Here is a 142,450-nt window from a genome sequence, read left to right as displayed (position 1 = left end):
ATGACGTATTTTACTCTTTGATTTACATTTTCAGTTATATATATGAAGGATGTTTAGAAATACTTGTTCAACCTAAACATTTTTAAGAACATAGGAGTGCTATAATGGGCTATATTTTGAATCCAAGTGATTTCATGGTCGTTGAGAAGTTATTGGGGAGGTGTGCTATATGTATGTAATTTTCAGTCTTACATTAATTTCTTGTACCTAGCTAGTATCATAGTAACAAATGAACAAGTAACAAAACTACAGTAGAAATATGGACATATTTGTATCTCTTTAAGGGCTACAAACGAAATCTCTCTAAGTTGCATTTTACATGGCTCCTTTCTATGATGAAGATGATTGCATATAAGTTCGTAACTAGTACTTCCCCATGAAACAACTTCTAGAACGAATCTAGACAAGTGTTTGTTTGGATCATCCCTAGTAGTTGATTCTTTTTAGTGTTTATGACGAATATTGGTGTAACTTTCTAGCGCAAATTACAAAGCTAGATTGAATTATACTGCAGGAAAGTATAACTGTGTCAGATATATACTAGTCTATCCAAAAAAAAAGACAAACCCTATCTATGAACCTGGACACGCATATGTCCAGGTTCGTAGCTAGGATTGGGTTTTTTTTTTTTGGGACGAATGGGGTACAGTTTTAGCAATCAATATATATGGTTCACTGTAATCAGGACCTACCCTGCCAGATTGTGATGAAGATGTTTATCTCTCTATATAACTTGGTCACTTCTAGACTGATGTCATTTTCTGTAGTAGTGTAATATTCAAAGCAAATATGGTGGCTCTTTTTAGCTTTATCTAAATAATATAATATAATAGAGTATATATGTAACAACATAGGATATAGCAACATGAGTTTGTGACAGAAGGATTGTATAATTATAGTTAGCGAGGATAGACATATTTATATGTCTGTACATAACTGTGCCAACAAATAATACAATTGTGATTCTCGGGGTTATATAGATTGTTTCTTCAAGTAAACGAGATCTTTGCTACATATTTTCAGCCCAACTTGACACCTAATTACCCACAGAGGTTTGCTAACTCAAAAGGCCAAAGTGGCTCTATTAAGATAATAAGTAACAAGTGTTGCATATGGCCTCGTCAAGCACTATAAATAGTACCCATGCAATCCGTCACCCATCACCCAAAAGTACTCATCTATTCCTTCACTACTCAGAATAATCTTACAATGGCAGGCACTAAGCTTGCAGCTCTTGGGTTGATTGTCCTCTTGAGCATTGGATTAGCTAGTGCTGTAAAGGTAGAAAGATACTCAAATGCCCAAGGTTCGGGCACAGGAAGTGGAGAGGGAACAGGATCTGTGAATGGTGCGGGAGCTGGGTTGGGAAGTGGGACTGGATCTGGTAGCAGTGGTTACAATGGTGCCCATGCAAGTGGTGGAGGAGGAGGTGGAGGCGGTGGTTACAGCCAATATGGTGGGTCAGGGTCTGGTAGTGGATCTGGTTCGGGCTCAGGCTCTAGCCAGACCAGTCAAAATGGGTATTATGGTTATGGTGGATCATCCAGTGCTGGCGGTAGCGGTGCTGGTGCTGGAGCTGGACAAGCTGGTGGTTACTGGCCATCCTACGGTCATGGGTCTGGTAGTGGTACCGGCTCAGGCTCTAGTGAGGCTACTAATACCTGGTATGGACAGTATGCAAATGCAAATGCTGGTGGCAACGGTGGTGGTAACGGTCAGGGTCAATATGGTGGCAGCGGTGCTGGTGTAGGTTCCGGATCTGGGTTCGGTGATGCGAACCCTTAATTTCCTTCACAAAGGAAATTGGAAAATGGAGCCCAACTAGTAGTCATGTTTGATTGTCTGTGAAGTAGAATTTCTTTTAATTTATTAGTACTTGTTTATGCATTATGCAGAATGAAATAAAGGGCTCCATTGTTTTAGTAATTTAGTAGTGTACAACCATGAGAGATTTTGCAATTAAGTATGTGATGTATCAGTTGATAATATTATTATGCTTCATGTCACTCTAACATTTATGGACACAACTCTGCAATGTGCTAGCTACATGCAGCTAGGAAACTACAGTAGGATACAAAAATAGACATATGATTTGTTCACATCACCATCAGTTAAATCTTTCCTCCCATATTTAATCATGAGTAAAAGTTTTACTCATGATGACGTGAACAATTCTCACATGTCTATTTTTAGATTCTCCTAGTTTTCAGGTTTTCACTATATATTTGATTTGTACTATATATTTTTTCTCCTTGCACGACCAGGACGATGATCTAGCATGATCATATCAACCAGTAGGAAAGGATTCGCACAACCAAAGCAACGACTAGACAAATTGGAAGGTGATAATTGTCTGTACGTACCCCAGAAATGCTGAGGAATTCGACAGTCACATCATAGGGCTACACAAATTAAACATGAAGCCCAAAATTATTATCCCGCAGGATTCAAACATTTTTGGGGTGTAGCTCTTATAATATACTATCAAGATTAGGTCAGTTCTGCATAGTATGCCTATTATTAGTTAGATAAAACCATTACCTTCTAATTAAAATCTAATCATTACTATTTAGTATTGATCTAACGACAATCTAAGGCAAGTTTTGAATAGAGGTACACTTGTAACGAAACTTGCATGCACATAATATCACTACCTCATAACACCTCATCTCCAGGGGCAGAGCTAGAGCAAAGCAGAGGGGTACACCGCTATATATGCTAGCTGATATGTTCTATTTCCACTGTCCCAAAAGGTAGACATTTTTAAGGTTAACACGAGTATTAATAAAGCAAGTGAGAATAATCAGAGAAAGTATATGATTGGTTGAAAAGAGAAAGCAGGTGAAGGAGAATGGTCGTGATTGGTTGAGAGGAAAAAATAGGTGGAGAAATAGCATTATTTTGGGACAAGGCACCGTGCTAAAAATAACTATATTTTAGAATGGAGGTAGTATCAAACAACATTACAGAACAGCTTGACGAGGCTAGCCGGTAAGAGCGTACTGTTTCACTGTGATTGCATACTAAGTACCTCCGTATTTTAATAGATAATGTTGTTGAATTGTTGTCACATGTTTGATTATTCATCTTATTTAAAAAAGTTTAAATAATTATAATTTATTTTTTTGAGTTGTTTAACGCTCAAAGTATTTTAAGCATGCTTTATATCTTACATATTTGTATAAATTTTTTGAATAAAACGAATGGTCAAATATGTGTTCAAAAGTTAATGACGTCATCTATTAAAAAAATGAGGGAGTACTAGTTGTGTTGGGCTCCAAGCACGACAATTTATCAAATTATTGACTACTAGCTAGTGTTATACTACTTAACAGCCAAACTAAACTTGCTATGGCCACAAGAACTCTCATCACTAAGTCTCTCTATTGGTTTATTGTCCTTGCTCAGCCTTATTGGCTGCTTGGAGTACACAAAGTTAGATCGACGGGGGTGCCTACATAGTAGAGATGGATACTTACAGCTTAAATTTTTTTTTCACCCGGGTGCCTAGGAGTCCCCATGGCTCTATGTAGATCTGCCCCTGCTCATCTCCATGCTAAATCAGTAAGAACCATCACTGTCAGTTTTGAAACTGGCACAGATGGCTGTGGGATGGTCGTGGAGGGCATTATCGGTGCCGGTTCTCGATAAGAACCTGCACGGCTGTGTTCTTTTGGAGGGGTTAAGAACCCCTCACCTCCGCAAGGAAAACAGAACGATAGATTAACACGTAATTAATTAAGTATTAGCTATAAAAAAACTTGAAAAATGGATTAATATGATTTTCTAAAGCAACTTTCCTATATAAACTTTTCACAAAACGCATAACGTTTAGCAGTTTGAAAAGCTTGCACGTGAAAAACGAGGGAGATGGATTGAGAACCGATGGAAAAGAACACAGCCTTAATGTCATAGGACATACGTTAAGAAAGTGTAGGATCGTAAAGGGCCTTTCCCACCCCAAAAGCTAGCCTTTGAGGTGAGAGGCTTCCCCACTTATATCTTAGGTCCTTTGCCCTTCCACAACTAATGTGGGACTATTCAACAGAAAGTAGGAAGGTGTCACCTCGCAGATTCAGAGAAGCAGTATGGCAAACTATTGGGTGCCTATGGTTCTTGATTTCTCATATAGATGCATATTGAACGTTCTGTTTGTGCTAATCAACTGATAAAGTACTTGTCAACATAGATAAGTTTGTCGATCGATCTAGCTTGCTTTGGCATGCAATTTTCGAGATTTAACAAGGATGGTGTGCCTAGTGCTAGAACGTGGTTTACAGTACTGTTTGTTGCTTAAAGTTTAGAATGCAGTTTATGTATCAAGTAATAATCCACATATTGAAGGCACTGTACAAAGAAATTTTGATTGGACGTGATACATCCTACTATCACGAATCTATGTCTAGATTCATAGTATTAGGACGTGTTACATCCGGTCAAAATCCTTTATCGAATATGACACATTTTAGTGCTACGAATCTAGGTCTAGATTTGTATTATTAGGACGTGTCACATTCGATCAAAATCTCTTATATTTTGGAAAAGAGAGAGTAGACTATTAATTAAGCACTATTAAAACGATTAAGCACTATTAAAACGATTATGTGCGAAAGGGCCTGTAGCCTAGTGGTTACAATTTATGGGCCTAGTCTTCGAAGATGCTCATAAGGGTAGGGTTTACGTGCGTGTGTTTATAAGGGTGAGTGCGCGTGCGTTGTACTGTGTAATTTAAAAAAAAAAACGATTGTGTCAGCGCATCTCGCTCACTCATCCCAATCTCCGCATGCAGATCATGCAACCATATGAATTCATCGGCTGTCTGTCCTTTTCTTGTATTCTGTGTGTGGTAGACTGGTCGGGTTGTCAGTTTACTACGTACTGTACAAAACGGCGTTTGAATGTGTCAAAGTCAGCTGCGATGGGATCGAGTCGAGAGCCTCGAAGTCTGATCCTCTGTAATGTCAATCCTTCTAGCTGTAATTATATTCATTAGTAGCAGAATAGATGGTCGTGCTGATTTGCGAAAGTCATTGAAATTAAAGAGTTTACCAGGCTGTAGTACTGTAATTAGTCAATCAATTAAACTCTAAACAAAGTTATGGCTAAAATAATACTCCCTTCATCCCTAAATATTTAACGTCGTTGACTTTTTTTTAAACATGTTTGACTGTTCGTCTTATTAAAAAAATAATTATTAATTTTTTTCTATCATTTGATTCATTGTTAGTATACTTTTATGTATATATATAGTTTACATATTTCACAAAGTTTTTGAATAAGACGAATGATCAAACATTTTTAGAAAAGTCAACGGTGTCAAACATTTAAGGAATGAGGGAGTACTAGTTTAATTAGAAAGATTGGAACTTTGTTTAGAGCATAGAAGCACTCTGCATCTTGAGTCACCTTTAGTATATTCGTATATTCAGTAATAAGTACTCTCTCTCTCCTTTAAAATATTTTAAAAATATAGGATGCATTTTGTCTCGTTAACACAAGAGAAACCTTATACTACAAATAAAAATGTCTAAGATGGAGCGAGGAATACACGTGGCAAGGTGTCATGGCTATGGATACCACATACCTAATAGTAGTTGACTAAATCTCGGCAGGACCCACCACATACCATGTCCTATACGAAAACTGACTTCAGATATGGAGGGAGTTCCGGATAAGAAAAGACAACCAGAGTTCTACATGGAAACGACAAGGACTACTCGGATTGTATCCATATTGGTTTCCCTAGTTCTACTTGGACAAGGGAACACCTATGGGTATAAATACAAGTCCCCCTAGGAGAATAGGAGGACACCCATGATATGAGACGATCAACACGATCGACACCCACCATGAGACGATCAACACCCACCATAGGGCGATCAACACACTGACCAGGAGACGATCAACACGATCACCACGATCGGGACGACCACCTCATTAACACCCAACACAATCAACATACAAGCCTACGTACGCCAAGATACGTCGCTAGATATCGACTTCAGGGATAGGCATGGCTATTCCCCTACGGTGTCTCCGGATACCATCAGGAGATACGAAAACGCTATCTCTAATCTCGCCGGGCACGGATTCGAGGAAAAAAGCTACCCTGTTGTCGACTACGAGTCAGACCTTCAGACCGACATGTCGACAACAGTTAGATATGCTACCCCACATATTGTACTGGTGTGATTATGGTGAATAAAAGCAACTCCGGCTCCGGCCAACAGGATGTAGGGTTATTACCTAACCACTCAGGGGCCCGAACCTGTATAAAAATCCTCGTCTCCATCCTTTTTACCTCAGTCTCGCATATATCCTAGCACCGACGATCCCCATACTATGCAAATACCAGAATTGCGACATCAAACGTCGACACAAGGATATGTAATTAATCAGGGATATGTATTAGCAAGGATCTCTTGAAGTAAATGAGCTCTTTTTTCTACAGTTCTTAATTTAAGCCTCAACTTGATATTATATCCTACTGGGAGTTGCCAACTAATTAAAAAAGCTAACGTGCATGCTTTCACGAAACTAGTGTTGCATGTGGCCTCAAGCACTATAAATACCCATGCAATTCTTCACTCAACACTCATCTCTTCCTGCACTCATAGCTCATATAGTAAGCTATAACAATGGCGGGCACTAAGCTTGCAGCTCTTGGATTCGTTGTCCTCTTAAGTATTGGACTAGCCAATGCTGCAAGAGTAGAAAGATACTCTAGTTCCCAGGGATCAGGCACAGGAGGTGGTGAGGGAGGAGGATCTGTGAATGGTGGAGGAGCTGGGAAAGGAAGTGGGGCTGGGTCTGGTAGCAGTAACTATTACGGTGCCCATGCAAGTGGTGGAGGTGGCGGTGGAGGTGGTGGTTACAGTCAATACGGTGGATCAGGATCTGGTAGCGGATATGGCACGGGCTCAGGTTCTAGCCAGACCTCTCAAAATGGATATTATGGTTATGGTGGATCATCCAGCGCTGGCGGTGCTGGTGCTGGTGGTGGTGCCGGACAAGCAGGTGGTTATTGGCCATCCTACGGTCATGGGTCTGGTAGCGGTACCGGCTCAGGCTCTAGCGAGGCCAATAACTACTGGAGTGGACCATATGCAAACGCAAATGCCGGTGGCAATGGTGGTGGTAACGGCCAAGGCCAATATGGTGGCCGTGGCGTTGGTGCGGGTTCTGGATCTGGGTACGGTGATGCGAACCCTTAAAGAAATGGAGCCTACCATCTCATGTTATGTCTAGAAGTATAATTCGTTATCATTTGTTTGTACTTGTTTCATACGTTGTTCAACAAGAAATAAAGGGCTTCATTGTTTCTGTAAAATTCAATATATAGTACTGTGTCACTAACGAGGAGATCTATGTATGATTAGAGTACATTGCTATTCTATCAGATGGTTATACACTGAGGATGTCTATTATACCAATACACGCAAAAGTCATTTGTCTTTATGCTAGCTGAAAACACGTAAGAATTAAGAAACATAACATATTTACACAAGACTTTTAGCTACAAACATGCATGCTGTTGCATCCGCAGGAAGAGAGCGTTGCATTGGTTGGTCAGATCACACAAGGATGAAGCATCCGACGCAACAAATGGCCACGCATGCCACCACTTGTCTCAGCCAATTGTGGCCTATGTACAACCCATACGTTTTGTTCTATCTACTCAATTTCCCTTGTGTCCTGCCAGGAGTTTTAATTAATTTCTTGCGTTTTCTGAAGGTACTAAGAGTAACAGAGATATATATGCACATTGGGTGTGTTTAGTTCACGTCAAAATTGGAAGTTTGGTTGAAATTGGAACGATGTAACGGAAAAGTTGAAAGTTTGTAGGAAAGTTTTGATGTGATGAAAAAGTTAGAAGTTTAAAGAAAAAGTTTGGAACTAAACAAGGCCACTGTTATTATACGAAGGTTTATTTTGCATATGGACATATGGAAGATTGTGAACCACTGCTCATCCACTGGCTTTTCGTAACTGCCTTGGCTGCCAGCTTTTGACACATCCACAGTGGGCAAGCAACAATGATGATTGCCGACTCGATCCACAGTTTCAACCGATAGTGATAATTTTTCATGTAAAAAATAAAATAAAATGCACGATTTCAATTTGATCTCACTGATTGGTCGGATTACAGAAAGGATGTACAACAAATTTCCTCTATTTGGTCAGAAACTCAGAATATCACTTGACCAAGAAAAGAGATCAACACGCAAGTAGTTCCACAATAACACAACAACATACAACAATAGTGACTTTCTGAAAAAAAACATATGACAATAGTTCCATCAGAAGATCAACATATGCTACATCCACATCCATGAATAAATTAATATGCTCCGGTCACCTCCGTCGGAGTAGATCTGGCAGACGAGGCTGACAAAGATGTGTCTCCTCTGTCCCCAGTGGCAAGATCGGTGTGGATCTAGCAGCGACGGCATCCCTACTCTCCTCTTCCAAATTTGGTGTCTCCCAGATCACCATCGCAAGATCGGTGCAGATCTGGCAGCGGCGATGCCCCCACTCTGCTCTCCCCTCTCCAGCGTTGCATATTGAGGCCATAGCTTTGCTCTGAATCCCCTTCTCATTTCACCACCCCAGAAGGGTGCCAACCAATGGCGAACAGGTCGATGATCCAGCCATGTCGGTGGTCGATGATGCCACAATGGTGGTCAAGGAGGCTCCCTCCTCCTCCACCATCAAGCTCTAGGGCTGGCGGGCAGCCTAAGCAGAGAAATGTCGGAGGCGATCGAGGAGGCGGCCTTGATATCGATGAATGCATATGGTTGCATGATATGCATGTGTGATAGTAGGCTCTTTTCCCCTCTTAATTTCTCCATTGCGCTCGTTCTCTTCCTTGTCTTGTTAGCTATGTTGCCACTTTCTCTCAATCAGCCACCACCTCTCAGGCAACGTTTGGGGTGGGGGACATGTGTGGACCATGAGGTGGGGCATGGGCTCACCCAACACACGGAGCCACAAGCTGTGGTTTCGCGAGGCGGATATGAAGCATGAGGGGTCTTGCAGAGGCGATGTGTTTTCTCACAAGAGCATGGTACTAATTTGAAAAGGGAACTCAGCTCCTACATGGTGACCTGGGTTACACTCTATGTAGAAGCATTGGACATGGCCTTAGAAGAAGTTCAATGGTATAGACAACTACATGCTCAAAAATTAACACGTCATCTACGAACAATCTAATAGCCAACCTATATCTATATGGTAAATATATACTACACTACTAACACCTGACCTACCTCTCATACACGCACAATGTCTTTGAGCCCGTGCTGTAACTGGTTATAAATATGTAGCACGTTTTTTCTCTATCCATTTTTTTCACCTAAATATAAATCTGATGTGATAATTTTTAAAACCCATTTATATTACTTATTGTACTCTTTTATATGACATAGGCGGGGGACATGGCTGGCGCAGGATGGCAAATTATGGAGGCAATGCATGTGGTTCTCCAATCTTGACTTTTCACATGCAAGGACACACATTATGTAAGTGCTAATCAATTGCTTTGTACTTACTCAGCATGATACAAGCTTCTCTAGCTTGCAATGCCATGCAGTTTCCGGGATTTTGACAAAGGATGGTGTATAGTTTATAGTGGAAAACGTTGTTTACAGGGCATACTTGCACGGTTTTTTGCACACAGTATTGTTCGTTGCTTAATGTTTAGAATTGTATTCAGTAATCCACCCCACGTATTGAAGCATTGGCATGTACTAGGGCGATAGATTAATATTTGAAGCAGTATTAATTACTGATTTTTTTCATCAAACAGCAGATATATATACGGTAAGACATGATGTTGTTTAACGGTATATAGTGATTTATTTTGTCATTCAGACGATCGATCGATCGATCTGCAATTTCCGTTTATTTTACCCAGTGGTACAAATTAATGTACGTTCACCTAATTATTATGTACGCGTATTATATTAGTCGCAAGCCTTCTTTCCCTACACATATACACGTATCTAGAAATACTTACTTACAATTAGGCATTTTAATTATCACATAAATAATACTCACTCCATCATAAAATATAAGGCACAACTACACTTTTCACATATTTCATAATAATACAAAAGACACATGAATACAAACAATTAACTAGCATCTCCTCTCCACTAAATAATTATTTTTAAAACCCTTTAAGATCTTTAATTCTATTGTGTGCATACACTGTATTTACTAGGGTGATCCAAATAAAGTGATGATAATAATAGTTTTTATTTAACTTTGTGTTAAGGATAGTTGTAACTTATATTTTGAAACGATGGACCATATTACAGAGATTAAATTCGGTTAAAGCTTTATAGAAAAACAAAATATTTCATATATTTTAAAACAGGAACATTACTAAAATGATTATGCCAGCGCGTCTGGCTCATTCCAATCTCCGCATGCATGCAGATCATGCAGCCAACCATGCATCCATCGGCTGTGTGTTCTTAATTATTTCTTTTTATTCTGTGCGTGGTCGAGTTTGTCACTGACAAGAGCGTTTGAATGTGTCAAAGTCAGCTACGATGGGATCGAGAGCTTCGAAGTCGTCGTCTTCAGTGTAATTATATTCATCAGTAGTAGTAGATCGATATGCTAGTGCTGCTTTGCGATAGTTAGAGCAACTAAGAGTTAATTACTACTCCCTTTACCACTTTACCTTAAAATATGACTTAACTAGTGTTCTACGATGTATATATATACGCACACAGATAATTAACTAGCATATCTCCTTTTCTTCTAAATTCATTTTTTGTTAAATCCTCTACTCTTAACATCTCTTACATTCGGTGATTACAGGAATACACACACGCACACGTCACTACTTCACATGCAACACCGCACTCACACATACTCGAATACGCCTCTAACACACGCTAAAAGAGATGGAGACCAACGACATATTTTTGATCTCACTAAATTTCTAGTGAAAGCCCACTTGTGTGTATAATGTTTGTAGGTATCAGGATTAAAAATCCTGGTGGGTGGAGTCATGCATCTATGACTCCACCATCCGCCGATGCTTCCCGCTTAACATCGCTTACATTGGTGCATGCATTGTATGTATTTGTTGAGGTGATTCAAACAAAAAGGTAATAATAATTCTTTGTTGACATTTATGTTATTGATAGTTGCATCTTTTATTTTATGATATGTCTAGTAACTCTTCTCTCCTAGCTAGACGATCCAGATGTTAATATGCTCATCATTAGGTAAACATAGGGTCTATTTAGTAGAGCTCTAGCTCAAGCCCAGCAAAATAGTTTCAGCTCCACGTAAAATAGGAGTGGAGCTGGCTGGAGCTATCGCTCTCACAAAATGAACTAGAAAGGTAGAGTTAGGTTTATGTTGCTCCACAACTCCACTCTGAATCTAGCTAGCTCTTAGAGTTAAATTTAAGACGTTGAAACCTTATCAAACATGCCATCAATACTGTGAATTTTCACAGGCCAAGAACTGTGAAAGAACAAAATTTTGATCTATCGAGGAGCTAGTAGCGCTCTTGATATAGACACTATTGTTTAGAACTTTGGGACTTATTTAGAGCATAGAAGCTAGTGCTAATTACTTCTGGAAGTACATGAGTTTGTCTCTTTGGTAAACAGTTCTTTAGGCCTCAACTTGATCCCTAATTAATGAAGATGCCAACTAAAAGACTAACGTGGGTGCTGTTAAGACACTATTGTTGCATATGGCCTCAGGCACTATAAATACCCATGCAGTCTTGCACCCAACACTCACCATTTCCTGCACTCATAGCTCATAGAATTAGCTAACAATGGCAAGCACTAAGCTTGCAGCTCTTGGGTTCGTTGTTCTTTTAAGCATTGGATTAGCTAGTGCAGCAAGAGTAGAAAGATATTCTAGTTCCCAAGGTTCTGGCACAGGAGGTGGAGAGGGAGGAGGATATGTGAACGGTGGAGGAGCGGGGAAAGGAACTGGGGCCGGGTCCGGTAGCAGCAACTATTATGGTGCTCATGCTAGTGGCGGAGGAGGAGGCGGAGGTGGTGGTTACAGCCAATACGGTGGATCGGGATCTGGTAGCGGATATGGCACGGGCTCAGGCTCTAGCCAGACCTCTCAAAATGGATATTATGGTTATGGTGGGTCATCCAGTGCTGGCGGCGCTGGTGCTGGTGGCGGTGCCGGACAAGCTGGTGGTTACTGGCCATCTAATGGTCATGGGTCTGGTAGTGGTACGGGTTATGGCTCTAGCTCCGCTAATAATTACTACGGAGGACCATACGCAAATGCTAATGCTGGTGGCAATGGTGGTGGTAACGGTCAAGGCCAATATGGTGGCCGTGGCGTTGGCGCAGGTGTTGGATCGGGATACGGTGACGCCAACCCTTAATTTCCTACGTAAAGGAAATTCTAGAAATGGAGCCCAACACACCTTGTTTGTTGTCATGTCTATGATGTACAATTTGTTCTCATTTATTTGTACTTGTTCAATGTATTATGCAACAAGAAATAAAGGGCTTCATTGATTCTGTAAAATTCTGTAGTGTGTAACTAACCAAGATCGAGATCTAGCTATTATGTTAAGAGTGTAATGCCACTCGGTAATTCGATGGTTATATGGATGGAATCGGTCTAGTCCATGAACGTGGACCATTCAAGTGGGCCAACACAAGCTAGCAATTTCAGAAGGGGATCATAAAATAAACTATCGAACATGTTCAAATTATAGGTTCAAACGAATGCTGATATGGACTTAATTAATTAAGTCGTGCTAAGCACTTGAAAGGTTTCCAAATGTGAAACTAGTTGCAACTCTTTGGGCTATATATGCTAAGGATTTGGTTTACCATGTATATATGCTGACAACTCACTTGTTGGAACCTTCAGATGGTAGCTGTGTCGCTAGGTCAGACTGATGTAATTATTATTATTATCCTGATAATAAGCCACTCACACAACTACACAAATTAAACATGAAGCCCTAAAAGTCTAGCAAAACATGGATTGGAGTATTTCTGTGGTGTGTATAGAAAATATCATGCAAACTCATTTCCTGAGACCTTGTAATCTGCCTAGCAAGTGTATAGTCGGTTGCCACGTAGAAAGGAGATAAAACCTACTCACACTATCGAGATTAGGCTAGTACTTCTATATATAATGCCATTGAGCTGTTGTCTGGTTCTGCAATATACCCACTAGTTTACCATTAATTCCAAAATCTATTCATTATCAGTTACTGCACCATTTGATCAAGCAAGCGCGTAAATATAAATTCCCTCTCTATCTCATTTCCTCATTATTTTTTTGAGCTAGCCGGGCTGCACTGGCTTGGGGCCCCTTGTAGCAAAACAATTATATATAGTAGATAACAAGCAAGCAACTAGCAAAGTTTAGTACCACACACCTTGCTAGTTTGCATAGAGTTAGACTGGTTTAAAAGGCTTGAAGTCCGACGACTAGCTAGTAACACAGGGTTAAAGACCTTTCGGGTTAAGCGATAAAAAAAAGCGCAGTGTCTTTTACAGTGTAGGTGTGGTCCAACAAATAAAAAAGGCGCAGTGTTTTTATCGACGACGTTTTACAATGTAGAGATAGGGTATTTAGAGTATATTATCACACATAGCACAGCTGTTTGGCATGGGGGAGTATCCCCATTGTTCATACCCTTGGAGGACAGAAGCAAGGGCCAGAGCTAGCAGTATGTTAAAAAAATTAATATTCCCTCCGTTCCAAAAATAAAAATATAATCCTAGATTTGAATCTGGACATACATGGTTTGAATCTGGACATAGTGTATGTCCAGATTCAAACTCAGGATTGGGTTTTCTTCGGGATGGAGGGAGTAGAGTCTAGAGCTATGGCTTCATGTGGTTCTTCAATTCCATCCTGACTTTTCACATGCAGGAAAACACATGCATTATGTAAGTGCTAGTCAACTGCTTAGTACTTATCAGCATAACCTATACTCCTACAAGCTTACTCCCTCTGACAAAAAAAAAAAAGATAACCTAGTACTAGAACGTGACATAGTACGAGGTTGGTTTTTTTTGGGACGGAGAGAGTATCTAGCTTGCATCGTCCATGCAGTTTTTGAGATTTGACAAAAGGATGGTGTCTAGTAGTAGAACATTGTTTACATGGCATACTTGGAAGGTTTTTTGCACACACTATTGTTTGTCACTACTAGAAAAAGCATTTTTTCCGACATAGGTGTCTTATTTTCGCAGACGGACATGACCCTTAGAACCAAATGACCGCCTACAAAAATATAAATCGGGGTGAAATTCGATGTCCGCCTGGGAAAATCTATTTCGATGTCCGCTGCGAAAATCTATTTTCGCAGGCGGACCACTTAAGCAGTGCCTGCGCCACTTAATTGATCCGCCTGCGAAAATATACTGGAATATAATTTCTAAGTCCTCACACCTCTCCTCCCCTCCACATCTCTCCACCTTTCCCCTCCCCTCACCGGCCTCTCCCCTCTCCTCACCTCTCCTCCTCTCCCCTCCCCTCACTTCTACTCTCCCCGACGGCGGCTCCCGGCGGCGGAGGGCGGCAGCGGTGAGGAGGCGAGGCGGCGCGGCCGAGGAGGGCGACGGAGGAGGGCGGCGCGGCGCGACCCGTCTCTCCCAGATTTGGAGGGGCGTGGGGGAGCGCGGCGGCGGCGGTGGGCGGTGGCGGCAGAGGGCGACATCGGCGAGGAGGCACGGCTCCCGGCCACGGCGGCGGCTCCCCTCCCCCCTCCCTCCCAGATCTGGCCGGAGGAGGGAGGGGGGAGGCCGGCGGGGGCGGCGACGACATGGAGTGGTGATGGCGTGGGGCGGCGGCGCGGACCGGGCAGCGGCGGCGGCTCCCCTCCCCCCTCCCTCCTAGATTTGGCCGGAGGAGTAAGGGGGGGAGGCCGGCGGCGGCGACGACGGCGTGGAGCGATGGCGGCGGCTCCCGGCGCGGGCTGGCAATTTTTTTTGTTCGTCCCTTCCATTTTCACAGGTGGGCCGTTGCCTCGACTGCGATTTTCGCAGTCGTTGTGGTGCAGGCGGACCTCTCTCCAGCCTGTGAAAATTAGTTTTGGCTGCCTGCGAAAATTAGTTTTCTAGTAGTGTGTTGCTCAAAGTTTAGAGTGCAATTATGTATTCAGTAATCCGGCCCACGTATTGAAGCATTGGTGCTGTACTAGGGCGATAGATTTGAAGCACTACTATTACTGATATTTTTTTTCCTCTCCTCACAATTCACACAGCTAATTAACTGAAAGAGATCGACGATCGACAAGACACATGATGTTATTGTACGGTATATAGTGGTTAATTTATTTTGCCATTCAGATGATCAATCGATCTGCAATTTCCATTTATTTTACCCAGTGATCCCAATGTACATTCACCCTAATTATTATGTACGCATATAATCATCGGAAGCCTTCTTCGTACACATATGTTCATGTATCGAGAAGTACTTACTCCCTAGTTAGGCGTTTTATGACATATATGATATGCAACAGATCAATAGTTGGTCAAAGCCTTATGGAGAAACAAAATACTACCTCCGTTTTTTAATAGATGACGCCATTGACTTTTTTCCACATGTTTGACCATTCGTCTTATTCAAAAATTTTATGTAAATGTATAAGATATAAATCACACTTAAAGTACTATGATTGATAAAACAACTCATAACAAAATAAATTATAATTACATAAATTTTTTGAATAAGACGAATGGTCAAACATGTCAGAAAAAGTCAACGGCGTCATCTATTAAAAAACGAAGGGAGTATGTCTTACTCTATCCGTCCTAAAATATATATACGATGTCGTTGACCTTTTACATAACATTTGACCATTTATTTTATTCAAAATAATTATATAAATATAATTTATTTTAGGAAAAAAATCTGAATTAAGCACTGAACTATATATTGAGCTACTACGAATTACCTCCATAAACTACAAAACTAGACATTTTACACCCCAAATTCTTCAGACCGGGCAAATAACCCCATAACTCAGTCCGGAGCGATTTTAATCTACGTGCCACATACGTGGCAATTCAATCAGCCTAAAGAATATTAAAATTTAGTGGGCCCTATGTGTTAGCATCTTCTTCCTCCTTGTTCCTCCTTCCCCAATATCTCTCTCCCCGATCTGATTTCTCTCTCCTTCTCCCTCACTTCGCTCTGCCCGGTGGCCAGTGGTGCTTCTAGCGGAGGACGCAACAACCTCCACCACACCGTCCCCATCCCCAACCTCCACCACGCCCTCCATGTCCCCAACCAACACCGTGCCATCTCCAACCTCCGCTACGCCGCGTTGCTCCACCTAGCCCGCTTCTAAGCTAAAGATGTACGCTAGTGATGGGGCCACTGGTGAGAACGGATCGCGGGAACACGTGACCGCCATCGATGCCGACATTACGATGCAAGGCTGTCGTGGTGGTCGTATCCATGGTTTTGCTCCTCCTCGTATCATGTCTCACCTGCACGGAGGGAAGGATGCACTACCACAGGAGGCACCGGAGAGCGCCGCACCGCAAGCACCACCACAGGGCGATGATGAGTGGCGACAACCACGTCGCTACCTGTCGCGTTGCCTCCCGACTTCGATGGTGGGGAATAATCGGTCGAGCTGATGGGTTTGCCTTCGGGCGTCGAGGATGCACCGCCCCAATGGTCTTTGTGAGAGAAGCCTTGTCCAGCGATTCATCCTCCATTGAAAGCGCCCGAGACGTCGCTAATCCCGGCTAGGCCACTGTCACCTTCGCCGTCGTCGGTCATGATGCCATCGCATTCTCATGCTAATACGAGGAGAGAGAGAGAGAGAGAGTGAGTGCAGGAGAGGGATTGGGTTGAGGGAGAGATGACAATTGGCCCCATTGATTTTTTTTATTATTTCATTGCTGACTCGATTGCCACATTGACGTTATGTGTAAAAGCTCGGGTCAGGGTTATTTGTCCGGTATGAATAGTTGAGAGTGTAAAATATCTAGTTTCGAGTTTAGAGGTAATTTGATCTACCACGATTGTTTATGGGTAAATCGGACTTTTCTTTATTTTATCATGACTTGTTTTATTAGCAAAGAAACTACAATCTTAACTTAGGCTGCGTTCGTTGTGATAAGTTATGGGGGATTAGGTGAGAAAAGGACATCGTATTCCGTGTGCACGCTTCCCAAACTACTAAACGGTATATTTTTTGCAAAAAATTTTCTATAGAAAAGTTGCTTTAAAAAATCATATTAATCCATTTTTGAAATTTAAAATAGTTAATACTCAATTAATCATGCGCTAATGGCTCATCTCGTTTTGCGTATGTTCTCAATCTTCTCAATCCCCCTCTCCTCAAACTCTCCCTTATACTTCTATGTATTTATACTAAATTTTTGAATAAAACGAATTTTCAAACTGTTATGTAAAAGTTCAATGATATCATACATTTTTTTGTTAGAGGAAGTAGTATATATTTTTTAAAACAAAGGGAACATTACTAAAATGATTATGTCAGCGCCTCTCGCTCATCCCAATCTCCGCATCCAGATCGCAGCCAACCATTCTTTCTTGTATTCTGTGCGTGGTCGACTGGTCGATCAGCTGTCAGTAAGTCAGTTTGTCACTCAGTACAAGTTTGTTTGAATGTGTCAAAGTCAATTTCCATGTGAGAGCCTCGAAGTAGTCGTCTCTGTGATGTCAATTCTTCTAGCTGTAACTATATTATACTTCATTCATCATTAGTACTGCTAGTGCTACTTTGCAATAGTCAGAAGTGCAACTAAGAGTTAATTACTCCATACTCATCTTAAAATAAGACAACTATGTTTCATAATATAATATGCGTACATATACATGTAAATAATTAACATATCTCTTTTTTTCTAAATTTGTTTCTAAATCTTCCGCATTTAATATCTCTTATATATATATAGATATTACATGGAAACACACAAACACCACTACACACGATACCACACCATACACCCACGAAACCAGCGGAATATCCACGACCTAGCCCACTTACCTGTGGGTAATATTCATGGCCTCAGGGTTTAAAATCTAGTAGGTGGAGTCGAGCACCCACCAGTCTACAATATCCAACTACCGGTGCTTCTCGCTTAACATCTCTTGTATTGTTGCATGCATTGTACATATTTATTGAGGTGATCCAAACAAAACATAAATAATAATTTTTTCTTGATATCTATATCAATATCAATGGTAGTTACGTCTTATATTTTAAGATAGAGTATGCAACTCTTCTCTCCTGGACTATCCAGACCTTAATATGATTATGATTAGTTAAACTCAGTGTTGTGAATTCTCACTGGCCAAGAACAGTGAAAGAACAAAATTTTGAGCTATCAGGGAGCGAGTAGCGCTCTTGATTTAAAGACAATACAACATTGGTTTAGAACTTAATTTGAACTTTGGGACTTTGTTTAGATCATATACTTTCAGTTCCATTTTGTATCAACTCATTGTTTGATGGTAGATTAGCACATAATAAGTAATACACATGCTTGCAACTATTTAGATATACATATATGTAATAAATCTAGGCTGTTTATTTTATCGGTCAAACAATACTACTTAGGATATACTGTGCCATGTAAACTCTAAACACAAGAGAAAAATTAGAATGTGAGTTCGTTCATTAAATTATTTCTGTGAAGTACATGAGCTTTGTGTCATTGCTACAGTTCTTTAGGCCTCAACTTGATCCCTAGCTAATTAATGAAGATGCCAACTAAAAGACTAACGTGGATGCTGTTAAGAAACTAGTATTGCGTATGGCCTCAAGCACTATAAATACCCCTGCAGTCCTTCACCCAACACTCATCATTTCCTGCACTCATAGCTCATAGAGTTAGCTAACAATGGCATGCACTAAGCTTGCAGCTCTTGGGTTCGTTGTTCTTTTAAGCATTGGACTAGCCAGTGCTGCAAGAGTAGAAAGATATTCTAGTTCCCAAGGTTCCGGCACAGGAAGTGGACAGGGAGGAGGATATGTGAATGGTGGGGGAGCGGGGGAAGGAATTGGGGCCGGGTCTGGTAGCAGTAACCGTTATGGTGCTCATGCAAGTGGCGGAGGCGGAGGTGGTGGTGGCGGTTACAGCCAATACGGTGGATCGGGATCTGGTAGCGGATATGGCACGGGCTCAGGCTCTAGCCAGACCTCTCAAAATAGATATTATAGTTATGGCGGGTCATCCAGTGCTGGCGGTGCTGGTGCTGGTGGCGGCGCTGGACAAGCTGGTGGTTACTGGCCATCCAATGGTCAGGGGTCTGGTAGTGGTACGGGTTCTGGCTCTAGCTACGCTGATAATAATTACTATGGAGGACCATACGCAAATGCTAATGCTGGTGGCAATGGTGGTGGTAACGGTCAAGGCCAATATGGTGGCCGTGGCGTTGGCGCAGGTGTTGGATCGGGATACGGTGACGCCAACCCTTAATTTCCTTCGTAAAGGAAATTCTAGAAATGAGCCCAACACACCTTTGTTTGTTGTCATGTCTACGATGTACAATTTGTTCTCATTTATTTGTACTTGTTCAATGTATTATGCAACAATAAATAAAGGGCTTCATTGATTCAGCAAAATTCAGTAGCGCGTAACTAACCAATATCGAGATCTCGCTACTATGTTAAGAGTGTCATGTCACTCAGTAATTCTATGGTGATATGGATGAAATCGGTCTAGCCCATGAACGTGGACTATTTAAGTGGGCTAGAATAAGCTTAACTCGTTCAAATAAAATATGGGCCAGATCTAATTCACATCCCTTAACCGTAAAACCGGGTAATATCGACTGCTCTAAGTATTAAAACCTTGCAAAATGACTCCCTCATCTGTTTTAAGGGTGGTTTTTTTTTTGCTGACATGGCATATTGATTTATTTCACACGTGATGCTTTGGCATCTACACCTATGTGGCAATCATATCAGAAACAAAAACCAAATAAGTAGCTATAGGACCTACATGTAAGGGACATGCGAAAATAAAATAGAATCTGTGTATGTCAGCTTCCACTCTCCAGTTTTCTCTTTGACCCTCGATTTTTTTTACTAAATCAACAAGGCGGGGGGGGGGGGGGGGGGGGGGAGGGGGGGCTTCCTCACCTGAATTTGTCATTTCATTGAAAGGAAGAGTGTAAGGTTTGTTACATCGAGTTTAGAGTTTCTAGGGGAAGAGAAGATTTCTTTCCAAATAGAAATTACATGGCGATCTTTAGTCTTGATGTTTTCAGCCCACATAGCAGCCTCACACACATAGTGTTGTAGACATGAAGCAATCAAGGGGACTTGTCCTCTGAAGACAACATCAAGTCTATGATTCCACATTGTCCAGAAGCAAAGGAGGTAGAAAACCTGAAAATGTAGAATAGGCTTCAGCTGATGAAACAAGTTCACATGTGAGCCTCTTTGGATCCCTCCATGGTTCTTGCATTATCAATTCTGCTCCCGCGCGATTGATTGCTCCATGACCACCCCCGATTGATTGCATTGCGAGTACTTGCAATGGAGCTAGCGTTAATTTAGCAGGTTTTGCAGCTAGCCCTGTTGCGCATTACAATGGAATCAAGTTTTAGTCTTTTCTGGTATGAAAGAAAACCCAATCCTGTTATGTCAACGGAAGCCCTTAATTAAATGTTGCCCCAAATCATATCTCTATTGTATAATTTGAGTATCGCTTGTTCGCCTGCATATATATAATGCCAGAGTTATATAGTTCTGGCAGCTATATTACCAGCTCGTATGCAATTTAATGTTGCCTTTCGTTTGCCGCGTGCGAGAGGTCGGCATTGGTGAGGCGTAGGTGGTCGCCACCGGCATGGAAGAAGAACGGCGACATCGGCAAGAAAGAGGCTACGGAGCAGAGGAGAGAGAGAGAGAAGGGGGGGGGGATGGGGAAGAAGGGGAGATACTGGCATGTGGGTCATGTGGGTCCTATGTGGTTTTTACTCCCTCCGTCCAAGATTATAAGGGTTATTCCCTATGTAGCACTAATTAGAGAATAAAAGTGGATCAATGGACATATAGAAGTACACATTGGAACATTCAACGAACTGCAAAATGTACTATTTAGAGAATAAAGTGTTGCTTTGGCAGGTTGGGAATGAACTTAGAAAATCTGACATGAGTTTTTGTCAGAGCATATTTTCCACCACATCTGCATTGTTTGCGCCACTTACAGACTCACAATTTGAAACTCAAATTTTAAACATGCTGCCCAAAATTAAACAGCACTACTACGAATAACCATGAGCTTGTCAGATGAGTTGATCGCTGCTGTACCTAGCTCATTGGGATAAGCAAAATCCCCTATAATTAGGGACAACACAAAGGGCCGTTATCCCTTATAATATTGGACAGAGGGAGTATTTCCTTTTGAAATATAATACTTCGCAAGTCTCAATGACATATGGGTCCCATTGTTGCTTCTATTTTTTGTTTTTGTTTTTAGTGCCACATAACTGCTATGTCAGATGAAGATCAGGTCAACCATGCCATCTCGGCGTTATGTCAATGTAAACCACTCTTAAACAATTGAGGAAGTTGTTTTACACGGTTTTGATACTTAGAGGAATTGCTATATCTTTTTGCGGTTGATGGATACGAATTAGATTCAACCTATATTCGAGGGAGTTACATTGGACTTTTTCCATCCCACTTAACCAAGTCCGCAGTTGATGGTCAAGTCTCACATGGATGAAAATTACCCAAGGCTATTTAGCTAAGCCCAACGTGAGCTCCAATCGACATATACCCGCCAGCACGATTGTGTCTTAATGTCACTAGTTTTCTTCAATATATGGGCCTGTTCACTTTGATGCCATTTTCAACCTTACCAAATTTTGGTAAAGTTGCCAAAAAAAGTGGCTACATTTAGTTTGCTACCAAATTTTGGTAACTATATAAGAAATTCTACTAAAATTTTGGCAAATTTGCCAAAATTTTGGTAACTATGCCAAAATTTTGGCAAAAATTTGGTAAGTTTTTTTTTCATCAAAGTGAACATGCCCTATATCTCTCGGAGGGATTAAGAGAGATGTACATAATGGCAGTGTTACGAACAAGGTATAGCTTCAAACAACGTAAATTATGAGAAACTATCGATAGTTCATCTCATAATCTCTGCCAGAAATCAGAAATGCTTAAATTTTAGGAGGGATTATGAGATAAACTATCGAACATGTCCAAATTATAGCTTCAAACCGATGCTCATATGGACTTAAGCAAGTTTTGCTAAGTGCTCGAGAGGTTTCTAGATGTGAACTAAACTAATTGCAACTCTTTGAGCTATGCTAAGGATTTAATTTACCGCATGAGGGCAACTCGTTTGTTAGAACCTGCAGATCGATGGTAATTGTCAAACTGATGTAGTTAAGTCCATCTTGATAAGCCATTGCATAGAACTACGCAAATTAAACATGAAGCCCCAAAATTAAAGCCTAGCTAGCACAAAGGATGAAGCTAGCATTTCCTGGGGTGTATTAGAAAAGTTTCATGCAAACTCATTAATTTTCTGAGCCACCTTGTAATCTGCCTAGCAAGTGTTTAGCTCGGTTGCCATGTAGATATTAGGAGAAAACGTACTTACACTATGGAGATTAGGCTAAGCACTTCAGTAATGCCATCGAGCTTAATCACATGAATTGATTATATATAACAGCAAACAAGCTTAATCACATACCGTAGAAAATGGTATAAACTGATGTACGTATGATCAAGTTGTTTTCCTCTTAATTCACCAATGTATCATGTTATTAATCTCAATTCTCAAGACGATCGATCTAGGGCATGTTAATTTTGAATGGATATATACAGATGTAATGAAGCACATCGAACGGACATGTTAGAGGTAATGGGCAGAGCTGGCCATATAGCAAACTACTGGAGCTAAATAGATCCTGTGGTTCTTAGTTGGATCTTGACTTCTCACATGCAGACACACATTATGTATGTGCTAATCGATCAACTGCTTACTTCTACCTTCGTTTCACAGCGTAAGTCATTCTAGCATTTTCCACATTCGTATTGATGTTAATGAATCTATATATATATATATATATATATATATATATATATATATATATATATATATATAGATTCATTAACATCAATACGAATGTGGAAAATGCTAGAATGACTTACATTATGAAATAGAGGAAGTACTTACCAGCATAATAGTACAAGATTATCTTGCATTGTGGAAGTTTCGAGATTTGAAAGAAGCATGGTGTCTACTACTAGTACTATTAATATACTCCTCCATCTCAAAATATATCACGCTAGTACCAGTTGAGACATACTACTCTGTCAAAAAAAAAAAGAAGGCAAACTCTAGCTACGAATTTGGACACGTATATGTCCAAATTCGTATGTAGGATTAGACTTTCGTTTCGAACAGAGAGGTATATATCATAAGACTTATAGTACGTACTAGGATATATATGTTTCATCCGGTACTATGTTGATATTTGTAGTACTGTACTGTAACACAGGGCATACTTGGATGTTTTGCTGACATTTCTGATTGTTCAGAATGCATACAGTTTCAGTAATCATTAATACTGGGTTGATAGAGATTTGAAGCAATATTACTGATTTTTCACAGCTAATTAGGACTGATCTACTGGCTATAGTGATATTGTTGCAAAGTACTACAGCGATTTCTTTAGTTTGCTTCCAGACCATCGATCTGCAATTTCCGTTTCTTTTACCTAGTGGTACCAATGTACATTCTATACAAATATCTATATATATCGCAATCCATGAACATTATTAGTAAAACGATTATGTCAGCGCGTCTCGCTCGTCCCAATATAATCTCCTCGGGCAGATCATGCAGCAGCAGCCATATGCATATTCATCGGCTGTGTGTTGTTTCTTGTATCCTGTGCGTGGTCGGGTTAATTTGTTAGTCTGTCACTTACAAACTGCGTTTGAATGTTTCAAAGTCAGAGCTGCAAAAGCGATGGGATCGAGAGCCTCGAAGTCGTCGTCTCTTAACAATATTCATCTGTAATAGTAGCAGATGCTTGTGCTGCTTTGCGCAAGCCACACTGACACACTAAGAGTTAATTAAACTCTTCACTCTCGTAGGCGATCTCGATCTTAACATGCTCATGACTAGCTTAACTCAGTTATACTACTCTCTCTCTCTCAAAAAAAAAAAAGTAAACTCTAGCTACGAATCTGGACACATGCATGTTCAGGTTTATAGGTAGGATTGTATTTTTTTTGGGAGGGAGGGGTAGGTGTTTGAATTCTCACCCGGAGCCGTGAAAGAACAAAATTTTGAGATATACTGGGAGCTCTCTTGATTCAAACATATAACTATATATTTTGGTATATATAACATTGGTTGAGAACTTAATTTAATTTGGGAGTTTGTTTACTGCACATATAGAAGCTAGAACTATATATTTTGAGTTCCATTTTCTATCAACTCATTTTTTTGTGATAGATTAGCGCATAGTAAATAATATAATACAAATGCTTGCAATTATTTAGATATGTAATTTAGTTAGGATATATATATTTCATATAAACTCTACACAAGAGGATAATTTAGAATATCAGTCCGTTGGTTAAATTATTTCTGGTAGTAAATGAGCTTTGTCCTTGCTACCGTTCTTAATTTAAGCCTCAACTTGATCCATAACTAAGATGTCAATTACGAAAAAACTAACGTGGATGGTGTTAAAAAGCTAGTTGTACATATGGCCTCAAGCACTATAAATACCCATGTACTCCTTCACCCAAAAATCATCTCCTCCTGCCCTCATAGTTCATAGAGTTTGCTAGCAATGGCAGGCACCAAGCTTGCAGCTCTTGGGTTTGTTGTCCTCTTGAGCATTGGACTAGCCAGTGCTGCAAGAGTAGAAAGATACTCCAGTTCCCAAGGTTCAGGTACAGGAGGTGGAGAGGGAGGAGGATATGTGAACGGAGGGGGAGCTGGGAAAGGAGTCGGGGCTGGGTCTGGTAGCAGTAACTCTTATGGTGCTCATGCAAGTGGTGGAGGTGGCGGCGGAGGTGGTGGTTACAGCCAATACGGTGGATCAGGATCTGGTAGCGGATACGGCACGGGCTCAGGCTCAAGCCAAACTTCACAAAATGGATACTATGGTTATGGTGGGTCATCCAGTGCTAGCGGTGCTGGTGTTGGTGGTGGTGCCGGACAAGCCGGTGGTTACTGGCCATCCAATGGTCATGGGTCCGGCAGTGGTACGGGCTATGGCTCTAGCACTGCTAATAACTACTACTATGGACCATATGCAAATGCAAATGCTGGTGGCAATGGTGGCGGTAATGGTCAAGGCCAATATGGTGGCAGTGGCGGTGGTGGAGGAGTTGGAGTTGGATCTGGTGACGCCAGCCCTTAATTTCCTTCGTAAAGGAAATTTTAAAAATGGAGCCCACTATGTTTCGTACCATGTCTATGAAGTAGAATTTGTTCTCATTTATTTGTACTTGTTTCATGTGTTGTGCAACAAGAAATAAAGGGCTTCATTGATTCAGTAAAATTTGGTAGCATGCGACTTACCATGACATTTATGCAAATATGTTGAGATGTTCATGTCGTTCGATTGGATAGTTATATGATGATGAGGATGAAAGGGAAGTTATTCGGGAACATTCATCACTCATCATATGTAAAAAATGGACTTTTTATAGTCGGACGGCTTAAGAGATCCGCCTGCAAAAATTGATCTTCACAGGTGGCCGGCCATCGGACTCCTCCCTACACAACTATATACTCCCTCCATTCTAAAATATTTGACGCCGTTGATTTTTTAAAAAATGTTTGACCGTTCATCTTATTCAAAAAATTTAAGTAATTATAAATTCTTTTCCTATCATTTGATTTATTGTTAAATATATTTTATGTATACATATAGTTTTACACATTTCACAAAAGTTTTTGAATAAGACGAATGGTCAAACATGTTTAAAAAAGTCAACGGCGTCAAACATTTAGGGAAGGAGGGAGTACTTCCTCTGTTTCATATTATAATACTTTCTAGCATTGCCTACATTCGTATATATATGTAATATATATATATATGTCTAGATTTATTAACATATATATGAATGTGGGCAATGCTAGAAAGTTTTATAATATAAAACGGAAGAAGTAAACAATAACTATGTATGCGGGCAATCACGACCAAAATTAAATACAGTCTATCTATGAAAACTATGGCCTTCCGCTGAAAAATCGTTTGTCTAACTGTGGTTAATCCAACCCACAAGAGAATTATGGGCAACTCGGAGGAAAATAACTTTGCATCTATTAGAGAGTACAATTAATCCCCTCATTCTCCTTCAACCCCTCTCTCACGGAAATCTATTATTATATACTAAAAGTCTATTAAACTTCCTACAAACGCTCTCAATGCAAGCTGCCACGTGGTTTCCTCAAAACGCTCTCTTAAGTCGCCACGTGGCACAACAAAAGAGTTGAGAATCCCCTAGGGCCCGCACGTGCAGTGCATGTGTTATTTTCATAATGTGAACTAACGAAGATTAGTTCCATATATAATTGTGTATGGGAGGTAAGAGATTCGAAATTAATGTCAAAGCAAAATCTAATCACATATGCAAGAATCTTGTGCAGCGCATGGATTTGTCATGAATAAACGAAGATTTGTTCCATAATTGTGTACACAAGGCAATATTTCAAATCTATCTCAAAGCAAGCTTGCTTAGTTTCATGAGGCAAGACTACATATATATACACCGGCTTGCATACATATATGTACACCTCACCAGCAACACCTTTCAATCCATTTGCAACACACAATTTTGGTGGCTCCATCCTCCCGTCCTCTACAATAAGAGGTCTGCGGCAATTTGGACGAGTCATCCTTGCAATAAGAGGTCTGCGGCACCAGCCCAATAGCTAACGCCCGATCCATTAATTAAGGGAAATACTTTCTCCTTTTGTCCTAAAATATAAGAATCTAGGATTGAATATGATGTTTCATAGTACAACGCATCTGGATAGACTCCCTGTCATGATACATTATAATAGGAAACATCTCATTCAATCGTAGGTTATTATATTTGAGACGGAGGAAGTAGATAGGACATAGCCACTGGAAAGGAATTCTAGGTTATTATATTTGAGACGGAGGGAGTAGATAGGACGTAGCCACCGGAAAGGAAGGGAGATAGAGAGAGCAGGGCGGGCAGGTCGACCTAGGAGATAACTATTTTTTTTCATGTACCTATTTTTTTCAACCATAAATTCATAAATTTTTTCACCGAGAGACAAAGTCATAAAAAATCATAATAACAACAAAAAAAAAGATATTTTAAATAAGATGCCCGCGCAGTTCTTCCTAGTTAATCGAACAATGCCTCAAGTAGGCTAACACAAGCTAACCCAGTAGTATAAATGGTCTTTGCGTGTTTGCAGTCAGCCAGAGCTTCCATCGGTATACTCCGATTGACTTGTATAGTTATGTCTGAGTAATTGTATGTGGACTACCTTAATTTCTAAACTTATTCAAATATTTACGTGTTCTATGGTTGTAGTTACAACATTCAGCTGAAAACTCGTTGTTCACCTGTATGGCTCTAATTTGTGGGAATTACGTGTTGCTGGGTTAGAGCATCACCAACATAATGTGTATAATCCAACCACAAAATTATTTACTGGGTTTTCTAAATTGAAAATAGGAAGTGGAAAAACTCCTCTCTCCAAGAGAAAACTTAAATTTAATTCCAAAAAAGTAAAAGTGTATTCTTCTATTAAACTACCAGCCAAAATATTTTTTTCCATCGACCCCACGTAAAAAAAGATTGCTCCTCCACTTGCATGATCTCCCCTCCCTACGCACAAAGAGAAAAACCTCGCAGGAAAGAGAGATTGGGGTCGGCAGGTGCGGGGTCGCTTTACCTTAAATGAAGAGAGAGCGAAGGATGGGGTTTCTAAAAAATTAGGATCAATATAGGATATCTGTTGGAGGCACGTTTTTTTTTACCAAAATCCCCCCAAAAAAAAAAAAGGATTAAGGATAGAATAAGGGTATTGTTGGTAATACTCTTAGTCTGGTATAAGCCAGGAACCGGTGTTTCGAATAGTCAACTATGATATTTAATGATCAAACTTCTCAAATACCTATATCGGAAAATAACGTCAACTATAGCTACATATATAAAACCTTACACAAAACACAGTCTTGAAAAGCCTAAGACTGTTAGCTAGCCCAAGATAAGCTCCGACATAACAAATGGCTTTCCCATCCATTCTCTCTGGTATATGTTGTGGCACGTTTGCTCACCAACAAGTTATGCCCTCGTCTAACGAGTTTTTTCTTTAGTATATCTCTCAGAGGAAGTAAGAGATTTATATACTCTCTTCTCCTAAAATAAATTTATTTTTCAACCATTTCACACATATCAATAAAATAAAAAAAAGACTAAAATACCCCTACTTTATCAACTCCCAATGCAATTCCCACTTTATCTACTGCCAATGCAATTATTCCTTAATTTCAAAAACCCCAATGCGATGATTATTTAAAGATAAATTTATCTTGGGATAAATGGGAGGTGCCAGAAATAAACTTATTACTATGAGATGGGGGAGTATATTATAGTGTTAGTAAGAAGATATTTACATATATCATCTGTCTTTATAGCGGCATTTCGATCAACTTTTAAAATAGTGTTTGAAACAACTCCAAAAGTACCTACAGACCTCCGATTTGGCTAACAGGTAACCTCATCATGTGCTTCTTGGCTTATAATTAAGCCACAATCAACATTTAAAATTTGAACTTAATTTTAAATTATCTTAGGTATTTTTTTTCAATTTTTCTAGTCATGGCTTTTGAACCACTAAAGGTTAAAACTAAATATAAAATTCTACAATTAAATTATTTTTTTATTTTATTTTTCTGCGGCTTATCCGCCGAGGCCAACCGAAGTGATACTAAGGTCATGGCGACCTCCCATGGGTTGGGTTGGACAGCATTGCGGCGGCCATAGGCATTGTCATGCAGTGGAAGGAAAGAGTCTCACCTTATGAGCTCGAGCCGGCCCTGTTGCTGAAGAAGATGACGATGAAGCGATCGAGCAGCCTTAGGAACTAGGGGAAACTAAAATAACATAGAAAAGTTTGCCCCACCTCTCTGTAGGATCGTATATAAGAATCTAACCTATCAGATAAAGGTGAATGATAGAATCACCAAAAGCCAAATCTTTTTCGAATTAATAGATATCTTTGACCAAATTAAGCTTGAACCGACCATCATGTATGCGCCGGTCTGTCCGAAAGTTAGCTATTAATCCATCCAGCATGAAGTGAGTGGTCCATATATCCGACCAAGTCACAGCATCGTCCAATATCTAGTCCATCACTCCGTCCCCATTGCCGCTGCCGGCCTGTCCGCCTCGCCGGTCCATCTGAGCATTCCATGCCGACCCTTGAAATACATAAAAACATGTTTTAATGTAACTTTGAGAAGTAGATCAACTTATTGCATCAAGATGTGTTTACAAGGTGCATCTAAAGCACTTTTCTCTTAACTCACGAACTAGAAATAAAACCTCAAGCAAACTTTTTTCTCCTAAACAACATTCATTTACAACTGCAAATTCTAACCTTTTAAAACTTGGACTCCAATATAAATTTAACTCCGCTTCCCACATGCACACAAATTCCCTTATATGACGTATGAAAACCTTCATCTTCTCATGCATTATTTTCTAACCTTAGTATCCCATATGATCTCTTTGGCCATCTAAAACCTCAACTTCTCCCAATTCTAGTCCTCTGATCCCTCACCAGCGATACTCTTAGAGGGCTCAAGCAACACATGCACATAAACAACCAAAGAAACCATATCCGACTACAAGTTCTTGCCAACTTGACTCACATTATTAGTACACAATAGTATCACATACGTATAGACCATCGAGAAGTCGTAAGCATTAAGCAATCGCAAATATTCACGAAAAACAACTTGAAATCAATTCCCTCCTGGAGTCTGTCGGTCGAACCGTCGGGCCTGTCGGTCCGACCACCACAACACCTCTGGTCTGACTGACGTCACCTTGGTCCTATACTGACGAAACCCTATTCACCATAAGCCCGATCCAAACCGACCACACCCAGAAAGCAATATATATAACTTTGTCAATATCAACGCAACCACTTACCTTCAATAATCGTTCATTCTTGGACACCTCAAAGACTTTGAAACACATGGTCTCAAATATGAAGTCAAAATTTCTCTCCTCATGGTTTGCAAGGATATTATACATATCAAAAAACCTGATCGAGTTGTAAATGTGCTAGCCGGGTCTCGATCCTGTCGGCGCGCGTGGTCGCCGCCGCTGCCGCAGTTTACTTCGCTCGCCATCGCGAGCTTCAGAATCTAATTAAAACAGCGAGCAATCGCCATACCAGTCGGTGATAATTCCAAGACGATCGCGATGAGAAGCAAGCAAATCTTCAGTTTAGAAGAATCGATCGATCGACCACTGAAAGAATTATAATCACGCAGGATCAAGGCCAACTTGAAGCAGCTCGATCGGCTCGCGCGCCGTAAGTTCTTGACTAGTTCGTACTACATTCACATGATTATATACATTTTTTAGGTTAATCAATCTTGTACGGTTTGATTTAGTTCGTACTCGATCTATAATTATTGCAGGTTAATTATGTTTTGCTGGATATATACGGTTCCTGTACATGCAGTCAGTGGAGTGTGAGTATCACTACCGGTGGCTGATCAGGTTGATCATCTGACAGAATGATGGTGTGGCATTCTGCATGGTAAACTATATGCTGTGATTGTGATGTAGTATTAAAATGATCAATGTCAGCTATATCTCGCTAATCTCTCCGCGTGTGCATCGGGCACCTGTATGATTATATCTTATAATATGTGTGCTCGAGTTGCCACCTTAATTTGAATGTACATGTCAAAGGCTTAAAATGTCATGGGCTGAGAGAGTTTTTCGAGGTCGCCTCTACAATGTCAACTACGATACCAGCAGGATTATATTCTTCAATAGAGTGCTTTGTGTTAATTTGTGTAAAGCTAGTAATTAACTTGTACTGTACTATGCCTCAGCTGCTAGAGCTAGGGAGAGTCCATAGTATACACCCTTTAATTATAGGGTATAGACAACACAAATCTGGTTTTAAGTAATTCTGAATCTAAATAGTATTTTGTTTACCTGCGTGAAACCTAGTTAGTTATATAGAGATGTAAATAGTAGCTGTAATTTAAGAGTATCATATAACCTTTTTCTTTTTTTGCCTGCATTAAACCAGCACAGATCATGCATATATAAGATCAAAGAGGAGACGAGGTCCTGGGCGTTAGCGGACGATATTTGCCTCCTGGAGCTAACCCCTTTGATCGAATAAACCCTTTAATTGTATATTAATGAAAAAACCAATAATATAATGTGTATATTTATACACTTCTGTATCAATATATAAGGCATAACCTCTAGCCATCTGAAAAAATAGTTATAATTGAAATATATGTATTGTGATGCTGAAATGATGAAAACAACTATCAAAACCAGTTTGTATTGTCTATGGGGTGTATTTTGGCCGATTTTGATTGTTGGGCAGGGCGTACACTATCTGTTTGATAATTAAGAGATATTTTCTAGACAAACCCGATCATAAAATATTTAAGATTTACCGTAAGATAGTCAAAAGTTTTAATATTTATCATTAAAAACTTCTCAAATGTTTGTTCATATAAGAAATGTATAAAATATTGCCTTGCAAAATACTACATACCATATATCATAAATATCATAAAAAGTATTTGATCTTTTTATTTATTTTAAAATAAAATATTCTTGTTCGAAATATTATATACTCATGATCGGAGGAAGTTATATTTAAGACATAAACTAAAAGGAGATGTTCGCTTCGACGACACTTGCGACATGATGGACTTAATTAATGTGCTTCAGTGGTCTGCAAATGTGAAATAAATTACAACTATTTGAACTATGTGCTAAGGATTTGTATTAAAAATTAAAATTATAAATCAATAACTTAGTTAGCTAATATGCTAGCTGAAGACTTGTGCATGCAGTTTACACCTTTTATCTCATAATGATGAAGTTCTATATATTTTGACAGAATTTTTTCATATGGCAATCAAGAAAGTAAGATCAATGCTAACTACTCCCTCCGTTTCACAATGTAAGTCATTTTAGCATTTCCCACATTTATATTGATGTTAATAAATCTAGACATATATATCTATCTAGATTCATTAACATCAATATGAATGTGGAAAATATTAGAATGACTTACATTGTGAAAGCAAGTTTCTTTTTCTAAATAGAAACACAATACAAACGTCCACGGACTTCCACAACACGTACACACTCATCCCCATGGATGCAACAGACGTACACCGTATTGCTATGAGCACCTTCGAAAGACTAGGCTGGTATATCTTGAGACTAATGAAGTTATCACATACACCTCGATATAGGTGGATACTTCGCCTATCACTAAAACAATAATTAGCCGTAAATACGAGCACGCGTGTCAAGTTTCTAGTAGTATGCCACATATCTTAACACAGAATGTGTGATACCATAATGTGTATTTGTAGCTGGTAATACACTAGTAATTAAGTAGGATATATGTATTATCTAAACTCTAGGCACTAACTCTTTTTTTTTTCAAAAGAAAGTCATATACACGTGCACATCCTCATCCCTGTGAACAAACACGTACATATACCCTGACATATTATTAGATTGACAAAATGTGTTCAATATATATCTCTTTGTTACTTCCATTGCATGATTCATCTTTAAGTAAATGCACTCTCCACTTGTGCAGTTTACTAAGCATCCCTAAGGAGGTTGCCAACTGGGTGCTATTAAGTTAAATAACTATTAATTGTGGCCTGTGCTCAGCCTTCTAGCACTATAAATACACGTACAACCCTTTCATTACCACTCATCTCCTCCCACACTCAGCTAGCTTGTTAGCTCACAATGGCAGGCACTAAACTCGTAGCTCTTGGTTTCATTGTTCTCTTGAGCATTGGATTAGCCAATGCTTCAAGAGTGGCAAGATACTCAAGTGCCCAAGGATCAGGCAGTGGTAGTGGAGAGGGGTCAGGATCTGTGAATGGTGGGGGATCCGGGGGCGGAAGTGGTACGGGATCTGGTCAGAGTGGTTATAATGGTGCACACGCAAGTGGTGGAGGTGGAGGGGGCGGCGGTGGCGGTAGCCAGTATGGTGGATCAGGGTCTGGTAGTGGGTCAGGCTCGGGCTCAGGCTCTAGTCAGTATAGTTCAAATTATTATGGCTCTGGTGGTGAATATTCTAGTGCAGGCGGTAGCGGTGGCGGTGGTGGCGGAGGACAAGGCAATGGAAATTATGGGTCAACTGGACAAGGATCTGGTAGCGGTACTGGTTCTGGCTATAGTGACGCTAATTCTAACTACTGGCGTGGACCAAGTTATGCAAATGCAAATGCTGGTGGCTATGGTAATGGTAATGGCTATGGACAAAATGGTGGTAGCGGTGGCGGCGGAGGTTCAGGGAGTGGCTATGGTGATGCCAATCCTTAATTTCCTTTATACTGGAAATTATGAAAACTTGAAGCCCAACCTAGTCCGTGCCATGTCAATGTTGTGAAATTTGTTTTTATTTTTTTTTCACACCTGTTTTATGCATCATGTTTCAAGAAATAAAGGGCTTCATGTAAAGTTTCTGCCAATGCAGTAACATGTAACAAATTAGGAGAGATATTGCATAACTGTGGTGAAAATTATATTATTTAACCAATCTGATCACTTGTTGTGAACCATTTGCTCCAATAATTTAGGGGCAAGTTCTTGGCTGATATCTATAATGATATTACGTGGTTTTCATAAACTTGAGCAAATTAACAAACACTAGTCGCATATATGGCTCAACCCAAAGAGTGCCCATCTAAAATTGAATGATGAGGTGGAGGTTTGATTGGGTAAGGGTTGTGGTTGGGGACTTCATTTGAATCGACCATAGGCCTCAATAAAGATCATTGTAGGGTTTTCTCCATGTCCTATTAAGTTTAAAGATCAATATTAGGACTCAAGAGTCATTGGGCCCAAGCAAGGAAACAGGAGAATAGCCATTACCATTAACTGCTGAGACAAGAATCATTGTATGACTCGGACTCGGAGCTACGTATCTGACCGGATGTATACCTTCGCTCAGACCATAGTTCACCACAGTCGTACTCCGTGTAATCCTGTTGATGTTTGCATTCTCACCAGACAGGAGTGAAAGAACGATATTTTGGAGCTATAAGAAGGTCATGATTTATACTCCTGATTATACGAAGGATGTTTAGAACTACTTGTATGACGTAAACATTTTTGGCAATATAGAAGTGCTATATTCTTTAAGTTAGTCCGAGTAAATTTATGCTGCTTGAGATGTTACCGGAGAGTGCGATCGTTTCTAATGCTAAATTTATTGTGTGCCTAGTATAGCAGCACTGGAGAAATAAATAAATTTAACAGTAAAAAAAATATGGACATCGTTTTACATCCCATCATTGAGGAATATATATAAGAGAACCCTTTGAGAGTGTCATTTCACTTTTTATTACTGGCAATTATTGTAGTAGATTGAAATACATTTGAAAGGAAGTGATAGAAGGAAGGAGTAATATATATATCATCCAAACTCACCATAAGTGGTACGTGTTGCCGAGCAGAAGGAAAGAGTCGTGTTATGGGCATGAGCGCATCAGTGCAGAAGATAACGCCTAGGCAATCAGCAGAGCCTTTGGAAGAGTTGATAGTGTTGGGAGTGCTAGAGGAGACGTTTTTCCTCTACTTGTCTTGCGACAGAAAATAGAAAGGAAGTTTTTTGAGTCAGAAAAACCGTCGCAAGTTTTTTTAGTCAAAAACTTTCAAACATAACTATAATACAATTTAAATATAATTATATTATAACTACACTGTAACTGCAATGTAACTATACTATAACTATGATATAACTTATATTAAACTTATACGTGAAATGGTTTGGTTAGCTAGCACACTGGGATCTTATGCATGACATGTATGAAAAGTTCTTTTAAGCACTTTTTTTTCCTTCATGCGCAAATCTTGAAATGATCTGATGGTCACAAATCTCAAAGTTTTGGAGGAAGAAAACTTGCATAAGTTTTCTAACAAATCGGAAATGGGATTTGTGAACTTTGTATTAGCAAAGATGCTAAAAAACACATGGTCTCAACTCTCAAAACGAAGTCAAATTTTCTCCTCTTGATTGAAAAGTATCTCGTGCGTATATCAATCCGGGTCCTAATTTTGTAAAGTAGCTTTTGGGTCTCCGTCCTGTCGGCGCACGCCAGAGTCGCCACAGTTTACTTAGCTTGTGATCGCGAGATTGGAGTCTAAAACCGTGAGCGATCGCGATCATCGTAATGGTATAACGATCGACTCGGTGATAGTTCCAAGACGTACGATCGCGATGAATTTCGAGCAAGCAAATCTTCACTTCGAAGATCAACCTCTGCACATCTTAAAAAAAAAAAAGAAAAAAAAAAGAAAAAGAGTGAGATCGATCGACCTCTTCAAGGATACGCATAGGACTCGATCATGGCCAACTTGAAGCAACTCGATCGGATTGCACGCCGTACGTTCTTGACTAGTACTTTCATTTTCACATGATCATTAATACTATTTTATAATCAATCATGTATGGCCTGATTTAATTAAACGTTAAAACTCATTATTGCAGGTGAATTACCCTATTTTGCTGGATATGTACATTTCCTGAGCTATCTCGGCGGCTGGTCAAATCGATCGGCATCTGACAGAATGATGGCGTGGCATTCTTCATGTTCAACTCTACAGTAAAATATTAAAATGATCATGTCAGCTGTCTCGCTTATCCCAATCTCCGCGTGCATTGGGTTTCTTTGCATGCTTTGTATATATAAAATATGTGCATGTGATGATCAGAGAGTTGCCACATTTGAACGTACGTGTTAAAGGCCAAATGTGTCATGGGTCCGAGGGTCCGTTTAGAAAAGTTTCTAGCAGCTGTATTTTCTTCTAGAATGTTCAGTTCTCCCAAATAATTCAGGTTATTATCCGGATTCTGAAAAACCGTGGTTGTAAAATCCAGAAAATGAATTAAAACTTACAAGTTAGAAAACCTAGCTTTTCTATATTTTCAGAAGCTAACTACCAACCAATAGATTCTCAAAAATCTTAAGCTCGTTAGACAGGACGTGCAAGAGCTTCAATCGAGGTCTCCTCTACAATGTCAACTATGATGTATACCAGCACCAGCTGCAGGTTTTGTGTTCAGTAGAATAGAATGCTTATGTCGATTTGTACAAGCTACAATTAACTAGCCTGCACTTATCCCTCGATCGGTACGATCGATCGGTTGACTGTTCGAATTAATATTTTACCTGGTGTGTTTGATTTGATCAATACGATTTCCTGAATGTGTGCAATGGATTGGAGTATATATCCCGTCATTTTTGCACTTTGTCTACTTCACATATCCTAATGTTGCAAGGGAAAAAAGACAGCTGCAGTGTATTGCTGTATATATATGCCCATATCTAAATTCTAACGAGGTAAAGAGAAGAGAAAATATATGCAATGATCTATATTAAATTAAACGAGACAATTCCCATATACATAGATACATTCAAAACGACTCCATTATAGACATTTGGCATTTAAGATAAGATTCGGTCAAATATTGACTTATATTAGAATATGAAATCTAAAGAAATATAAGTACTATGATAGTACTTTTGAAGGCAAACATATGCATTTTTCTCTTGTAGCTGAGCTTCCAGAAATTATCGATGCTCAAAACTTTAAAACATCTGAACAAATTACACAAAACGTCATTTTTTTATGGCCAGAGGAAGAATTGCGCTATCACAAGTGAAGTAGGAGATGTGATAATAATTTTTTTAAAAAAGTATATATTTGGGCTACGATCATGACGTAGCGCTTTGTTGGAGAGTTTTGTTGCTAGTGTTCTCTCTAGAGATAACATTTAGGAGATAAACCATCCCACATGACATTATAAAATAATGCAAATTTAACAGAAAGTGAAATATTTGCAAAGAAGGTACAATATGCTTAATGAGGATGCATGACCTACCTTGCTCGGGTGCTACTAGAACCTTTGCAACCACTTCGTAGTAAACGAGAGCTTAGGAACCAATGGAATCTATGCAACAAACAAAGCACACAAAGCAACCAGGCTATAAGTCTACTGAAATAGGGAACAAAAGCATTTTTAATGGATTCTAGGCATTTTTATAAATTTATTACAATTTGAATGGACTTAAACGGAGCTCGGATGAATATATTACAAATTTTAGAAGATTCACTATGGTTTTTACTATTAATAAAAAACCCTTAATGATTTATTGTGCATTAAAACAAGGGGGCTGACATCAGCGGAGGGGGGGACCAGGCGCCCGCAAGAGGGCCCCGCTTGTCGGCAACACGGAGCGGCCGGTCCACCATAGACCGGTACCACCAAGGTGGTCCACCGCCGGTCCATGATGATGGATGGCATGATCAGCCCAAGGCAGATCGGGTGGTGCGGAGCGGGTGGCCGGGTCATGGGTGCGGCTCAATGCTGGCCCGGGCGAGCGACGGCGTGGCCATCGACGGTGATGCGGGAAGCAGTGGCTGGCGACGCACGCGAAGAAAGAGGGAAAAAGAGGGGAAGGAGCTCACTGAGACGACAGCGACCGGCGCGGGGAAGAAGACAACGGCGGCGACCTGGCGGGTGAGAGGGAGGATAGGCACTGGCAACACTTAAGGAAGGAGGGGGAAGGGATTATAGAGAGAAAGAGGGTGCACAGTGATGGGCATTGCCGGCCGGAGGACGGGAAGGAGGAAGAACACACCAGCGAGCGAGGGGAATGGGTTTCAGGTGGAGTGGCATCCAAGTGGCGGCCAGGATGCTCCTCGGCCTTGCGAGGATGATGGCAGCAACGGTGCTACCGACGGTGGCTTGAGCAACAGCGAGCGGCGGCGGAGATGCAGTAGCACTAGGTGAGACGGTGTGAGAGCTGAGGAATGAGCAGAGAGCGGTGGCAGATGGGGAAAAGGGATAGCGGAGCTCGGGGGCACTTTTTATAGGCTCGAGGGAGCACGGACGTGGCCGGGGTGAGCCCGAAATGGCTGGCGACATGGGGGGATAGGTGGGCCGAACCTGTCAATGTCCCCAGAGAGGAGGTGGCGCAGTGGCTTGCTGGGCCGTGGGGCCTTCGGTCGGCCCAACAGCAGGGAGGGGAAGGGCGGACGTGATGGGGCCAGCGGGGAGGATTGGGCCAAAAGCAGCCCAATCGGGCGAGAAAGAAAAATAAAGGAGATTTGGATTTATTTAATTCCGATAATCAATTTTGAATTATTAAAATTACTTTGCTCTGGAATTTCCACTAAAAATCCAGTTAATGTATTTCAGCATGGGGAACTCAAGAAGTATCCCACCAAGCCAATTCCATTTATTAAATGAGATTATTAATTAGGGATTAGCTCTAGATTAAATGAAATAATTTCTTTTAGGCAATTTATTGAATGAACTAGGTGAAACCCCGCGCATTGCTGCGGGAATTTAGTATGATAACAATAAAAAAGATAACGTGGAAGATAGCTAGATAACATCAAATTAAATAAATTAATGTGGTTTATGATAATTTGAATTTAAATAGTATGTAGAATGATGATTCAAACGTAAAAAGTAAGGTGGTATGACTTTATGGAAGAAGAAAAATAGGGAGATAGTTTGGACCGTAGATTAATCATTTAAAGGCTAAAAAATGATGTGATATGACTTAATTAGAGGGAAAAAGGAGAAAGATAATTTTTACCATAGATTCATCATTTAAGCACTAAGTGAGGATGAACTATATAAGTATATATGATATCATAAAACATAATAAAGATATACATTGAAACATTATGTGAATTATGTTGGATGATAATTTAACATGTTTGTATTTGAAAAGCTCTTAAATTATAAAAAAAACTATAAAGATATAGCATGTTTGCATGATATTTAAATGTGATGATTGTTAGTGGATGATGACGTGGCATCTTGTTAATTAGTGGATGATGATGTGGCATCTTGTTAGTGGATGATGATGTGGCATCTTTGCATGTTAAACTTAAGGAGTTAGTGGGGGATAACTTTATAGTAAGATAGGATTTAAAGGCTAGGAAGGGGAACCTTCTGGGGGTGTGACAATGCGCCTTCTGTGATGACCATGGCTGACGGTGGTTCACGGCTGCTCATCTCTCCTTTCCTTCTCTCTCTTTATCTGTGATGTTTGTTGGCGATGTCGATGTGGTAATGTTGATGCAAATATAAGTTTGTTTGACTTTGGTCACTTGTGATTGTTAGTGATTGTAAGATAATGTTGATGAGCTTTTGATTGGGGTGATTAATTTGTTTTTGATGCCACATAATTTGTACTGCAGCAATCATATTTGTTTGTTCTATAAACATGCATTAGTGTCGGTTGGTTGGACAAACTAGTTCAAAAACCGGCACGATGCCAGTTATGAACCGGCAGGGTCTAGCTTTTTTTTACTAGTGTTTCCTCCGATCGAATCATGCATGTACTTATTCGTAGGACTGTCTCCACACAATAAAAAGAATGACAAATTTGTAGCACACATGCATAATGACGCACATTGAAAAAGTTCATGTGTAGAGCAAGTACTTTTCATTCTGATAAATAACCAGTAAAGTGACACAATCTAGCAAGTACAGGGGTACATCTTCTAAAGCAACAGAGCCCTTTATTTGTAGCTACCAAATAGACATAACAAGTACGATAAAAATACACGGATTCAACACTATTAGTTGGGCTCCAACTTTGAACTGATTGAATAAAGGTAATTATGGAGAGGCATTACCATACCCAGACCCACCTCCTGCACCACTACCATTCCCGCCATTTTCACCATTGCCATTGCCTCCACCGTTACCACTAGCACCCGCTCCCGCACTTGACCCATACCAATTATTATTAGCATTGCTATAACCAGAGCCAGATCCATTACCAGATCCACTACCAGTTGAACCATATCCTCCAGCCTGTCCTTGTCCTCCTCCACCGCCACCACCACCGGCATCGGACTCACCACCGTAACCTCCTTCCCCATTGCTAGACTGACTAGAGCTTGAGCCTGAGCCATCTCCAGAACCATATGCCGATCCACCATATTGGCTAGAACCACCGCCGCCACCACTACCTCCAGCAGTTGCATGGGCACCATTACTACCACCCTGACTGACGCCATAACCGCTCCCAGCCCCTGCGGCACCACCATTGTCATACGCAGTACCCCCTCCCCCTCCACTGCCATTTCCGTCGGCACTCGAGTATCTAGCCACCCTTGTGGCATTGGCCAGTCCCATGCTCAAGAGAACAACGAAGCCAAGAGCTACTAGCTTAGTGCTAGCCATTGTGAAACTACTTGCTATGGTACTTTGGATGTGATGAGTTGTGAGTGCTAAGGAGAAGATTACTGGCGTATTTATAGTGCCCGAGGCCATGCAGCTGGTCTATATCCTAATGGCATGTTGGTGGAGTGATAGGCTGTCAAGTACTACTATTAGGAAATCAAGACACTGGAGACTTAAAGAGCATAGACTTGTAATGGTGCCTATTGACCTCACTGTATCATGTCAGCAATGAAGAGATTACCCACTTACAAATAGTTGACAAAACTGATAGGACATGTGTTTATTTTGTCATATACAGATTTAATTTCTTAAGTAATTGCTAGTAATTTTCAGGTAATCACTAGTAATTTTAATATATAAATCTTTGCCATCGCTTCACGGATTAAGTTAATTAATTTAACTGTAAATTAAACAAAAACGTTGCTAGCCATTGTATATATATATATAGAGCAAGTAGCTAAAGGCCTGTGTTTTTCTCTATGGGTGGAATAAAATATATCCTAATTAAGGATTATCTATAAAAACTACAACACGAGTAGGTTAGTAGATAGGGTGGAAAATTAATTATAACTACAACACGAGTAGGTTAGTAGTTATAATTAACTACCATCACCATTTCCTTCTTTTTATGGAGTATAGATATTACACATATATATCTCCCCTGTGTGTTAGCTTTGTTCCTCAAAGGCTCAAATATATGTACACAATAAGTACATATATGTAAGATTAACTTTCACATTTGGTTTGCTTTAGAATCTTTGAATTAAACTTTTATAAATAGTACTGAAACAAATCCAAGCATGTTTGGATGAATTGTAACTTATACTTAGCTATTTAGGTATAAGTAAAGTCCCATATTTATCACCAAGAGCCATATAGCTTGGTTAATCTCACAATTCATGTTTTCAGAACTATACATATTTTTATAATGGAGAAGAGTTAATCTTTCCGGCCGGCCTTTGCATAGAGTGCACATAACTAATAAATAAAAAGGAAAAGAATTTGAGTTAGGACACAATAAAGAATAATGGTGATAGCCTCACAAATGATTTTTTCCCTCGCAAATTAAAAAGAAAAATGATGATATGGTTTCTCCTTTTGCCGCACATCTCCATGCACGGTCTGCCTAATTAATTAATTCATCTATACGTGCTCTGCCAAGCACTAAGGTTACCCTTAATCTCTTGGCGATGAGTATCATCCAAATACACATACATTTCACAAAATAATAATTTGACCATGTGTGTTTAATGAAGCTTCGGCGAAAGAGTGCAATCACGTGTTCATTTTTTAACACAAAAAAATTAATTACATGATCACATAGATATCATCTTCGATAACAGTGAAGTAAACGGGACGACCCTGACCAACTAAATGCGGTTTAATTATGAAATCAATGCAATCGTCCAGAAAATCAACAAAAGATTCCCCATAACTATACTTTCTATATAGTTGGTACCCCACTAACAATTATTAGAAGCTAAAGCTCAACATATAAGCATACCACGTCATCACCCACTCGCAATTACTTTTCTAGCCCATTTAAAATCCCATGCAAACTTGCCACATCTTCACTCACTAGCAATTACTATTCTAGCGTATTTTAAATAAATCTCATGCAAGCATGATGCATCATCTACAATATTATATCATAGAGATCAACAAGTATGTGTCAAATAATCTTTCTCACATTATTTTCTCAACATTTCAACTTTCATCATTTCAACAATATTTAAAATATACTCATCCATAAATCCCGCAGCAAAGCGAGGGGTATACCTAGTAGTACATAATACTCCCTCCGTTTAAGATGCATGGATGTCGTCATTCTAGGATGCTTGCAATTAATCAAACCTCACATCATCTAAATCTGCACAAAAACATCAACTTGTACATTACATTGATTTCAAGAAATTTGTTGTGAACAATGCTTTCATATAGTTATAATTTCAACTTTAAAAAACATATTATAAACAATAACAATAATATGATAAATCATGAACATTAATTGGAAGCTACGTCGATCTCCTTTTAAAACCCATTAGAGATAGTACATGCATGGTACTTGTTATGCCTTTATCAATAAATCTAACATTTTACGTCGTTAACCATCAATTTTTGTAAACTTATATAAATTTACATCACAAGATGTAGTATATCGGTAAGATTCACCACGAGAAATGTTCCAATAATATCTAATTCACCACATGTTGTTAAACAGCATAAATGTTTAAAATTTAATGGACAAAAGGTATCAGTGTTTGGTTCAGTATAAAATTGAAGCAGTACATGGTTTACGCGATGATCAAAAAAAGGAGGGGAGACAGCGTTTGTTTAATTTGTCCGCAAGAATTGGCCCCGAGAATTTCGAGGTCGCCTCTCTGCAGAGCGTCAAAAACTGCATATGTATGACGTGCATGGCTGGGTCGCCACTTGCACGCAGCGATGTCAAAGTGAACTGCGAAAGATTCGAGGTCGCCTCTGTACGCAGATGTCAACTACTACTCCTACGTGGAAGAGTCCTTCAAGCGATCGATCCGAGGCTGCATATTTTCTCTGCAATTAAGAGTTAACCCCGGGATGTCATTTACTTAGCTGTTGTTGGACCGATCTGTACTGGTACTCCCTCCGTATTCGTAAAACAAATCGTTTAGAATAATGTTTAAGTCAAACCTTAGAAATATAAATCATAAATAACTCTCAAATTGTTGAGTTTAAAAATATAAAAATTATATGAATAGATTTGTCTTGAAAAATACTTTCAAAAAAGTATACATATATTTGATAGAAACAAGAAGTCAAAGTTATGTTTTGTAAACCGTGTCGCTGTCCAAAACAACTTCTTTTACGAGTACGGAGGGAGTATAGTTGATCGTTAATTAATTATTTCTATTTTGCTATATATTTGTTAGCAAATTTTCTCCTAAAAATTTCACACATGTAATTACAGTACAGTTGTAGTGTAATTTGCATGTAACTTTCACATAATTTTGAACCGTTAGATTTCTTTCAAAATTTATACGAGTGAAGAAGGAAAAAAGGCAGTACGCGCACATATTTGAGAGGATTAGTTCCCATGACCTCTGTTTCATCGAAATAGCATATAACGGAGAGATTTTTGAAAGTTACATACAAGTTACAGTGTAATTACATCATGATTATACTATAATTACATCTATCAAATTTTAAGGATAAAATTTGTCGATAAATGTATAGGTGATCCCAATTATTCTCGTCCCCGTACTGTAAATACAGCGAATTATATTTATCTCATGATTTATTCAATTTGGTATTCTGATCCGGTTTGGATTTTGGCATGTATCGATTTATCAGAGTAGTTGGATATACATGTTTAATACTATATCGCCGGTTTAACAAGGGTGAGAGTAGTTGTACATACATGTTTAGTACTATATTGCCAGTTTAACAAGGGTGAAACTAATCATATCATATCATATCAACCTTTAGTTATCCTGCCCACAGTAACACCCTACGCAAGAACGCTGCATTCTGCTACAGGGTAACAGTTCCATGCCATGCGTGAGCCGTTGGATCTTTGAGAGCTGGTATGATCTGGCCATCCGCCTGCTTGCTTGTGCAGTTGTGCATCCTCATCCACTCGTCTCCCCAATCCCCATCCCTCCTGATCCCCAATCCCCAATCGATCAATCCCCACTTCCCCAGCCAGCCCGTCGGCGGAGAAATCGATCCCGCACTTCCTGCAGCCGCCGCCGATCCCGCATCGCTCCACCGGCTACTGCCTTTTCTCATCTCCAACCTTCGCTCTTCCCCCACAATTTATGCCTATCTACGGCTGTGGGGTTGCCTGCTGCTGGTTGTTGTTCAGCGTCCATCGGGCAGGCAGCAGCATTCCAGTGGATCTCATCGACGCCGGCCACAATGCCCGGTTCAACACCGCATTCCCCTTGGCTCACCCTCTCCGGCGATGAGCTCGAGCGGGCGAGGCGGCAAGCGGCAAGGGGCGCCGCCCCCAGCGCCATTCGGGGCTGCGGCGAAGAGGGCCCAACCCCACGGTGGGCACCTAGCAGATGACTCCATCCGCGCTAGCGGTGACCTCTCATCTCCTATCGGTTCAGCGCCTAACGGCCGCTGCCTCCTCTTCCGCAGGTGTTACTTTCCTCTTGTGCCTTTCGCATTTAGCTTTTGGTTCGATCCCCCATTCCTTGCACTGCTCCAAGCCTCTAACCTGGAGTTTTACCTCTTGAAAATGCAGGTAATAACGTGTCTGTGATTTTTAGGTGTTTTTCAGGAACATCAAATTTATGTATGCTTTTGTTATGCTCGATGAAATGGTTGAATCAGCTGTACATAATTTGTCAGCTCGCTGCCACACTATGCTCCAGCAAAGGCGCAAGTTGATCCAATTTCCATCTGCATCTGGTCCTTGGTATGTCTGCCTACATCTCCTTAGGGTAATCATAATTATCAATTTCTCACGGTTACCTAACTTTTGTTTGCACTGCAGGTCTCTGATCAGTTATCAATTTGCAAGAGTGCTTGATTTTCCCAGTTCCGATACCGAACAATCTTCCTTGCTATGACAACTAAGATGTTCTTTCTGTACATCTATGTTCTCCCACTGTACTTTAGTTCGTTGTTAGTTGAGTTAGATTCAGTGTGAAGCAAATAGACCCGACTCTCTGTAAAGTTAGTATTGTATATGATTTCCTGTTTTTAGAGCATTCAGCAAGTGCTTTGTTTAGGGTGGAAAAATAACGTCTAAGATCTCGTTTGTTTAGAGATACATATATGTGTGAGTGTGCCAGTGTACCTAAATACACAATGTAAACAAAACATAGGGAACATGCTCTTTATTAATCTTAAAAGATCATAAATACAAATTCCCAATGCAATATATATGTATGCGCGCTCCATAATCTGTCATTGGACAAATCTGACTTGTGCGATGTGGTCTCCTGATTCCTGGGGCCTCGAGAAGCTCCCAGTTAATTACCTCCGCTGGTCTAGGTCTGCAAGAGAACCTCCGATTAAGCTGCTTGTGGTCGTCCTTCGTGTTCTCCATGCATGGTTGTGATGATGATGTAGATGTGTATGCGTGAGCGCCGGCAACGATCCACGGCCTCGTCGGTCCGTGCGCCGGTGTTGGTAGTGTGGTCTTCGCATCGGCTTCGCCCGCCCTCCGTCGTCTAGCCTCGTCGGTCTTGAACAACGTGTCGATGTAGATTGTTGGTGAAGACATGCATGGAGTTGCGTAGCTTGAACGACTTGACGTCACAGCAGTTGCGTCGAGATTAGATTAGAGTAGAATCAGGAACTGTTGGAGATGATCAGCGCATATAATAGCTGGATTTAATCACAGCTAACACCCCGTTGAGAAGGACAAGAATGAACAGGACTTGTTGCATGGCACTATAGCATTTTGATGATGTGTCGTCTTCCGATTGGTCGGCCATGTTGCCACTATAATTAGCTTAATTAGCATGCTTGCATTTGCTAACTTGCTATCTCCCCGTTGCTGCCGCCACGCCGCCGTGCGACGTGTGTGTATGCGAGGCCGACGGTCATCCTGTCGTCCTTCGGGTGCTGCCGCCACGTGCCAGTCGCCGATCGCCGATCCGATCATGCGATGGGAGACCGCCGGCCGCCGGTCGCCGATATTTGTTGACGCAGATCGATAGCCGTCGTCACCCACACGAAGTGCCGCCGGCCGCCGGTCGTCCATAGCCGCCGTCGCCTGCACGGAGTGCCGCCGGCCGCCGGTCGCCGATCTAATCTGTAACCGGGTGATATTTGTTGACGCAGATCGATAGCCGCTGCCGTCTTCCGGCGCCATAACACCAGCGCACGCCGACGCAGCCGCACGAGTGTACTCCTCCATACTCTAGTTGATGCCTCTCCATGCATGCATATGTACGTGCTGCATATGAAATAAGAAAGAAACTGATCTTAATTAATTTTACCTTGGAAGACCATCGATTCCATCTCCCTCCTCGTGCTCCCCTGCCGGACGCCGGTTCGTCCGAAGCTGCTCGCCACCGCTGGTGTGCTCCGGCCACGCGCGCGCTGTCGCTCCGGTGCTGGATGATGGATGTGTTGATGACGAGGGATGGCTGCGTCGAGGATGGATGGTTACGTTGTGTGTTGATCGATGGGCAGATGCGTTGATGATGGATGGCTTGTGGATATTGGATGCGTTGGTGGATGATCCCTGGGCTGCCGAGGGGTCGACGCCTTATATAGGGGCCTGAGGTCGGTGCTTGCCGCGTCCGCGCGTCGTTTTCTCCGCGTCAAGTTCGTTGCAGATAAGGCTTGATCGATCAGTTTGTTATTTGCTCATATCCTTCTCTGATTTTATCTCTTAGCTTCTCCCGGCGTCAGATATCTGAGTTCTGTTAACTTCTGGAGCATCGGGGAGATGGAGGCCTAGCCGCCCATGCGTGCGCAGCTGGGTGGCAATTCCTTCATCATTATTTCTGTAGATAAGAAACATCAATGGAGATAAACTTGATTTGTAATTCGTTTTGTTTCTCTGCTGCTGGGCCACAGTCCGGTGATAAGCGCCTCGCCAGCGCTCGCGCGAAGTAACTAACTCGATCAAATTTGTTATAGAGATAAAATCAATTGGTTCGTTGGTTATCTCTTAATTCATCTGGTTTTATCTCTTCCGCACGCGTGAGCAGAAGTTGTTCAGATAAATTGAAACCCCAGCTTATCTCTCTAATAAGCTCTCTAATTTGATCGATAAGTAAACTCATCTAGCCGATAAATCAAAACTGCGGATATGTATAATACGCCGCGATTGTGTCATTCACTGATATGGGCTAAGCCCAGGGGCAGGCGCATTAAATTTCTTAATTAAGCCCACTAATCACCTCACCCTTAATCAAACACCATATATTTGTGTACTGCCATGCATGCATGTACGTAGTTGCTTCACCGGCCGACTGACATAGCTAGCTTGCTCTTGATTCAGTATACACACGCATATATATACTAATTGACAAGTATAGATTGGGCACAGTGGGTATTTCTATATTTGCATGGCGCATGCACACATGAAATGGAGAGCTAGCTGGCCTCACATATACCTAATGATCATGGCTATCAGGTTCATCGTTCTAGTCGCTGCAAAAAATGCCATCAAACATGCTTATGGTTAAGAACTACACTACATTACAAAGTTGCCAAAAAAATGCAAGGTGACAATATCTTATGGCCATCAAAAATTGAGATTTTCAGTGACTGTCAATTTTTTCTTGTGTTCTACAGTGTGCTACATTGCTCAGGTAAATAGAAAACTATAATATAGCGCAATATCGTCTTCCGTTTCCCATGAGGCCATGACTGTTTTCTGCATGATCTGCTGCTACCTACCGGGCATGCACTAGTGTTATGTTTTGGACTGACCATTTGTAAATCTATTAAGCTTTAGTATGTACTAAAAGAGAGGATTCTTCAGCGGTGTTTTACTGTACGTCTGTATTAATATATTTCTTTGTGCATAGCATTTCAGGCCGGGGAGAGGCTGCCCAGGACAAGTGGAAATAATTATGTAATATTTGCCAGGTATTACTTCCTACTCTTACTTCTACACTTCTCGCTTCATTTCAGTTGAAGCCATCAAGACATTGTCCAGACTGAAATAATATATTGTTATTATCCAGTAGATTATCAAGATTACTGTCTGTTTTAGTTTAAGAATGGGTTGTTAAGTGGGATGTTCCCTGAATTAGCAGAACTGGATGGTAGCTGACAGATTCGGTAAAGTTCAATACTCTAATCAAAACTGGATATGGACATCATTTAGATCAAGTTGCTTTCTAGGTTCAGGAGATCAAGCTGGGTGAGAACATCAGAGTATAATGGTTGTGATGGTGAGAGCACCATAGTATGGTGGATAGGGCTAGGTGAGGTTTGTGCAATTCATTCTACGATGCATATCTTGCAGTTGGGAGTCATGATCTTTCTTTCATATAAGTATCATTGCTTATCGAAAAAAAATGCAGTGTTTATTGCCAAATCCTGACATGAAAAGGGTGAAGAGAATTTTGGTAATATAGTTGTAAGCAACATAGTGAGAAGCACTTTATTAAGTTAAAAGGATTGCTCTACATTGGATTGAGTTTGATGTTAGAATTTTGTACCAATCTTTCTCTGTTAAAATTTCCATCCTCATTGGCTAATAAAAAGTAGTCTGATTTGGGACAGTGATGTATGAGAAGGTCAATCAGATTTCTAATGTTGGTACATTTGATTCAAAATATTTGCAATTATACATGGTATATGTAATGCTTATGTCTACGTGTGGGCTATGTTTGCACCTGCAGCAACGCGCGGGGTGCCAGCTAGTTATATATGGTCTTGGCTCTCCAACCATATGACAGTCTGGTTATCCCTTTTACACGAAACGAGCATAAAACTATAAGTGAGGTGTGATGTATAAGTGACATGCCCGCCGGATGGGCTAGGCTATGCGGTTTTAGAGGACGGGTTGTAACAATTCAAAACTTTTTATAATTTATAAAATCGATGGTCTATATATTTAGACCAATGTGTCCATGGATCGAATTTTTGAAATGTATTAAATTAATTATACATCTAACGGTTCAAAATTAATTAAGGTTAATTATCTTTCATCCAAGGTACCATATATAGGATAAAATTGTCAAAGCTACACACTTTTCGTGTGGGAGAGATATGAAGCACAGAGACAGCAATACATGTCGTCTTATCACTGTCCATTTATTATAAAAACTTTAATATCACTGCTGGTACACAGTGAAAACGAGCAGTGACATATAATATAGTATCGGCCGGTTTTATATATCTCGTACCGATAATGATATCAAACCACGCTACGTTTGTACTGATCGACTGAACCCATGTATTCCCTCTATCGTAAAATAAATTAACCTTATACTCCCTCCAGTTTTTTTTATATGACGTTGGTTAGTTTAAACTTTAACTACCCAGCGTCATACAAACAAAAATGGAGGTAGCACTCCCTCCGTTTCAAAATGTTTGACACCGTTGACTTTTTAGCACATGTTTGACTGTTCGTCTTATTCAAAAAATTTTGTGAAATATGTAAAGCTATATGTATACATGAAAGTATATTTAACAATGAATCAAATGATATGAAAAGAAAAAAATAATTACTTAAATTTTTGAATAAGACGAATGGTTAAAGACGTACTAAAAAGTCAAAGGTGTCAAACATTTTGAAACGGAGGGAGTATAAGATATGTCATATTCACATCTTGTATGAGGTTGGTTTATTTTGGGACGGAGAGAATATATGCTAACTTCCCTCTTCATCAACATGGTTTGCTGGGAGATGCTAGAGGTGGCGTTGGGAAGGGGGAGATGCTGGTGGGGAAGGGGGAGTGGTGGGTGGAGCAAATGAGAGAAGATATGAGACGAGGGGTACTAAGATGTCACTTGGTTTGTCGACTTGGCAGTTGAAAATGGCAAAGTAGAAATAATTTAATGAGGCGGATGATAAATAAATAAAGTTTTATATATAATTGAAAGACTTTAATTTGAGAGTGTGACATTAAAGACAATGCTGGCAAATAATCTAAATTCCACGCATTACGTTCTGCTCTATAAATTTTTCCCATTGTTACAAATTTGAGAAGAAACAAGAGCCATGGATATAACACTACTAGAAAAAACGGTTTTGCATGCGGTCAAAACATATTTTTGCAGGCGGCCAAAACTTCCGCTTGCATCTAAACGCCTGTGAAAATCAATCATTTTTGCAGGCAGACCCCTTATCCGCTTGCGAAAATAAGATTTTTGCAGGCGGCTCCATTAAGTAGTTCGCCTGTGAAAATAATTTTGGGCAAAAAAAATATTTGAAAAAAATCCCATCGAGGTACCATTTGCACATATTAATCATAATACAAATCAAATCAACACACAAATGAGAAGAATAATATTCACATTTCCACACATGAGAAAAAACAAGATTCATGTATTAAATGTCATTATACAAATGAGAGAAGAACAAGATTCACATAGTCCACAAAAATAAAAGAGAAAAAAGAAATTATGGATCAGATCTAGAGAAAGAACAATGGAGGAGCTCTGGATTTGGATCTGCCGCCGGTCCTCCTTCTCGTCGGCACCATTCCTCATCGCTGATCAGCCGCCACCGGCCCTCCTTGCCTCGCCGAGCCACCACCGCCGCTGGACCTCGCCGTGCCGAGACCCCGCCGCCGCCGGACGACCTCTTCGCTGAGCCGCTAGATCTGCCGCCGGCCCTCCCCTCCGAACCGTTGTTGCCGCCAGACCCCTCCTCGCCGAGCCGCCGCTAGACCTCCTCCTCGCCTAGTCGCCACCGACCCCGCCGTGGCTCTCGCCCTTGCAGGGTCTGAGGAGAGGGAGAGGGAGAGGGAGTGTGAGAGGACTAGTCTGATAGACAGAGAGGAGGAAGAGATAAGGTTAGATATTGTGTGGTAGGGGGAGATGCGGGGACAATGAGAGGGGTCTGATCTTTTTTATAGTTGTTGCGGTTTTTAATTTGCAGCGAACCTCTTAGTGGTCCGCCTGCGAAAATAAAAATAGTATCCCAGGAGACATCTTATGTCGTATGCCTGCAAAGATTATTTTTGTTGGCGGACCACTTAAGTCGGACGAAGGTCTCAACCCTCGTTGCTACCCTTGTAGACGGCCATTTGGCTCCGAGAGATCTACCCACCTGGGAAAAAATTATACCCACGTATGTAAAAATGGTTTTTCTAGTGTAATTTCGCCACTGGAGAATACCACGGGTGCAAGAAGGCAGAGGTTCCTATACACAAAAACAATGAGAATGGAGTTATAGTTTTTTGCTCGTGATTTTACACACAATACAATCCCTATTGTGTTATGTGAATTACTGCATCAATATGTATGATCTCTAGTATAATAAGTTAAAGCTTTAGGCTGTGTGTTAGGGAGTCCAAGTCCCCAACCACTATTATATATCGTTTTTCACTTGCGTGCTTCCTAGACTTCTAAACGGTACGTTTTCATAAAAAAAAAGCATTTATATGTAAGTTGCTGTAAAAATCTTATTAATCAAATTTTATTTTTAAATATTAATTAATTAATCATTTGTGGAATTGTACGTGCACATATATACGTATAATGTACTGCTCATTTTCTAGCTCATAGCTAGCTTTATGTCAAAAAGATGTCAATGAAAATGTGACTTTTGTGGCCTTCCCATCTGCTGCTCGGCCTTTGCCAATCTGATTGAACGCCTGTTAATGGACTGGCCATTGGCCCATAGTGCACATGCATGGGCTAAAATGGCCTATGATCTAACTATCTGCTTTCTTCAGGCCTTATATGAGCCATAAGATCAAAATGCTTGGGTTGGCGCATAGGAGGCCCCTGTGCTAGCAGCTATGTGTTGGAGAGGAATTTTTTTCATTTTTAAATTTTTTGTTTTAATATTTTCACAAATATTATACCAGCGAAAATATTTACAGAAATAGACCCTGCAGCCCTCCCCGAGGCCGTTGAGCAGCATGCGAATTTTGCATGCTGCGAAAATTGCATTTCACCCCCTTGCTGCCCTAGGGACCTCAGCGCAAAATGCGCACACGGTGTCGTGTGCCACGTCACTTTGCCACCCTTCACTTAAGCAGCAGGGTCTATTTTGTAAATATTTTCGCCAGTATAATATTTTTGTCAATATTAAAACTGAAAAATTTTAAAAATGAAAAGGGAGAGTTGTAGAAGACGCAATTCTGATTGTCTCTTCTTCTTGATTTAGTAGTTCAATTTTAGATTTAATTTCGCGGATCTTTTATCGTTGTCTATTTCTTGCCTTGGATTTTAAATCTATCGCTAATAGCATGGATATAAAAGTATTTCATATAATTATTATTATTGCTGCTTTATTTTTTTATGCAAGAGGTGGGGTAGAGTAGGAAAAAAAAAGCAAAACGATTGTTCTGCCTTTTCGTGCCAGTTTGCCAGAGTGTTTTGTTGTGTAGAGGCTTTAATATCAGAGACAGTCCCGGCATTAAACAGACTTTGGAATGTATAAAGCTATTCTCAACCTAATAACTAGGATGATGTCCATAGCATTAAATAAGCTGCCACCTAGGATGAAAAATAATATGGCAAATGAATAAATGAGAAAAGAGAAGGAAACCATGTCTTGCATGAGACATGGTTTCTACACAACATTCAAGACATCATGTGAGATAAGTAGCATTAAAGTTAAGTATGAAATAATGATATTTGCATTGGAAGATTAGTGTCTAGTACGATGTGGAGTTTATGGAAACTATGACTAATGTCTTGGATTGGGAATGGCCTAAGGCATTGACATATTTCGTTTCTGGTGTTAAAATTGAACCAAGGCTTGTGATATTATACCTTCCAAAGTTCACGAAACTTGATTTTAGCCATTCACATATAAATTAATGAGCAATGCTCTTGCTCTACTTAATAAAAACGGGTTAATGCTATACTTATTACATCATTCTCTTAAATACAGCAAACATTATTTCGATTACAGAAGAAAATTGTGCGATTATAGAAGGCAATTGTTGCAGGCTTAGGACCATAGAAGCCGGTTGTTGTTGAATCAATCCCTCAGGTTCTATTTAAAAATATTTGTTTTAGAGAGTACCAGATTTGACATAAAAAAATATTCCATGGGGGTGACAAGCGAAGGTATTGGGCTATGTAACAGGGCGAAGAAAGTAATGTGTATGCTATTTGAGGTGATGAGAACCAGAATCCAAGGAGAGTGTCTGATAAAATGGCTCAGACAGAACGTTTAAGCTATGAGCAATTCTACGGTTTTTGAGGAGGTATCATCTCATGGTATCTCATGGTACCTCGTAGTACCTAGCTATCATGAGGTACCAAATTTACAATAAAAAAAATGGTACTTTATGGTATCTCCTCAAGAACCGTAAAATTGCTCTTAAGCTATAGTCGAGTTATCACAGTACTTAGTATACTTGTACAAACCTACAATTCAGACAATTTAGATTATCTCTGCTGGTAGAACGACCATTTATGGTTATAGTTCTTGACATTACGGTACTCCCGCCATCTAAATGTGTAAGGCATATTTTATTTTTCCAAATGAGTTAGACATGTTCACAGTTTTTTCTATCTGTTAAATTAATTGTTTATCGGAACTCAAACAGTCATCTTAATACTCATTAGCTGTATGTATACATGTATTTTCTTGGTTTTATCACGTGGTGAATCACTAGTGCAAAGAACCCAATTACAAAGTTAATCTACTTTAAGGAGTTTTGTCGATACATGTTTTTCTAGATCCTGATAGTTTGACCGAAGTTCATCGTACGTTCTAGCTAGCGGGCAGTTCAACCAGCGATAAGACATCGGTTAGACCGGCAGCGTGCAGACGGTCAAACCGGCGGGTGTGCTGCGGTTAGAATGGAGTTAATCTGGCGGTCAGACCGAGCTACGGTGCGACTTTATTAAATTTGAGGGATCTTTTAATTCCACTAAAAGTTTTTTTTTTGTGTTCCTACCATTCACCCTCTCTCGTAGGTTTAGTTCTTGTATTCGATCCTATAATCTTTTTCTGAAACAGTAAATTTCATATGAAAATTTTATCAACTTCCATAATTAGAGAAATTTTGGTCAGAGTCAGCACCACCTCGATCGGTACAATTAAAAGATTAATTAATTCGATGGTTTGCTTATCCTAATCTCCGCGTGCATCGGGTTCGATCACATCTCAAATCTGTACTGCTGCGTGGTCGGATTGCCACTTGCTTGGCTCATTACGAACAAGTCAAAAGTCAGTTGCGAAAACTTCGAGGTCGCCCTCTGCAATGTCAACTGCCATAGGTAGCAGAAATCTTCTGCCCATCAGAGGATGTGCTTGTTTCGATCTCTGAACTCATGCCACTATGAGTTAGTTTAACCCGGTTCTGATCTACTGTACTAATCTACCTCAATTCCTTCTGACTTATACTCGAAAAAAACAACGTGTACCTCAGTGTATTGGTTGTTTTGATGAGATGGAAGATGATAGAGGTAAATTAATTAGGTTTGATCTCTTTAATTAAAACAATATAGATCTATACACATTTGTCCAGAATATAGTAAATTTTCATCCGTCTCAAACATAGTAACTTTTGGTTATCTAGTTGGATATATACTTATCCAGATATATATAGAAAAACTTAGTCATGAAGAAAAAAAACTTGAAAATGGGCCATGGAATGAAGTATACTTTGCCACAACTTTGGCAAGCTACTTTGACCAACTTAGCCTAGTGTTTGCTTGGTTGCCACATCTTTGTCATGCCACACTTTTTGATTTTGTGACCCCACTTATCATAGTCACATATCTTTGTCAACATTTGCCAAACCTGTGGCCAAGAATTTCTTAGCCACATAAATTATGGCATGCCACACCTTAGCTATAAAACTTTAGTAAACTGAAGCAAGCATCCAAACAGCCCCTAACTAGCTAAGTAGCTATGACTAGAAGAGCATCTACATATACTTAATAAAAGGAAAACCGAGTATTCGAAACACAAGTGGTACGCTATACGCAGTAATTGATATATATAATCTTCATGGTCATCTCGATCACTTGTTTGAATTGGTCTTGGTCAATAAGCACTCCATTAATTGGTCTAGGTTTTTTATCAACACCACATGTACAAGATCCCCTAAAGAAGCTTATTAGCTGCAGGTTACTTCACTGGGCAGCACTGTACTGTACTTCGCTTGCCTTACGCTCTCTATAAATACGTACTAAATCCATGGGTTAGCACTCATCTAAGGTTAACAAACCTAGCTAGCCAGTAAGTCCAGAATGGCAGGCACTAAACTTGTAGCTCTCGGATTTATTGTTCTTTTGAGCATTGGGTTAGCTAATGCCGCGAGAGTAGCTAGATACTCGAATGCTGAAGGAAATGGCTCGGGACAGGGCGGGGGTGTCGGATACGTGAATGGTGGTGGCTCGGGGTCTGGAAGTGGTGCTGGGGCTGCACAGAGCGGCTCAAATGGTGCCCACGCTACTGCTGGAGGTGGAGGTGGAGGTGGTGGCAATAGCCAGTACGGTGGATCTGGGGCGGGTGGTGGATCCGGCGTAGGTTCAAGCTCTAGTCAGTATGCTAGCGGGTATTATTCTGGTTATGGTGGTTACTCTAGCGCTGGAGGTAACGGTGGAGGTGGTGGTGGAGGACAAGCCGGGGGTAACTGGGGATCTAGTGGTTCTGGTGATGGCAGTGGTTCTGGCTCTGGCTCTAGTTCGGCCAACACATACTATGGTGGACCGAGTTACGCAAATGCTGATGCTAATGGTAATGGTAATGGTAAAGGCACCGGCTCATATGGTGGGAGCGGTGGTGGCCAAGGTACTGGTTCTGGATATGGTGATGCCAGCCCATAATTCTCCTCATCATCCAACCAAAATACACTTGAATAGAGCCTAATGTGTAATATTGTATTTTGAACTTATAGTATTTTTTCTTTATTTGTACTCTTTTATGTCTAGCAAGAAATAAAGGGCTCTATTATTTTGGTAAACGTACTAAAGTCTGTATTGATGACTTGTGTGGGTGGGCGTGGATAAGATTGTGTTATTGAGCCATGCATTCATCGGTTAATATGCATGGACATTTCTCCCCCCATAATAACTTTTGTAAAACTAATTATAATTTAAACTGTTTTTTACGGTTGAAAATTTTCCCACGAGAAGATTGTCTTTTTAAGTTGACCATACCTTTAACATCTACTGTTTCTTTTTCTTCTTATTTTAGATATCGAACTAGTAGCACTCTCTTTCCTTCTCATTTCCTCCTCCTCGTCACCGTTTTCTCTCCGTATTAGTGAAGATTATACATCAAGGATGTATTTATATATCTATAATAGAATTATATATAGCGGTAATACGAAGTACAGAATTAACTTAATTCCAAAGTAACTACTATAAAACTGATTTTTCATACGATCAAAATAGATTTTTGCATGCAGTTTCTCTAACCGCATGCACGAAAAGGTCTACGACTAGAGCAACCGCATGCGAAAATGTCGACGCTTAAATTGTCCGATTGCGAAAAGGAAACATCGAAAAGCAAAATTCCGAAAATCTCGAAAACCAAACCCTAGAACCTCACAGCCACTGCCGCCATCCTCGTTGTCGCCGTTATCGTCGCACAAAGCCTCCACCACCTCCTTGTCGTCGCCGTCGCCACCGCCGCCGCTCACAGCCGCCACCGCCCACCTCGTCATCATCATCATTGGGGACGGAGCTGCTGCGCCACCGTCACCACCGCCACCGCCGCCGCCGCCTCCCAACCCACCACCGGATCCGCCATCGACCAGCCCACCACTGCTGTCACTCGAGCTGGCTACTGCCACTTGAGCCCACCATCATTGTCGCCGCTGACGCTACCGAGGGCAGTGGATCCGGTCCTTCCGACAACAGCATTGCCAGATCTGCCGCTCGTTGTAGCCACTCCCGAGGAGGCGGCAGCCGCTCCGCTTCCAGCCCTTGTCGCACGCGCGCTGCTGCCGGCCGCTCCCGCCCACCGCTTGGGATGGGGAGGTGAGGGAGAGAGAGGAAGAGAGAGGAGAGGAAATGAGAAGGGGAGGTGACTTAGAATTTTTTTTTTCTTCTTGAAGATGGTGAGAGGGAAAGGGGAGGACGGCTAGACTTGTAGGAAAGTCTTTAAGAGGCCCATATGCGAAAATTGAATCAATTTTCGCATGTAGCCGCTTAAGAGATCTGTCTTTGAAAATAGACTTATTTTCACATGTGAGCCTGTTAAGAGGCCCATTTGTGAAAATTGATTTTTGCATACGGCCCTCATAAGAAGCTGTATGAAAAATAGAAGTTGATTTTTGCAGACACGAAGTTACGGTCCGTTTGCAACCTATGGGAGCCCTCGCACAGAAAAATCATTTCTGTAGCAGTGCATTGAGGCGAATTATTTATTGATTAAGTTCCATAAAACATGTTTAATTTAACAGAAACTGTCTGTCAGAGTCAGCACCACATGCGTTTACAATTAATTAAGTCGATGTCTTGCTAATCCCAATCTCCATAAGACACTAAATATGAGCTTGTTCTATACACAATGATGACATAAAAAGCAGCTTATGCCGAATTGATGAGGTGATAGGACTGACCGGTACTTGATGAAGCCATAGGCCTGCATGAGCTCGCGTACGTTGGCGTTGTGGATGTAGGCCGTTTTGATGCAGTAGGTGAACACCGGCATGAAGAGAGTGGTATGTGAGGCAGCGATTTGAGCGAACGTTAATTAGTTGCATGCGGTCATGTGAGTTAATTAGGATCGGTAGATTTAAGAGGTTTTGAGAAATGGGGATCATGTGAGTTTGTCACACGCATGACTCAGCTTTCTAGGGTGTGTTTAGTTCACGTCGGAATTAGAAGTTTAGTTGAAATAGGAACGATGTGATGGAAAAGTTTAAAGTTTAAAGAAAAAATTTGGAACTAAACAAGGCCCTAGGATCTTCTTATTATAGTGGTAGGGAGTCCAGACTAGCGTCTCCTCGTTTGTGAGAGTGCGTTTGCAGGGTGGACGTGCCACGCCTCTCTTTGGCTTCGGTGGCCAAAGATCAACCCAAACAGGCGAAAGGCACCACACCAAACAGAGGAAGAGGAGGAGATACTGCCATTGCTATTTCTTTCACAACGTTGTAGACCATTAGGAGCATTGATGGGGACATGGGTTAGGTTTTTTTTTTCTTTTTGAACGACCAGACCGTGGGATGATTTATTAAATAAAATAGAACTAGAAAAAGTGCCCGTGCATTGCAACGGGAAGAAAATATGAGAAAATTGAGGAAACGCTGAGAAATATTTACATTATGTAATTAATTGAAATACAAATTTCACCTTCTTTATATAACGCTACATATGAAGTCATAATTGCACATATATACGATGTTGAAGAAAAGAAAGGCCCATAAGAATCAAGGTGAATTCTGGACTAACCTGGCTGGCTATATGATAGGTCTAACATCACCGTACTATCTGTCGGAATCGGAAACGCCCGGACGAACGATTGGAGTTGCATGTAATGTTGCATCGTAATTGCACATCCTCTCTAAAAACAGATGACATCATTGAGTTCAAAAATCTTGGGAACGTGTTTTCATCAAGTCATTTTCATTGAATTGATCTTATTAATCTCTATTTTGATGAGCAGTGACTATAGAAATTTCAATGATGCAAGATTCTTGTGATCTGTGAGGGACATAGACATACGTATGTATCATGTTAATCCAAATTGAGAACCGGATGAACTGTCATAACTTGATTTTCATTTTATGGATTTATAAATTATGTCTACAATTTATACTAAAGTTCAATTAATTTACCAGTGAAGTAAATGTGGGAAATAAAATTTTCCAAATAAAATATGGCTGAATTATTAATTACACTATATGAAATTGTTTCGGAATATTCAGAGCTCAATTGCTAATTTTAGTAATACAAACATCTTTTTAGCATTTATTTAAATAAAAATCTAAATAAAAGCCCTCCTTTCTCTCTGGGACATTTTCAGCCCACTTCTTTCCTTAGCCCGCAGACTAGCTGGCCCACAAGTGCGAATCAGACCCATCAAGCAACCACAAGTCTAATAATCCTCCCCATGTTCCTTCTCTCTCTATCGTGCGTGTCCTAGCGCTACAATGTCATCTCCTACCTCCAGCTGGACTCCCGCATCTGCCCAACCCTGTTTGAAGCCGCCTCCTCCGTGAAATCTGACCACATTCTTGGAGATAATCCAAAATTGATCGAGGGGTTTCGATCATTATCTCCTTCTCTTTCCGTTTTCCTAAGAATCGGAGCAAACAGCATCGTATCAAGTTGGGAATAGAGTCCTATCCTAAGTCAGCTAACCCTAGAGTTTTTCGTCTTTTGTTAATCACTTTTTTTTCCAAGTACGAATCGGATTTGTTTTCGCTATTTTTCTTTTTTTTTTACTGCGTGAATTTTTTCGCCCTTTTAAGTTACGGACGACAAAAAGCTCTTTGATTTTTTAAGTAGTATATAATAGATAGGAAAAAAATATAAGGCTAGCACATTTAAAGGCATTAGCGAAAAAAAAAACATCGCCACCACGCACTGACGGCGCCTATACATGACCTAGAAGAAAACTACCACCGGACCAACTGCTGCTAAGTGTGGCTGGCCATCGCTAAACCAACAAAGAAACTACCACCAAACTGCCTAAAAGCAAAACCTAAAAAGCAAGCACAACAATTAGCTCTATCCATCTCAAAGGGATTGGAGGGGGGCCTCCTAGATGACATCTCTAAAGTGAAAAGCGACGATGAACACCGCCGTCACCATTCATCAAGGTCACAAAGAACCAAGACATGGTTTTCACCTTGTAGCCCCCCCCCCCAAGAGAGGGATGGCTCGACAGCACCCCCAAGAGAGAAAACAACGTCTACCACCCACCCCTTATCGATCCGCAGATATCGCCCCATTGCTCTACCACCGGCCATCCTCCGTTAGCATGTGGCCACTGCTGCATTGATACCCCCTCGTCAGTCAGCCTCGCCATGCCTTGTGCCACATAGCCATCACCAGCCTCCATGCCATTACCGCGCGACCTCCCACGTCATCGGCAAGGCCAGCCTCCCTTCTGTTGCCCACGCCAACCTCCCGACACCGTCCGTGACGGCCTTCCGCTGCCGGTGGTGTCACCCACACCGGGCTACGCGCATCAACGACCTCTCCCAGCGATGTCAGGCGCGCCTCTTAGCGCTGCCACTCCGGCCTACCGCCGCCACCGGCCACTGCCAGCCGCCGCCCGGCTTCCTCCCATCCCCACCACCTCCGCCTTCCTCCCGCAGACGACACCACTTGGGCGCGCCCACTGTCAATGGTGCGCCGTTGTGCTCTTCCTCCTCGTCCGCTCTGCCACCTCCACACAGCCGCACACCACCCGCTTCGCCGCTGGTGGCAGCTCGTGGACCAACCTCCCATGCTGGGGAGACTGGATCTAGACGGGAAGGGGCCAGATCTAGCAGTGGACGCTGTCCACCTAGTTGTCAACGCTTCCTTTCTCCTATTGACTCTGACAGCCAGGCCTTCGCGCGCCAGCTCCAGCCCAGCGTCGCTGCAGCTGTTGTTGCCCCGGAGCTGATCAGGGTTGTGGGCTACGACCCCATGACCTCGGGGAAAAGGAAGGCCCTGCCATCGCCGTCTTTGCGGCCACGCAGATTCCTACGGCTCGCTCAGGTGGCGGTGAGGTGGAGGATGGAGGGAAGTGGGGGTGGTGGTGTGGCAGCGGAGGTCACTGCCCCAAGGGAGCGAAGCGGGGGACCCCGTATGCTTTGTTCCTAGCGGATATGGGTTAGTTGAGCTGGCCAATATACATGATATGAGAACTGGGCCAAGCTATTCAGACTAGAGTTGAAAGGAGGGTATAAAATCGAACAGTACTCATTTCATGATGATACATATACATTAGGTTAATGTCACGGGTTTCAGAAGTCGTTAGAAACGAGGCATCTCATATGAGGTTATTTTAATTAGTGGTGACATATTGTTTTTCCTATTATAAGTAAGTGAATATGATAAATTATTCTTGAATATTTCTAAATGGTAAGATAAAAAATGAAGATATAATTCTCTCCGTTTCTTAAAAATTCATTGGTAACAGAAGGCATTAACTGAAGGTAAAATAAAATAAAAGGCATTAATTTGTATAGATAGTTTATCAGAGAGTGGAGATCATCAATATCTATTTTATTGCGTATATTACATGGTCCGCAGGTTTTAGTTCTATTTAGTATGGGTAGAATTGATGAGAGCAATTTCCTCACAAATATCCAAACATAGGTAAGCCTTCCGGTCTCAATTAGATGTTTAGCTAGAATACTCCATTCCTCCTTATAGTGCACATAATTTCCCCACCAAATAAGTAATGCCAAGGCCAAATTTTCGCGATGTATCATGCATGGAAGCCCTGCAAAACCTTCTAAGGAGATATTACTAATACACCGCTCAAAGATGTAGACGCCGGGTCGAATATAATCCTTTATCTAAAAAGAGACAAGTGATAAACAACGTACATCAGTGCCTAATAATGCTCATATGTAAGATTTGTTTTACAATCTAGTCAACACAAGCTCCATTTCTACTCTAGTTATATTTTAAGCTTCTGTCTCGTTTCCCATGGAAGATGCCAATCCTACACACTACAAGGTGGTGCTAAGAGCTAGCTGAGATAAACAGCTAACCATAGCTTGATGATCTATAAATACCCATGTCATCATTCACAAAGCTCTCAAGCTCATAATATGGCAGGCACTAGAGTGTTAGCTCTTGGCTTCATTGCTCTAATGACCCTAGGATTAGCCAATGCTGTGAGAGTGTCTCGACTCTCTAATTCTGATGGCACTGGGGCAGGAGGGGGTGGGGGTGGTGGCTATCTAAACGGTGGAGGGTCTGGGTTTGGTAGTGGTGCTGGGTCTGCTCAGAGTGGGAATCCTTTTGGTTCCTATGCAACTGCTGTAGCTGGAGGAGGTAGTTCTAGCACTAGTCAGGATGGTGGATCCGGAAATGGCGCGGGTGGCGGATCTGCTTCTGGAGCTGGGGAAAATATTGATACTGTATCCACTGGTTATGGTGGATCCACTAGCGCTGCTGGTAATGGTGGCGGTGGTGGAGGAGGACAAGCCGGGGGTTCGTATGGATCTTACGGTCAAGGAGGTGGTGGTGGCACCGGATCAGGTTCTGGTATGGCTGACACACATTTGTTTGGACCAATAAGTGAGGCAGAAGGAAATGCCAACGGAAATGGTGGTGGTAATGGTACTGGGCAAAATGGTGGGAATGGTAGCGGTGGAGGTGGTGGATCTGGGTATGCCAAAGCGCATCCATAGAATTTCGATTAGATGACCGATGATGGGGAGGATGTTGCCTAAGTCAGTGTCATAAGCTGATGTATGAAATTTGTACTTATGCATCAGTAAGTATCAATAAATAAATATCTCCAGCATTTTAGGTTCAATGATTTTTTGTGTATGGTGCAATTTGTGCAACATCTGTAGTGGCACTTGATCAGGTTTCGATAACCTGGCATTTGGTCACTCTATATAAATGGATGTTATTTTTTAATAATGTAATCTTGTGTACGTACATGTAACTGCATGTACTGCGACAAGTACTCCTTATATAGTCTAGGAGAAAAGGAAAATGGCTACATTCACATGTCTTTTTTTCCTAAAAAAGGAATGATTTAATTCAATATTGAGATCTCTGTCATAAATTTAAATACTGAGATTGAACACATGAAAAACTATACACACATGGATTTCTTGTTACTATGTGGGAAACATATCCTCCTACGTGAAGTTCCCAAAACATGTTAACTAACAGGTGAACCCATAGGTAGCCCGTACGTTAGTGACTTTGGCCCTCTGACTTAATGTCAGAGGATCCCAATCCAAGCGCGTGGTATTTTCGTAACAATACAGTTTTCATAGTTTGTTGACATCATATTTTAGGATTAAACTTCGGGTTAAAATTGCAGTTAGGGATTATGTTAATGTCCAAAACATCTCTCCAATTTTGCAGCCACAAGTTTCATCCACATATATTTAGATGTATATATACCATGTAAAGAACGTTTACGCTGACAGCGGACTGTGTGACTAGAAATTAGTTGGTCACAAGTACATGCGGGACAATATATTAAGCTAAGGTATTGTGTAACATACAAAAATAAATAGTAGCAAACCAAACGCCTTTCTAAGTTGATCAAAGTGCCTTGCCAACCAGCTATGATAAATTGTGGCCTTCAACGCGTAGCTCCCTTAAATTATTGCATATATATAAACATTGACACCAACTAAAACACCTCTCTCCATTTCCTATGAACTAATATACTTATAATTAGTATATTTTTTTCATTTAGTAAGATTTTCTAGCAAGTAGTAGGCTTAACTGGATATACTAAGTAAATACATGCTGGTGAAATTTTCTAGAGGTATATAAGGTAGTGACTGAACAGAGCAATAATCCGGCTTGGAGAGTAATTTGATATGCTAAAACAGTAGAGAAGAGTGTTATGGAATTTTGACCTGAGCTAGATGGATAATATGAAACATAATGGAATATCCTAACTATATATATTCACATCATTCTACGTTATTTGAGACATAAATATGGATTAAATTGTAGTACAGAGTCAGGAATTAGTACCATTGTTGGATATGATTTATTTAAAATTAACCAAAAAAATTTCAGCTCTTTTATCCTCCTAGTCGAACTAAGTGGCACTGATATTGGAACAGCATGGATAAGAGTAAACACTACTGGAGAACTGATATTTGCCCAAATGGCAAAGATCACATTAATCCCGATTCGAATAGGAATCGGGACTAAAGAATATCTTTAGCCCTGGTTCAATAACCTAATGGCACTTTACGATCTTTAGTCCCGGTTCAATAGCTGTCAGGCCGTATCAAGCCCCCAACGACTAAAGATCTCTCCCCGTCCTTATCTTTATCCTTCTTTTCCTTATCTACCGGTGATCTCTCTCTCGAGAAGTGGCAATGGCTGCTGGGAGGCGGAAGCGGCGGCGGCTGCACCCTCCCCTCCACCAGATCCGGAGGGAGGGGGAGGTGGTGGCCCAGCGAAGCAGTGGTGGTGCTAGGGGCAGCATCGATAGCGGGCGGTGGGCCGCCAACGCCCGAGGCAGCGGCACACGGCTCGCCGAGCCATTGGGGCCCTCCTCCACTCCCCCATCTACCGGCAATGGCAGTGCACGGCTCGCCGGAGCCGCTGGGGTCCTCCTCCTGCTCTCCCCCATCTGCCGCTAGCGAGGAGGATGACAAGCCAAGCGTTCGAGAAGAAGCAAGGAGAGAAGAGAATAAAGAAAAGAATTTGTGGATGATTTTGTTGTTGGGTATGTTCATTTGATCTGTGATGCCAATATGATGTGGGAATTTAGGGATTTCAATTTGATTTGGGGGTGACGGCGTTGATGAGTTCTGCTCGAAATCAATATGCAAGCAAAAAAAAAAACAATGGAAAAAAATAGTCCAGGTTGGTAACACCAACCGGGACTAAAGATAGTACGCTGCCACATGACGCTACAATCTTTAGTCTCAGTTGGTGTTATTTCAACCGGGACAAAAGATGGGCATCTTAATTTAATTCTAAATTGGGCGTTCCGGTTTCAATCCGGGACTAAAGGGGTTGCAAACCGGGACCAAAGAGGGTATCCCAGCAGTGAAAGCACGTCTGATACTCACTTCTCTAATCATGACTTGAAGTCTTAAACATATGAGTAGGTATTCAGCTACTATCATAAACAAGTTACTAACCCATCTCGGATCCTGGCGTCGCATATTAATTGCCTGGTTGACCGTCCTAATTAATTACAGGCTAGATTGCTTAATTTAGCATGCATCAGATTCTCTCTGTGGGCTACTCACCTTGGATTATTTTGCTCATTATTTTTTTTCTTTTCTAATATTACCCAAATATCAATAGTAGTATGAGGTGTTCAATCGGCTTCAAATTAAATCGTTTTAGCACTACACACCCATTTCAAAAAAAAATGTCATTTTGAAATTTCTAGCTTTAAAAAGCCTTGTTGGAGTTTTTATTTTTTTTCCCAGATATTGCCTTACGACTAAATACTAGTACTATAATCAGTAGTACCGTATAAATTCACCAGAAATTAATATGCATGGAATTACTTTACTGTCTCTCAATTAATGGGTATCGAGAGAGTTGCTCAGATCTCCGTGCACAGCAGCCAGGTGCACACTGTTCCTTAATTACAGGTCTTCCCTGTTTCTGGATGCTGGAGTAACGTGGTTAAGTGAAGTCAACTACAAATTCAAGGTCCCCTCCATCGCCCTTATACAAGCATTTGTTGTACAGTCATTGATAGTTATGGATAGTCAACACTCAACACTCTATCTATCTTAGATCCTCAGGTATATCCAGATCAACTTGTGAATACTTCCTCCTTTTTTAAAAAAATATACGATGTTATTAACTTCTATACTATTGGATCGTTCGTCCTATTTAAAAATATAATATATAAGCCAGGCTTGAAAAACAAACCACAGCAAAATACACACATACATATACATATATATAGCTCTTTAAGAAAATGAATAGATAAACGTTATATCTGAAAGTTAGCAACATCGTTGCTCTTCATATCAGCAAAAACACACCCATCTCACTGATTAAGATAGCATATATAACACAGTGCCCTTGTGATGACTAATATTGCATTTTAAGACACAAGGAAGGACGACCACGTCCATAACGTTTTTAAAAGCTGAAATAGCTTGATTCATCGCCCATTATTATGGTTGATCGAGCCGAGAAGCAGAACATCATGTTTTAAATTTTTAGCAGGGTTGACCATCATGTAAACCCCCAAGGCTAAATAGTACTATATATTCGACCATAAATATTTGATGTTTCAAAAAAGAGTTGATCAAACTTTTAAAACTTTTGATAACCAATACCTTCTGAAACATTTAGTTTTAAAACAAAATATTGGTACGAGTCGGTTTGCCTTTAAAGGTGTCTCTATATTAAAATATATAAAATTATTGATATTATTTGTTCCTTGAAGTATAACTTTTACCACTATTTTTTTATTAAATATATAATGGTAATAGCTCACAGAATTCTAATATGCAAAAGTATTTGTACACAAAATTCTAAGCTTCGAAAATTAAATATTTTAAAAATTATTGATGGTCCTTTCAAAAGAATAACAGAATAAAGTAAAAAATGTTATTGTTATATCTTTAAATATGGAGGGAGTAACCTTATTAGATTTTATACTTATTTTCATATAAAATTGATGGTAAAAGTTTTAAAGGTTTGACTATATTACGCCAAATATTTATGACTGGATGGAGTATCAGCTCATGTATATTCATCGGATTATTGACGTGCTAGTTGCTCCACAATTCTAAAATTATGATTTATTAAAAATATTTCTACCACATTGTTTAGGCCTCCAATTCTAAGCTTTATTTCTGAAAAAAATAATCCATATTTAATCAAGTAGATTATTATCCGCGGTAATAATCTTGTGCAGAAGGGAAGGCAGGGCTTGTTGCTAGGGCCTGGGTCGATGGCTCCTGGAGATCTTTAGTTGGTTGTTTCTCTTCTCAATTGTTTTTCTCCTTTTTCGTGTATTCTTATAAGACAATTTTTTTTGTTTATTTGTTTCTTGTTTAATGAAATGATACGTACATCTTCTACATGTTTTAAAAAAAAATCTAGTGAACACTGTTTCAAACACCACCTAAAAATATCTCATATATGCAACTATGCAAGCTTGTACTTGTGCATGCTGCCTCAATGGCCGGAGCTAAGCTGCCGACATGTATCACTTGAAAGAAATCAGAGGGCGCACATATACGAGCAAACCCTAGATAAATAAAACTTGATAGGTCAGCCATATACACAAGATCCAAAGATGAAGGGTACAGAAAAGGCGGTGATGCTCTTCCTTAATTATGCTTTGCGTCGCCAGTGATTCTCCATTAGTTTATCAACTTCATCCTGCCCTACTCTCCATGCACTTCATATCAATACAATCCTCATGCCTGTGCTATGGTCAGTAAGCCGTTTGCGTAATGCATGGCCTAGAGCACTATAAATATCGGTGTAAGTCGTCTTTGGGCTATAGCAACCCTCATCATCTATACCTACACATTTTAGCTCACAATGGCTATCACAAAACTAGCATCTCTCGGCTTTGTTATGCTATTATGCATTGGATTAGCCAACGCTGCAAGAGTGGCTAGATTCTCTATCTCGAGCGCAACGGGCACCGGAGGGGGTGAGGGTGCCGGATATGTAAACGGCCATGGCTTAGGGTCTGGTAGCGGGGCCGGTTCGGGCGAGAACAGCGCGGTTCAAGGATCTCATGCAGTTGCCCAAGGGAAAGGTGGAGGCAGTGGAGGTGCACCATATGGCGGAGCTGGATTTGGCGGTGGGTCTGGGTCTGGCTCAGTGTTTAGTAACCTCGATTCTGCGGGATCTTCTGAAGCTAGTGGTACCGGTGGTGGTGATGGTGAAGGACAAGCAGGAGGCAACCCTGGATCTAAAGGTTATGGGGCAGGTAGTGGCACAGGTTCAGGTTCATCCATGCTGCATGAGTATTTTCCCGGTTTTACAAATGCACGTGCTAGTGCTAATGGTGGTGGCACCACTGATACTCAAAATGGTGGAAGCGGTGCCGGTAATGGTGGTGGTTCTGGATATGCTGGGTTAGGGCCACGCCCTTAGAAAATCTTTAGACAATCATACCACTCTACAATCTATCAGCAGATGGCATCCGTAGAAACCTTTTTTTTCCATGTATTTGCTTGCATGAGCTACAAATAACAAAATAAATAAATGGCCTTGTTGTTCTAGTTAGTAAATTTAACCGCGTGTACAATTGGCACTCAAAAACAGCACTTTTTTCCAAATAGGCAAAACTTATTTTTATGTAGGGTTGACCTGCCCGTCTGCACGAAAGTGTGTATGTAAAAAACTCAATTGTTTTTTTTCCATACGGGTGCTTATATCGTCCGCACGCAAAAATAAAAAACCAAAAAGATAAAAATCCCCAAAAAATAAAGAGCCTAGCTAGGTGCAAATCCACTGCAGCCGTATCCGTTTGGGGGACGGCCTTGCCGTTGCCACCATCACCCCTCCCTCCTCCGTCGGGCTCCTCCCACCTACGAAAATGCATTTTCGTATACGGTCACTTAAGAGGCCTATATGTGAAAATAGGCTTATTTTTGCATACGGGTCTGTTAAGAGGCTTGTCTATGAAATTTGATTTTTGCTTGTGGGTCTCTTAAAGAGCCGTATACAAAAACTCAAGTTGATTTTTACAGACGCAACCAATTACTGTCCGCTGCAAACTATAGGGGTTCTCGTATAGAAAAATCATTCTGTAGTAGTGTGGGGTATCCTATCACCGTTAAAAGTGCTAATATAATTTTTGTATGGCGTACTAGATGATACTTCATGAAGGCAAAATTTGCTACAGGACACGCAAAAATCGTGTAATTAGCTGTGAGACACCGCAAAAACACGTCACTGCCCACGGACACTACGAAAGTTGCGTAATTGACTGTAGGACACTAGAGTGAATATTTTATAATTTTCGAGCTTTGAGAGGTGAGAGTTTTTTCGTAATACCCGGATTGCCCCTGTGATTGGAGTCGAGCCAGACTGGGTCGAACCAGACCCAGTCATCCCCATCTCCCCCGCCCGAGTTCCATTCCCCAATCTTCCCCAATACCGAGTTCCATTCCCCAATCTTCCCCAATCAGCGGCGGCGAGGACGGCAGCGCTGGAAGCATCAACGACGACGGCGACGTTGGGCGATGGAGCAGTTATATTGGTAGGCGGCAGCTGGGATGATGTCGCCGAGGAAAAATTAGTGCAGGGAAGAAAGCATCCCTGCGGATGTTGCTGCTCCAAGCAACAAGGCAGCTCCTGCCATCTGAAGTTCAATGAGATGATGTTAGCTCCTATAGTTTATGTGGAATGGCAGTGATTACTTCTGGAATTTTGCTTTGTGATTTTGCCAAACTGTCATATTGCTGTGTGATTATGATTATGCCAATCTGGGATGTAAACTTTTGTCTACATTATACAGACATGCTGCCAAAATTTGTGTCAACATCAAACCAATACTGGCAATGTCGTTTATGCAGAGCTGCTGCAGAATTATACATCACAGAGAGTTGCTGTCCAAAAATTTACGGCGAGTGCGGCGCCGCCGCCGCCGCCGCCGCTGACACAAGCTAGGTTAGGGATCGGGGATGCTTGGGGAATGGAACTCAGGTGGAGGAGATGGGGACGACTGGGTCTGGTTCGACCCAGTCGGGTTTACAACGTGTAGCGCTAGGGGCAATCCGGGCATTACGAAAAAACTCTCACCTCTCAAAGCTCGGAAATTATAAAATATTCACTCCAGTGTCCTACAGCCAATTACGCAACTTTCGTAGTGTCCGTGGCAGCGACGCGTTTTTTGGTGTCTTACAGCTAATTACATGATTTTTGCGTGTCCTGTAGCAAATTTTGCCCTTCATGAATGGTAGCTCACAGTGATATGTAGCAATCAACACCTTCAGAGTATCTATTGATCGAAAAGGGACTCTAAGCAATCATGAATGAATATGTTTCTAAGTGGAAGCCCTAGGGATTATATTGAACATAAATTGATGCATCTTATCTCTTCGCTAGAGATCGAAGCCGATACAGCCCCGTGTCAGGTGTCAAGTTCTGCCGGTGATAAGTAAAACCCTCGGAAAAGAGGGTGGCGATGCACTGAGAGTAGTTGTATTGATCTGTGAGATAAATTACAATGACCCGGGGTGTACATATTTATACCCATGGGTAGATACTAGTCCTTATTGGACAAGAAGAAAACTTTCTTAAAGATAAAATGAAAATATAAAGTCCTTATCGGACACTAAACACACTTTCCTAAAGATAAAAGGAAACTAACATATTGTTCCTAACTAATAGATAAACTGTCAATGCCGCATCCTCCTTGAACTCGGTCTATTCTGGATAAACTTCCTTTAATTGATTAATTTTCTTAACCAAACCAATCAAGAATCCAACTACTGATGACTGATAGTGCCCATCAGCCGATTATAAGACCCTGAAACCGATATTGACTCTAGACCGGTCTAATGACTTCGGGACATATCAAATTTTCGCTTAAAAGTTTACATGAAGTAACTTTTACGTGATTCAAAACTTAACATCTTTTACATGTAATTTACATGTGCTGACGGAACTGCATGCCTTCTTCGATTACATTACTGGTGTATGGTCATAAAAACTTTACTATCCATGTCTTCTTTTCTCTCGAATGATTCTATGTGTAACAGTGGTACATTTTGTGGTGGAAGGATAAGATACCATGTTGTCGTGTGCTATAGGGTCTGCTGGCCTAGTAGAAAAACATTGCACGTTGTATGATGCCTTTTTTTAAAAGATAGACACAACGAGAAAGATAGGGTGCTATGCGTCCATTTCTCAATCCAACAGTAGTTTCCATGTTTTCACTGCATATATGGTTTGCACTGTATATTTTCCCGACTATATATAAAGTGCATACGTCGTATGTACTAACATCCTAGTATGTAAAAGGGTCCGCAATTTATAACTTGACTACTATATTAAAGTCATACAGCATACTTTGGAGTACCACGGACAATCCTTAGCTTGTTTGAGCATTTAATTATTTGCCATTTTTAAGATGTGGCAATTAAGGATTTGCCACTCGCAGTCTATAACATATATATGGATCCTTGTTTATCTATGATATGTATATCCAGTAGCTAGCAAATCTTTAATTGCTACTTGTAAGAGTGGCAAATATTTAATTATTCATGTTTTACGATGAGATATGAAGCAAGAAATAAACCCCTATTTATTTCAATTAATAAATATAGTTGTGGTGTGCAAGTGACGAGAGAAGTGGTCGATAAGATATTATGTAAAGGGTCATTGTAACTTGTAAATATCACTGGTGTGTATGTAAGTAGACAACAATAAATATGATATCGTTCTTTTTTTTTTCTCTTACTGCTCACAATTGGTCATATTGTTGAAGACATTTCTCATTCCCAATACAGTGTCTTTTTTTTTATTAGATTTTGTGTTCAAACTATGTCTCATGCAAGGCGCTAACTCGCTTTCTTCTTTATTTAATTATGTGCCACATCATCTAAAATCCTATGTGGCAAGAGTATTAATTGCCATAAAGACTCTACTAATTACTTGCTTCTCTAGTGAACTGGCCTTGTGCATATAAATTGCTTGCCCGCTCTAGTAATTACTAATTAGTTTGGGGAATATTAACACTTAGTGTATAATCTAGTCATCCTAAATTTTAACTTTTTAAAGTAGGCCTGTGTTTATATTTGGGAGTTGATGTTTTTCCATGTAAGTATCATGCATGATACTACATTGAGAATATGCCATATTAGAATGACAAACAACACATTCGCATGGAACAACACATATAAAAATTACACCTTATCAGTTATCACATACATGCACACGTAGTCTAGCATCTGATCTAGGCCACATGCTTAAATGTTAAAACAATTTGATAACCTAAAGGTTAACGAAGCCCTTTATTAATTTCATGCTAGCTCATCGACACATGCTTACTTAGGAACCATAACATTAATTCATTCTGTGACACAGTGTAAACAACCAAAATGGGCTTCAACTTAGCCAACTGATCGAATAAAGGAGTGTTACTACTAGCATATCCAATAAGGAACTATGGGTATTTACCATTACCATACCCAGATCCACTCCCTCCACCATTGCCGTACCCACCAGCTTCGCCATGTCCCACTCCAGTACCATCACCACCACCATCGGCATTTGCATGTGCCCCGTAAAAGCCATCCATAGCCACTGCGCTAGAGCCTCCACCCGTTCCAAACCCTGACCCATAACCAGAGGACCCTGAGTAACCACTGCCATATCCATCACCACTGCCACCACCAACACCACCCGCATTAGCTTCTCCACCACCATACCATGCTCTCATTACGCTTGAGCTATTACTTGAGCTAGAGCCAGAACCAGACCCAGAACCAGACCCAACACTTCCTAATGGTCCACCACCATCACCACTCCCTCCACCTCCAGCATTAGCATGTGCATTACTTGTCCCAAAATAGCCCCCAGAACTACTAGTGTTGCTAGCACCAAAGCCACCCCCAGAACCCGACCCAGCACCACTTACAGATCCAGAGCCCTCTCCTCCACCTTCTCCTTCACCTTTAGCACTAGAATATCTAATTACTCTTGCAGCATGGGATAGTCCATTTATGCATAAGACTAGAAAAATCCCAAGTGCCACAATTTTAGTGTTAGCCATTGTGAGTGAATGCAACAGTTATAGTAGTTCAGTTGAAATTAGGAGCGAAAGATTGCATGGGTACTTATAGTGTGGCCGAGGCCTTAGCCAGGATGCTTCTAAACCTTTAACTAAGTAATTAAGCTCAACATGTGGATTAACAAATTATCTCTGCACCTGAAGTAGTAAAGTAGCTTAATTTGTAAGCACGCACGCATGGATGATAGATCAACGAAAAGAGGCTGGAGTTGACAATGCAGCGACGACCTAGAAGATTGTAAGCAGTTGTCAAGTGGTTTATGTGTGTCACTGGAAATTTTAATATACTGTTGTACTACTCAAGAGTTTGCCATCAAATGGAACTTGATTAATTAGTATTTCAATGGTTTTGGACATCATGATGAGTGTAGATACTCCAATTTTTAGGCACTATTACTATGCATAGAATTATGTTGTGTGGTAGAACAACTTTCTTTCACTACAATTTTGCTGACTTCTTGAGCTTGGATAATCGATGCCCATTTTTAAAGCAATGGAAGATAGATCATAAAACTGCATCCGTAGTACGTAACATCGATTTAATAATTACTAAATCTCTTATATTTTAGAAAGGGCATGTAACCTAGTGGTTACAAGAGCCTTAGTAGCACCTGAGGTCCTGGGTTCGACTCCCATAGGAGCGAATTTTCACCTGAGATCCTGGGTTCAACTCCCCATAGGAGCGAATTTAGGAGCGAATTTTTCAGGATTTAACGGCGTTGTGCTTTCAGTGGTAGGCGACATACTGAGATATTGTAAGTTTCTATAACTGCATTCGTACTACACACTGTTTCTATAATCTGTGCTGACTACATACTATCTGTTGCATGTATCATACTATTTGGCACCAACTTGCATACGATCGGAGACTAACAAAATCAATTTGGCGATATTATAATGCAAGTCAACACTTCAAAAGTACGATTGGGTACTACTCCCGTACAAACTCTGTATCTCTCTGTCCTCGATTTTGTTAGATATGCTTACTCATCAGTAGCCGTTCAGATATGCTATAGTTATTTAGGTGCAAGTAGGGCGTGATTAATTAGGGGACACTTGGATGGCCTACTTACATGTACTCGATCGACCAATCAAGCTATCACATTATCAGCTATATTTGCCTGACCAATTACTAACCTGTTGGGCTAGCTCTGCTCGCTTAATTGCTTATTGATTTGTTGCGTCTGCTAAGATTCCTATACTACTTTCTCCAATTATAAATATTTGATTTCATGGTTGGATTTGCTAAAACATTTTAAACTTTGAACATCAATTAGCGTATGACATGATATCATGACAGTAATTTTAAATCAAATATAAGCATCTAATATCTCGATCTGATTATTTGATAAGTTATTGGTGGTCAAAGTATTGAAAAAAATTAACTTAATCTTATTTTGAACACGACCACAGGAAGCTGCCTAAACAACTTGATGTTTTTCCTACCTCTGTTTCATATTATAAGTCATTTTGATTATTTTGGGTTAAATGGATACATGCCATTACAAATTTGATGGTTTTGAAAAATACCATTACAATTTATGTGTTTGGAATAGTGCCATTATAATTTACATATAATTTGAAACATGCCACTAAGGTACGCTTTTGCTCATATTGGATGAAAATGTCCTTGTCTTCCATCAACGTCTCCCCTCTCCATTCTATAGCCGGCGTCACGCCCCAGCCCCGAGGCAGCACCACCCCTGGCCCGACCGCCCTCGCCGCCCAGCCGACCTCCTGCAGTAGGTGGTCCTCCCGATGCTGTCGATTGCAGGGTCGTGCAGGCAGAAGACGCCGATGCAGAGGACACGAATCTGACCACCACCGGTGCATTTGCTGCTCCAGAGGAGAGGGGATCCGCCCGCCGTGGGTGAGAGGGCTAGCTCTCCTTGCTGCAGTGCCTTGTCTTTCGGTGCGTCTACAGCGGCACGAATGCGGTGGCGGTCCAGAGTGGTGACTCGCAAGACGGCGTGTAGTGGCAACTGGCGGGGAAGGGCGACGAGGAGGAGGAAGATGAGGGCAGACCTGTTCTCGTCTTGCTCGTCGCCGCAGGTTTCTACTTCTCCAAATCTCCGTCATCACTGGATTCGCGACGTCCGCCCCCTCGATTGGACGAGGCTGAGATCCGCCATGCCTGACAACCGTCACCGCCCGATCTGGTGGAATTGTTGCTCCTTCATCACCGGTCCAATGCCCTATTGCCGATGTACACTGGCCGAGTCCCAAAACAACAACGACGCAGGGAGAGGTTCGTCGAGCTCTGCCGCCGAGGAGAGCTCCTCCTCTGGGGTGAGAGAGAATAGGAAGCTGGAGGTGCGTGAGGTAGAAGACGGGAGGTTGACATGAGGGCAATTTTGTCCAATACGAGTAACAAAACGTAGGCTGGTGGCATGTTTCAAAATATATGCGAATGGTAATAGCACTAGACTAAATACGTGAATTGTAATGGCATTTTTGCAAAACCATCAAATTTATAATGGCATATATTTAATTAACCCTTTTAAGTTAAACTTAGTTAAGTTTTATCAACTTTATAGAAAAATATAATAATAATTTCAAGACATAACAAATAAAATATTTAAATATGTTCAATGTTAAATGTAATAAAACTAATTTAGTGCTATAGATGTTGGTATATCTTTCTATAAATTAACTTGATAAAAATTTGAAGAAGTTTAAAAAGAGCCAAAAACAACTTACGATATAAAATGGAGGGAGCGTAGTTGTGTGCGAGATTAATATAACTGTAAATAGAACCAATACTATATGTACGAACTCAAAAATCCTAAAAATATCAGCATCGTACGTACTCCCTTCGTCCTAAAATATAAGGGATTTTGGATGAATAGGATATTTTATAGCACTATAAATCTGGACAGGCTTCCTATCCAGATTTCTAGATTTATTGTACTCGAAAGTGTCTCATTCGTCCAAAATCCACTATATTTTGGGATGGAGTAGTAAGACCAACAGTATCTATATCTTCAGTTGCCCGCATACTGATATTCATGTCAACCAACACTACGGACTCCAAGGTCGTCGCATCTGCAAGACTGCAGTGACAACTTGTTGTAAATGTCAACCATACGTCAATTCCGAGGGAAAGAAAACGTCGGTGCATGCGTAATCCAGCTATGAAATAACATATCGATATGATACAAAACACGTTCAAGCTTTTAATTTGGTGATTTGAACGACATTTGAACAAAAGGAAGACATGCATATGTAGCTACAGCAAGAGCATTACTATATATTAGACTTTTTGCTTATATAGCCTCAAGTACAACACAAGTTATATATAATTACTACTCATGAATATAATACCACTTGCTGTTTTCAAGCCTCCACTTGTGGCCCCTGATCGCTTGATTAGGGAGATCTAGCTAGCTAGCTCCACATTGTAACGTAGCAGAGTGTCTACAACAAAGACAGAGGGACTGCATGGGGTAGTCCATGAACACCACTATAAATACATGCATAGCATTCGACATCTTGAATCACACACTAGTAAAGCTAACAATGGCGGACAACAAATTTGTAGCTCTTAGCTTCATTGTGATGTTGGGCATTGGGTTAGCCAATGCTTCGAGTACTTCTAATGGAAATGGCACCGGATGGGGAGAGGGTGGTGGATCTATGAACGGGGCCGGTGGAGGGTCCGGGAGTGGTACTGGATCTAGCGTGAGTATCGTAAATGAGGGAGGCTCAGTTCACGGAAGTGGTGGTGGTGGTGGAGGCGGCAGTGGTGGTAGACAGTACGGTGGATCTGGGCATGGTTCTGGGTCTGGTCGAGGCTCAAGCTCAAGCCAGATCGGTCCAGACCCGTACCGTGGATCTTCTAAAGCCGGTGGTACGGGTGGCGGCGCAGGCGGTGGGCAGGCGGATGGCTACCATGGATCTAGTGGTTATGGGTCTGGAAGTGGCACCGGTGTTGGCTCTAGTACATCTATGAACGGTGACTTTCCGGGGGGTGTTTTCTCCAATGCGAATGCTTTTGGCCGTGGAGGAGGAAACGGGTATAGTCAGAACGGTGGGAGCGGTAGTGGCAAAGGCAGCGGATCTGCGTATGGCAACGGAGAGCCATGAAATTTGTCTCTTATCAATCGCTTCAAAGTACCAAACGATATAAAACTAGCTAGAGCCCGACCTATATTAATTGTTCTGTTTTTCTTAGTGTCACAAAAATTACTCTTGTTTTATCTCTCCCCATTCAGGCATTAGGCGTGAGAAATTCATATACAAATAATTGGGCTCTGTAAATCTATAATGAAGGTGTTGATCACGAGATGAGTTGGGGTGTGATGAGTAATGAACACTGATGAGTCTCGCAAGAACATCTTTATGTTACTCCAATCAAACTTTTTGCCGTCTTGGGGGAGACGCGAAAGGATGCGCAATCCGGTTGAAATCTGACAGGGGCACTGAAACAAAAGGCTGACAAAACTAGCCAGGGTAACATGTAGCCTTTAGGTCTGTAGATATGGCTAGAATATGACTTTAGTTTAACTTTCAAGCCTATATATGGGCCAGATTAGGCCCCATACAAATAAGGCTTTAGGCTAGCATGATGGTTGGGCGCAGTGGCATCGATGGATGGAGGACGCCGGAGGCAGCATGGGCCAAAAGTTCCTCTCCATCACACATCATGGAAAAAGTCCACGTTAATTAGCTAAATATGGTTAGAATCTGATTCGTATTTCTCAATCGTTCTAACAGTATATAAAATAACTCCTAAAACAATGTTGAATATGATATTAGCTGACATGACAGTCCAGTCATCGTAAAATTTAAAAAATAGAGTGAAACCCGGCCCACGTATCATGCCTTCTTTATCCTTCCTTCCCTACTGCTTCTCTCTCTCTCTCTCTCCTGTATTTCCTCTCGGCGGCAATGATGTAACATGGCAGCCGGCGGTGGGAGATTAAGGAGAGGCAGCAGGGTGGCGACGGGGTTGCAGTAGGGTGGTGCACGGATCGATGGTAGATGGGTGATGGTAGAACAACTATCAGTCACCCTATAGGCGACGACAATAGAGACAGGCAGCGGAGACGACCTGAACCATTGCCTCTCTTCCTACAGACAGGCAGGCGAGCTCATCCTCGAGCGGCCTCGTCGGCTGACACCCCGCTTTGATCGAACTTGATGGGTGGCACCGGCGCGACTTGGCACTCGAGCTCGAGTTAGGCCATGTTCAAAATCTTCCATCGCCGCCTAGGCTAGGGGAGGAAGGGGAAAACAAACAAGACACTGCTGATGTCAACAACTCCTCTGCATGTCGATGCCAATCCTCCGTCGAGCCACCCAAGCTTGCCTCCGCTGCCGCTGCCTCCCTTCTGCTGTTGACTCCTTTCTCGTAGATGAGCGGGCGAACTCGAGCTCAATGGAGCTCGTTGGTCATTGCAGTCGCCGGTCTACCACTTCTCAATTGACGTGGTCGCCGTCCACAGGCTATTAGCCTCCATGGACAGCTTCCACCATGTCATCACCATCCGAAAAGGTAGACAATGCCAATGCCGGGAAGCCGCTCTAGCTTGAGCTGCAACAGTTTGTCCTCGTCTCGATGCCTCTCCTATCTCCTCCGATCATCGCCTTGTGGGGCTGAATCTAAGAGATGAGAGGCAGAGAGCAAGCTAGGGGAGTGAGGGAATGAGAAGAAGATAGAGGGACACTGATATTTGGGCCCTCCGCTATTTTTTTTGTTCTTTCTTATTTTTATTATAACACATGAGCGTCACGTCGGATTAAGATTGGATTAACGTGTCACGTACGTAGACACCACATCAGCCAATACCACATTCAATATTGGAGAGAGTCACTAATTTTGTATTGATTTTAAAAGTTGAGGAGTTGAAGTGACTATTGCATACGAATTAGATCTTACCTATATTCGAGGGAATCAAACTGGATTTTTTTTCACATCTGCACCACATAGTCCCCTGTCAACACGTAAGCCTGTAATATCCATGTAAACTGATGGCACAGGTTGCCAGCCTCATCGTTTGGCATATTTTCTGAATATGCCATGGCATATTTACAAACGAAAATTAATTTGTGAATAAAATTTTTATATATGTGTTCTTAGCGATCTAAAAGTAAAGGCTGAAAAATAATCTTCGATGAAAAAAATGATGAGGCCCTGCGCTCTGCGGCCGGAGGGAGCCCAAATCCAAAACCGGCTGGATTCAATCGATTCCACAGCCTGAAAGGAGTACAATGCCCAAGCAGGCCAGGTAGGATCAATAAATCAAGCCCACAATCCTGCGTTACTGAAAATTTCTGATCAAGTACGGTAGTTGTCCAGGCCCGATGCAAATTAAAGACCAGCTTAGCTTGCTTTAGTTACACGTAGGTAATAGTATCAAGCGTATATATGAGGCTATTGTCACAACGTGTAAGACCCAATTAGTGGATTCGTTAATCCAGTGCCAAAGCTGCAGCCTGTCAGTCTGTGTTGGACCATATGTGTGTGCTCTCGTTAATCAACCGGCCTGCAACGACGACTTGCATTATGGAGAAAAGGAGAAGTCCATTTTGGGCTTGAATTCTTCTCAAAGGCTATTTTTCACCATGAAAACTGCTTTTTCATCTCTAACTTTTAAAACCAAATAAACAACATTTTTCTACGACGGTTTTTTTAGATGCCTAGGGTTTTCACTAGTACAAGCTCTGACAAGTGACAAGATACTAGTTGTCTATATATTTGAGAGCTAAAGCTATGAAAAATTGATGTATTTTTTATGTTTAGGGAAAAAATTTGATATTTTTATATATTTATTTAATCAAATTAGGGAAAATTTTTTAAAAGGTAAACCTGAAAAGAAGACCAGGAGTTCCTGCGCTCCCATTAACAATAAGATAGTTAATCTAATTTATTAGAAAAATTCAGTTACCAATGAGGAACAGGACCTTCCATGCATGAGAAAACTAATGTCTAAGTGTGTATTTGGTTGGAAGAATATTCTTAAATAGGGGATGAGGATCCAGTTTTTGAGTGTGTTTGGTTGGTGGACAAGGGTGCATAGGCGGTCTGGAGAGAATATTCCACTAAAATGTTGGATGAGCGTATTCGTTAAATTAGCCGGATGAGGATATCCAGCTTTACTAATATTAATCATTAGTAAATTGGCAATAATTAATATATTTTGTTGGTAATTAGTAATTAGCTTGTCAACATTAGTGTTAATTAGATATTAGTCTATTTTGTTGTTAATTAGTATAGATTACGGCTATATTAATGATAATTAACATATTTTATTATTAATTAGCTTGTTTTTATTTGCATTATATTTCTTCTCATTCATCCAACCAAACAGAAAATTAGATGGCCATATCCATCCAACCAAATAAAAAACTAGATCAACATATCCTTACAAATATGGATGGTCATATCCAATCCAATCTTGACCACGAACGAACGCACCCTAAAACGCTTTCAACGCTTGTCCGAACACCGAAACTAGGTTTCCACTTGAAAAAAAAGTGGGAAACAACACGACGATGCTTTCAAGAAGGGAAAGGGTACCCATAGGTGTTGACGTCATTGGAACCAGGTAGACCACGCAAGGCTTTTGCCCAATGCTCTCACCACCTACCAACCACGACTTCCACAACCATCGCAGCACTACCAGAACGGAAGTAGTTGACGGTTATCGTTGCCAAGATTGCCACCACCGGCAATTAGATCATCTCCGCCCCAACACACCAGCAAGCAGTCACATCGCATGAGCCACATTTATCACACCTTCTCAGCGCTGCAAAAACGTAAGTTGAGGGTCATGGATGTCGATCCTGGCACACCCGGCCAAGTAGCTCTTACTCTGCCCAAGAAACCAACATGCAGTCGTGCCACAGAAGCCTCATACACCACCTCAACAAACGGTACACCTTCTACATAGGTTTTCTCAAAACACTGATGATGTCGAAAGTCTCCCATCCTCCATCAAACTAAATCCCCATAGCCAAGATACCATAGCCGCTAACCATGGAAGGGGGTAGCTCCTAGGGGAGGGAAGAGGTCCGCCTGGAAATAGGAGACCCGCTGTAACACAGCCATGGTATGAAAGCGGACCAGCCATTAGAGGGGGTAGCTCCTAGGGGAGGGAAGATGTCCACCTGGAAATAGGAGACCCGCTGTAACACCCTGCCTCCAAAATGTGCATTAGTACGCTCTACACGTTGAGCGGACCCACGTTCGCATGGTATCCCGCTTACACTTTTGTCCTCGCTTCGTGTAAAAGGGTTAACCCGGGGATACCATGGTTGGAGCACCAAGGCTTATAAGCAGGCCCTCACCCACCTAAACTTCCAATGTGGTACTAAACCACCACTACACATCCACTTCTGGGCCACATGGGCCAAACACACACTACTACTAGGCTTCAAACGGGCTGGGGTGTTACACGCGCTCGCTGTTATCTAGGCCGCCATCCACACTGTTGCTCATTGTGTCCCTTCTATCTGAGCTAGCAAGTGGTGTCTTGGCTACCCGAGTAGCATTAGCGGTCGAAACATAGCCGAGATGCCTTTCTCCAAGCGCTCCTCTAGGCGAAAGCCCCACCTCTCTGTGCAGCCTCTCCTTGCGACCTCTCTATCGGGCATGTTCCCTGCTAGCTACCTTGAGCCCCGCCTGACCACCGTCATCCTAATATGTGACAAAGTCTCCTACACAACGCACCCTGGGCTGGCACATACGCCAGTGCCTCGCCGGCCAATGACCACTTGCACCAACGCAATCTATGCCATCGTCACCTCTGCAGTCGTGGACAGCCTCACTATCATCAGATTTGTTTGGGGAAATGCCGAATTTGGCCTTGGGAAAGCAGCTCCAGCTATCCCCTATGCCTTTCGCCTCTGCCATGGCTACCTTCATTGCGAGCTAGCCATCTGACGCACACTGCCGTCTCTAGCCCGCTGTAACGATGCTGTCATCTCCATCTAGCCGTGCCACCACTGTGTCTCTAGCCCATCTCGAACGGCGAGATCCGCCACGCCAACCTCGCCATGCCAAGAGAAAATTTTCGAGGGCACGGAAAAAGGAGGCCCTGCCACTGCTATCCTCACGGCTGCATGATTTCCCATGACCGACGACGGTGACTACGAGGACAGAATGGTGAGGAGGTAGCGCTGGCATCCGGGTAGCCCGTTTTGACCTAGGCATATGGATGGAAAGTCTATTCTTGGCACTCTAACTGATCTTCTCGAAGTCAATTTTCCTTGACGAACAAAAAAAATGTTGCTTTTTACTCACAACTTTAAAAGCTAGATAAAACATACCATCTATAATGATTTTATTAGTATGATGGTGATTTTCACTGGTGCAAACACTTAATAAAATGCTCATTTTGTTGATGTAGATATACTATCTAATTTGGTACATACCCTATAAAACTTGGCTAACAATAGTTAGCCTTCATATATAGAAGATTACTACTATATTTCAATCAAAACAATGATAGAATATAGCTTATATTATTATTTATTCAGTTTTAAAATTTGAAGGTGAAAATGTGAAATATAACCGGCCGGTTTTAGTGCAAGGGTGAAACATTTTTACTCCCTTCCATTCCAATATAAGTTGTTTGGCCGTCTCAGCTCTTACCTAAGTGTAAGTTACTCTGAAAATCTGGACCTCTTTTAAATACCCTATAAAATTTTATATTTGCATTGGTCTAACATACTATTTTTTTCATGCTTCCAATCTAGAGTGAATTGTGGACAACAAATTAAGCTATTTGGGATGATTTTTATTAATTGATTTGTGTACAAGTCTAACACGTACATATATTTCAAATCAGAGTGATTATCCCTTGAATTATTATATGCATGGTTGCTTGGTATCAATTGTTTATATCTTGTAGTATATATTATATATATACTTGTAGACCTCAGTACAGATATAACTTGATGAGTAGCAGAATCTAGCCTCGCCTGCAATCTCCTTGACTTGCAGATAATAATAAAATCAGTCATCCAAGTTGACGCGTACACTAGCCTGTCGACCGGCATGAATGCACGTCGATCGCGTAGGTTTTGCATTGCATCAGTCAGCCAGTCACTGATTCATATCTCGTCGGCATGATCTAGCTTATGATCTGGAATCACCTGTATATATAAAATTTGCATATGTACATTTATTGAATGTAGAATTCTTAATTTTTGCTACAGTTGTCGATGACTTGAATGGTCAGATTAATTCCAATCTCCACATGCATCGGCCAGGTTTACTACTAGCTAATTTCTTGTACTCCTTCCGTTTCACAATATAAGACTTTCTAGCATTACCCACATACATATAGATGTTAATGAATCTAAATACATATATATGTCTAGATTCATTAACATCAAAATGAATATGGGCTATGCTAGAAAAGTCTTACATTGTGAAACGGATGAAGTAGGAACCATCTGGCAGTTTTTACTTCGTTGTGGTATATATATGATGTGTGTCAGTAACTCAGTAACAGTAGATATGCAAGTTAATTACAGACATCTACGTCTTCTCGCCTGCTGAACAATTAATGAAAGTATGTCTAAGGTTGTAATGCATATTAATCAAAATTGTTCAGAGTTTTCACCAGTGGAGTACACACTGTACGTATCGATCGACCTAATCAATTAACAGTTAATTAGTTACTGATCTGGTAAACTCTATCAGTGATGAGTTTTTAATTGTGCATTGGATTAACTGACGAAGGAACCTATCGGAAATCGGTTCATTCAGCTGTAACTCCATAATGGTGAATGGATGGTCAAATTGGTAGGGATTGCGGCATCGACTCATCTTTCGTGGGGAATCTCCGGAAGACACATGATCCAAGTAATCAAGCCACGCCTCTACTCATCGTTCAATGTAGCAACAGAGATTAATTTAAAGCGGAACCCCCAATGAATTACTATTCGTTAACTGATGTGCCTTTAGCATTATATTTGTTTCTTTAGCATTATATATTTTTAAAGGAACGTTATATATGATGCTACATTAATTGTGATGTTGATTTTTTTTTCCAGAATTTGGTTTAGCTAAATGGGTCGGTTTAGTTGCAAAGTTTGAACCCAAAAAAGTCACATCGAACTTTTCTACACACACAAACTTTCAACTTTTCCGTCACATTGTTCCAATTTTCTTCAAACTTCCATTTTTGGTGTGGAACTAAACACACCCTTGGTTGGTTCACAACTTCCTGTTCCTGAAAACTGGATCTGCTATCAGATCACTTTATTACATGCCTTTTTTCGCCGGCCAATCAGTTTATATGCCTATATTTTGCTCGAAAAAACTATATTCAGCTAATAATGAAATTTAGACTTATATTAGTACTATATATATACTCGCATGCGAACTACTAGCCAGGCTTTACGTTACCATCCACCGATAACCCTTACCGTACCGCATGATAAGCGTGGTTACCGGTGGTTTGAGTAACACCCTGCTACTATATAGCCAGTATATATGGAAGTACAGGATGTGCAGTGCCTAGCTAGCCATTGGAAAGAGGTGCAGAAATAGATACCTTAAGCGATATACGAGATGATGAGCATCACACAGACTTAATTTGTAAGTTTTGTGGCAGTCAAACAAGATTGGATCCGGCTTACTAAACACAAGTTTTACTAGCTATAGCTAGCTACACTCATAGACCTATATTTCGCCAACACGCCATCCAAACACTTGGATCATGCATGCGTGCTGCAGTGCAAGTGCAAGACTCTATCGATTGGGCACTATAAATACCTAAGCAATCCTTGCTTTGCCATTCAACCCATTCCCATCAAAGTTCTTAACTAGTTGAGCCCAAAATGGCTGCAACAAAGCTTGTAGCTCTTAGCTTTGTAGTCCTCATGAGCATTGGGCTAGCCAATGCTGCCAGGGTGGTTAGATACGCTAGTGCAGAGGGACAAGGTCAAGGTGGTGGGAACGGTAGTGGATACGTGAACGGTGGTGGCGTAGGAAATGGTAATGGTTATGGGTCTAGTGAGAGCGGAAGCGGAGTCACCGCAACTGCTGGGGGAGGAGGTTGGGGAGGTGGTGGCTCACAGTACAATGGTACTGGATTTGGCAGTGGATCCGGGGCGGGCTCAAGCTCTGGCCAGATGGCCGAAGGTTATTACCCTGGCTATGGAGGACATGCAAGTGCTGGTGGAGGTGGAGGTGGCAATGGCGGTGGACAAGCTGGAGGAGTTGATGGGTCCGGTGGTTATGGGACTGGCGGTGGGAATGGATCCGGATCTAGTGTGGCAAACAATGGTACCCCTAACACGCCACCGCCTTATGCAAATGCAAATGCAAGTGGCAATGGCAATGGGAACGGTGGTGGTCAAAGTGGTGGCAGTGGTAGTGGTGGTGGCGGTGGATCTGGATATGGTGACGCAAACCCTTAAAATTTTTCTTTTTATGTAGTTAATCAAAGATATATTGGAGCCCACACTATCTTTGATTTTTTTTATCCTGATATTGTAGTATTTGATTTGGTTAGATTTTATCCTTGATGTATCAGAGAGCAACTAATTAATAAAAAGGGCTCCATTATTCTAGTTGTTGTATCTTTTTCTTCTTGGGAGGAATTTTAGTTATTGTATCACTTTAGAGTTCACAAACAAGTGAGAAAACTATATAAGCCACTATGATCTCTGAGTAATTGCTTAATGAAATATCCATTATCTATGAGAAATGACAATCTTTTTGAGTAGTGCTCTAAATGATCCGGATCATGTGTGTTGTTTCCGGACGTTGCTACCATCTTTAGATTTGTATACACATGCACGCCCTCTTCTTTTAAGACTATCTCCACATGCCTTAAGACTGGATTGAACCAGGAAGATACTTTTCGTTTGAAGAATGAGATCGACGGTCAACTAGCTAGCTCGATTTTGTACTACAGCTAGCAACTTGGTCGGTTGGAAAGTGCAGTGGGTTGGTCTCTCATGGTGGCATCATCGCCTTAGGACCTTTTTTTTTAAAGGGGTTTTTTTTACCCGGTCTCTACATCCAATCGGATATGTATCCAGCTTTTTAAATTATCCCTCAAACAATATAATCTGAAATTCGCTCCTAATGAAGATTTAAACTCAGTCCCCTCGAAAAAAAAGAAAATTTAAACTTAGAAACTTGATGTGCTACTCGGGTCACTGCAACTATAAACTACGTGCTCTTTTAGCAAAGCTTCAGGCCAGATGCTAGCAATATAGTTTTCACTATATCCTTGTCCATCCTTAATTTGAGTTATATTTGATAGTTTCTTAATGAAAAACTTTTAAACATAATTACATTAAAATTAGCATGTAAATTATATAGCTACAGCCACACGGGCAACGTATCTGGATTTGATTCCTTCCAAGCACGCGCACGCTAATATATTTTCTCTTAGTAGCACAAATCTTAAAGCATATCCGATGGTGGAAAATTCAAAAGTTTTGAGAAAAATAATAATATGAAACTTCTTTTTAGCAAAACCATTTGCGTTTTCGTTGTGTCCAATTGCCAAACCAGGGTATTTTTCTCATTTATTTCAGCCAGTCGATCGGGTATGTGAAAACATAGTCTCCCATTGTCTCAGCATCGCATTCTCCTTTTTTTTAAAAAAAAACAGCTGCCAGTGGATACAAATTTACACAGTAAATCCTCTTCAAACGTATCCGGATCCGCCAAGCGAAATTGCTCTTCCCTCGATGGTCAGATGAAGTGTACGTAAAATGATCACTTAACTGAATGCGAGCACACACTAGCGCACACTACCAAAGAACTCATCTTTTGTCCAATGTCCCAAACCACAAATATACTAGATGTATTAAGAATAAGTACTAAAGAGCTCTTTAGTACCAGTTCTAAAAGCCAAAGTCCGAGGAAATATCTTTAGTCTATGTTAATGCTACCAACCGGAACTAAACATGCATCTTTAGTACCGGTTGGTAGCACCAATCAGGACTAATGCTCGTGAATCTTTAGTCCCTATTGATATGTATCAACCGGTACTAAAAATGTTATCAATTGGCATCGTCGGCAGCGTCAGCGGTGGCACGGCACATAACGTCGGCCAAGATATATAGACAGCGTTCAATGGATCGACCAGCGCACCAAACGACAGGACAGCTCGCACAACGTACAATAAGAATGTATTCTGGTTAACCCGCAAACTCACTAATAGATCAAAATAAGTAAATACATAACTTATTTTAGTTAAGTGGTTTTCGTTGGTTTAACCATTTAACACACTTATGTGCAACTGATTAGAAGTACAGGGATGCCGGCCGGCTCACCGACCGCTCTAACGAAGAGTTGTCAGTGAATTGAACCGTCGGATCGAATGAATTTTACGGATCAGATCATTCGTGCCGATGAGATCTTTTCCTTTACGGATCGAACACCCTCCATGAATTTCAGATGCTCATCGTCAACACCTCTCAATTTGGACTAAGCTATAGGTTTAAGCGATTCGAAGTCAACATCACACATATTTTAATTACGGGGTATAGTAATAAGTTTTGTGGCAGTCAAACAAGATTGGATCCGGCCGGTTAATTAAAAATAAGTATCACTAGCTACAGCAAGCTACACTCCTAGACCTAGTACATTTTCACCAACTCGCCATATTCTAGACACTTCCATCAATGCATTGCAGTGATGCCACTAACATAAAAATAACTATGAACACCTCCATCCAGCCCTATAAATACCCAAGCAATCCATGGGTTATCATCCATCCCATCTAAGCATACTTAGCTAAGCTCAAAAATGGCGGCAACAAAGCTTGCAGCTCTTAGCTTCGTTGTCCTCATGAGCATTGGGTTAGCCAATGCCGCAAGGGTGTCTAGATTAGCCAATGCTCAAGGTCAAGGCTCGGGTACCGGGAGTGGTGGTGGGTACGTGAATGGCGGCGGTGTAGGGAACGGGAATGGTTATGGAGTTAGCCAGAGCGGGAGCGGAACCCATGCGAATGCTGGGGGAGGGGGTTGGGGTGGAGGTGGCTCGCAGTACAATGGTACTGGTTTTGGTTCTGGATCAGGCCAAGGCTCGAGCTCGGGCTCGGTGAGCCAGGGTGGTGGGAGTGCGAGCGCCGGAGGAGGCGGTGGTGGTGTTGCCGGTGGACAAGCTGGAGGTGTTGATGGATCCGGCGGTTATGGGACTGGCACTGGCAGTGGAACCGGATCTGCTGAGGCAGACGGTGGTGCTTCCCCTACATCCTCCCCGCCATATGCAAATGCCAATGCAACTGGCGATGGTAACGGCAACGGTGGTGGCCAAAGCGGTGGGAGCGGAAGCGGTGGGGGTGGTGGATCTGGTTACGGTGATGCCAACCCTTAAAATTTTCATTTCTATGTGCCGACCAAAGTTACATTGGAGCCCACGTTATCATTAATAATTTCATTCACCTTGATATGGTAGTATTTGTTTTGTTTTGATTTTATCCTTTGATGTATTAGGGAGCAACTAATAAAGGGCTCCATCATTTCTAGTTTGTTGTACCCTTTTTTTCTCTTTTGGAAGGAATTTTAATTAGTTAATGTATCACTTTTAGAGTTCAAGGGAATGCCAAAAGCTGTCACAGTGATCTTTGAGTGCTATATGTGATCAGGTTTATATGATGTTGTCTCCAAATCTTCTTTCCATTTGTGCACTTGTATCTCCACTTTTATTAAGACTACCTCCACATGCTTTACGACTAGATAGATTGTGAACCAGGATCACCTGAAATACCTATAGCTGTGTATTTTATACTACAACTTGATTAGTTTCGAAAAAATAATAGGTTTGGTACAGTGGAAACAACTAATGCATCTCGTCACCTCACTATACTGGAAGAAATAGAACTCCTAAAAAGCCGATTTTTTTATTTATAGTAATTATTAATCCACAGATTAAATTTATGGTAAATAGGAGTTGCTATTTAGCAAAATAGGATGGACGCTAATTCTAATAGCGTCCAAAAAAGGACGTTGCTTTCCATAGCGTCCAGGTCTGGACGTCGTTCACCTCAGCGTCCAGCTATGTTGTGCAGCCTAACTATCCCAAAGCCATATCCATTCTATATACGATAAATAGAAGCGAGGAATCCCTGCAGGGAGAACTGGTGCGGCATCGAGGATTCGAGGCTAGGGCCTAGGGCAGTTACTGGCTTACTGCCACCGATCCAACAGGAGACTGGGAAGTGGGAAGCCGCTGCCGTCCCCACCTTGTCGGGAGCCTGATATGGCGATATCCGCCAAGGACACAAGAACCATATCTATCAGTTCTTTTGGAAACGACAAGTAATTTTAGGATTAGTAGTGGAAATCTAAGTTATAATTTTTGCTTGGGGTTGCAGTTAATGGTGCTGTTGTAGCTCAAAGATGTGTTTTAGTTTAGAAGCATATGTATGTGTATTCATGAGAGTTTCAGACCTTCTATGACTCTTTTCTGTTTGATTGGTTCTATGTGTACTAGTATTGAATTACTTACACGCCTATAGTCATATGATCTATTGTTTGGTACTGTTGTGATATTCTTCTGTAGTGTGAAGTTTGGAAGCATGCACGTATTCTGAAATCCGAAATACTCAATTATATGAATGGACTTATTTAGGAGTGTGATGTATAATTTTTATTTTTTTCTTCTGCTTCATGTGAATACCCACAAAAATAGTTACATCTGTATTTCATTTGAGTTGCGAGGCAGTGCGTGAGCTTTTCAATAACGATTAACGCACAAGAACTCATTGTGCCTGTTCCCAGCCTGGGCCTGCCATCGGCGGCACAGGTGAACGGCGGAAACGAAAGCTTCATGCCTTCATTACAGCGAGATGCCGAGGGCGGCAGGCGACAAATGGAAAATTTCAAGGGCTGCCGCTTAGTCCGATCCTGCCTGGGAGGCGAGCGTCGCCTACCAAATACTCCAGTTGTTTGTGTTAACGACGAGATATATGGGTATACGTAGTTTTTTCTTTCTGTATTTTGTGGGATATAGGTTGGGAGGCGGTGCCAGGCAGTGGACGCTGAGATGAACAACGTCCAGAGGTGGACGTCGAGGTGAATAGCGTCCACTCCTGGACGCTATTAGAGTTAGCGTCCATCCTATTTTACTAAATAGGAGCTCTTATTTACCACATATTTAATTTGTAAATTATTAATTACTATAAATAAAAAAATTGGCCTAAAAAGACAAATATATATTTTGCTGCATTCTTTCCACTGTGTCACTGTCATCCATGATCCATCCTCTCGCCAAACCAGAGGATTAATTTCCCTTTTCGATCTTTCTCGGCCAGTCTGATCTCTGAACGTTGTTAACCATTCTCTTACAAAACAGCCGCGAAGAAGTAGAGTTAATATTCCCTCTAAATGCGTATCTCATCTTTCAAAGTCCAAGCACTTCAGCAACCATAAGCATGGGAAACTCTCTTTTAATCTCTATAGGGAACATCCATTGTACATGTCATCTGCTAAATAGTTATAAAAAAATTTAAAAATAACAAGATAGATTAAATGTGATATATATACTCTACAATCATGCAAGCTTAAATTTAATTTCTACGAGTTAAATAAAGGAAATATAACTATGTATTGACGTATGTGAGTTAGTACGTGCCAAATTAAACAGGAGCGTAACTAGATTTAACTGTAAACTACCGTAGATGCACAATCCAACTTATGCCTGCATACGCCAGTTGCGAGGTGCTTGGTGACCACCGGCACATGATCACCTCTTCTAGCCAATGTGTACCCCTACTTCACCTACAAACACGACTAAGAAAGTGGTCAGAATAACATGTAGCTCAACTATGCCACCTTCTAGCTAGGCATGACAGTGCCGGAGAATGGACTAACATGAAAGTCTCTTCGACGCGATGGTCGACTCCATCTATGCCACACTAGAGAAGGCTAGAGTAGTAGAGTACCTGAGTCAAATTCTTCATTTGGTTGGCAATTCGATTATTGAAGATGTCTTGCAATTGATAACCTCATCACGTGAGATAAGCCTCATCGATAGAAATGCCACATTTGAGACTCTGTTGATGAAGACTGCGACCACTTTTTTGTTGTTTCATGTCCCTACACCAATTAAGTTTGGGCAATTTTGAAGGCATGGTACTTGGATCTAGTTCGAGTTGCTGGGAGGAATGGAAATGGAGAGCTAGGAGAATGATGGCACGTTGTGCTTTTTGTTTGAGGTATAAAAAGGTCATTTGACAATGTTGCTTCATGCTAGTCACTTGTTTTTCTCCCATGGATTAGGCCTCAAGCCTAGCCAAAGCTAACAAAAGCCTCAAGTTCTCAAAATAAAACACTACCCCTAACCCCATGAGCACAATTTGTTTGTAAATAGAGAGGGATCGGTGGAGATCGAGTGAGAATAATTCCACATCACAATAAATATGAAATAAATCTCCAACAAATTTTCCTCAATTCTCTTATTTCGATTTGTTCGATCATATGTCTCTGTTAACCGAAAAGCCCAACAAGACCATATTTCAGCAGAAAGCCCAGTAAAAGCCCGTTCGGCCCATCGCTTTATCACCACCCCCCACTACCCTAACCCTAAAATTTCGTAACACTGTAAGGCCCAGACTTCACTCCTCTCCCCCGCCGCCGCGTCCGACCATCCGACCACCGCCGCCGTCCCCCTCGACGCCGACCACCCCTTCGGCCGAAGCCACCTCCACTACTTCCCGCCGCCATGGCGTCGGAGGAGGGGGAAGAAGCGAACGCCGCGTCGTCGGCGGAGGAGGTGGGGAGGAAGAAGCCGCCGCGGCACAAGGGGAAGCACGACAAGCCGAAGCCGTGGGACGACGACCCCAACATCGACCACTGGAAGATCGAGAAGTTCGACCCCTCGTGGAACGAGGGCGGCATGCTCGAAGTCAGCTCCTTCTCCACCCTCTTCCCCCAGTACCGAGGCAAGTCGCGGTTCGATTCGATTTGGTAGAAATCCCCAAGTCCCAAGATGATGTGAAAATTTCACGAGGTTTTGCTTGTCCGGATTGGATGGATGCAGAGAAGTACCTGCAGGAGGCGTGGCCGATTGTGAAGGGCGCGCTGAAGGAGTTTGGGGTCGCTTGCGAGCTCAATCTGGTACGGCGTTGAGCCGATGAGTGATAAGACATTATTGGTGATATTCTTCAGTTTATTCTGCGGGTGAGATTTGAGATATCCTTTTTTGATGTTTGTGTAGGTGGAAGGATCCATGACCGTTTCGACCACGCGCAAGACCAGGGATCCCTACATTATCGTTAAGGCCAAGGAGCTGATAAAATTGTTGTCGAGGAGCGTCCCCGCTCCACAGGTGTTAATCACTCTCTTTGTATCCACTGCATTGAGTCATTTAGATTATAGGAAAATGTGAGAGCTAATTTAGATTTCGAGTATTCAGGTATAATATGTCCTTACCACATGATGCTAATATTGTGTTGCTGACCTACGCTTGCTTTGTGTAAGACTTGTTTTGTCGCTAAACCTCTGATGAATTTTGCAGGCGATTAAAATACTCAACGATGAGATGAGCTGTGATATTATCAAGATTGGTAGTATTATACGGAACAAGGTAGGCTATTCCATCATGGTTTAATATCAATTTGCCTCCTAATATTAACTTTGAGTAAGTCATCAGTTGCAAATATCCCCACTCATGTACGTTTAAATACCAGCTTTTGTTAGTCACGTAATATAATCATGATACCGAGCGCATAAGGATGTTGGAAAACATTCTGCCCATTCCTCATGAGGCTCAACTCAATTCTTGTTTCCAAATAGCTACATCTGTTACTGAATGTTTCCCATGATGTTATTGCCAAGATGGTCACCTTATAGTTTGCAGCTTTGTATTTTCATATTAGGACTCTGTTCCTTGATCCAAGATTTAGCTATTCTGACGTTTATGGATTTTCTTGTTGTACATAAATACGTAATCTGAAGCACCTGCATCACATATTCACGGGTTCTGTGCTAAGTTATCTGTATTGTCTTGTAAATACAAAAAGACAAACTGGTTTAACGAGCTACAGCCTACAACATATGGTTTCTTTAATTAGTCTGATTTAACTTATTGTGTAATTTTTTACATGATTACAGCTTGCCATATGGTAAATAATGCAATCATCACCTCTTCATCCTATGTTTGTCGGTCACTCAGTCTTGATGAATTTTACTTACTCTACAGCCTGCTCATAATGTGCCATCTGCAGGAAAGATTCGTTAAAAGGAGAGAACGTCTTCTGGGCCCTAATTTATCTACTCTCAAGGTAAACTGCTTGTAATATGTTCAATTTTGATACATCTCATTATTGGAAGGTTAGAAAAAACATCCCTTTGTTCTCATGCTGTTTTATGAACTGCAGGCCATCGAGATTTTGACTGGCTGCTACATCTTAGTTCAGGTTTTCCAATACTTCTTACTTTATGTGCTACATTTAAATTTTCATTGTGGGATAACCTCCTTTTTACTCTTTATATCAACTGATTTGATTGCTATTGCTATATTAAAAGGGAAACACTGTTGCTGCTATGGGTTCCTGGAAGGGATTGAAACAAGTCCGAAGGGTTGTGGAAGACTGCATAAAGAACATCAAGCACCCTGTGTACCACATCAAGGTAACAGGTTTTGTTTCTCAGATGTTTGATTCAAGGAATGTTCCTACAGAACTATTGTTGATTATTACTTATATTTTCTGTTAAACTACATAGGAACTCCTAATTAAACGTGAGCTGGCCAAAAATCCTGCGCTAGCCAATGAAAGCTGGGACAGGTTTCTCCCGAAGTTTAAGAAGTAAGGAACTTGCATCATCTTTGTTAAGACGTTTAGTGCTACTGACAATTATTCTAAAGGCCTTATACATCATTGCTTTTGCTGTTCCTCAGGAAAAATGTCAAACAAAAGAAACCGATAACAAAGGAGAAGAAGCCATACACACCCTTTCCACCTCCTCAGCAACCTAGCAAGGTGAAGTAATTTCTTTATGTTTAAACTCGTTTGTAGTGTCAAACTTGTACTGTTTGTTATACTGGTTTTGACCAGCATATGAGTTGTGATTAGTAGTCCTTCCTTGCTTCCTACAACTTGTGTATTTATGCAGGTTGCTCTGTTCATATTCATTTTATTTGTATAGAAGATTAGTGTATTTCTTTTGCTACATTATATTTGGTGAAAACAGCATCCGTGGGTCATGTGTTTTTCCTCTTTCCTCGTTGCCTAATGATATGCTTGTAGTGCAAGTGTAGCTACTGCTGGCTATTTGCTTTGGGTACTGCAATACCATTTTATTGAACGTTTCATTCTGGGTGTTGTAGATTGATCTTGAACTTGAGAGTGGTGAGTATTTCATGAGTGACAAAAAGAAGTCCGCAAAGAAATGGCAAGAGAAGCTGGAAAAGCAATCGGAGAAAGCTGAAGAGAACAAAAGAAAGAGAGAAGCTGCATTTGTTCCTCCAAAGGTTTAGAATATTCTTATTTGTGTATTTTCAGGATTATCTTCCTCATTTTGGTTCTAAATAATAACAATTTGTTTCAGGAGGACACTGCAACTCCATACGAATCTGCCAAGTCTACCAGCAACAACGACGAGATTGCTGATATGGCTAAGTCCCTAAAGGTAAACACTGTTTCGTTCTTATTGATTTCTTGGGAGCGTGACATGTTTACCGTAATTAGAATGGTCATCTCATAATATGTGAATCTACTCAATTTGCAGAAGAAAGCAAAGGAATTCAGAAAGAGTGAAGCACAGGAAAATGTGAGACTTGAGTCTTATGTTGCAAGTAATGAAGGGTCACGCCCAAAAAAGAAGCACAAATCGTCCAAGTCCAAGTAATCGCAACCTGAATGAACCATGACCCCCGGTTAGTGTGACAACTTTTTCTAGCCAAATCATGCTAGCAGCATCCCATTCAAAGTTCCTGATGGCGATTGAACAAAATTTGCGGCCTTTTGGCTCTCTGCTTGTTGTAAAAGTAGTTGTCATCTGTATGGGTTGTGTAACTGTTTGTGCCCAATATGCCGTGGAGTAGCTCTGATCTGCTTGTCTCCTTGGGGTAGCTCTGATGGCTCGTGATGAGAGTTGAGACAGCTTCTCCATGTAGATCAGAGCTACAACGTGATGTAGACATGAGCATCTTCGCTGGTGCAGCAGTCTGAACTGTCATGTCGTTGCCTTGCCTCTTTGTGAAAGTCACAAAGACAATGCATCATCGACAAATTTACACCCAGCAACGGTCTCTGCCTCGTCGATCGCCTATTTGCCTTTTCTACCTAGAACTCAAATGACTGAAACTGAAAGCCAATCAATCATATACTGAAAACCTGCTAGTTTGTTGCTCTATTCTACAGCTGCTCTGTTGATCATGCCTTACATATGCCGAGTATATAGTTCATAACGTGCTTAATAGATGCTAAATTAGTAGATAAGTTTCTCTAACTAAAACTGGTCTAGTGTACAGACGGTCCCTATGACGTTCTATGTTTTTTTTTTTATCAAAGGGCCTTAGCCCTCCATTTCCATTAATCTCTACTATTATAAAAATTGACTGTAAAAATAATGACGTTCTATGTGAGTGATTATGCTAATTTCATCTAACATTAAGATGAGGTTTTGAGCTTAATTTGTTGAGACTGTCTTAGTTCTCTTTTGTTTTTTGGCTGTGCATCCCTGATGGATGCAAAAGCCTAGTGTAATTTCATTTATTAATGAAATTTTCCCATTATCTTAAAAAAAGTACATAACTTCTCAAATAGATGGGAGTTTGTCAAACGAATTCGAAGGAGAAAGAGCCCATAAGAAATATTTGATCAGTGTAATACATGTGAATTTGCTTCTCATATATCTTACAGCTAGGCATTTTAACAGTAGTAAGCATTTCACAAAGTGTACCATAGTTTTTGGAAACAGAGGCAGCCACTGAACAATAGCTAGCTTGAATCATTGGGATGAGCATTACAAAGTTAGTTAATTTATCATTTCTGTTAGTCAACACTAGATTCGATCTGGTTAATTAAAAAAATTTAACTGTAGGTACACCTGACTGTCGACCCTCACCATCTAGACACTTCCATCATGTTATCATACTAGTAACATGTAGAACATGTAAAACGACCTCCAGCACTATAAATACACAATTCTTGATTTGCCGTCCATTCCATCTAGCACCTAGCTAGCTAGCTATATTCATAATGGCTGTAACAAAGCTTGCAGTGCTTAGCTTTGTCCTTCTCATGAGCATTGGCTTAACCCATGCTGCCAGGGTGGCTAGGTATGCCAATGCTCAGGGAACAGGTTCAGGAGGGGGGAATGGTGGTGGGTATCTGAATGGGGGTGGTGTAGGGTCCGGAAACGGGTACGGGGTGGCTACGAGTGGCCACGGAGCGCACGCGCATTCAAGTGGTGGAGGTGGAGGTGGTGGTGCAACAAGCTATGGTACCGGATACGGTGGTGGATTTGGTGCAGGTTCAAGCTCTAGTCAGACGAGCAGCGGGTATTATCAAGGTTATACTGGGGATGCTAGCGCTGGTGGAGGTGGCGGAGGCAATGGTGGTGGGCAAGGAGGCGGCACCGTTGGATCCAGTGGCTACGGGAGTGGTTTTGGAACTGGATCTGGAGCTAGTGAGGGAGCTGGCGGCTTCTCCTCGCCGAACCCATCATATGCAAATGCAGATGCCTCTGCTAACGGTGGTGGAACGGGTGGTGGTCAAAATGGTGGGAATGGCAATGGCGTAGGTGGTGGATCTGGTTATGGTGATGCAAACCCTTAGATCTTTATTTTTGTGCCATCGTTCTTAGCTACATTGGAGCTAGCTCAACCTAGCTTTCTTATCTCATGATTTTTGTTTTGTTAAACTTGTACCTGCCAGGGAGGAACAAATAAATGGATTTTTTTCATGAATGTAATGCTTTCTTAAAAAGAATATATAGTTCCTCATGCATGTCCACACGATTATTTCAAAGTATCCGCACTTAATGGCTAGAAATCAGCTTTAAAATTTTCTGCACTTGAAGTCACGATAATGTGCCTGTCCCCGCACAGTAAATCGTGGGCACATACATGATCTCAATTAATGCTCTAATATATATGTTGAACCAGCTGCATGTATAATATCTTCAAAGACCATATGTAGAGATCTCCGGTTCTGTTGGGGGTGGTGATGGTTGTGCTGAGCTCTCAAGTGAGGAAGTTGCATTTGTACTCCATTCTTGTGTTCATAAAAAAGAGCAAGAGTTAAATCAGGTCACTGAAATTCACCTAGCTACTCTAATATCATGTCTTTAAGATCTGCATTAGTTCGTTTTACACGTCAAACAAGCCCATCTATCAGTAGTACCCTATTTATATTCCCGTCCTCCTGTCGTATATGATGTAAAAGGGTTAATCTAAAGGTACCATTGCGGGAGCATAAAGGTTTATAAACTCATCCTCACCCACCAACCACTTTTGGGCCATAAGGACCTAAACCACACTATTACTATAGTTTATTTGGTTAATCACTTCTCAATGAGGGCCTTTCAATCCCCCTTGAAATGGATTAACCGAACAAATCCCTACAAGGGCTACCAACAAACTAGGGTTGTTACACCTCGCCCTAGTCATTGGATCACAATTTAATAACAAGGGCTTCGTTATAACACCTAGACGGGGGAGATAGGAAGAAAGGAGAGGGAGAGGGTTGATGGTCCCACCGGTGACAATTAACTCAAACAAACTTCCTTTGGATTAGTGTTTCAGGCTTAGAGGTGGTGGCCAGGTGGGAGGTAGGGGATAATGAGGATAACTTTAGAGCGATAGCCAAGGTGGTAGAAGACCGATGATGAGCAGCAGGGACGAGTAGGTGACAAGGCGATGTTAAAACCACGGGGATGGAAGAATGTGTGCTAGTGTTAGAGGCAGGTGCGATTCTTTTGATTAGTTAGGAGGCGGGTGCAGCGACAGTAGATCTGGTAGCAGGAGCAACAAAAAGATGATGAGATGTACCGACTACAACCAAGCAGAAAGAGGGAGTGAGGGAGGACGTGGAAACGCGAAGGTTGACAAGCTTCACTACTAGCGCTCGTGTTGGTAACGACAAGACGAATGGTAGAGCACCCTAGATAGGAGGGAGGACGTGGGAACGCGAAGGTTGACAAGCTTCACTACTAGCGCTCGTGTTGGTGACGACAAGACGAATGGTAGAGCACCCTAGATAGGAGGAGGTCAGGGAGGGGAAGAAGCTATAGTGCTGCACATATGTGGTGATCAGTACTCGATCGACAGTGAGTGAGATGAGACCAGTTAGTTAATTAATATCTTTTTAAAAAAATTAGAAGCGGTTAGGGGTATCAAAAAGTGACTAATATATATTTTTTTAGAAAAATCAGTCGAGTGATGAATAGCAAGCCCAATATAGATCGATGGATTCATTTTCTTATGCTGGGCCTGAAATGTTGATGGTTTACCAATTGCCACGGCAAAACTCGGTAGAAATTAAAAAGCAAAATAAGCCATAAATTATCCATTCATTCCAAGCCACGTCTAAAGGACGTGAGATACAAAATGGATTGGACCAGGCATCGAGGCCCAAAGCAAGACAAAATTAGGCCTGTCCTAAGCCCAACTACTACTTCGGCTTGCTGATGAAGCTTAGATCGATTTGATAATGTGATGATTTAATTGATACTCGTAATTAATTAAGGCTGCAGGAGACAAAACAAAATCGATCCACTTTAGTATTCCGAGAAATATTTTCGAGGGCACACTTCTTCAGACAACATTTTGGGTGCACATGAGCCAGCCCATTCTCTGTTTGCTTTGCTAGGTGACCATTATTGGCATTGAGTTGTGCGTTTTTATTGTGTATATCCAGTTGAATCGTTCTTCTGATTGTTTCAGATGGAACTACCATCAGAACGGTAGGTTCTCGGTAAGATCAATGTACCTAGCTTTAATTAATAATAGCTATGTTGAGAGAAATAAGTGTATTTGGAAGCTTAAGATGCCACTTAAGATTAAGATCTTTATGTGGTACTTGCTTAAAGGGGTTGTGTTAACTAAGGACAATTTGGCGAGACGGATTTGGAACGGCAGCTTGAGGTGTTGCTTTTGTATGAATAATGAGTCTATTCAACATCTCTTTATGGATTGTCATTATGCAAAATTCATATGGAGAGCAGTTCAGTTTTCTTTTGGTTTTAACCTTCTAATTAGTATATCTCATATTTTTGATAGGTGGCTTTTGGGGGTTGACAAGAAAAAGAGTAAACTGATACTTGTCGGAGCTTCGGCCATTTGTTGGGCTCTATGGTTGAGTAGAAATGATATGGTTTTTGACAAATCACCATCTATTTCCTATATGCAGGTAAATTTTCAGGGCAACTCATTGGCTCCGGTTTTGGGCACAATTACAAAGGTGTGATGAAGATGGAGAGTTTCTGAAAGTTGCATGTCGCAAGTTGGAGACAATGGTTATGTAACTTTATGTCAACTATGGATGGAGATTCACAAATAGGCTGGAATAAATGTGTTCTCCTTATTTTGGCTTTTTCTATTTAAGTGTGTTCTTTTTTATTTGAGCTATACTATTATCTCGAGTGCTACTTTGTAATAATTGGCTGTAGCCCTTCTTGAGCAAAAGCCGGAATATTATATTCCATTGTCTAAAAAAAGGTGACCATTATTTTTTATTTTGGATCGATCAAATTAATCCATGTTGGTCATTGAGATGCACGTACAAAACCCTGTTTTTGACCAGTGAGATGCATGCACAGATCCTGCTGCAGCTTGGTGTGGCGTGTTACGTTCTAGGCTAACAAAAAATCGAGCCAGAGGCACGGCAGATTCCTAGATAGATCTGTCAGAGTTTGGAAGAATCAAGCAACATGATTAGACCTAATTACAGTCTATAGTGTACTGTTGCACAGTTAATTATCTGTGAATCACATCAACTGGTATTTTGTTTTTCACAGATACGGTCAACCTGGAAGAGACTTTGATGCCATTAATTTCATCATCTCTCTCGACAAGTAGACATTAACATCACCGAAAATTGATGAGGTCGGGTGTTGCTGTTGCATGCATATGCTTTAATTCCAACGCAGAGAACGAGTCGATTGAATACTCCTACTATGTTTACCCCACATATATATCTCGAACTGCGTCATTAACCAAACGCCGCGTTAATTTCCTTGGTCTCCTCGCCTCGATCAATTGGACATGGATCCTCTGCGTTAGTGCAGATCAGAGAAACAATATTGTGGCAGTATACAAGCGGTAAATTAATTGATTACTGTATTTTACTAAACTGGATCGACTTTCTTTTGTCTACTGCAGCCAACCAATAATCAAACTCAAGATATTTGGCTTTGATACCATATTAATTTGCATGTATCAATTAATTGACTCAACCAAAAAACCTTAAGCTGGTAGGGAAAGATCGATGATCAATTTACTTTATATTTTTAATATTTATGAATAATATTCCCTTTACATTATAAGACGTCTTGATGCTTTGATAAGTCAAAGTTCAATAAATTTAAACCACATTTATAAAAAAATACAGCAACTGATCTACAGTGAATTAGTTCTATTAAATCGAACATTGAATATATTTTCATGGTATGTTTATTCGGTGTAAAAAATATTGCTATAATTTTTTTATAAATGTTGTCAAACTTAAAGAGGTTTGATTTAAAAAAAACAAAACATATTATAAATATGTTATAAACAGAGAGACATCAATTTAATTACCACTGTATAAGATGTTTTACAATGGTCCTAACTGATATTAGAAATAATCTAGACCGTCAACTTTCTTAATTTAATGAACCCTATCTACTAATTTATATAATACCAAATTAACTAACGGTAGCATAATATTTTTTGCACATATATTAACGGTTTAGATCACATTTACCGATCATAAATCAGTATTACGACCATGGCAAATATTAGTTGTAGTATTTAATTTGGATCTGTAATTTATCACAGATTACTTTTTTCTCAATATTTACCACATAATGGTGGGTACAAATTAGATATATTTATACAAGCTGCTGTACCTCTGCCGTAGAAATGACGATCCAATTCCTTTGCCCACATATACTGTTAGCTAAATAGTCAAATCCAAATCAAAAGCTCACAATAACAAAGCTTAATAGTCTACTGATCAAGTTGCTACTACTTGTTTAATTACTATCTGCAATTGTTGTACTTTCAACGATCGGATCCGAGATTCCCATTGCTCAAGATGGATATATTGGATCTTTCTTTTCATCAAGTATACTTGCTGGTTTTCAAATACTTCTCTGTTCATCTTTTCTGGGGGCACATCTCGTGTACTATCTATTTGGCAGAATCGATCGATCGATCGAATGCTGCATATGCAGCCACTGCATGCAGAGCTCGAGGTCAACTCGAACACTGCGACTTGTCGCTGATTACTCCCTCGGTGTCTGCACAGCCATAATTAAGGCACGTTAAGTATACACTTTCAGAGGAAAAACTAAACAAAAAACCCCATGAGGCCCTCTCATCGATCTCACCCTGCCAATGTGGCTAATAATTTTCCGGGACTTCGCCGTCGGCGACGCGTTGAATCCCCAGGTCGATGCACTACACGCCGTGTGCAAATCCGCAATCCATATGCTGGTCAACATTGTGATTACCACGATGGAGTACTTAGCAGAAGATAATCTCAACTCGACCGAGTTGCTGCACCGACGAATGAAACATTCATACGAATCGCTTAACATCTACGTACACTTTGATCGAGCTAGGCAGCTGGCCAATGGGTTTATATATAATCTGGCTCGAATCAGGACTGGCATTACATACTATACGAATAATTTTGTAATTTAGCATGACGCAATACATACGGATTTTTCACTTGTTTAACCTCAACTATGCATATTCAAGTTAGAGGGAAGTTAATAGTGCAAGAGCACCGCTTAATTGTCACTGTGAACTTAGCATTACCTGCATAATTAAGGATTGAGATGCACAGGCACACTGTTCCAGTAGGAGAAATTTCTAATCGGTGTCATCAGATGAAGGGAATCGAATCTAGTATAGCTCACTAGGCTTCGAAGAAACCAAGCAACACAGCTAGCTAATCTAATTAACTCCACACCGAATTATATAAACTTCTGCATCAATTAATTGCCAACAAAATATATTACCACATCGAAAGTTCGCATAAGAAATTCAGGCATCTTGATCGATTCGAAAGTTCGCATAGGAAATTCAGGCATCTTGATCGATGCAGTCATGTTGGTCAACAAACTCAACAATCAACAGATGCTATACACTAGACTACTAAGAGCAATTAATAGTATAGCCAACTACTAACTCTAAATCATATATAGTCAATATAATAGCCAATTCATACAATAATTGCTTACTATACTATTAATACCTGGCCCTACCTGTTATACACACATTATGTCTTGGAGTCCGTGCTGCAGCTGGCTACAGATCTGTAGCTCGCTGCTCTTCTCTCTCTTCGTTTATATTTTTAAAATATGTTTATAGCTAGCTTATAGCATGCTATTGTTTATCTTTTTAAAATATATTTATAGCTGGCTTGTAGCCTGCTATTGTACCTGCTCTAATCCATGCATGGTTAATGGTTATCGAATCTCCTTTAATTTGATCGTCGCACATGGCGCCAAGTCGATCTCATGAAGAGGAAATTAAATCTCCCGCCATCCGCCGCTCGCTATAAATACCCGCGCAAACCTATCCGCTGATCACCACCACCTCTCTCTCTCGATCGCCATGGCTGCCACCACCAAGCTCGTGGCTCTGGGCCTCGCCGTCCTCCTCAGCATCGGGTTCGCTGGTGCCGCGAGGGTGGCCAGGTACACGAACTCGTACTCCGGCGGCGGGGGAGGCGGCGGCGGAGGAGGCGGCGGCGGCGGGACGAACGGCGGGTGGGGCTCCGGCTCGGGCGCCGGCGCCGGCGCCGGGTACGGCGAGAGCGGCGGCGACTCCGGCAACACGTGGAACTACGGGAGGGGTGGCGGCGCTGGCGGAGGCGGCGGCGGCGGCGGCGGGACCAACGGCGGGTACGGCTCCGGCTCCGGCTCCGGCTACGGCATGGGCAGTGGCTCGAGCGGGGGCTCCGGCTCGTCGGCGTCGGCCCCGGTTGCTCTCAGCAGCGGCGGTAATTACGCCACCGGTGATGGCGAGGGCGGCGGCGGCGGCGGTGGCGGCGGCTCCAACGGCGGCAGCGGGTACGGCGCTGGCGCCGGAGTTGGCCAGGGCGCCGGCGAGAGCGGCTCGTCGATAGCGATGGCGCCGTCTCCATCCAGCGGCGGCGACTACAACGGCGGCTACGCCGACGCAGCCGGTGGCGGCGGCGGCGGCGGCGGCGGGCACGGCGGAGGCCCAGCAGCATCTCCGAGCTACGGCGTTGGCGCAGGCGCTGGCTCCGGCGCAGGCGACGCCGGCAGCGATGGTTCCTCCGGCGGAGGCTACGCGTCAGGAATGGGCGGCGGCAAGGGCGGCGGCGGCGGCGGCGGCGAGAACGGCGGCTACGGCAGCGGCAGCGGCAAGGGATCCGGATCCGGTAGCGGCGGATACCATTGAAATTTCCGGTAGGTTTTCGCTTGTCGCGGGAAACCCTAGAGCCGGAGGAGGCCGAAACAATGCATGAATTGGTCTCGTCATTTTATGCTGTCCGACAAGAAGTTTAATTTCTAGGGTTTGTACTTTGGTTTTAATTAGGCAGTTTTTCTTAATAATTAATGGGCTCCATCATTGTAATGGAAGATGCATGGTAGCCCGGCATGCGGAAATGAGATGTGATGACACTCTACAAGAGCAATGAATTGAAGCATGCATAATGTTTTGTTCATTGGTGTGGTCTCTATTGCAAGTATAGTTTTCTTTCATTTTCTTTTGTTTTACTGATATGACTGTTACTAATTCGTTCGTTGCTAGCTTACAAGGGAAATGAGAATGATCGAACAGGCAAATAAAAGATAAAAGGCACCACCGGTTGACCATGAGCTGATTAGTTATGAGCAAAACGGTTTATTCGCAAGAAAAAAAAAATTATGAGTAAAAATTTTATATATATGCCCTCATAGACTTAAAGATAAATTATGAAAAAGAAATTAAATAAAAATCATAAAAAATGTAAAATTAAGTTTGAAAATTTTAAAAGAAAATATCCTAGATTTCATATTGGACAAAGATGAGGCTGAGAGTAGAGTGATACACGTACCCATTTATTCAAGGCCGCCATACAATTTCGGCCCATATCACAGCACAGTGCACAGATAAACCAGGGATATGAATAAGTTTACTTTAGGTCTCTCAATTTGTCACCGAATCTAAATTTCATCCATAAACTGAAATGACAGATATAACATATCCCTCAATTTACAAAACTGGATTACCCGAGGTCCTAGGCAGTATTATGTCTGATTTTAGCTAACGTGATGTGCTGAGTCAGCGTGGGACCCAGGTGGACCCCACACGTAAGTGTCCAGTACTTGCATGTGTGAATCAGCTTGCCACATCAGTTAAAACCAGGCATAATATTGCCTAGGACATCAGATGATCCGATTTTGTTAATTGAGTACCGTTATATCTGGTATTTCAGTGTAGGGATGGATTTTAGCTAGACTCGGCGATAAATTGAGGGACTAAAGTAAACTTATTCGCCCAGGGATACATATGGTTATGGGCCCAGTTTTTTCTGTCCGTCCAGAGTACGAGACATATATATGGGCTGATTTTGTCTTCGAAATTTGTTTAACTTGATGGGCCAAAACTTTAATGATCATACTGTAAGCTAAGAACGGCCATATATCTCACTGGCTAGCTCACTGCTGCACAGGAAGGCATGCATCCTAGACCAGAAAAAGAAAAAAAAAAGAAAAGGAAAACACGCACACATGCCATAATAAAGATTATACCATCCATTTATAAAATTTGCAGAAGAATTCTTGAAGGGGATCTGGGCATGCACCGATGCACGCGAGCACGTCGGCACACATCATGATCATCTAGCTAGCTGCAAGTATTTGAGAAAACCCAATGCAATAGAGAATGAAATCGATCAAGACCACAAATCTGAGAGCTATAGCTTGGCAGCTAGCTGAACAATTAATCTAATTTTAAGGTCTCAGCGCCACATGATTTGTGCCAATCAACTGCGCTGCTTCTCCTAGTAGCAGTGGTAATTAAGTTAGTAACAACTCTGGCTAGTTAATTTAGCGTTTATTTTCCGTCAAAATTTTTATATTACGCACAAGTCTAATGCCTGGACTAACTTCACTAGGTTTAGTGGATTGACTTGTACAATGTCAAACTCATATGTAGAAGCCAGCTTAATAAGGCCAAGTTTAGAAGTTGAACAGATATGTATAGTATTTCCTAACCGGGCTATTTTCTCTCTCGCTGAGGTTTGCAGATTCGATATATTACTGAGCAAGTGGCCTCTTGCACTACAGCTTTGCAAGGTCTCCTGCACTATAAATACCAATGCAAAGCTAATCTTTCAGTCATCATATCCTTAACTTCACAATGGCTGGCTCTAAGGTAGTACTACTTACCTTCCTCGTCCTCCTAGTCATAGGAGTAGCCTATGCTAGACCGAAAAAATACGCTAGTGCGGGAGGTGGAGGTGGCGGTGGAGGTGGAGGTGGCTCGTCAGGGGGTGGTTCCGGCTGGGGATCTGGCTCTGGTTCTGGATATGGGCAGGCAGGTGGGTCTGGTGGAGCGTATGCTAGTGGCGGCGGTGGCGGAGGAGGTAGTGGCGGCGGGGCGAATGGTGGATCTGGCTATGGGTCTGGTTCTGGGTCTGGGTATGGTCAAGCCGGGAGTTACGGGCCTTATGGTGGAGGATATGCCCAGGGTGGGGGAGGTGGTGGTGGAAGCGGTGGTGGACAAAATGGTGGATCAGGATCAGGATCTGGTTCTGGTTCTGGATCAGGTCAGACAGGAGGATACGGACCTTACGGGGGCGGATATGCTCAGGCAGGAGGACAAGGTGGTGGTGGAGGTGGTGGACAAAGTGGTCCAGGGGGCAGCGGATCTGGCAGTGGCTCGGGAAGTGGATCTGGAAGTGCAGGATACCCATAGAGTTTACGCACTACCTGAATGACATATGGATGAAGCCTATATAGAATGCTAGTTTTGTATGTTGTTATATATAGATGATAATAAGAACTAAATAAAGGGCTTCTCGCGTGTTTGTTTATCAACAGAAGTGGAGCTGCTGTAATGTTACATACACTTTGTGAATGTTTGGATGTTGTTGCAATTGCAGACAATTAAATGGCCACTTCTACACTCTTTAAGACACACCTGGTTGCATGTTTGATTCAATAGTTTTCGTTTTCATTTCCTTTCTTTCACGGATTTCGAAGTTCAAGAAATGGTGGTTTCGCATCCATAGTTAATTGATTTGAAGGCTATGAATTATCACTTTCATTATTAAAAATAAATAATCAAATTTTGCTAAAGCATGGTGATAATCTTGTATAAAGTAGTCCTCCAAAACTCTAAAACCTTCATAGAACATTTTTGCAACAGGATATGAAACTTGTGAAACACTCTGAATTCTATACTCGAAGCTTTATGCATACTTCTTTAAAGAAGTTGAAATCTTCATATGAAAATTTGACCGTTAACCGGTAAATGAACCTTTGATACTCATATAAATTAAACATTACTAAAGTTTCATCTAGAACATGAAGATGTACATCGAGTTATTATATGTCGATGGTGGAAACGTCATAAAGCAGAAATACAATTCTCATCAGATCATGAGAGTTGAGGGATATAGATGCTTTTAGGGTTATAAGTGTGGAAAATTAAACCGAACAAAGAATTTAGACATGGCCAAAAAATTCCTCAGAAATACAAACAAAAATTAAATTGAAATATTATATTGCTAATTACTCTTTCTTCATCCTAAAATATAAGACACAACCACCACTAACGTAAAGATTAAGAAAAAATAGTATCACCTTCTTGTTTGAATTACTTCAATAAATGCGATGCATATAATGCACCCAATATGGTACAATATATTAGTATATAGGCTTCAACCAAAAACGCGAACTTTCGATGCATATAATGCACCCAATATGCCCTTTATTTAGTTCAACCAAAAACGGAGTATTAGAGATCTAGAGGGTAGAGTATTAAAAAACAAATTTAGAGGAAAGAGGGGTGCTAGTAATTAATTGCATGTATGCATATTATGAAACATCGAAAAAAAAAGTTGTTGCATCTTTATATTTTTGTTTTTGGAATGGAGCGGGTATAATTTAACCAGGGAAGAAATTGCAATTGCACTGTAGCTGTATATATGAAACTCCTTCGGATGAGAAAGCCAGGTGCCAGGTGGTGAATTTTCCCTTTTACTTTTGGCACACAAGCAAAACCCAATTAATCATACTGGACAATTAAAGAAGCTGATGCCATAAAAAAAGAAATAGCTATATCATTACCATGAGCCAAGCCCTTGATTAGTTCGATTGTGTCTTCTACCGCATACCTTTAGAGTTAGAGACTAAATTTAAGTTAGGCACATATGCTAGAGAAGACTCCAACAATGGCCTAATAATTAACCCTGCAACTGAAAAAACACCGAAAGATACTTGTTCACTTTAATAGCACCTAAAGTTTATCCCATTTTCATTTTTGACACTTCTGTCAATTCTCAATCTTTTTCCGTTCGCCTTAATCTCTATTGACTCAGCCACGCACGCGATATGACGTTTCTACCCCTCACAAGTATAAGTAGAATGCATGACAATGAGGGGAGAAACATCATATCGTGTGTATGGCTAGATCAATAGCAATCAAGGCGGACAGAAAACGATCGAGAATTGATGGAAGTGTTAAAAATTGGATCAGGGTGAACTTTGGATGCTATTAAAGTGAACCGATATCTTTCGGTGCTATAAAATCAAAAACGTAAAATTTCGATGCTATATAACCAATTTTGCCTAGGATTTTTCCCCCAAATTTTTAATGGAGTAAAACCGTCAATTTTGACCTTATCTTTTCTTCTTCTTATCTCTATACTCCGTAGTACATATACACGCAATAATATATGTACGCAAACTATATTTTCTTATCTCTATACTCCGTAGTACATATACACGCAATAATATATGCATGCAAACTATATTGAACAGACGTCATTGCACATGCAAGATGAGCTAATTAAGGTTAGTGGATCGATACAGCTATGCGCCCTGCGTGCATCCATGAACTATACACTATATGTAGTACGTACGCATATGCATGAAAGATACACTTTATGTGTTAGCAAGTGTATCTAACATATACTCCCTCCTTCCCTAAATGTTTGATGCCGTTGACTTTTTTAAACATGTTTGACCACTCGTTTTATTCAAAAACTTTTGTGAAATATGTAAAACTATATGTATATATAAAAGTATATTTAACAATGAATCAAATGATAAAAAAAAATTAATAATTACTTAAATTTTTTAAATAAGACGAACAATCAAATATGTTTGGAAAAGTCAACGGCGTCAAATATTTAGGGATGGAGGGAGTATTAACTTGAGTAGACGATTGACTCATTATATTATGATGATAATGATATGTGTGTGCTAGCTAGCTATTGTTGATTTGTCGTGTTGTAATATATACACTGGATATATATCATACTATACGCCCATAAAATTTCGCCCACTGCATCCTCACATGCCTAGACTGGGTACTCGGTATTGTTCTTTATGCAAGCTTAGCTTTCTCTCTGCATGACCTAGATCTATCGAGATAGCTAAACTATATACATATGAACTTTAGAACTTACATGTAATATTTATATTCAAGTATACTCATAAGATCAAAGTCTTCATGTCTTCATGACAAGCCTTGCATGCACAGAAGTCGTATATTCCACCTAATTCTGCAGTACTCTTTCTTGCCCTCTGAAGTAGACTTTCTAGTTATCCTGTAATTGACTAAAGAAGCTGCGTCTTGCATGACAGCTTCAAGTTACACATGTTGTCTGGTGCTATAAATACCCATGAACTCTTCACTCAACATTCATCTCATCCTTCACTTCAGTGGCTCCATCCATCACAATGACTAAGCTCGTGGCTCTTAGCTTTATCGTCCTCCTAAGCGTTGGACTAGCCAACGCTACAAGGGTAGCTAGATATGCTAGCGCTGGAGGAGGCGACGGTGGTGGAGGAGGTGGTGGTGGGTCAAACGGTGGTTCTGGCTGGGGATCTGGCTCTGGCTCAGGGTATGGCCAGGCAAGTGGTGATGGATCGTATGCTAGTGGAGGCGGAGGTGGTGGTGGTGGTGGAGGTGGGCAGAATGGTGGATCCGGATATGGTTCTGGTTCTGGATCTGGGTATGGACAAGCCGGTGGGTATGGACCTTATGGTGGAGGATATGCTCAAGGAGGGGGTGGTGGCCAAGGTGGCGGCGGTGGGCAGAATGGTGGATCTGGATATGGTTCTGGCTCTGGATCTGGATATGGTCAAGCTGGGGGATATGGGCCATATGGTGGTGGTTATGCTCAAGCTGGTGGCCAAGGTGGTGGCGGTGGTGGTGGACAAAGTGGTCCAGGTGGTAGCGGGTATGGCAGCGGTTCTGGAAGTGGTTCTGGAAGTGCTTATGGTGGACACCCATAGTAGTGTTCCACCTACATTAGCAGAGCTTCTACATTGAAAGCTGGGTTGGGCAAATATATTACTGTTATTTTTACGTGGATAATAAGAAATAAAGGGCTTCACTGAATGTAATAATTAGAGTGGTGTTGTGAACCACAATGCGGTTGTAAGCTTTTGGTGTAATTGAATGTTTGATCAATATGTTATTCCAAATGCATGATAATTCACGATCGAACCACACTGAGGACCATGTCGGTTTGAAGCCAAAACATGCCTTTTAGAAATTAACTATTTTGCTAGTGTTTGGTTCATTGATTAGTATTAATTCCTTGTTTTGGCTGGTGTAAATCTGCACCTCCTAAGTGAAGGGAATGAGATCCTCTGACTTAAGTCAGGTGACTTTTGGGGTCATTGACATCTGAGTCTATAGTAAAGAGGGGCCACATGTCAGTGTCTCAAAGTGAACTTAAGTTAGAGGATCCCAATCCGAGGTAAAGATGACACTTAAGCTTGTTACAGTGATGCCTCACTAGAGAGTCAAAAGGTAGGAGCAAAGGTAGGAAAGGAAGGGAGAGAGGGATGGTGGGAAGGAAGAGAGAGATACGGTGGGAAAGAGAGATTTTAATTGTCTGTATAGCTTGTTATAGAAGCACGAGTAAATCCGGCTATTTGAAATAATAAGGCGTATTTTGATCTACTACCACATGTTTTCTATTCTAGAGGCTGGTAGTTAGGCTGTGGGCGAGACACAAACTGTTTGAAGTGTCCGAAGCACCCGGACAATTTATTAACGAAAATTAATGCATTGATATTTATTTACATTGTCCTTGCTGATATTAAAACAGAAAACAATTTATTTTTTTAATTTGTAGCTAGAAGTTAATACTCCCTCCTTTTTATATACTATAAGTCACTTTGACTTTTTTTTAAGTCAAACATTTTTAAGTATGACCAAGTTTATAAAAAAGTTAGTAGTATTTTCAATACAAAATAAATGTATCATCAAAATATATTCAAAATATATTCAATGTTAGACTTAAATGAAAATTATTTTGTGTTATAGATGTTGCTAGGTATTTTATAAATTGGTTCAAACTTGAAAATGTTTTACTAGGAAGAAAAATTAAAACAACTTATAATATGAAACAGAGGTAGTATTAATTTTTGGAGGGAGGGAGTGCATGCCGGCGGCGCCACTTGATCCATGTCATCCAAGGTTGGCATGCATATGCAGTTTGGCACCAGCTAGCATTTCCTCGCTTAGAGTACGTGGTTTTCATGTATACTACTATATATATACTTTCCCTGACCATGCATGGGAGGCGTATTAGGCAAAGCCTAATCATAAAAGGGAAAAAAAGTTGTCCTAACTGGCCTAACAGTCGTGCCTTGCCGACCTGATATTTTCTCAATGAGAACACTGCTTGTTTGGATAAATTAACTAAAACAAGTGACCCAAAATGTCACTTCGCTCTACACCTAGCTTTGTATGGTCTCCTACACTACGCGGCTACACGTACTAGAAGTTCGATCATGAGCCAACTCGACACTTCGCATTCAATTAATTTGACGAACACATATGCTTATTCTCGATCCGCTGTTTTTTAGGTCGTATTTGTAGTAGTTTACAGACACTAGCTAGTTCAGTTTATTCTGCTCAATATATAGTTAATCAAATTATATATAGATATGATGACCAATATATTTGCATTCCAATACGCTTTCGGTCACTATTAATTGGTTTTAAATACATACTTTTTTTTATGTGAGATCAATATAGGAGTACCTAAGATACTTGAAATTATAATATGACCAACATACATATCGGGTGCATTAATATGCAAGAATATATTATTGGTTAGACGTCATTAATTAGACGAAATGAGGTTATACATTCAGTTAACTTATATATGCATCCTGCATGTATAAATGCAAACATTGTCCCTATATATATATTACAATACCTCTCATCAACTTATTAATTAATATGTGGAAACGGGTGACTCACTTTATGACAATAATGTAGTAGTACTAGCCATTGTGGACTTGAGGATGCCTGGTGTGTTGCAATAGCTACAATCCAATATGTGCTGCTAAATTTTGCCTCTTGGATGCTCACATACCTGGATTCAGAGTACACGGTATATGCATGTTTCTCTGCATGACCTAGAGTTAGCCAAATTATATCCTGGCCTACTCAAAAGAGAGAAGAAAACAGCATACCTGATAGCCATCAAAAGTCATAATCCATCTAATTCCGCTGTAATCTTTTTCCTGCCAAACTAGACTTAGCAGTCAGCCAGTCATCATCTTGTAATTGATCAGAGATCAAGTGGCATCTTAACTGCAAGACACAGCTAGCTTTGCATGCCTTCCGGTGCTATAAATACTGACGAGCCCCATCACTTCGAATTCATCTCATCCTTCACTTCTCGCTAGATCAATCACAATGGGTAAGCTTGTGGCTCTTAGCTTCGTTGTCCTCCTAAGCGTTGGACTAGCCAATGCTAGCAGGGTAGCTAGATATGCTAGTGCTGGGGGTGGCGGTAGCGGCGAGGGAGGAGGTGGTGGGTCGGACGGTGGTTCCGGCTGGGGATCTGGCTCTGGCTCAGGATATGGCCAGGCGGGCGGTGATGGATCATATGCTAGTGGAGGTGGAGGAGGCGGCGGTGGAGGCGGTGGAGAGAACGGTGGTTCCGGATATGGTTCCGGTTCTGGTTCTGGATATGGGCAAGCTGGTGGGTCTGGATCATATGGTGGTGGGTATGCTCAGGGAGGAGGTGGTGGCCAGGGTGGCGGTGGTGGACAAAATGGTGGATCTGGATATGGTTCCGGCTCTGGTTCAGGGTACGGTCAAGCCGGAGGGTATGGACCATATGGCGGTGGATATGCTCAGGCTGGTGGCCAAGGTGGCGGCGGTGGTGGTGGACAGAGTGGTCCAGGCAGCAGCGGATATGGTAGCGGTTCAGGAAGTGGTTCGGGAAGTGCCTACGGTGGACATCCATAGAAGTGCTTCACCTAAATAACCTAGCAGTACTGATACTATGTGCTGCCTGGTTTGAGAGGTGTTATTAGTTTGCGTGAATAATAACCAAATAAAGGGCTTCACTTGGATGTAATACTGAAAGTGGTCTTGTATACCACTACACAGATGTAAGCTCATCAGTGTAATTGAAATGTTCGATCAATGAGTGTATTGTATCCTATATATATGGTCTAGAGAATATTTCACTAGTAGTAGAGAAAGCCTAATCACACTACGGCCGGTGCATAATTGCGAATCATGCATGATCGATCGTCTTAAACTGTCAGTGGGTTTCATATAATAAGAACCAGTAGTATTGCTACCAATCATGGCTAGAACCAGTAGTGATAATTAGTTTCCAGAATTTGATTTTTAATATGCCAAACTAAAAAAGAAATATATTCTATCTCGTGTATATATAGGACATGTCACAAGTCATATGCCCATCAATCTTTGCTCGTGGTTCTTAGCCCCCCACCCCTCATTGTATTCGTGCAAGTGAATTTAGAGTCTGGCCGCCAGTAAAAAAATAGTGTGTCACGATGAAAAACTCTTTTTCTAGTAGTATGTAGTATATGGGAGTATGGGACTCGAAACCAACACAGCTCTCTTCATGCATCGCCAGTTTTCCATCTCCGGTATAACTCAACATACCATGTTATCATATTTGTTTCATTAATTTGGCCCTTCCTTGCTAAAACTTTAACACATTTTTGGGTAGATAAATCACTTGAAATAAAAAGTTATTAACTAGGTATCGTAATTGTCTACAAACTTATATATATAAAGTTTGTCCAAATTCATGTATATGAAAAAAAAAATTATGGATTGTCTTTTGATATTCATTGTCAGTTTTAATGAATATTAGAGCATATAATAACTCTAAATCAAAAGGTTTTCAACCTGTCAAGAGTTATATATATATATATATATATGAAGTTTGTGTTCATCTAAATTGTCATGAAAAAAATAATGATTTCTTTTAAGATTGGCTCTGAGTGATTCTTACATATATATATATAGTAAAGGCTAAAGGAGTTGTCTTCAAGTTACGTTAAGTGGGTCGCAAGAGGAAGGAAGCAGATGGTATAACCACACCGGCAGCAACGCTGACTTCTTAGTTCGTGCCATATATATACTCCCTCCGTCTCAAATTATAAGATCTATATTTATATATACGGTCTTTAATAATATACTTTAACCATTAATTTATACCATATTATGTTCCCAACAAATATAAAATTAGCATCACATAAAATTACTTTAAAATATGAATATAGCGATATACTCCCTCCATTCCAATTTGATGTATACATTTCATGGGTATACCAAGACCAAGAAAAACTAATGACTCTCTCATACTATATTTACTCTAGCAACAAACTCAATGCATACACCATCCCCACTATTTTGTAGCCAATAGCAAATCAAGATATTGCATGTGGGTTATAAATACTTGTGTGCATGGATGCATGCATCAATATCCATTTACTCCAATGCATAAATAACGAATAGACCTAATGAATGAACACAAATATATAGATTATTTAGGAATAACCTCGAAAAAACTATATGTAGATCAATTTGGAATGGAGGGAGTAACATGCATAATACTTAGCATACATATATATGGTTAGTATGAGTATTAGTCAAAAGTTACCACATTTTAGTTTTTTTAAAAAAAGTGTATCCTGGTAAGATTATAGGCATATAATGATTTAATCTATTCCATAAATAAATCATGCATTACAGATGAAAACTAGCATGAACGCATCATTAGATCTACACATGTAAACTACACAGTATAACATGAACAGATCAAATATCCGCAACATATTGAACACGTACGGAAGTGGCGGAAAGACTGGCTGCTCGGTCGAAACTTTTCGTAGGCGTCTATGAAGGCACGCAGCACGCGAGCGAAGAGGAAGACGAGCCGTCGCGGACGAACAGGGAGCAGTCGCACAAAACGCTTCTCAAAAACCTTATTGCCGCCTTCTCCCGGTGCAGGACGTCGAAGGCAGAGGTTCCGGAGACCTGCTCTCCCGATCGCAGGTGCACGCCAGCGAGCGGGATGGAGTAACCTACGAGCGACGGTGCAACACAGAGTAGGAGGCAAACCCTAGATTGATTTCGCGTGTGTTGCGTGAAGGCGGCGGCTCGGTTTATATAGAGAAGGGTCGCTTGATCAGGGCGCCCGCACGATCTCCACTGCGCGTAACCGAACCGGATAAGTCACGCGTAACTTATCCGGACTCCACGCCGTTTGCACGCACCGGAATTTCCGGAACGTTTCCAAAACAAAAACGAATCCGAATTTGCAGCAAAACAAAACTGCAAAAGGAGGCTGCATCTGCGCAAGGTGAGGAACCAATTTTGACGGACCATTCGACGTGTAACGTCGTGCACGCGCGCCGCCTGCCCTGCCCTGCCAGGCCAGGCGAGCGAGCGCGTGTGTTCTCCCTTTTCTCTCCACCACACATGCTTCAAGTGGCTAAGAGGGCATCCTCCCTTTTAAAGAGGTCCCCCTCTCCTAGAATAAGCAAGGTAGTACTAAACTCCACATGCATGCCATCCCATGAGGTGGGCTTTTGTGATTTTCCAAAGAATTAATCTTCGAGTGGGCTAAGGCCCATTCATTAATTCCAACATATCCTATAATTTGGGACGGAGGGAGTACCAAGTACGCAGAAAAGTACGTGTATTTGGTCACATATGTCAGGGATGCATGAGCTGGTTTGGAATTTCGGTGGTAATTCTACCTATTCTGAATAAGAGTAGGGATCACGGTGATCAGTAGCATCGATATGCCACTGCTAGATGAATGATTTATATATCCTTGTGAGAGGCCGTAAATTTGGCAGCATGATCCACTAGACATGAACAAGGATTATTTAATAGAAACGATATTATATTATTGCAGCTTCCTCTTTCAAAGAGTAAAGAAAAAACAGTCGATCTTGCGCCACATGCGCGCAGGTCGATCCATTTAGCTTTTTACCTGACCAAGCACTCGCGTCGCAGTAGGTACGGTGGTCAAAGCTATACGTATAATACATCACATGGTCAACATCATACGAGTCAGCAGCATCATTTTTCTAAGTATATATATATATATATGTATTCCTACTGCTAGTAGCTAGCAAGCGACACTCAGAGTACGTTGTTTTCATAGTATATATTTTCCCTGATTAGTTAGCTACAGTATCGACTGAACATTAATTCTTTCTGAAGAAAGTATCAAGTCAACAAATTAAGCCAACAACCACACGTATTAGGCGAAGCCATATCAGAAACAAAAGGTTTTCCTGCAAACGGGCCTAAATAAGAGTCATACCTTCCTAGCTGAACAGTGGTTCTCGTAATAAACCAGTGAACGGAAAATTTCACTCTTCACTTCAGCTTTGCATGGTCTCCAACTCTAGAAACTCTAGAAGTATACGTATCAAGCCAAACTGTCGATATATTTTAGGATGAGGGAGATATTGAGTAGTAAATTTGAGCCTTAAAAATTTTAACAAAACACGTTTTCTTTAATACTTTAGATAAAGTTTATAATAACCTAAAAAAATGTAGTAACAAAAAATGATTTATTATACCAGTTGATTAATACTAGGTGATACCCGTGCTTTATTGCGGAATGAATGGATGAATATGTTAAATACTACAGAAATGATGATGTTGAAATATTGTGAAATGATGTGAGGAAGATGATTTGACATATTTATATGTTGAACTCTATAATGGTATATTTTAGATAATATATCGTGCTTGCATGTGATTTAAAATGATCTAACAAAACAGTTTTTCTATAGTACTTTAAATAAAGTTTATAATAACCTCCAAAAGAAATGTAGGTAATAAAAAAAGATTGATTATACCAATTCATTAATACTATGTGATATCCCGTGCTTTGCTGTGGAATGAATGGATGGATATATGTTAAATATTATAGAAATGATAATGTTGAAATATTGTGAAAATAATGTGAGGAAGATGATTTCACATATTTATATGTTGAACTCTACAATATTATATTTTAGATGATGTGTCATGCTTGCATGTGATTTAAGATGCTCTACAATAGTAATTGCTAGTAGATGATGATGTGGTATATTTGCATCTTTGAGTTTTAGTTTCTAATAATTACTAGCGGGCACTAATTAAGGTATTGATTCCACTGTCACATAATATTGCTATCACTATTAAATGTATATTCTAGAAAATAATGGTCAGGGCTTGAGCACTACATTGTTCACCTTGTTGAATTATAATATGCCCTACGAAAATCAAAGGGTGGATAAGCGGAACACGGAAAAGACTAATTAATCAGATGTCATACATGCAAAGAAATTATAGCTAGTGCATACAGCTATGCATCTTGCATGCATGCATACACTACACAGCCACACATTACCACACATGAAAGGTATGTACGTGTAGCATAACTTAATTATTAACATGTGACAGCGACTCATTTTATGATATATTGTAATACGTACTAGCTATTGTATCTATAGGCTTATGTAGTGTGGTAATACTCCAGCTAGCTGTGATCTATATATCATACTGCCCATAATTAAATTTAATTTGCCCATTGGAAGTGCTCAATTACTTGGACTCAGTAAGCGGTATTATTATTTATGTTTCTCTAGCTATCTAAATATATAATATTATACGTATGAATTCACACGTTATCTTTATTCAGGCCAACTAATAAGAAAGTATGTATAACCAGGCATAAAAGTCATAGTCCATCTAATTCGGCTGCACTCTTTTTCCCCTGTGAAGTAGACTTTGTAATTATGTAGTACTACGTAATTGACTAGAGATCAAGCTAGTGGCATCTTGCTTGACAGCTTTACATCAATTACAATGGCTAAGCTAGTGCTATAAATACCGACGAGCCGTTCGCTTGAAATCCATCCCATCCATCCTTGGCTTATCTAGATCAATCACAATGGCAAAGCTTGTGGCTCTTACCTTCGTTGTCTTGGTGAGCATTGGACTAGCCAATGCTGGAAGGGTGGCTAGATATGCTAGTGCAGGTGGTGGCGGCGGTGGAGGGGGAGGTGGCGGTGGGTCAAACGGTGGATCTGGATGGGGATCCGGTTCTGGCTCTGGGTATGGCCAGGCAAGTGGCGGTGGAGCATATGCTAGTGGAGGCGGAGGAGGAGGTGGTGGTGGAGGTGGACAGAACGGCGGATCCGGATACGGTTCCGGTTCTGGGTCTGGTTATGGACAAGCTGGTGGGTATGGACCATATGGTGGAGGATATGCTCAAGGAGGGGGTGGCGGTCAAGGTGGCGGCGGTGGACAAAATGGTGGATCCGGATCTGGCTATGGCTCTGGGTATGGTCAAGCTGGAGGATATGGGCCGTACGGTGGTGGGTATGCTCAGGCTGGTGGCCAAGGTGGCGGTGGTGGCGGTGGACAAAGCGGCCCTGGTGGCAACGGGTATGGTAGTGGATCAGGAAGCGGATCCGGAAGTGCCTATGGTGGACACCCGTAAAAATATGTAGCGCCACAGGCCATATGCGTGCTTGGTTGCATGTTTGAGAGATGTGTTATTTACGTAGATAATGGGTAATAAAGGTCTCCGTTGAATACATGTGTAATAACCAAATGTATTGATCATTGTATACCACAACTCTACACAGCCCACCGATGTAACTGGATGTTTGATCAATACATAGTTGGGTTGACAGTATTACGTCATACTTTAAAGTCAAGAGAGAGCAGGATCTTCGGCAGATCAGACTCCCCATGTGCTTTGCAGTAGTATGCATGGAGAGGCATTGGATTAATATGAAAAAGATCGTGCAAATAAGCTGATCACCTTTATCTGAACAGATAAGTTTGACTTAAAAGAACAAATCTTCAAAAGAATTTATATATGTGTGTTTTTAACAATTTAAAAGTAAAATAAACTACGATAAAAATATAAAAATAACTTTTTTAATTGAGTTTTAAAATTTAAATTTTAGATGCAGCTTAATTAGAAGACATGTATATGACAAACAATAGGAAGCAGAAAAGGTTGATTTGTATTGGTGTCTTATGGGTGCTCTCCGTCCATCTCTCTTGCCGACAATGTCGAACTATTTGAACCCGAGTAATTAACTTTCCTTAAGCCTAACACACGAATGGTCATGTCGGAGCAGACCATAAGTACCCGGGTCTGTAAAAATCGATCAATATTTTTCCATACGGCTATTTAAGAGACTCACACATGAAAATCAATTTTCGCATACGGGCCTCTTAACATATCCGCATAAGAAAATACCTCCATTTTCGCATGTGGACTTATAAAGTAATCCGCATGAAAAAATCACCACCCTATTCCAACTTTTTTTTATTCTCCGATCCCCTCTCTCTCCTACTCCTGCCTACCCGGACCCACTCCTCCTCTCCCCCACCTCCTCTCCCCTATCGACCCCTCCTGACGGCGGGCACCAGCTGTGGTGGTTGCGACGATGGGTGTGGTTGACGGCCGCAGCGGGTGTGGGCGATAGTGATGGTGACGGTGGCAGCCTCCTCGGCCCTCTCCCACGCGGATCCAGCGGCAAGTTTGAGCGGGAGGCTGGTGGCGGCTCTCCCCCGCCCTGCCCTTTTTAGTAGTGGATCTACGTGAAACTCAACTTGTGAGCACACTCACACTATAAACTTTTTTTTTTCTTCCTTTGCTTTTTAGCCGTTCTTCGTATGAGTGCAAAGCAATGGAAAAAGCTTTGCCATCCGCCATATAGTTCACATGGAACGCATATCAGGTCACTCACATGCATTTAGCATCCTCCGTCCCTTTCAAAATCAATAATTATTATTTATATATATATATGACACTAAAACTTGCTATTCGCATAGCTTTCTACCTAGATTTTAAATTTTCATATCTGAACTTTTAGTTTAGGCTTTTGACTATATATATATGGGTATGACTTACACTAGAAGCGTATTAATTCTTTTCCGTAGAAATACTCTCTCTAGAACCATTTTGGATAAAAGCTTTAATTTCCATAGAACAATGTTCTACATAACAACGTATACCCAGTATGAAAAAAAAAATCAACTGTAAATTAAGAACTTCTAATCCAGAATCGATTTTTTCTCTCTTTAGAGCAAATTAAAAGTCTATGGAAAATTCAAAGAATTAACTTTTTATTGAAAGTTGTTATATTAAAAAATTAACTAAATAGTGCAAATTTGTGCTAGAATTTAAAAGATATTCAAAGTATTTTTTAAATCAAATTTTAAAGAAGCCCACATCTCGTGTGGCACATGGCCACGCGGGACACAAGAGCACACGTGCGAAATATCATATTTCTGTGTGGGCATGATAATATATAGTAGCTCTCCAAATTGTGGTTGTCGTGGTTTTTTTGTGTGTGTTGTGATGTGTATTTCTTCGAGACATGAGTCGTTAAAGTGTTGATCCATGATTTATTATGGCAAATTGGTTATCTTCATTTTGTCAGCACTAACAGGCATACCCCCACTACCTATCCTTCCTTCGATAATTATTTTCTTATAAAGCTCGTTCGTTTAGCCTTTAGCTTATAAATATCAACGGAAATTTAAATTTAAAACTTAAATTTATTCTTTTGAATTTCAAAATATATTTTAATCTTCTGTATTTGTTTTATAAATCACTCACAAACACGTATATAAATGTTTTACTCATAAATTGTCTTTTAATCGTTAATTAATAAACTGTTTTGCTCGTAACTACAATGGTGACACCCCATGTATAGTCTCTGGGTAACTCGACCCATGATCCATCGTGCAGTTAGCTCCATTGTTTTGATTGGGAAGCACACACACACATCGCTGTGTTCATTGCCTTTTTGGTTTTTTTTCCCATCAGCTTAGATTCGCACATGCTAAAAACCACTTGACTAGTTAACCCAAAAGTAATGCATATTGATCGTACATATCCCATTCCATGATTCTTCGAGATCATTGTTTATATTTTGAAGCCACTTCATTGTTTTTTAATTGTTAAATTAGATGCAAAGTGCTATTCTGGCAGAAATCTACCTAATAACTACGGGTGAAGACAGTGGGGGTCACTTGTTATTACCGAGAGGACTAAGTACAGGCCTTCTGCAAGAAACACGTTTCAGCTCAAGTCACAAACGCGTGCTCTGCTCTTTTCTTTCTTTTCTTTTTTTTTTTTTAGAATTACACAATACAACGCAGACACTCGCAATGCACGCGTACTTACCCCCTATGAACACACGCAAACCCTACCTCTATAAGCATCTTCGAAGACTGGGCCGGCAAGTCATTGAGATTGACGAAGTCACCACAGACGTCTCGTTGTCGATAGGTACATTGCCTACCACTGAATCTTTCCATCACGTTATTGGGATGTACTCCCTCCGTTTTTTCAATATACGATGTCATTAACCTTTTAAAACACTTTAACCATTCATCTTATTTAAAAAATTTATATGATTAATATTTATTTTCTTGATTTGAATTATTATTAAAAGTTCTTTAAACATAACTAATATTTTTTATGTTTGTACAAAAGACAACAATGTTATATTGTAAAGAATAGAGGTATATATGTTGTGACAAAGTAATAAATTAACAGATTGTCAAACTGTGGACTCAGAGTACGTGGTTTTCATACTTTCCCTGACCATGTAGCTACCAACAATTTCAACCCAACATACATAGCCCACAAAGTGATAGTCAAGCCATGCCTGAAACAAAAAAGTTTGCTTAACTAACTGGCCTGAGAGTCATACCTTGCCTACTCGTTCTTCTTTTTGTTCCCTGAAGAACACTGATTCAGATAAACCAGAGACCGAATGTGTCACTCTGTGCTAGAGCTCTGCATGGTCTCCAACACTATAAATACCCAAGCAACCCTCACACTCTGCACCCATCTCATCATCCAAACACATAGAGTACTTAATTAGCAATGGCCAGAACCAAGTTGGTATCTCTTAGCTTTGTTGTTCTGCTGAGCATTGGTCTAGCCAATGCCGCAAGGGTAGCTAGATATGCTAGCGCCGAGGGTGGCGGTAGTGGAGGGGGAGGTGGTGGAGGGTCCGAGGGTGGTTCTGGATGGGGATCCGGCTCTGGCTCTGGGTATGGTCAGGCCGGCGGATCTTCCGGTGGAGCATATGCTAGTGGAGGCGGGGGCGGTCAAGGTGGTGGAGGCGGTCAAAATGGTGGATCTGGATATGGTTCTGGGTCCGGTTCTGGTTATGGCCAGGCTGGTGGCTATGGCCCTCATGGTGGAGCGTACGCTCAAGGAGGTGGCCAAGGTGGAGGCGGTGGTGGTGGGGTGAATGGTGGGTCAGGATATGGTTCCGGCTCTGGGTCTGGATATGGTCAGGCTGGTAGCTATGGCCCCGGTGGAGCATATGCTCAAGGAGGTGGACAAGGTGGAGGTGGCGGTGGTGGACAAAATGGCGGGTCTGGGCATGGTTCTGGCTCTGGCTATGGCCAAGCTGGTAGTTATGGCCCAGGTGGAGCATATGCTCAAGGAGGTGGACAAGGTGGAGGTGGCGGCGGTGGACAGTATGGCGGGTCTGGGCATGGTTCTGGCTCTGGCTATGGCCAAGCTGGTAGTTATGGCCCAGGTGGAGCATATGCTCAAGGAGGTGGACAAGGTGGAGGTGGTGGCGGTGGACAATACGGCGGGTCTGGTTCTGGCTCTGGATCTGGTTCTGGCCAAGCTGGTGGATACGGGCCTTACAGTGGAGGATATGCTCAGGCAGGCGGTCAAGGCGGCGGCGGCGGGGGTGGGCATCCATAGAACTTCTATATAGTGAACAACTGCATTTTATGCAGTTAAATAATATCAAAGAGGCCCTTGTTATGTGGTAACCGATAATAGAATAAAAGTAGTGGTGATGTAAACTACTATGTAATGTTACTGGTGCAATGAATAACCTCTTGCCTTATGCTTCTTATACTATTGTAGAAACTATTATGTTAGTAGGTCCTAGTGGAGTGAAAAAAATTTTTGGACGACAACTTTAGAAGTTTTGAATGAAACATTTTAAAATATAAACAGATTCTCACTGACATTGAATGTTGTTTTAAAGGAACAAAAAAAATTGAAGTTTACAAATGTTGTAACCAAGAAAGAATGAGGAAGCTAAGAGAGAGCATCATTTCATCCTACAAACATGTAAGAGATAATATCCTCCTTAAAGAACCAAGCCCCAACCAAGCATAATATTCTGAAAATTATTCAGCCTTATTGTCGAAAAATTGTCGAGGTGCTCCAAACTTTGTACAATCAATCAATCACTAAAATTACAAATCATCTATCACTCGCAATTAATATTCAAAACAAAGAACCACAGGAGAAACAAAATTGACATATATATCTGGTAGTGAGCCAGATAATTTGCTTAATTATAGGAGTTAAATAGGCTTTTTAATTTTCTCCCTTTTAATATAAGTAGATCATTTTTTTTACCTTACATATTTAATTTAAGATTGATGGGCAGTACCTTACTCTATGTTACCAAATATTATCTTAATTTATCATAACTGGATAAATGGTTTTCCAATTTTTTCCTTCTGCGTGGAGTAAAATTATATGTTGTTCATTTTTTTTCATTACATCTTAAGCATGCATGCAGCCATATTTGTCCAGTAATCATACCTCTATTTGTAGATTAAGGACTCGTGCATGGTCTAATCATGTTGGAGAGTCAGCGCTTGCATGGGGTGACTGACAAGAACACTGCACATGTAGACATGTAGTTCAGTTTATTTTGCCACGTAATTAAGTTTCCTAGCTTGGTACACTGCAAAGTCACAAACTGACAATATCGACAATATCAAATACAGTAGGTAGCATAAATACTACGACAATGTTCGTCATAGAGCCTTGTGATGTTGCACAAAAAGCTAGGGCTAGCTGCCTGCGTTCTTAATGATATTGTTGACAAAACCTCACTTCCCTGAATTCAGTAACACTAAAAAGGGATATCCATGTACAGATATATACTTGCAACTAAACTAGAGATGGTCAAATGCATGGGCTTATGTACGTCCATGGTTTTGATACTTTCCCTGAACTAGAGAACAAACTGCAAAATCAGACAAATCTTTTTTTCCAATCCCCTGGCAATGCCCTTCTAGCCGTTTGCGTCGTGTAATCAAAACTCTGTTTTCTTCTAATATACCGACGTGCAATTTTTTTTGTGCGTTAGTGAAAAAAAAGTCAGACAAATCTTAAACACCCTGGACGTAATAGTCAAGCCTTATGAGAAAAACGCTGGCTTTAGCGAGTCATCCCTTACCTACTCCGGCTATTGTTTTTATTCCTGAAGCACACTGCAATATATGCTCACTGTTCTCCAAAACTATTGACCAAAATGTCATTATGCACCATGCAATTCGTTCCGTCATCTCATCCTTGGAAATACATACAGCACATCATGGCCGGGAGAAAGTTCCACATTTTGCAACCAACTCAAAGCCTAAATTTGAATCAGGAATATGATTGGTTAATTTAACAGCAAGGAACAAAGCTAAGCATTGTGAATTCCAGACCAGGTACTGTTTATCAGTTAACTAAAGGGGCATGGAAAGAATGCATTCTGTACTTATCTTGAGCTTCTAGTTCGCCCTGCAATATCTACAGACTCTAGCTACTAACCACCAAGTTATTTTTTGGGATGAAAAACAGCAGAGAGCCAGTGTCTGAGCAATTATAAATTTCTAACATCACAAAATAAAAACTATCTCAGCGAGTACAATTAACAATAAACAGCTAAAGATTGCATAGGGAAGAATTTTCACCGAAGCTACCCAAGCTAGTGCTCAGGTTCATGTCTCACTACTAAAATGCAACTGTCAACCCTGTCTACAAATGCCAGATTACCGTGGGAATTCAATGTTACATTACGATTCAACAACATTTCTGTGGAGGTAATATAATACAGTGAATCACCATGAAGGCACGGAGAATACACACACCCTCCAGATTCCTAACCACCGGTGAGTTTCAAATCCAAATTGAATCGTCCGATGCATGGGTGAGTTCAATCGAAGCAATCAACAGAACTACGAATTGGGGGTAAATACAGAAACACTCGAAGACTAACCTCGAGGAAGTCAACAACGGCGTGGGCGCCGCTGGCGAATCCACCGCCCGTCGCTGTAGCGTTCGGCGCCGCCGCGGGAGGGGGCGCGGCTCTAGACGAGGTCACCGTCGCCGACGCCGGCGGCGGCGTCTCCGCCCCCGCGTCTGCTAATGGGCAAGGTAGTACTGTGGGCCGGCTGGACGAGGCCCAATATGGTAGCGATCCATCTCAGTGTGGGCCTCTAGTTAAATCAATGGGCCGTCAAGATTGGACCCACGTTTCGGCCGTCAATTTCTTTTGCGGGCTGAATGGGCTGAATTCTTTCGTCCAGAAGAGATGGGCTAGATTTATATATGGGCTGGATTGTATCGAGGATAAGAGGTAGTAGGCCGAATTTGTTTGTGGGCCAAATTCTCTGATCCCCTCCGGCGCCGGCGCCGGCGAGGCGGAGACGGCGGCCTTGTGGCTGATTGAACGGAGGCGCTTTATACTTCTCTTCGCCTTGTCAAATTCAGTTAAATGAATGGAACAGTATTCTGTCACTGAAAGAGAGATGTACGATTATTCTGGCCAATGCTGGCTAGTTAATTAGTCATGCAGATGTTGGAGAATTTTCGTTTTAGACAAGAACAAACAGATGCAGGTGAATTGGTCTGTGCAAACATATACTCCTATATATTGATCGATTGTGTATTTGTGTTTTGATGATTGATAGTGTTTCGATCCTGAAGATAGTTTATTAGTTTGGCTTATGTCTCACCGTGATCATCTCTTAACGCAAGATAAAATTGGTGTTGGAATCAACTAGTCAGCATCTGCGTGCACACGGAGAAAGCAAGCAGATTGCTGCAGTGTTTTGGTTTCTTTTGCAACTTCCAATGCTCTCTACGTATCTGACCTAAACGACAACCAGTGTACCACTAAAATATAAACTTGCCTGTGTTTTTGTAGGGTATGTCCTATGCTGGAGTACAATGGATGGTCAAATGCCTGGGCTCATAGAACATGGTATCGACTATCGACAGGCTACTTTCCCTGACCATAGGGCATATATACCTGCGCCCAACCTTACAACGTACACACATGTAGTCAAGCAGAATCAAAGAAAAGGTTGCGTTTGATTGTCCCAATAGTCATACGATGCCAACCTCTTCTTGGACTTGTACTCACGAAGCACACGGCAACGCTGCTCTGCTTTGATAAAACCAGTGACCAAATGGCACAGATTGCATATTTGCACAGCAACTTTGTATGGCCTTCTTTTTACTTTTTCTTTTTTTTTTAAACTCACTTTGCATGGCCTCCAGCAATATAAATAGAGACACACGCTTCGTACTCTCATCTCAACCTTCAGATTCACATCTGTGAGATAACAATGGCTAGAAGCAAGTTTGTTGCTCTTAGCTTCGTCGTCCTCCTTGGCATTGGACTGACCAATGCTACAAGGGTAGCTAGGTATGTGAGCGCTGGAGGAGGCGGTGGGGGAGGCGGAGGTGGTGGTGGGTCAGGGAATGGTTCTGGGTGGGGATCTGGCTCTGGCTCAGGATATGGCCAAGCTGGAGGCTCTGGTGGAGCATATGCTAGTGGAGGTGGTGGCGGTGGAGGTGGTGGAGGTGGACAAAACGGTGGATCTGGTTATGGTTCTGGATCTGGTTCAGGTTATGGTCAGGCTGGTGGATATGGGTCCCATGGTGGTGCGTACGCTCAAGGAGGCGGTCAAGGTGGTGGTGGAGGTGGTGGGGCAAATGGTGGGTCTGGATATGGTTCCGGATCTGGCTCTGGCTATGGTCAGGCTAGTGGCTACGGTCCTCATGGTGGAGCATATGCTCAGGGTGGCGGACAAGGTGGTGGTGGTGGCGGTGGATACAATGGTGGATCAGGTTATGGTTCTGGTTCTGGATCTGGTTACGGCCAAGCTGGTTCATACGGGCCCTACGGTGGCGGCTATGCTCATGCAGGTGGTCAAGGTGGCGGCGGCGGCGGAGGGCAGAGTGGCCCAGGTGGACATGGATATGGAAGTGGCTCTGGAAGCGGTTCCGGATCTGCCTATAGTGGTGGGCACCCATAGGACTGTTATCTAAATGAACTATGTGAATGATGTGTGCCAACATATATGGCCCTAAAATAAATATGTACCAAATAATACGTCTTGTACCAAAATAATATGCCATGGAATAGTTGTCATAGCTGGATAGTTGTAATAAAAGTAGTAGTCTTTAAGACTACTAAATATAATATATGTACACTTTCTCCTTAATTGATCGGTAACCTATTCAATTATTATGGACAAGAGGGAATTTTGGCGAAGAACCTTGCGTCACTCCAGGAGGGATAGCTTGGGTGGAAAAACCCTACTAGCCGCCTCCACCACTTCCCCTCACTCCTCCTCTTCACCTCGTCGCCGCCTGAACGAGGTACCAGTAGTCCGCGCTCCAGCTGGGAATGCTGGGATGTTGGGGATACTGGGAATGGTAATATGTATCTGTGTTTTTGTTATTTTGCAGCAGGCATGGCTAGCAAAGGCTTGACGCTAGCCAAAAAAATAAATTTATTTTTTTGGGTAAATTACTCATCGATGACGGGTTAAAAAAAAGCAACGTCACGGGTGCGCATAAAAAACGTTGGTTCTAAAACAGAAACCATCACCAATGAGTCATCGGTGACGGTCTCAAAACCATATCGACAAAGGTGACAAACATCTTTATCGGTTTGTAGTAGGGGATCATCACGGATGAATCATCCGTGATAGGCTCTAGTTTCACTCCTTTGTTGGGTCAAACCTATTGGTAATGGTCTTTGTGTCGGCCCGACATAGATCACTATCATTGGTGATGGTATGTAGCCTGACACAGATAACTTTTCACATCACTGTCCAATAATCCGTGACGCAGCCTCCCTCCGATACAGATGAAGGTTCCCGACACAGATGTCTTGTTCCGTACTAGTGCGGTGATGTAAGAGTATTACTATTGGTTGTCTGGTTTTTTTTTTCCAAACCAATATGAACTGACAATGTTACTCAATATCATTTCCAGTTCAAGGATTGAACTGAGAGTGAAACTAGGCCATTGCTGCAAAGAAAGCAAGTATAGTCGTCACTTTAAGTAAGAACAAGACGAGGTGGAGGCCGAGACTAGAAAATTTTAAGCCAACATGACACCGCTCTCTCCTCTATTCTTTCTTCTCTGTCCTCTCTATGTCCTATACCTAGCGTCCCGAGTGCCCTCACCTCTCTATGATCCGAATCTGACTGACGTGCCACTGTTCCCCTCTCCTCCGGCGCCACCACCTCCCTTTCCTTTGGCCAGCCCTGCACAAGCTTAGAGGTGGTCAAATCTGACCACCACAAGCTTGGAGTTAGATCCCGATCACCACGGGCTTAGTGGTCTTGGATCCAGTCGACCTGAACTCAAGGGTGGATTTGGTGGTGACAACAATGATAGCCTTGGAGGGTGTCCACCACCGCTTCCCTCTAGCTAGCAACATTACCTATGGCCAACACACCATGGAGAAGGTGAGGACTGACGGATTGAAAATGGGAGGGAGGCCAAAGATCGTCATTCCACCAGCATGCATGTGGGCACCGACAGATCTGCAAGGAGGCTAGATGCGATCCACCACACCATTGGAGGGAGAGTGTTCATAATTTCTTAGAGGGTAATTTGGGTAACAAGAAACACCAATTTCTTCATGTTACACATACAATTCCAAATAACCACACAAATGAAAAGTTAATCGCATAATTGTGTTACATGTATCCATTTTGAGTGGTAGGTCATTCAATTTCCAATCTTCCCACGATGCTATAGGATTCCTTCAAGATGGCCACAAGGCCCTAGGCCCGGCCCAACCACGGCACGGCACAACTGGTGTCGAGCCCGTGCTGGCCCGACCCGATAGTTGGGCCGTGCCTGGGCCGATGCCTTGGCACGGTGGACCGGCCCGGCCCAACACGATCAAAGAAAAATAGTTGGGGGAACCAAAATAGACTTACATAAGATATATAAGGCACGACCCAAAGAGAAGAGGGATACAAAATAGACTTATTCCATCCATAACAAATACAGCCCAAAGAGATGAGGGAGGAGAAGTAGACTTATTCTATGGAGAAGCGCAATAGGCTGTCATGCCTTCGAGCCAGCCCGACACAACCCGAAACTTATTGGACAATGCCTGGCCATGCGTGCAGCCCGTGGGCAGGCACGGCCCAGCCCGGCGTGTAGATCGGGCTGTGCCGGTCCGACTGACCTCGGCCCAAGCCGATCGTGCCTGGCCCGTGCCAGGTCGGGCGGCCCATTTGGCCATCTGTAGGATTACTACACCAAAAGTTGCCTTCTCCATCTCTAATTAATGAGCTTCGGTGGCAACATCACACTTGACCAGTCTGGATCGCTCATTAGGAGAGGAAAAGTGATGTCAGTTACGACATGCATGCAGAGTGAGGTAGGGCAAGTGTTGGGATTGCATCAGAGAGGTTTATATTGTTTTCTTCAGAGTGAATTTGGTCCATTTCAATGGCTTGAAATTAACTGATTTTGACGAAAGCAAAGCATGCTTACATATACGTAGAAATCGTGTCAAGATATGTTTAGTCTTTCTTATTGTCTTTATCTGTTTGGTGTACCCCTTGATTTTGAGCAATCCATAGGCTTGGGCTAATTAATATTGTGAAATTAAAGCATACAGTTTCTGTTTCAAAATATGTTATACTAATGAAGGAAGAAAAAAAGAAAAAATAACATTCATACTGTTCTTGCTTAATTAGGTTGTGTTTTTAACCGTTTATTGAGTGGGCTACTTCCTCATTTATCATAAGCATGTTTCCCGGCCGAACTATTAAATGGTGTGTTTTATTAAATGGTGTATTTTATGAAAAACTTTTTATATAGAAGCTGTTTCAAAAATAAATTTATTTATTTTGCAAGTAAATAATAGTTAGTATTTATTTCTTTTAAGTTCATACTTAATTAATCATACGTTAACAATCTGTTTTGGTTCCGTGCAACTAACTAGCTCAGCATTTCTGCACTATCTAACACAGCCGTGTGTATTATTTTACGAAGTCAACATGTGCACGATTTATGTAGGACTAAGTAAATGAGTATGTTCAACACTTGAGACAGCTACCTTTTATGGATAATACTAAAGACAACAATTAGAACATCGATCTTTGGCAACTGACATCATATTACCTCTATTTTTTAATATATAGTGTCATTGATTTTTTAAAGAAATGTTTGACTATTCGTCATATTCAAAACTTTTTTACAGATATAAAAATATTAAGTCAGGTTTAAAGAATATTTAACGATGAATCAAGTCGTAATAAAATAAATAATAATTAGATAATTCTTTTAAATAAAACGAATAATCAAACGTATCAAAAAAAAATTAACGGTATCATATATTAAAAAATAGATAATGTTTAATGTGGAGCTTTATCGATCGAGAGAATGTCCCGTTGACGGAATACAAGTCCGCGTGGGTATAGGCGTGTCAACGTGTAATATAGCATACTATAAATGCAATTGCATATGCAGCCACACGCTACGAACGTACGAGTAGTACAACGTCAACGCGTATCCTAACACCGGTTCAGTTCACTTCACTTTCATCATCAAAAACCAATTTACATGTATAATAAAACATAATAGGCCTCTCTGCATGTTATAAATTTATAATTATGAGAATGCTTAAAACGCATCCCGTCATGTACCGCGTAAACGTACACAGATTCAGATTTAAGTCTATGTGAGTACCAAGTTTCAGGATTTTCAGAGAAGTTAACTAACAAGAACGAAGTTTCAACAGCAGCAGCTCTGTAAAAAGCTGAAGTGATTGCAGATTTTGCAGGTGCCTTGCCTGGTTGATTCTTTGATGAAGAAGCCTGGTTGCTGGACATGCTGTTCTGTTCTGAGCAGAGCAACTGCCCTGTATGGCTGAGTTCGGGGAGTGAGTGAGGGTTGACAACCCTAGCTCCCAACACGCAAAATAGAGAGGCGGTTAGTGCATGATTTATTAAATATTAGCTGAAATAAATTTAAAAAATAGATTAATTTAATTTTTAAAATAACTTTTCTATAGAATTTTTTTTTCAAAATACGCACCGTTTAGTAGTTTGGGAAGCATGCGCGCAAAAAACGAAGAAGGTGAGTTAGGAAAGATCGGGAAAGAACACAGCCATATACCGTGTACTCGTGTGTAGCGCTTTGCATCGAAGTACATATTCCCCTATAGGTGTCGGTTGGGAACGGGCAATAGGTGCCGGTTTCCTAGCCAACACCAATTGGTCAGCACTAATGACCTAGTGTTATTGGTGCCGGTCATAGAACCGTCACCTTTGTGCTCTTCCGGATTAAAAAAAAAAAGAAGCTGGCTCCAAGCCGAGCCGATGCGCATCAATAATCCCCATTCAAGCATGCTTTCACATATCACAAATCAAGCAGATGAACAATAATAATCCCCATTCAAGCAATCCCTAATTCAATCCATCACCAATCACAGATATGAACATCAACAATCTCCATCACAAATCATCAACAACAAACAACAATAGTTCCCATCACAGATGAAGAACACAAGCAAGATGCACAAACTCACTCGTCAATCCACCAAGGTCACCACCGGGGTCCCTCTCCATGTGAGGTCACCGCCGAGGTCCCTCTCCGCACGAGGTCGCTGCCGAGGTCCCTCTCCACATGAGGTGGCCGCTAGCCACCGGGTCCCTCTCCGCACGAGATCGTCGCCAGCCGCCGGGTCCCTGTCCATGCCGAGGTCGCCGCACCCATACATCCCTCCCCACGCTGAGGTTGCCACCGGTAGGGAGGCCACCCATCGCATGCGACACTGCTCGCCGGTTAGTAGAGGGGGCGGGAGGGGAGTATGGCGGATCGGAGGAGGAGGAGAGGGGGGAGGGGGGCCAGAGGGGAGGGGGAGGGGAGGGCGTGGCGGAGGAAGGGGCGAGGGGGAGAGCGCACAGAAGAGCCGGGGGGGAGGGGATAAGGATAAGGATCGAGCGACGCGCGTAGATAAGCCAGGTCGATCGGCTCGTCTCGTCCAGATCGGCTTGATTTAGAATAGGTGCTGATTTTTTTACAGAATCGGTACCTATAATATATTATAGGTGTCAGTTTTTTAACTAACCAGTTCTCTTAAAAAACCGGTACCTATAGTATTGGTACCAGTTTTAACTAATAAATCGGCACCTATATTTCTTAATTAAAGATGTCAGACGTGGGAAAAGACTTATAAGTATCAGTTTTAAATGAATCGGCATCTATAAGGCCGGTTGGTTTTTTAGTAGTGATTCAAACGAACACACACTTAGTTCACTTGGAAGCCAATCATGATTAATTTGTATATTGCAGTCCGGATCATCAATCTGCTATCATCGATGGGCTTTAGAAATCAGGCATGCTTTTATATGTTTCAGTCAACTAACGTACGGCATGGCACGCATGCTACATGTCTTGTGAGATTTGCGAAAGGAAAATGCTATGCGTACTTATCAATGATCTAACGTGAATAAGACGGACGTACGGCACACCATTAATAAACGCATACGCGTTTCATAGTACGAATATCGTAAACACCCAGATCGTACGTATAGCAGCGTTGATTTGTGAAACAACACACTGCAGTCTGCAAAACCGTTCAGTTATTTTGTTCAGGGTGTTCAGAGTGGTACAGTGTGCGCTGAAAGCACTAGTTACACGGATTAGACAAAGCCAGTGTACGAATGAGCATATGTACAATTTGGTTGTAATTAAGCAGCACAATGTCAATGCCTCATAGATTTTTATATATAGGTAATGAGAACAAATGTCATCTGCGTTACTGCTAGTGGCAAATGTTTTTTGTCATCAGTCTGGCTGTATCTGCTGCTTTTTTGCGATGGATGCATGGTCAAATGCCTGAGCTCGAGTACGTGGTATTGATACTTGACCTGGCCTTATGCAGCATCATTATCAAATATTAAACTCACATATATAATCCAAACGTAACAGTCAGGCCAAGTCAGAAAATTTAAAGGTTCACTAGCAGGGATTTATCCAGCAAAAGTCATAATGTGTTTAAAACCACTCCATTTTGTATTACTCGTTCGCGAAGGGCAATACTGCTGCATCTCGTCACACTAGTACATATATTTACATATACAAGTGTCATTTTTCAATATATAATTGCATGGTCTCCCTGCCTGCACTATAAATAACCGTGCAGTCTTGCTTTGGCATCCATATCTCATCCTTCAACCGGAATAAGCTCAAAATGGCTGGAAACAAGCTTCTGGCTATTACCTTCTTCGTGCTACTAAGTATTGGAGTATCCAATGCGAGGATGGGGGTGGTAGCTAGATACGCCGCCGGCGGCGGTGGCGGTGGTGGTGGGGGAGGTGGTGGTGGCCAAACAGGAGGATATGTGCCTTATTATGGACCTTACTATGCTGGAGGTGGTGGGGGCGGAGGCGGCGGCGGTGGAGGCGGTGGTGGCGGTGGCGGTGGAGGTGGTGGAGGTGGTTATTATGGACCATATGGACCTTACTATGGACCTTACTACGGACCTTACTATGGACCTTATGCTAGTGGCGGCGGCGGCGGTGGTGGTGGCGGCGGTGGGGGTGGAGGCGGCGGGTATGGTTATGGTGCTGGCGGTGGATATGGTCAAGCTGGTGGGCCTTATTATGGACCTTATGCTAGCGGTGGTGGTGGCGGCGGTGGCGGTGGTGGTGGAGGCGGCGGGTATGGTTATGGTGCTGGCGGTGGATATGGTCAAGCTGGTGGGCCATATTATGGACCTTATGCTAGCGGCGGCGGTGGTGGCGGCGGCGGCGGAGGTGGTGGGAGCGGTCCAGGTGGTAGTGGCTACGGAGGCGGCTCAGGAAGCGGGTCTGGTGGTGGGCACCCATAAAACCTTCATCTGAATTAAAGTACTGAATTAAAGTTTTGTGTGCTGGTACTACACATGATAAATTAGATGTTTTGTGTGCTGCAACTAATATATGGAATAAAGGCCTTGCCTTTGGCTGTATATGAATGTGTGGTTGTGTAATCAATTTGTAAGTTCTTACTTGTTGTCTTACCATATGATGATGAAGCATAATCAATCTTTGGCTCTATATAATACCACTAAATTAATAAGTACCTCACACAAACCATGTCTCCTACTCTACTGCCGTTGAATTCCGAAGAAACTAAATCAGGTTTCATGTTCCAGCACGGTAAACTTACCAAAACAAACCAGTATAAGACTTTAAATCTTATTGTCAACAATATAAGTTGAAATTTGATCAAACAGATACACTATGGTTTTAATTCTCCAACATCTATCATTTAAGTGCTGATCAAGGTTTATATTACCGGTTGACCACTAAATTTTGAGCCCTATCGGTATCATGGTTTTTGATAAATTTCGACAAAATCTACTATTTAACCTTCAAAATTCCAATCGAAACTTAATTTCGAGCTATATCAAAACGTCGAAATTTCACGGAATTCGACCGGTTTTCATCAGAATTGTGAACCCAGGTGCTGATCATGAACTGGATGAGCTGGTCGATCGGCTTTTCTGAGGACACACATCAACTGTGGCGTTCAGCCGGTCAGTTATTGGGCTTCGGCTACTATGGCTGCTTTTGCAAAGAAACATGCATGCATGGCTACATGGGCCGTTGGATCCTTGGGTAAATCAAATTTTCAAATATAATGTTATTGGTTTTTTTATTCAAGCTTCGATTTTTTTTTCCGGCCCAACCAAAGGGTTTCTCACGTTCAATAAGCGTATACCGACAAAAAAAAGAGAGGCTCATATATAACTACTTAGACCGATCTAGATCCTGTTGTTTTGGAACATAGAAATTCGTAAGAAGCAGATCAATTTATACATGAATAAGAAGAAAAAGTCAGCGTTGCAGATCGTCTTCATTGTCAGTCTGAACAATGCAAGTCGGTGCAGGGGACTCTATACCCAGGGATCCTACGTTAACTAGACAAATTCTGAGCCATTCTGTTTTCCTTCTTGGTCGGCGCCTCCCATATACATTTGACATCTGAAGAAGATGCTGCTTTCGGTACTAATAATAACTAGTACTCCAGTAAACAATGCACTGATATTTCATCACAGTAAATTAACAATCTAGTGCTGTGACTGATCATTAAATTCTTACTACATCAGATGCTCGATCGCTGTGATATTCGATCCAGCACTCGTGTTAATGATTTGATTCTTTCCTTCCCAAATCAATATCATCAACTGATCATACTTCATTATTTAAAATATCTCCTTTGTAGGCGTGCATTTTTGTAATTACTCTCGCTAACACACTATATACTATAAATGCATCACTATTACTCGCATAGAAGTCCATCTTCCAGTTCCACTTCTCTAACCACGCTCACAATGGATGCTCACAATGGATGCAACTAAGCTCGTAATTCTTAGCTTCACTCTACTCTTATTAAGCATTGAAGCATACAGCGCTGCGAGAGTAAATAGGTATTCCAACATAGAGTCGTAGTTGGAGGCGGAGACGGTGGTGGAGGAGGAGGTGGTGGTGGTAGCTCAGAAAATGGTGGCGGGTGGGGATTTGGTTCTGGGTCAGGACATGGAGAGGCTAGAGCTTATGGGCCTTCTAGTGGAGAATATGCTAGTGCAACTGGTGGAGGAGGCGGCGGTGGGTCAAGCAATGGTAATGGTTGGGGATCAGGTTCAGGTTTTGGGTCTGGCTATCGTGAGTCTGTGGCATCTGGGCCTTCTAGCGGGCAATATGCTAGTGGAGGTGGAAACGGTGGAGGCGATGGCAGAAGGCGAAACGGAGGATTTGGTTATGGTTTGGGGTCTGGTTCTGGAAATAGTGAAGGGGAGAAATACAAACCTTATGATGGAGGGTATTCTACGGGAAGCGGTGGTGGCAAAGGTGGGGGTGGTGGGACAAACAGAGGATCAGGGTATGGTGCTGGGTCTGGCTCGGGTTATGGTGAAACTATTGGCTTTGGTGGTGCATCATTCGCAAACGGTGGTGGTGGTGGCAAAGGCAGAGGTGGTGGACAACATGATGGGTTTGGTTCTGGTTCTGGTTTGGGCTCCGGGTATGGTGAAACTGGGGGTTATAGCCCTTATGATGGAAACTATGCCATGGGGAGAGGAGGAGGTGGAGGAGAAGGTGGCGGACAAAATGGATATGGAGATGGCTTTGGATCTGGGGTTGGATTTGGTTGATTTAACGGCCGCTGGCCACATAATAATGGATACTATAAGGCTGGTGGTCGAGGGAGTGGAGGTGGTGGTGGGTACGGTGGACCTAATGGACTTGGACATGGATCTGGTTCTGGCGTTGGTATAGGTGAGGCTGGTAATCAATACGGCGACGAGTATGCGAAGAGTAAAGGTGATGGTGGAGGTGTCGGTGATAGCGCTAGAGGTGGATATGGTGATGGTTTAGGTCATGGATCGGGATATGGAGACACCGGTCCTCAACAGCCATGAAATTAACCTTTGTATAATTTGAATAAGCTAGAATAAGTGAAAGCCCAACACCAATATATTGTAACACATAGTTTTCATAGTCAGTATATTGAAAGGCTTATTGTGTTTTGGTTATAAGTTGCAACCTTGTACACTCTAATTGTACATAGGATATTTTCCTGGTAACAGTTTTTGACAGTACTGTTTGCACTAGTAACCTATCGCTAGTGAATACCACGTTCATGTGAGTACGCTTTGAATATGATATTAATGGGGTCAGGAATTTGTTATCGATCTTCATTCTTTAGGCATGTGTTAGTGTTAACAGTGAATTTTAGTAAGTCTGGAGTAGTCATCAGCTTTGAAATTTGAGATTAGCCGATGAGAGTTGTCAAGTCGTCAGTTGTCGGATTCTTGCTATTTTCGGTTAAGGAAATTGATCTACTAAAGGAAGCTTATCCAGAAGAGACTAAGTTCAAAGAGAATGCGGCATGGCAAGTTATCTATTAATTAGGAATAGTTTGTTAGTTTTCTTTTATCTTTAGGAAAGTGTGTTTAGTGTCCTATAAGGACTTTATCTTTTCCTTTTATCTTTAGGAAAGTTTCTTTCTTGTCCGACAAGGATTTGTATCAACCCATGGGTATAAATATGTACACTCGGGATCTATGTAATCTATCTTCACGATCAATACAATTTGGCGCATCGCCACCTTTTACATTTTCTACTTTATTTTATCGTCCGGCGGGACTTGGCACCTGACGTAGGGCTGCATCGGTGTTCGATCTCCGGCTAAGAGGTAAGTCCAATGTTCCGCCGGCCCAGGCAATTGTATCGTTTACGTCGGCGTCGTTCAAGGCTGCATCAATACATTCGACCTCTTGGATTGCTCTGGTTTGGATGATATATTTGCCTACCTATTTAACATATGTCTCTGTTAATCTAGTCTTAGCATATCAATTTAGCTCTATCGGCTGCTTCTCGTTTTAGGGTTTCTACCGGTATCGGCTAAATCGCGTTGCTAGATTAGATTAGCTTAGACATCTACCACCCTGAAAACTCAGTCAACGGCTTGATTGTCTAGATATTATGTTTCTTTTCATACTTAGTATTGCATCAGTTGAGTTTGATCTACTAAGTCGTGCTTAGAACCATAATCTCTAGCCTGCTTCTTGATTGCCAATAAGAGTTTCATCGGGGTTTCAGCCGGTGAGTTATCTGGACGTTGCATCAGCTCATAATGATTGCATATACATATAAGTTGGATTTAGCCGATGACAATAAAGGTTTCACTGTTTAATCTAATCTCGTGGATTTCATGACATCGGACCTCCAGCTGATGTATGCTTTAACCTTCGGATTAGTGCTTATTCTGTCATATCAATGCTAGCCGATTGGTTTATATTGGACTATATTATTGTTATATTTTATTATCAGCAGCCGATTGCCTTTATATCATTATCTACATTGGACATATAGCCGATTGCTTAAACCCTATCGCTATCGGCTAGTATCGGCATCGGCTATTATTGGCTATCGGCTGGAACCACTCCATCAGCTTGTCAGCCGATCGGCTATTTGATCTACTGTTTACATATCTTGTTAGTTGCAGGATCAAACTGATTGGCACGCCCGCATCTCATCATATTTGGACCTATACTGAAACTAAGCAGATCTCCCAGGCCGGTGTGTTCGATTTTTTCGTCAATAGTTAGAGGACGTATTTATACATGTATGCACATGGTATACATACATAATGCCCATTTTTTAGCAAAGGATATTGGCACTCCATCTCTACATACATAATGCGTATGCACACATGTATATTCTGCGTAATGTGAAAAAAAAATGATCAACATCATATTGGTATGTACGTAATACTATATCCGTTCTAAAATATAGTTACTTTTAGCACAGTAACTTGTACCAGAATAAAACTATTTCTTCATCTACTCTCTCCTCTCAACCAATCACAACCATTTTCTTCACCTACTTCCTCTTCTCCACCAATCGCAATATTCCTCTAATCAACATCAACGGAAGAAAGTAGATAAACACTACTCCACATTTCCATTGAACGGTTTCCTCTCTAACAAAGTAATACTAGTAACACCTACCAGCTGAGACTTCTGTTTGGTCATCTCGCCGTCACATACAAGGACACGCTCGGCTGTCCGCATGTAGCGGCAGCGCAGTCCCCAACGGTCGTCGCGCGCGGTCTCAGCTGATAATATACTAGTACTACGTACCGATTTGGGCTTCCGTTCCGTGTTTACATCTGCAGACTGCAGCCCACAAGTTACATCACCGCTGCCTCGCCCAGCGGCCGCGGCATATGAAAGCCCACGGTTCCACGGCCCGCGGCCGCGACGACTGTTTCTCGGCGGCGTCGGCGGCGGAGTTAGGCCGATCGATCGGGACAACCGCGTGGGCAGCAGGTCGTCGCACGCCCCCCATTAAATCTGCGTCGATTTCTGTCCCCCAAAACCAAAAAACGACGCCCCATGCAACGACGACGAGCGACGGTGGTGGTGGTGGTGGTCGCTAGCTAGCGCGCGCGTAGCTTATCCCGGTTGGTAGATACTACTACTCCTACTCCTCCTAGTTGTGGTTGCATGGTTGACGTGCCACCACCGCACCCAATGCAACCAACACCGCCCCCCCGTACGCCCCGACCCAACCTAACGCCCGCACTATAGGGAGACCGGCCGCGCGCGCGCTAGCCGGCACCACACACGCATGCACGCGCGTCGATCGATCGATCCGTCTCATCGCTTGCGTCTCAAGGTACGCAGCTACAGCTTAGCTAGCGCGAGCTGGAGCGCACATTTGGTTATCGTCATCCCTTCGATGGCGGCAGGTCGCGGGGCGTCACGTACCGCGCCGCGTGCGACTGATTCGATCAATTCTATTAATTCTCGCATGCATGCAGCAGCAGTACGTACGACTGGGGATATGATAGTGCAGGTGCGGTGACGTGCATGTGTCGTCGGTTAGGCCTCAGCTTTCGTTACGTGGGCCTTAATATATACATCCATGGGTCGTCCTCCCTTAATTCAGTGCATGTTTAATTTCTATCATTATTATCCCTTAGTTTCTAAACACTGAGTTGATCGATCGATCTCCGGTGTGTTTTGCCAACTGTCAAATAAAGCGGGGATAGAGTTGATCGGGTGTGTCTGCGGTTCAGCTGGCCATATTAATTGGTCGGTTATTAGTACCCTTCTGTCACCCGCACAAATCATATCGTTGAATCAGTTTACGTTCATGCACACTATGCCTAGTAACTTGGAGTAGATAGTCTATATATACCAGCCTTCTTTGTTGACTTGGTAACGACCGTAGACTTGCTGTACTGCATGTTGTTTTCCGGACATAAAAATGATGGCCTGACTCCGTAGTCCAGCCCAGCCTCAGACAAGTTCGGTTGGCCCAAGCACGAATCTCAGTACATGATCTGACGTACTGTACACACTGTGCTCCTATGGGACATATTTGCAAACGAAAAGTAATTTATGAATAAAAATTTTATATATGTGTTCTTAACTATTAAAAAACAAAGGTTGAAAAATAAACTTTGATAAAAAACCTTCAAAATCAGCTCTAAATTTAAGGTTGAAAATTCAAATTTTAGCTGATAAGTATAAGCATAAGTGAAAAGATGGTAAAATTTGCTCGGAAACACACTTGTTTGCTACATATGACACCCTTTTAACGTTTTGGCTTAGGACACTTTGGTTTTGTGGTTGTTTGCTAAAACGTACTACACTTCAACCATTATTGTAGTATATAATTTTCAATGAAGAGATAAAACTTTACAAACAACGGTTTTATCCTTGGGCATCATGTAAGATTTGGATATAAACAAATCAATATATACTTGCTGAATTTAAACTTATTTTTCAAAATTCAAAAATGCCTCCAAATGTAGAAATTAGAGAAGGTACAAAAATTTAAATTTCACGAATATTTGTTCAATTTGTTTCATATTTTTCCTCAATTCTCATTTCATAATTTGGCACAAGTTTTAAATTTCATGGAATATGTTTTAATTTAGTCAAAATTTGTTCGAATTTAAATATGGCAGGGTGGCCTAAGGGCGAGATCGTTTTGTATAAAGTTATATCTCTCCATTAGAAATGAATACATTAAAATAATGGTCCGTGTGTATTTTAGAAGACAACAAAAAAAACTGAAGTAAATCCCACAGATCCTAATTAGATCTAGCCCTTGTCCATGTGACACGTGGTATATACTCCGGATTTTACCTCGTGCTAGTTAAGGGAAAAAAGAAAAAATAATTAACTAAACGGCACGAAAAGCAGGGGAGAGAGAAAAAGTAGCCTACACATGGCAGAGTGATTTGAGATCAAGGTGTTGATGTACTAGTGGCGCTGATGAAGAACTTTGATTAACCGTTGCAATCATGCTTGGCCAACAGAATTAACAAAAAAAAGTACCATCGTTAATTGTAACTTTACACCAACTATCACACTGTCAATTAATTAATTAATAGTCTGCAGATATTTCCATCTTAATTAATTAGCTAGCTAGTGAAATCTGTCACTAGCACCCAGATATTAATTTATCGTCATGTAGCATTATATCCTTGCTAGATTGCATTCTATTTGGTTTTCCCTTTTTACATCCATGTGATCCTCGTAGTTCGTTTGCAAATCACGACTAATTTCAGTAGTGATGTAATCCCGCGTGGACGCATATGTAGGTAAATTCTAAAGAAATAATTCGGCGTCCGTATCTAAAAGCTATATCGCTCAGTGCATCAATCGGATAATTGTTCCACGCCCGTTTCTCAGTTCATCTACTTGAGCATGTTGCGATTTAAAAAAAAATTAAAGAGCCAAGAGTCAGGAGCATGCATAAGTGCCTTATCCCATTTCAACAGGATTCAGATAATTAATCACATGTCAATTGGTTCCATTGGCCATTTTCATAATCTTAAACCAACCTATTAGATTTTAAGGTGGATTAATTCACTAATGTTCCATGGGAGTCAACACCGTAAACACTGTTCAAAACAAGTTTCAAGATTAATAATTTCAATGAAAGTCCTGTGATTTGATGAAGGTAATTGTGAGTTTTTTTTTTCCTGTTTGGATAGCTTAAAATTCTGAGAAACAACTATTTTAAATATTAAAAAAATCTTGGTTTCCTAGAGCGACAGAAATTTAAAGTACACGTGAGAATCTTGACAATTTAGGAGAGCTGAAAATTCTAAGAAAAAATCTACTATGCGGCTAAAAACTTTCGAAATATAGGACCTTAATGTATTACTTATCATCTCTTGTGATGGCCTTCCGGGTGCTTCCAAAAAGGTTAATTTCACTGTAGCAAGTTGGTTGGCACAGCAACGACACCCAACGAGTCCATCCTGTCGAGAACGTCAGTGACTTGCACAGATAGCGTCGAATTGTTTGGTGGAGACGGCCGACGTACGCGTGGAAATCGCATCCATCTGCTCGCGCGCGGCGACTTGGAAGTAAGCGATCGCGAGACGAGCGCTCACAGACACAGTACACATCCAACATAGTAGTCGGCACAAGCGATCGATCGAGTAGTAGTAGTGTTCTTCTCAGGACATCATGGCCAGCGATTTGTCTTGGCATCCAGAAATCAAAAGTTCTCTCCTTGATGATATATATCTGTGTATAGACTAATTCAAAGTAGCCTAGCCATAGCTGTGTGATGTCGACGCTGACTTTCTTTGCCTCTTCTTATCTGCAAATTAAAGCCGTTAGGTCATGATCATTTTTTAGCTATTTTTATTTTCGTATTAAAACTGGAAAATTCCTTACACTCATAAGTTTTCTTTCTTTCTTTCTTTATAAAGGCATTACAAACACAAGCACCCATATAAACGCGCACACACGCACACGCTACTTTATGAGTACCTTCAGAAAAATAACCGGGATGTCTTGAGATTAACGAACCACCTATCACTAGAAAAATAATTAAGGCATAAAAATACAAACATCCATATATACTAAGTCGATCTAGGACTTTAATCCAGGCTGGTAAGTTCCACATCCAGGAACTTGACCATTTATGATACGCTCACTTCATGACTCTCTTGAGTTTTCGCTTCATCCCATAGATTGATCATTTGATTTATGTTCCTTCAAATGACTATATTACCATTCTCTCGTATTTATTGCTGTCAAATTTTCTTACTTTATTATAAAATCAAACAGGATAGATATATTTGTTCCCTTAATTATAATAAATTCAAATAGGATAGAAATTCATAAGTGTTAGTGTTTGTTTTATAAACTTAAAAAATTTTGACTTGAGAAAAAACTAGAACACTAAAACAATTTATGATACGGAACAAAGGGAACAATAATTGTTGTTTTAGATACAGATATATGGGGGGCATGCTTAAAAAAATTCCACTAATTACCCCCCGCCCCCTCTTTGCATGGGCGATTTGTAAGCTTCATGAGAAAAAAGGCAGGTATTCTAGAAGTATAAGTAGTGAATTTTCGTTTGCTTATGTACAGTGTAGCAGCGGAATGGATTCTAATTGATCAATTTAATACATGCCGTTCAAATGATTATGAAAAAAGACATGAGAGATTAATATGTGATATATCATTTCATAAACTTGTAAGTATTTTAAACTCAACTTCTAAAGGTTATAAAAAAGAACAAATTAAACTCTAACTAGTATGTGCATACTATATTTATATTGTAATTTTTATAACTTATAATAGTCAAATTTGATCTTAAATGTTTCTAGAGTGGTATTCCCTCCATTTACTTTTGATAGTTATATTTCATCTTGGCACACAGACCAAGGATAAGTAATTCTACTTATCATCCATTTAAATATGCTACTAGTCATTTCTCGTAAACAAGCGATTCATTAATATTTACATTTCTCGATACCCATGTAGCCAATCTTGTGTGGAGGAATGGAGAGTCACACATTAAATCCGAGAAAATCAT

The 142,450-nt window shown here is 41.3% G+C and overlaps 21 protein-coding genes and 2 pseudogenes across 21 annotated transcripts; 21 read left to right on the top strand and 2 right to left on the bottom strand.

The window, feature by feature from the left end:
• Positions 1-1,174: 1,174 nt before the first annotated feature.
• LOC127753150 (putative glycine-rich cell wall structural protein 1) lies at positions 1,175-1,991 on the top strand. The gene has a single exon (XM_052278618.1). It carries the CDS (start codon positions 1,210-1,212, stop codon positions 1,783-1,785), a length of 576 nt encoding a protein of 191 aa, XP_052134578.1. The 5' UTR covers positions 1,175-1,209; the 3' UTR covers positions 1,786-1,991.
• A 4,625-nt stretch (positions 1,992-6,616) lies between these two features.
• Positions 6,617-7,354, top strand: LOC127752847 (putative glycine-rich cell wall structural protein 1). Its single transcript, XM_052278281.1, has one exon. The coding sequence runs from the start codon at positions 6,639-6,641 to the stop codon at positions 7,212-7,214; it is 576 nt and encodes a 191-aa protein (XP_052134241.1). The 5' UTR covers positions 6,617-6,638; the 3' UTR covers positions 7,215-7,354.
• A 4,425-nt stretch (positions 7,355-11,779) lies between these two features.
• LOC127752846 (putative glycine-rich cell wall structural protein 1) lies at positions 11,780-12,534 on the top strand. The gene has a single exon (XM_052278280.1). It carries the CDS (start codon positions 11,813-11,815, stop codon positions 12,386-12,388), a length of 576 nt encoding a protein of 191 aa, XP_052134240.1. The 5' UTR covers positions 11,780-11,812; the 3' UTR covers positions 12,389-12,534.
• A 6,309-nt stretch (positions 12,535-18,843) lies between these two features.
• LOC127753176 (glycine-rich cell wall structural protein 2-like) lies at positions 18,844-19,585 on the top strand. The gene has a single exon (XM_052278642.1). It carries the CDS (start codon positions 18,864-18,866, stop codon positions 19,440-19,442), a length of 579 nt encoding a protein of 192 aa, XP_052134602.1. The 5' UTR covers positions 18,844-18,863; the 3' UTR covers positions 19,443-19,585.
• A 5,190-nt stretch (positions 19,586-24,775) lies between these two features.
• On the top strand, positions 24,776-25,518 carry LOC127752845 (putative glycine-rich cell wall structural protein 1). The gene has a single exon (XM_052278279.1). It carries the CDS (start codon positions 24,802-24,804, stop codon positions 25,375-25,377), a length of 576 nt encoding a protein of 191 aa, XP_052134239.1. The 5' UTR covers positions 24,776-24,801; the 3' UTR covers positions 25,378-25,518.
• A 7,461-nt stretch (positions 25,519-32,979) lies between these two features.
• On the top strand, positions 32,980-33,791 carry LOC127752844 (glycine-rich cell wall structural protein 2-like). Its single transcript, XM_052278278.1, has one exon. The coding sequence runs from the start codon at positions 32,999-33,001 to the stop codon at positions 33,578-33,580; it is 582 nt and encodes a 193-aa protein (XP_052134238.1). The 5' UTR covers positions 32,980-32,998; the 3' UTR covers positions 33,581-33,791.
• A 5,921-nt stretch (positions 33,792-39,712) lies between these two features.
• Positions 39,713-40,515, bottom strand: LOC127752982 (putative glycine-rich cell wall structural protein 1). Its single transcript, XM_052278438.1, has one exon. It carries the CDS (start codon positions 40,473-40,475, stop codon positions 39,906-39,908), a length of 570 nt encoding a protein of 189 aa, XP_052134398.1. The 5' UTR covers positions 40,476-40,515; the 3' UTR covers positions 39,713-39,905.
• Positions 40,516-44,086: 3,571 nt separating this feature from the next.
• Positions 44,087-45,212, top strand: LOC127785765 (uncharacterized; annotated as a pseudogene).
• A 10,038-nt stretch (positions 45,213-55,250) lies between these two features.
• Positions 55,251-56,119, top strand: LOC127752992 (putative glycine-rich cell wall structural protein 1). Its single transcript, XM_052278446.1, has one exon. The coding sequence runs from the start codon at positions 55,278-55,280 to the stop codon at positions 55,854-55,856; it is 579 nt and encodes a 192-aa protein (XP_052134406.1). The 5' UTR covers positions 55,251-55,277; the 3' UTR covers positions 55,857-56,119.
• Positions 56,120-61,756: 5,637 nt separating this feature from the next.
• On the top strand, positions 61,757-62,491 carry LOC127752991 (glycine-rich cell wall structural protein 1.0-like). The gene has a single exon (XM_052278445.1). It carries the CDS (start codon positions 61,757-61,759, stop codon positions 62,339-62,341), a length of 585 nt encoding a protein of 194 aa, XP_052134405.1. The 3' UTR covers positions 62,342-62,491.
• A 4,663-nt stretch (positions 62,492-67,154) lies between these two features.
• Positions 67,155-67,846, top strand: LOC127753269 (putative glycine-rich cell wall structural protein 1). The gene has a single exon (XM_052278744.1). The coding sequence runs from the start codon at positions 67,176-67,178 to the stop codon at positions 67,737-67,739; it is 564 nt and encodes a 187-aa protein (XP_052134704.1). The 5' UTR covers positions 67,155-67,175; the 3' UTR covers positions 67,740-67,846.
• A 3,914-nt stretch (positions 67,847-71,760) lies between these two features.
• LOC127785907 (putative glycine-rich cell wall structural protein 1) lies at positions 71,761-72,369 on the bottom strand. Its single transcript, XM_052313252.1, has one exon. It carries the CDS (start codon positions 72,367-72,369, stop codon positions 71,761-71,763), a length of 609 nt encoding a protein of 202 aa, XP_052169212.1.
• Positions 72,370-75,905: 3,536 nt separating this feature from the next.
• LOC127753271 (glycine-rich cell wall structural protein 2-like) lies at positions 75,906-76,672 on the top strand. The gene has a single exon (XM_052278748.1). The coding sequence runs from the start codon at positions 75,907-75,909 to the stop codon at positions 76,471-76,473; it is 567 nt and encodes a 188-aa protein (XP_052134708.1). The 5' UTR covers position 75,906; the 3' UTR covers positions 76,474-76,672.
• Positions 76,673-83,980: 7,308 nt separating this feature from the next.
• LOC127753152 (putative glycine-rich cell wall structural protein 1) lies at positions 83,981-85,034 on the top strand. The gene has a single exon (XM_052278620.1). It carries the CDS (start codon positions 84,184-84,186, stop codon positions 84,763-84,765), a length of 582 nt encoding a protein of 193 aa, XP_052134580.1. The 5' UTR covers positions 83,981-84,183; the 3' UTR covers positions 84,766-85,034.
• A 2,050-nt stretch (positions 85,035-87,084) lies between these two features.
• On the top strand, positions 87,085-87,966 carry LOC127753111 (glycine-rich cell wall structural protein 1.0-like). Its single transcript, XM_052278581.1, has one exon. It carries the CDS (start codon positions 87,116-87,118, stop codon positions 87,683-87,685), a length of 570 nt encoding a protein of 189 aa, XP_052134541.1. The 5' UTR covers positions 87,085-87,115; the 3' UTR covers positions 87,686-87,966.
• Positions 87,967-90,899: 2,933 nt separating this feature from the next.
• On the top strand, positions 90,900-94,669 carry LOC127753106 (KRR1 small subunit processome component homolog). The gene is made up of 12 exons (XM_052278573.1): positions 90,900-91,253; positions 91,352-91,428; positions 91,529-91,639; positions 91,829-91,897; positions 92,538-92,594; positions 92,691-92,729; positions 92,839-92,943; positions 93,037-93,119; positions 93,212-93,293; positions 93,641-93,784; positions 93,862-93,942; positions 94,042-94,669. The coding sequence occupies exons 1-12, from the start codon at positions 91,034-91,036 to the stop codon at positions 94,159-94,161; spliced, it is 1,188 nt and encodes a 395-aa protein (XP_052134533.1). The 5' UTR covers positions 90,900-91,033; the 3' UTR covers positions 94,162-94,669.
• A 131-nt stretch (positions 94,670-94,800) lies between these two features.
• Positions 94,801-96,726, top strand: LOC127753107 (putative glycine-rich cell wall structural protein 1). Its single transcript, XM_052278574.1, has one exon. The coding sequence runs from the start codon at positions 95,517-95,519 to the stop codon at positions 96,093-96,095; it is 579 nt and encodes a 192-aa protein (XP_052134534.1). The 5' UTR covers positions 94,801-95,516; the 3' UTR covers positions 96,096-96,726.
• Positions 96,727-102,077: 5,351 nt separating this feature from the next.
• Positions 102,078-103,166, top strand: LOC127752963 (putative glycine-rich cell wall structural protein 1). The gene has a single exon (XM_052278415.1). It carries the CDS (start codon positions 102,086-102,088, stop codon positions 102,896-102,898), a length of 813 nt encoding a protein of 270 aa, XP_052134375.1. The 5' UTR covers positions 102,078-102,085; the 3' UTR covers positions 102,899-103,166.
• A 1,679-nt stretch (positions 103,167-104,845) lies between these two features.
• LOC127752965 (putative glycine-rich cell wall structural protein 1) lies at positions 104,846-109,153 on the top strand. Its single transcript, XM_052278416.1, has 2 exons — positions 104,846-105,314; positions 108,602-109,153. The coding sequence occupies exons 1-2, from the start codon at positions 104,846-104,848 to the stop codon at positions 108,952-108,954; spliced, it is 822 nt and encodes a 273-aa protein (XP_052134376.1). The 3' UTR covers positions 108,955-109,153.
• Positions 109,154-111,367: 2,214 nt separating this feature from the next.
• On the top strand, positions 111,368-112,176 carry LOC127753207 (putative glycine-rich cell wall structural protein 1). The gene has a single exon (XM_052278673.1). The coding sequence runs from the start codon at positions 111,383-111,385 to the stop codon at positions 111,938-111,940; it is 558 nt and encodes a 185-aa protein (XP_052134633.1). The 5' UTR covers positions 111,368-111,382; the 3' UTR covers positions 111,941-112,176.
• A 4,729-nt stretch (positions 112,177-116,905) lies between these two features.
• LOC127753174 (putative glycine-rich cell wall structural protein 1) lies at positions 116,906-117,685 on the top strand. The gene has a single exon (XM_052278640.1). The coding sequence runs from the start codon at positions 116,919-116,921 to the stop codon at positions 117,468-117,470; it is 552 nt and encodes a 183-aa protein (XP_052134600.1). The 5' UTR covers positions 116,906-116,918; the 3' UTR covers positions 117,471-117,685.
• Positions 117,686-120,835: 3,150 nt separating this feature from the next.
• LOC127785906 (glycine-rich cell wall structural protein-like) lies at positions 120,836-126,147 on the top strand. Its single transcript, XM_052313251.1, has 2 exons — positions 120,836-121,724; positions 125,378-126,147. The coding sequence occupies exons 1-2, from the start codon at positions 120,891-120,893 to the stop codon at positions 126,089-126,091; spliced, it is 1,548 nt and encodes a 515-aa protein (XP_052169211.1). The 5' UTR covers positions 120,836-120,890; the 3' UTR covers positions 126,092-126,147.
• A 6,144-nt stretch (positions 126,148-132,291) lies between these two features.
• LOC127785905 (glycine-rich cell wall structural protein 2-like) lies at positions 132,292-135,504 on the top strand (annotated as a pseudogene).
• Positions 135,505-142,450: the final 6,946 nt, after the last annotated feature.

This window comes from Oryza glaberrima, chromosome 10 (assembly GCF_000147395.1).
Source record: "Oryza glaberrima chromosome 10, OglaRS2, whole genome shotgun sequence".
NCBI classification, from domain to species: Eukaryota; Viridiplantae; Streptophyta; class Magnoliopsida; order Poales; family Poaceae; genus Oryza; species Oryza glaberrima.
The sequence above is the reverse complement of the archived record's forward strand: the minus strand, read 5'-3'. Positions and strand labels throughout refer to the sequence as shown.

Coding starts and splice junctions, on each gene's coding strand:
- LOC127753150 (XM_052278618.1), top strand. CDS start 1,210: ATGGCAGGCACTAAGCTTGCAGCTCTTGGGTTGATTGTCCTCTTGAGC.
- LOC127752847 (XM_052278281.1), top strand. CDS start 6,639: ATGGCGGGCACTAAGCTTGCAGCTCTTGGATTCGTTGTCCTCTTAAGT.
- LOC127752846 (XM_052278280.1), top strand. CDS start 11,813: ATGGCAAGCACTAAGCTTGCAGCTCTTGGGTTCGTTGTTCTTTTAAGC.
- LOC127753176 (XM_052278642.1), top strand. CDS start 18,864: ATGGCATGCACTAAGCTTGCAGCTCTTGGGTTCGTTGTTCTTTTAAGC.
- LOC127752845 (XM_052278279.1), top strand. CDS start 24,802: ATGGCAGGCACCAAGCTTGCAGCTCTTGGGTTTGTTGTCCTCTTGAGC.
- LOC127752844 (XM_052278278.1), top strand. CDS start 32,999: ATGGCAGGCACTAAACTCGTAGCTCTTGGTTTCATTGTTCTCTTGAGC.
- LOC127752982 (XM_052278438.1), bottom strand. CDS start 40,475: ATGGCTAGCACTAAGCTAGTAGCTCTTGGCTTCGTTGTTCTCTTGAGC.
- LOC127752992 (XM_052278446.1), top strand. CDS start 55,278: ATGGCAGGCACTAAACTTGTAGCTCTCGGATTTATTGTTCTTTTGAGC.
- LOC127752991 (XM_052278445.1), top strand. CDS start 61,757: ATGGCAGGCACTAGAGTGTTAGCTCTTGGCTTCATTGCTCTAATGACC.
- LOC127753269 (XM_052278744.1), top strand. CDS start 67,176: ATGGCTATCACAAAACTAGCATCTCTCGGCTTTGTTATGCTATTATGC.
- LOC127785907 (XM_052313252.1), bottom strand. CDS start 72,369: ATGGCTAACACTAAAATTGTGGCACTTGGGATTTTTCTAGTCTTATGC.
- LOC127753271 (XM_052278748.1), top strand. CDS start 75,907: ATGGCGGACAACAAATTTGTAGCTCTTAGCTTCATTGTGATGTTGGGC.
- LOC127753152 (XM_052278620.1), top strand. CDS start 84,184: ATGGCTGCAACAAAGCTTGTAGCTCTTAGCTTTGTAGTCCTCATGAGC.
- LOC127753111 (XM_052278581.1), top strand. CDS start 87,116: ATGGCGGCAACAAAGCTTGCAGCTCTTAGCTTCGTTGTCCTCATGAGC.
- LOC127753106 (XM_052278573.1), top strand. CDS start 91,034: ATGGCGTCGGAGGAGGGGGAAGAAGCGAACGCCGCGTCGTCGGCGGAG. Junction 92,595..92,690: donor CTAATTTATCTACTCTCAAG/GTAAACTGCTTG, acceptor TATGAACTGCAG/GCCATCGAGATTTTGACTGG. Junction 93,943..94,041: donor ATATGGCTAAGTCCCTAAAG/GTAAACACTGTT, acceptor CTCAATTTGCAG/AAGAAAGCAAAGGAATTCAG.
- LOC127753107 (XM_052278574.1), top strand. CDS start 95,517: ATGGCTGTAACAAAGCTTGCAGTGCTTAGCTTTGTCCTTCTCATGAGC.
- LOC127752963 (XM_052278415.1), top strand. CDS start 102,086: ATGGCTGCCACCACCAAGCTCGTGGCTCTGGGCCTCGCCGTCCTCCTC.
- LOC127752965 (XM_052278416.1), top strand. CDS start 104,846: ATGGCTGGCTCTAAGGTAGTACTACTTACCTTCCTCGTCCTCCTAGTC. Junction 105,315..108,601: donor TCAGGCAGGAGGACAAGGTG/GTGGTGGAGGTG, acceptor ATGCTAGTGGAG/GCGGAGGTGGTGGTGGTGGT.
- LOC127753207 (XM_052278673.1), top strand. CDS start 111,383: ATGGGTAAGCTTGTGGCTCTTAGCTTCGTTGTCCTCCTAAGCGTTGGA.
- LOC127753174 (XM_052278640.1), top strand. CDS start 116,919: ATGGCAAAGCTTGTGGCTCTTACCTTCGTTGTCTTGGTGAGCATTGGA.
- LOC127785906 (XM_052313251.1), top strand. CDS start 120,891: ATGGCCAGAACCAAGTTGGTATCTCTTAGCTTTGTTGTTCTGCTGAGC. Junction 121,725..125,377: donor GCGGCGGCGGCGGGGGTGGG/CATCCATAGAAC, acceptor CTCAACCTTCAG/ATTCACATCTGTGAGATAAC.